Source organism: Seriola dumerili, unplaced genomic scaffold (assembly GCF_002260705.1).
Source record: "Seriola dumerili isolate Sdu_G_001 unplaced genomic scaffold, Sdu_1.0 BDQW01000002.1, whole genome shotgun sequence".
Classification (NCBI taxonomy): Eukaryota; Metazoa; Chordata; class Actinopteri; order Carangiformes; family Carangidae; genus Seriola; species Seriola dumerili.
This window is the reverse complement of record NW_019174257.1, coordinates 6,670,420-6,799,877: the sequence shown is the minus strand read 5'-3', so window position 1 is coordinate 6,799,877 and position 129,458 is coordinate 6,670,420. Positions and strand designations below refer to the sequence as shown.

Genomic DNA, 129,458 nt, shown 5'->3' with positions numbered 1-129,458 from the left:
CAGAACTCTACCAGTTTCTTTTTGAATGTTTTTGCATAGTGCGACCTGGCCTTTATGATTTTGAATCTTACCAGAGGTTGGCATGTGGTGAATCCTCTGAGGTCATGAAGGAGACATGCCTACATCCTGCAGAGCATTCTTGACGTGCTGTGCAGTCCCAGTGGTTTTTCTTCACCATGCAAATGATTTTCTTGTGCTCCTCTGTCATCCAGCTCGTTTGCTATTTTCTAATTTTAGTGTACACCTGCTTACTTAGAACATACATAATTGCTGATTTTGGCAGAACAGGTATCTCTGACAGATTTTTGCTTTTGATTGAGCCTCATTATCTTCTTCACATGCATGCTTACCTCTGCACTCGTCATACTGGACAGACAACTGCACCTCAGCGTAAACTCCCTGTCAACTCAATGCCCAATAAACATTTAGCCTAGCAGCCGTACTACTTCTGAGCCCTTGCAGTTTGGACAGAATGTGTTAAAAGTGACCCACTAAGTTCTTTGTAAAGTAATTTAAACTGACTCAAAATAAAGCAGAGACTTGGCATTTTAATATGCTGAACAGCCTGAAGAATAAAATAGCTGTCCAAACTCTTACAGTCAGAACTGTAGATAGATATTAAGGAGTCACTGTGGAGGAGGCAATAAATCAGGGACAAAAAGTCAAGAAATCTGACGAATGATGAAAAACATGCAATACGCCTGTGTGACCTAAATAAATGATAGATAAGAAAACAAAGAAGGAGATTATATATGTGTGAGGTGTCATATCATTTACTGGCTACACCAGCAGGCCAATGCTGAGCAGTGGAGTGGTAAAGCGCTACTTCAGCAAACCTCGTGGTTAGTGTAGTAAAGTTGTTTACGTCCCACGGCCACATTTCCTGTCATGTGACCCGACAGTCCACGTCACAGTGACGCTCAGGCACGCAGCGCTGCATGTCGCAGAGTTTGAAGTCTAACTAACTAACGAACTAACTTGCAGCAATAAAAATGGAAAGCAGCGATAACCGCAGCAGCATTACCTGACACAAACCTCGGGCTGGTTAGGCAGTGTTTTCCCGAGAGGAAAGCCCGCGAGAGAAGACGACCGGTTCGCTGAGGTGAGTCTTTAAACATGTAGCCTACCACCAGATTTCAAAACTGTGACGGCAGATGCGCTCAAAGATGCGGCTGATGTCTTTAACATGCACACGTATCCCATTAGATAGTAAGCGAGAAAGCTGAGGGGCTGACAAAAAACAAGATTCTTTTAAAACCATTGATTTCTCTATGGGAGTGTTGTGTTATCCCTTTAGTTTTTTGGGGGGCACACAGCCTATCTGAGACACTCAACATTGATTTTAGACTGATGATATCTTAATGAATGTAATGCCCAATCACTTTTAAACACTCATATTGAATTTAATAGTGTGTTTGTGTTGCTTTAATGTATGTTTTCTTTAATATCCCTGTAAAACAAGATTTATTATAATGGAAGTTCTTTTCTGAAACGTAGTTATACTCTCACATGGCCTCGCCCTGCAGTAATATTTGTATAATATCCTCTGTGGTGTTTATCATAACATCAGTGCAGCACGTATTCAGTATGATCAGTTCCAGTAGTCTCCAGTCACAGTTGCATTGTATTGCATTTAACGTAATGTAAGCTGCAGTCGTTTCTGTGGAACTGCTGGACTAATTCAGCTTCATGAGCAAACCAACATGGAATGTATTTCCCCAAAATATTTACGCGTTCCCTCCTCCTGTCTTTATCTGCTTCCTTCCTCCGTATCTGCTTCCTTCATTCTGTCTCTATAACCCCCACACAGATGGTCAGAGACAGTCTCTCAACAGTTTGACAAAGTCTAATCCCTTTCTTTCTTTTTTTGTCTTAAAGGGAAGAGGGAAAGATTTAGCTAAAACATTATCTCATTTAATCTATCTATCATCATTTCTTTTGTTTGCTTTATCTCCATTTCATTATGACCCCCCCCCCCCCCCACACACACACACACACACATACATTTTCAGAATCAGATATCAAAGTGTGAGAAGAAAAAATATGTCATTTTTCTCACTAAATTCAGTGTGCAGCGACTTGTCTCTACTTGGTTTCACCAGTTCAGTCCTGTCTGGGACTGTTTTTAGTTTGTTTCATGGAATTCATTGCATTATATATCAACTCTATTCAATTAGGGTCCTTGTTATTTACTGAACTATGTCTTTTTTCTGCTCACTGTTGTTACATTTTATGGGCAGAACAGTAAGAAAAGTGCAAATATTCAGAGAAAAATCCACATATCCAGAAAACAGTTTGGTGTTTAGTGATAAGTCGGCTGTTTAAGAACTCAGGGACAGTTGCTGTATTTTTGTCATTTCTGAGTTGTGAAGTGTTTCTGTTAGTGATTATTTTCAGCCTCTATCCATCCAACCATTAATGGGAGTTATAAGGTTTCTCCAGTGAAATGTGTAAAACTGCTTTCCTCCACACTTAAAGTAGAGTTACATAATCATGCCCGGAGCTTCTAGCTGTCTCCACAGGGTTGAACCCGTTGTGTCCGACCAGTTTCTCTGTCGTGGGAAACTTTGGGAATCCTTCAGTGTCATCAGTTTAACAAGAGGCACGGAAAACCCGGCATGACTGTCCTGTCCGTGTCCAATAGATGGCATCCTGCTCCAGCACTAAGCTGTCTCCTCTTGTTCTTATCGTCCATCACCATCTGAGGCTGTTTGATCTGCAAACATTTGCAGAGCCAAAGCTTAAATCGGCTTTTGTCTGTCTACATGACTCACTGGTAATTTAACTGAAAATGGCGTTTGTCTCGTCACTTCCTCAGAAATCACTGGTGAGAATAGGAGGAGGTTTTGAGAAAGAAAAAAGAGCTTTTATTGACATGCGACTGAAATACAGACCTGGTTCGTCAGTTTTAAAGTTTGTCACATCAGTATCATTTTTTCTGTAAGGGGGGGGCGACTTGCAGTACTCAAATTGCATGTGTCTGTGTGTATGTTTGGAGGAGGGGAACAACAGGACAGACTGGAAGTGTGACATTTTGACTTGAAAATGCAGAATTGCTGTTGTGAAACTCAAAACCAGAACTTAAAGCAGACTGATATGAGATGACTCTGAGGAAATAAGACTACAGCAGAAAGCAAAACTGAACAGAAAACATAGAAGTAGAGCAGAAACACACCTGTATAGATGGACTATCACTCACTGTAGTCCTTCGGTGATTACTGTCTAACTATACTTGCACAGGGAACTATCCTCAGTTTGAGTTTGACATCTCGGTGAGTAACACTTACTCAGTGTTAGCTGGGAACCCACAAGTGGTTTTAGCTGAGCTGCTTCCTCTATAATACAAATATATTTGACCACAGTGGAGGTTAAATGCCTCTCAATATTCTCTAACTAGTTGAATTTGAACTTTTTTTCAGTACAGGACACAACTTTTTAATTTAAATCAAATCAAATCAAATCAACAGAAACAGATAAAAGCTAAAATTAAAGTTTATAAATGAAGTCAAGAATAAAAGAGACATATAGCTTTGATCTGAGAAGAGCACGAATGAAGTGATGGTGGATGTGAAAGTGAACTCAGATAAAATGCCATTTGTAGTATGAAGGACTTCAATACAAAATCCTGTTGTAGCAGTCAAAGAAATGAAATGATGCCAAAATGTGTACGGCAGCTAAACGTTTCGAATTAACTGCTGAAATTATTAAAGCAATAGACATTTGACATTTGAAAAGTAAGCTTTCTTGCAGAGTCAGATGAGAAGATTGATACCACTCATGTCTCTTTGATGTGAAACTATGTGAAACTACAGCCAGCAGCTGGTTAGTTTATCTTAGCTTAGCATAGCACAAAGGCTGAAAGCAGGGACAAACAGCACACAACACAAACATAGGGTAAAAAAAACAAACTGTGGTTTTATGGGGAGTTATGTAGCTGACTGTTCCTTAGCTGGAGCGGTCACTTTATGAAGTCTTGTTGACTGGCAACCTCACTTTGACAATAAGAGAGTGAATAGGCATATTTTCCAAAAAAACTCTTCATTTAATATTCTATCAAAAAGTACATGCATAGACATAAGACATAGTGTATAATCACATTAATAATTCATAGAGCTGTTTGTGTGTATGTGTGTGTGTGTGTGGGATGAGGGTGGGGTGTGTATCACGCTTTCCCACCCGTTTCACAGTGAAGCTCTTGAACGTTGCTCAGACTCTTTGCAGGCCTTATCAGCTCTGGTTTTCACAAGCCTATCTTCTGTCTTCTGTGCGTCACCACGAGGACAGCATCATAAGACGCCTTGGGTGTTCACTTTATGGTGGTTTGATTGTTGGATTTAAGGACACCGCTGCTGAGACAGTTAATCATTACAGACTCTTCTGTGTCAGGGCAGAGGCGAGCGCTCAACTCACACTGCATGCACTTGCACAGCATTAGATGGCTGCACCATGACACAGAGCATGAGGCTTTGAAAAATGTTAAATTAGAAGCATTTCAGTGTTTAAATTCACTGTCACTGCTCTAAAAAATTATTGTAAAAGAAAAAACAAACCCCACACAGACTACATAGCTTATATTTGTGTTACAGTTGATAGGAGCACTGTTTGCATGTTTTATCACGAAAGCTTCGGTGGTTGACCTTCCTAATGCCCATGCCTTTAATTAAGCACTAATTACACACTCATTAGGATCTGAGAGCTCGCCAATTAGGCACCTAAATACACCAACCACACAGCAGGCATCAAACTGATAACATTATTAATGGGTTCATTCCATTTTGGTGTGTCGGGGAGTCAGGGTCCTGGTACAACTACATAGAAAACAGCAAGTATTAAAAGTATTAGTTACATGAGACAAGTGAGTGTGTCCTCTATGATTAATGAGGTCTGGTTATGCATGAGAGGGTCGACCTGAAAGTCGTCATCTAAATTTGACAGCAGAGAAACAGAAACAGAGAAAAAGCAGGCTGTCATCATTTTGAGAAGTGAGAGGATGCTTTAAAAAGAAACAGACAAAAATGTCAGAGTCTTGTTGCTGCACAGAGGCTGACACTGTCAGAGAGCATCTTGAAGCTGCCAAGAGCTGTGATCAAAAAAAGGTCTGGCGGGCTGTAGTGAAGCACATCAGGAGGCGGAGGGCATGCTGGAAAGCATGAAAGATCAACTTTTTTTTTCTTTCTTGGAGGCAAAAGAAATAATGAATACAGTGAGTTTCAAGGAAGGGTAGCTCAGATTGTGCATGCTTCTGTCAAGGCTGGATAATCCTCTAACTTTGATATATCAATAATAGGTCTTTTTCATAGCTGACATTTTGACATTAGTAGGAGGAGCTATTGTGGGTGCCCCTGGTTCTGGAAGTAAGAGTCCCATTCATTTTTCTAATAGGTATTGTTACATGACAACAGTCGGAGCATTTCCAGGATCTGCATTAAACTCTCCTGGATGAATCCTCAATCCATAAAACCGTCCAAAAAATGTCCCTTTTTTATTTTATTACTGTGACATGTCAAAACTTCTTCCATTAAAAATAAAATCCACATAGGGACAGATGATAATGAGGTATGTGCATGGGATGTTTTCGTTAATTTAACTGCAGCAGCTGAAGAGAAAATATGAAATATTTTCAAAAATGCCTTCTGTGGTAATGTTGAGAAATACTTGAAAAACACCTGGATCGGCACCTGGGCTCTGCTCCTTTGTTTCTTTGTTCCTTTAGTCACAGCATGAATTTCTACATTTAGCTGATTTTGTGAACAAGAATCTGAGATATTGTGCTAGAAAAAGATAATTAACTCGGTGGAGGCCACGAAAGCCCAGAAAGAGATTGTGTGTTTTCCCTTATTAAATACAGATTAAATCTCAGACATGTTTGAATTCAAGCGAGTACCATGCTCACGCTTGAATAAACACCAAACTGTGATACTGTTGTAGAGTTTTGTGTTAAGATTTATGATTAATCCTGTACATTCCAGTAATTTTCCTTTGTAAGTTTGTGCAAACACCACATTCTTTTAACATTTAATGGCTAATTCCACATGTCAAATATGAAAAACCTTTAATGTACAGTCTAGGATCCGCCTCCAACATGTGAACAGCAGGTGCTGTTCACTGTTGGGTTTGGTGAAGTGCACAGGCTGCTTTTCCATGGAGAGATGCATGTTTAGTTGAAGAAGCTGCAGGATAGTGACGAGCGGCATGTATGATCTCAAGCTCATGTGTCATTGTCAGAACAGTGAGGTGTATTTTTTGCAGACCTTCAGTGGCAGAGGAGGATGGAGCAGATGTCGAGCAACAAGTACGGAAAGCAGAGTCCATCCTGTGTTAAATGGCTAAACTATGCAAAAGCATATGTATTGATTTATATCCACATTAAAATCATCATCTGTAATCTTAACATGATAAGACACTGGAAGGCAGCACAGAAAGCACAAGTGTAAATTTAAATATATTATTATTTTACATGTCTGATAACTTGATACACAGTAGCTGACAGATTTGGAAAAAGTTTGTTGTGAAAGTTTCTATGTTGTGTTTTATTATATATGCAAAAAAAAAAAAAAAAAATGAATTGGTAGATTGAATGGACAATTATGGCCTAGAGGGAAGTTTAATAATCCATGACCTTGATAGACTCCTGCTGAATTACAACAGATCAAACGGATGAAACTGAAACCTCAGACACAAATCTCTGGTTCAGCTCGTCACGTCTCGTCCCCTGGAGCTACAGTAGGTTGGAACTGACAGAAACAAAGTCAGATTGGGAGTCCAGAGTAGAATAATCTAATGAAAGTGGAGCCAGTGCAGAAATATCCAGTGAAGCGTTCATATATCAGCACAAAGAATACTGGAGGAGGAGGAAGGGAGTTGTCTATTAAAGGAGCATTTCACTGACTTTACACATGAAGTTCAGTTTACTCCAAGAAATCAGTCGTGTAACGTCTTCTGTGTTTCTGGAAGTTTTCACTCTCTTAAAGTCTGATTAACTTACGCTGAAAGTTACAGTGATTTATTCATATATTTTTTAAGAGAAAACCTGTATTACAAACTAAACGGTTTGAATTCTTTAAATTTTGGAGTTCGAAACTTTTGGGTTTTGGTAGTTTCTGGCTCTTCCTGCATGTTGGAGTGTTCTTGAGTGAACACACTCTGGATGATGTGTGTGTGTGTGTGCGTGAATATAAGACGGAATGTAGCCAGAATTTAAGATTAACTGAGATCATTGGTCCAAGTCCAAGTCCTGAAAAATGGCCCATTAAGACTACATGTTAGCCAGCTTTATAACCATGACTTCATCTGACAAAATCACCATCGTCGCTAGGTGCTTTTTTTGAATAAAAGTGTGCTAAGTTGTCAACACTGCAGGCTGTAAACACCCCTCTAACAGAATCAGTTAGCACCTATTCATTCTGAAAGCACAATGTGGTATTGGGCTCACCAGTGGTGAACCTATAGTCAGTCAGTCAGTCAGTCAGTCAGTCAGTCAGTCAGTCAGTCAGTCAGTCAGTCACAGACATTTGCAATTATAAGACTTGCCCTGCTGTTGTATTCCAGCCAAAGATACAGATGACATCAGTGTCTTTTAATGGCAGCTACAGCTTCAGAGTGACGTGTTGGAAAGCACTGAGTACTGATCTCAGGTTTAAAGCACTATGCAGTCCATTTACCATTTTATGAGTTAACATCCCTCATATGAAGTGAGAAAGAATGTCCATGTCTCCCAATTTAATTTGGCTTGAAAGACAGGTCAACACATTTTGTCCATGCTGTGAAGTGTGTGTGGTAATTTCTGTGTATTATACTAAATTGCTTGTTTTACTGGCATCTTATTAGCTAATGTGGGCTGAACACTTTGTGTGCACTTTGACTTGAAAATCAATAAATCAGTGCATCAAAGTAATAAAAGTGCTTTATACCATGTTATTTTCTGTCTGGACAGAAAGGCTTTTTAGCCTCTGTGGTGCCTCTGACGCGCTCATAGATCCCTCCTCCATCATTCAGCACATGATAATGCCAGGTGGTGTTGATGAGTCATATGAATTCTTAATAGACAAGTCCTAGTCATTAATGTTTAGTTTAAGTTTATATAGGTCTTTTAAACTTTCATTTTTCTTCCTTATGTGTTTTTGAGACCTCTATCTAGCAAAAATACAGAATAAGCAGAATAAGAAGTTACTTCTCATTCTGCTTATTCTGAATTTTTGCCTTTCTTTAATTTGATGTACAAGTGCAAATCATCAGTTGGTCAAAGTCAAGGTACAAAGAGAAAATTGGTTTGGATGCCAGAAATCTCTGTAGATAGCAAAGTGATGGGTGAGGAATTTGTCAGTGACTGAAAATAGAAAGTTTCTCTTCATCTTGTCCTTTGAGACAATTTCAGTCTCTTTTGTTTCCTGCGTGTCATTAAAACCTCCTTTTTGTTGTCTCATCTTTGTTTCAGTTGCTGTCTTTCTGCTGCAACAACTAACCAACATCAATGTCTCGGCTTGAGGTAAATAAGATTCATGGATTCCCCTCTTACACACACACACACACACACACACCCCCGCCTTATCAAGTCTATATAGTTTACTTTGGTGATAAGTCGTACGTAAGACCCAAAACTCAGAATGACTCTGCAGCTGTGCGTCATGTCGTGTCTCTCTGTCAGATGATGACTGGGTTTGGAGTTGGATTACCTCACAACCATAAAAATTTTATCTCCACTTCAGGGCTTTGTTTACAGTTAATAAAGACAAAAGGGACACACACACACACACACACACACACACACACACACACACACACACACGAACATGAACAGAGTCACATCAGTTGTAGTTTGTTGAAAAGCTAGAAGTGCTTTACGGTGCGTTTTAATTATTTCTTTACACAGGAGGGTGATCTTGCTTCCATACACTCTGTTGGTAAATTTGTCAGGTAGATGTGGCAACTAGGATGCAGTTCCACTTTGGGTGATTAGGTCCAAAAGTTACAGAAGTTACATTCAGCTTCCTGGGAGGTTACCAACAGGACTGCCCACGAACAGTCATTCTCAGACCAGATGCTGGTTTAGATTGTGTTAATACGTTAACTGTAAAATCCACAACTCTACAAATTAAAAGCTAATAGAACTAAATATTTGATCTTGTGCAGTTATGTTTCAAACCATGAGTTCTGGTGTTGAATGCTCTTTAAATATATACATTTTTAAAAATTATATTTGGAGCAGCAACTGTAGAAGTTAGTTCACAAAGTTGATGCTCATCCTGATGCTATACCTCAAATGATGAAAAGATTGTGGCAATGTGAAAGAGGAGCTTTATTATGAGTTTTAGCTCAGTGTTCGCAACTGTACGGTTTTAGTTCAATGCTCTCACAACGGTGTTTTCAGCCGCTGCAGGCAGCTGTGTTTAGGCCCATTCAGAAGGCACCTGCTCAGCACCAACACCTGGATGACACTGTTAGAGAATAGCTGGTGAACACAGAGGAGCATTTAGCAGCTAAAGAGCCAGAAATTTCCCTCAGCAGTTGGTGGAGACTAGACTTAACAGAGCTAAAAGAGAGTGAATATTGGACTTACATTCAACAGAAACTCAACTCCAAATGAATGATAATGTTGTTAGGTAACTACTGGATATGTAAATAAACAACTGTTTAACAAGTTCACCTTGCCAACTTAAAAGGTGATGATATGTTTCTACCAAAACAATCTGTTATTTCCGGTTTAACTGTATTTAATTTAAAAACAAAAAGAAATCCCCATCCACAGGAGCATTTTATAAACTGCTTTATACACACAAGATGTGTGAAAAGCACAATTTTGGACAACCACAATGAGGCATAAATCAGTGCACTAAAGGCATTATATTAAAAAAAAAGCTTATTTTCAATGTCCCCACAAAAAAAATCCACTATGAACTTTCTCTTTGAACAGTGGAAAAGAACCCACTAACAGTGTTTCTTATAAACAGAAATCCAAGACACAAAGCTGCATTTTAACACTTTTTTATGCCTTGTTACCTCTCATTAGAAAACAAACCACATCCTTTTGAACCTAGAACTTTTAAGTGCATAAATTGAAAAAAGCCAAGTATATTCACCCCAAAAAATATTTAATTGAGGTCTAAATTATGAATATAGAGTTGTACAAAAAAAAGGTGGAACTACAGTACTGTGTTTATATTCTCATCCATCGCACGACACCATCAGTCAGGTGTGGGATCGGCCCTAACCCACCGAAAACCTTTGCACAGGACTGTACTGTATATAAAAAAGAAAAACAAATCAGTTTAAATCTGATGACAGAAGGTAAAGTTGCTTTATTCTGAACCATGCACAGCTGCTCTATAACTTAACTTTTTCAGTGCTCTTTGGAAAATTCCAGCTTTGGTGAAAACATTTAGCTTCTGTCTGCCTGCAGAGTTAATTGTGGCACACAGGCCTACACAGAGAGGCGGGGTGGGGTGAGAAGGACAGGGTTGATTGGAGACTGGCTCTATTTATGGAGCCATGCTAATCATGCTCTTTGCACTCTTGGGCGTCATTATACATACGGGTGAATGTTACAGCTTTGCGTCAGAGGAACGGGCTTCTTCTGGCTGTCTGCTGTTATACACTCACACATGTCACACATCACACACGCAGGTGTAAGTTTTACCCTGCTCTGCTCCTCTACCTTTATGATGAGTTCATATTCATTTTCCCAATGAGGAAAACAGAAATGGCTTTGATTTCTCTCATGAGTTAATGAAGGATCAACATGTCCTGATTAATGCTCTTATCATCTCTGATTACATCATCAGTCTGTCTCAGTGTGTGTCTGTGTGTGTGAGGGGATATAAATGTGGTGTGTGTGTGTGCGCGCAGTGAAGCAATAGTGCACAGTATGTGTCAGGTGTCTTTATGTGTAAGCATATGTGTGCATGTGTTTTATGTATGAGATCACAGTGTATGAGTGTATACATGCTGGGTGGAGCAGATGGGAGCCCAGTGGATTGTGGGATAACTGCTGTGTTAAACTTTAGATGTATGTTGGACTATGGTCAGAGCAGCAAGATGCCTGAGCTGCCAATGTTAGCACTCAACACACACACTAATACACACTCTGAGTATCCGGTACTGCCTCCTCAGATGTCAGAAAACCTCCACAGTGAGATTATCTGTCAGCTCAGGACCTTCACTGGGTTTTCTATTTTTTGCTTTTCTATTCTATTTCTATTTTGAACAGAATCTGTCAGAGAAAACTGCAGTGACAGGTGCAGGAATGCTTCATTTATCAGTCTTATCGATAACAGGAAACACAGGACATAAATGTTAAACAACCCTTTCGTCTGATGAGGTGAAACACCCTCTGACGCATCGAGTTGTTTGTTGTTGTGTTTATCTGCAAGAAAATGATGAGGGTCAGTGGAAAGTTTCTAAGAGTCAAATTGCAAGGATCTGTTTAGTGACATAAGAGCTTTGATTGACTGCAGTTGAGGACAGCTGCCACATTTAAACAACAGACTAATCAACAAATTTTCTAAAAAAAATTAGAGCAAGAGAGAGCGAGATAGAGAAAGAGAGAGACCAAAAGAGATTAAAGGATAGAAAAAGAATTATAAAACCATAAACCCAAGGCGACAAATAAATATAGAAATAGAGCTCTAATGGAAATGAAATTAAAAACGTGACGTGCTAGAGAAGCTACAACTAAACTAAATCTGTATTTGCTGCAACAGATTGAAGACATTCTGTCGCATTGTTCTACTCGGATCGTTTAGCCAACAGTGCTGACAGAGTGTAATAAAACAATCAAACTGTCCCAGCTCAGAGAGAAGATGCTAGAGGCTCTTGGTACGCTAGTTTTAAATGTATAATACATGGGGATATCTGTGCATAGTGTACGACCATTACATTATGACTGTAGTGTGTTTTCATATAATACCAACAGTGCAGCAGAACTGTAATGAGAAAAATAGTGTTTTTTGAACACTAAAGCATGTGAACGTATTCTGGTTGGACCCCCCCCCTCACCAAAAAATAGAATGAACCTTGAAATGGACCTTTAAACTGAGGTGATTAACTTGATCTCATGTTGATTATTATCTTACAGTGTAATGTAACACCCTTTGAAAATCCTGTTTTCGCTGACCTTCAGCAGATGTAACTTCCCATCTTGCAGCATGATGTAGGAGTGGACTCCGGGGTGTTTCAGTACACTGTAAAAGCCTCAGCTTTTACTGTGAAGTAAGCGTTAGCAGTTCTTTGTTCCAAGCAATTGATGCTATAGTCATATAATTCCAGCAGCTACAATATTTGCATAATAAAAGCACAGAAATTCTACCACACACTAGCACTACAATTGTTACCATCAGCATGCTGACATGCTCATAGTGGTTTACCATCTGAGTTTAGTTTGTTAGCATGTTAGCATGTTTGTTAGCACTAAACACAGAATACAGCAGAGGCTGATGGGAATGTCATTTCTGCAAGGAAAGGTAAGAGACAAATTGAAATTTTGACCTGAAGGTGGCAGTAGATTAAACCTTTTAGGGGATCATCAGTCAGCAGGTTTTGTCCTCTGTGAGCCATGAATGTCTGCGCAAAATGTTATATCACATCGTGAAATGTGAAACACATTTGTCACTCACACATTTGACTGAGGCCGACCAAGGGCACGCTGGAGGGATTATATCTCGCGGCTGGCCTTGGAACGCCTCGGGATTCTCCCGGAGGAACTGGTGGAAGTAGCTGGGGAGAGGGCCGTCTGGACCTCTTTGCTGAGGCTGCCGCCCCCGCGACCCGGATCCGGATAAGCGGGAGACGACGAGACGAGACATTTGACTGAACTAATAAAATGTTTTGGCGACCTGAAACCTCAGCGGTTAACACCAGGTTTAGGTGACAGTCCCTCAGTATTAAAAATGAGAAGCTTATTTATAGGACTGTCATTTTAGGAGAGTGCTCAGTAATCACACAGGGGGAAATCAGTCATAGAAGTGGCATAGAGACTATTTTTTACACCCTTAGCAGAAAAGGTACAGCAGAATCAAATACTGCCACAGGGTAGTCTAAGGGTTTGAGTACTGACCTGAGCACTGATGCAGTTTAGGTTTGGAGTTTGATTCCCACTGTGTCCCGCCACACTGTGTTGAAAATACAACAGGCTGTTTAGGAGAGAGTGTGAGTCATTAGCATCGATACAGCGCAGAACTCTTGATTAACGGAGAGACGTGTGGCGAGGTGCTGCCAGCACATTGGTTTTAAGAGGCAGATGCCTGCTGTGAATCTCCCGTCCCGTCTGATCACACACCAACCTTTCTGCCTCTATCTCATTCTCACTTCCTCTTTGTGGCTTGGTGGGAGATCTGCCAGGTGATAACATGAGCCAGCTGCTTCTTCTCTGCTGCTGATTGGCTGAAGGAAAATGTGTCAATCAACGACAAAAGGAAAAACATGTTGAAGTAAACCAACATGTGCTTAGGTAAATGAAGTTGTACTGAGCTGTAGAGGTGAAACTGTCATACCCCAAAAATGCCAGTTTTGGAGGGAAAATATCAGATCGGTGCATGAGAAACAACAGCCCACTGTAAATACAGAGAAGACTGGTTTTGTGATGGTATCACTGGCTGTAACGCTTAGTTTGAATCCTCAGTAAATCATACTAAAAAACAAAAGGAAAGATCTTTCTGTGTAACAGTGAGCAGATTAAATGTTAATGGATTGCACAAGTTGCCTTATATTCTGCCATTCATCTATTTACACACCGATAACAACGGAGCTGCTATGCAAGGGAGATAAGTGGGGTTCAGTGCCTTGCTCAAGGACACTTTGACACATGAACAAGAGGAGCTGGGGACTGAACTGCCAACCCAGCAGCTAGTGAGCGACCCGCTTTACCACCTGAACCACAGCTGCCGCAGTATGACAGCGTAAATTAGTTATCTCATCCAGGTGGGGATGTTTATATTTATCGACCCAAAAAAACAGCAGTGTGTAACCGGGTTACAGTTGGCTCTCTCTAGAAAGCAGGTTTTATTTTCGTTAAATGTCATGTAAACAAGAAACCCGGTTTCTGTAATCGGGGCAGATGTAAAAGTCAAATTGATTGACTGGATGAAAGAAAGAAGCAGCGATACATGTTTGTATTTAAAATAATGAGGAATTTAAAGGCAGTGAATTCTCTGTGAGTGTGACCGCTGTCTGAACAAAATCGACGTATAGTTTTTTATGAAATTAGATGAAAGTTCACTGGGATCTATGGAGCAGCAGAGAGAAAGCAAAGTACAGAATGAATTAAATAACCCGGTGTTACTGAAAAGAGAGTCTTGAGACGTTCTTCAATCACTCGATGTTGAGCTTGGCGGTTATTTCTCGGCCACAACTCAAGGTCCATTTTATGTGGCGTGTTCACCCTTATCACGCAGCCTTCTTCGGATGGAACTGTAGGTGTTCAAACTTTCTATTATTCTGGCACTTTCTCATCCATCTGGGCTTTAAAGATGCGCTTCATCTTTGACAGACAGCAGCCTATAGAACAATCTCAACTCATGGTCCAATTACTCGCTTTTTCAACAAGCATGAGTATAAATCCTGCTGAAGTGATTTCAGACACATGGGAAATCTGGACACTCAATTTGTGGACAGTAAGATCTTATTAGGCGATGTTATAGATGCAGCACCAGGTCTGCCAGTATGCCAGTATATTGTTATCAGGACTGCTTGTCAGACAGTTGAATAGCTTTGAAAAACATCCCACACATGCATGCACGCACACACACACACACCACCACCACACACAAACACCTTTTCCAATGTCAGATTGGGGGAGTTGTGTCCTACAATCAAACCCACTTCACACTGTGGTTGACCAGCTGTGCAGAGGTGAGAAAGTGATTTGAACATCTCTCTCAAGCTCTCTTTTCTTTTTTCTTTTCATTCTTTACACAACCATTTCTGTCTCGGTTCATGTGAGCAACAAAGCGCAACACTATGGATATCTTCCAAAAGAGACAGTCTCTGAAAAGGTGCACCATCATCCACATATTCGAACAAAATCGCGTCTCCCCAGCTTTACACCACCATCTTTGTGTGTGTCCAATCAGGTATAAACGTTTTAGATTTCCAACTAGGTTGAACAACATATTGTATTAACTGTTCATGTTTGTGGAGCATTATACGCAATACATGGGTTAAAATGCTCTGTTTGTATTGGCGGGGAGAATATAACCAAGGGTGCAACAAAATCTTTAGTAGTAGCATAGTAGTAGTAGTATCTTCAGTAGCACTGGAGACAAAGACTATCTAAGGTGATGGGCGTGTTGACGACAGGCCTGCCAGTCATATTTGGTTTTTGATGCTTGACAGCATCAGTCAAGGAAATGAAAGTTGGTTTTGCAGCATCTAGGGAAGCAGATCAATATCTATCAGTTCTCACTGATCCACCAGGTGGCAACTCCTTGAACTCCGCTGCAGCACAAATTACAGAAACAGGTGGTCTGAGCTGCTGGGGCCCTGGCCAAAATGGACATGGATTTTATGTGTTTTCTGAGGTGCTTCAATCTCTTTTGGTACTTTTTAATGGGGAGAAGTCATCTTTGGCCATGTGCTGCCTACACACACACACACACACACACACACACACACACACACACACACAGACACATACACTCTGAATTTGCCATACTGGTTTGTCAACCAGACAAAGCTGCTGTCTCTCCACCTGTCGTCTCTCTTCTCTGCTATCCATTACACTGCATCAGTGGATGTGAAATGGATTTGCAAGGAGAACTTGCAAAAAAGGCCAATTTAATGCTCTGGGAAGAAGACAAACAAACTACTTTCTTAATGTCAGACATGAAAAGTGGGCTACGCCTGCAAAACCCACAAGGCAGATCAGGCAGATGCCACGTGTCCCCGGACTAATACAGGTTGATTTATCATTGATTCACTAAGTTATTTGTTGAACTATCTTCTAAGTGAGACAGCATACTAATTTCAGCATTTAGTTTATTATGGCAGCAATAATAAATTATGTATGTATACATAATGTATCCATGCATCAACAGTGATGTTTTGCAAACATATGGTAATTGTTACTGATTAGATGATATTTCATAATTTTTGCACATTAAAGTCTCATCTCTGATGTTTTATTTAGGAAGTTTTCAGTAATTTGTGTTATTGTTTACTTATTTTATATGATAGAGTGCACATTGTACTTGGTGGCCATATGAAACATATCTATAATAATAAACATTATGCTGTTAAATGTACAATTCATGTACATTGTGTAAGGTTGGTGAACCAGCAAATGAGCAAAAAAGCTATTTTTTGTCAGTGTAGTTGAATTGTATTGTTTCTGTTGTTTCTAATAGTTAGACCTTCCCCACTGATATAAATCAGGCGGGCAAAGTATTAGCAACACCTCTCAGTGTAATTCAAAACAATTTAACAGCACTGCAAACAAACTGCAACCTACACAAGTCAAATCAGCACCTCTCCCTTCAACAAAAACTGAGGGTTTATTGCCGGTCTCTTGTGTTACACTGCATTAGTTTTAACTGGGTGGACCTAATAAACTGGAGTCTATATTCTGTATCAGCGTGTTTCCAGTTGAAGCAATGCTATGTAACTTATACTCATAAATTTTAAGGCTAATAAAATAAAAATATCTCTGTCATATGCATGGACAACACTGAAGGTTTGGCCACTCATGTTCTTCCTCCACCTCTCTCCTGGTGCAGGGTCGTCGGGAATCTCTCCCTGTGGCCCAACAGGCGGTGCGGCGGCGTTTCTCTGGCCCACTGCTGCTGCCGCCGCTGTGGAGACGACACTCCTGCCAGGAGCGCCCGTGTGACACCCGACGACCGTCTGCAGCACACGGCCTGCCGCTGGAGCGACTAGAAGTGTTGTACAGCAAAGCATTGGCCAGCCATGATGAGCTCCGGTCAGTGACACACATACACGTTTCTTCCTCTCTTTGTTTATTTCTTCTTTAAGCTGCTGTATAAGCTCCCTCTTACTAGGAGCTCATGTGCTCTTCCGTGGAGAGGGCTACAGGGGGTCCTGCCAATGAATGTTTGTCTCTCTGAGTTGGATCCTAATGTGGAGGATAGTTGTGTATTTTGCTTCATGTTGTACATCACATACATATTTAATGAATGTGCTGTCTTTGGAAAGATGGGTGTGTGTTACTCTGGGGGGGCTGTACATACCGGGGGCCCGTGGTCAGGCTAAATTGGCCACATGGCTCAGAAGGCATAACAGGTTGCAGTGTGGAGGAAGGTATTAATTAGGTTTTAATGGTCTGATCTCTGCAAAACTTGAGTATGAATACTATGCTTTTGTAATGGAACTTGATGTGGTTTGTAGATGGGGCTGTTTGTAGCTTGATGGGGACTAAACTGGTCATCTGTCTTTTAATGGTATGCTTTGATGGAGTTTAATGTGTGTGTTAATGGTGCAGATTGGTATAAATCCCGTACATATGGAGATGAAGCACCTCTTCACATTCGTACAGTAATGGTTTCTGTTCAAGTATCTTATGTATCTTATAAGTTATGTAATTTATCCTGGGTGTTGTTATTCTGGTGTTTGGTTGATCAGTCAAGTGAAAATCCAATAATTACAGAGGTCCTCTTTCTTTCTTTCTCTCTCTCTCTCTCTCTCTCTCTCTCTGATGGTCAGCGGGCAGAGTTACCTCAGCTCATTAGCTCTGAGTCTCTTTGTTGTATCTCGGTGTTCGGTTCATTCCAGGTGGACACCAAGGAAACAGCAGGGTTTTCTGTCTGATGAACTGAAACTTTTTGAGAGACAGTGAAGGCAACAGCTCTGCACACACACTCACACACACACACATGAGAAGGCTGTAATGGGTTTTTTGGTTTCAGGTGACGATGAAAACCCCCTCCCTTTTTAAAAAATGCCTGGTAATTGCAGCACCAAGACGAGGTGACTGTAAGGTCATAGGTGTCTGTGTGTGTGTGTCTCCCTATCTCTTTAGTGTCTTCACTACTGCATCTCTTCTTTCTCTCTGGACATAAACTTTGACCATTTTCATGCTGAAACGTTTAGAAACATCATGTATGTGTGCGCTGTCCAGACGTTAATGATAGAGAGCTTGAGTCTGTAACATAATAATGACTTTTTTTTTTCAGAGTAAAAACCCTTTTTTGGATAAACAGCTTGTTAGCTAATGATATAGCCAGAGTTTTCCCTCAGGCAGATAAACAGTGGGTTTGTTGACATCCAGTGATTTGAACTAGCCTGTGTTGCTTTCCAGACATGCTAGTAAAGCTGACTTATTTGAATATAAGCCATGCAGCAAGGCCAACAGATTTAGATAGACTGCGGTTGATTTGCTTCTCTTTTTTGTCGTTTCTGAGTCACTTCATACAGAGGCTGTGGTGCCCTCACCCCTCGGGCCCCTGGGCCTGTACCCAGTAGGCCCATTCTGTGGGCTAATGTAGCCTACCCATGAAATACAACTTACTGAAGCCTATTAAAGCAAGAAATAAAGTTTAGTTAATTAATAATTATGTCCAATTGCTGTGACAAAAAGCTAAGGCAAAACTGGTAACAGTTTATGCACACAATTCTTTTCATTGTTGAGAAATCTGTGTCTGACTCCTCCTACTATTAATTAAGCTGTTGTCTACATGTTGTCGTTGCCCTTCAAACATGGCAGAATGTTAAAATGGTCTTTATTATCAGGCTTTTGCTTGGCAGGGTCCACATCCCTGTATCACATCCAGTCTTCAGTGTTATATGGTGCCACTCTCAAATAAATTAGGCAGACCAATCCATGGATGAATTATTTATATGGATGGACCTGTCGGGCACAGGCCCCGGGACCCAGGACCCAAATGTGTCAGGAGATGCAAAATGACCCCAAACGACTATGAAAGCCCCTCAAAATGTCTACAATGAGAGACAAAATAATACAACTTTCTGTCTGGAGGTCTTGTCTTCTCTACTTCTCTATGCCCATTCTCTCTCTTACCCATCACAATTTCCTAGAGCAGCTAAGTGATGCCTGCAACTCCCTTGATCTGTCTGATCAAAAAAAAAGAAAAAACGGAACTCCGCACATTTGAGAGGCTGAAGAAGCTGAAGTGAATATTCGTTGGATAAATAAATACAAGATTACTCAAGTAATACTGTAATGCCAGAGTAAAACGACCTCCAAATGAAATGTGTGGTGTTGATTTTTGTTTAATGTTGATGATTGGCAGTTTGAAAGGACCGCAGTGAGTGAAGGTTGAAAGCGGGGACAGACAGAGAGAGAAATTAGAGAGAGAGAGAGAGAGAGAGAGAGAGAGAGAGAGAGAGAGAGAGAGAGAGAGGCGCTGAGTGGTTTCAGCACTTCGGCTCGTGGACAGCAGCGCATCACCATGCAGCTCTCCGCCCGTTCACTCGCGTGAGCGCACTGTTTCCTCCTCCAACTCGCAGGCAGCCTCTTCTTTGCACTTCTTCCTTTGCTCCTTTCTTAGCCGTTTCATTTCAAAACAAGAAAAAACAACTAAAGTAGAAAATGGAGTGCACCACGCTGAGCAGAGAAGGAGCGGGGCTCGCCAAGCCGCCCAAACATCTGTGGCGGCAGCCCAGGACTCACATACGGATCAAACAGCGCTTCAACTCGGACACCGAGCGCTACCTGTGCCGGAACCGGACTCTGGAGAAGCTGCGACCCGGGCTGAAGAAACCCCGCATGTCCTGGCCCTCCTCGCTGAAACGGTAACTGCTTTCCCCTCTGAAGTACCCAAACTCAACGCAGGTTAAATCGGCTCCATTGTTCACTCCAAGTCAGCTTTCTAAAACATCTTGTATATGGAGAAAAAGGCCAAAACTTGAGCGACCTGGTGACTGACAGGACGTTATTTTGTCAAATAATTGATGAATGACTGTTTCCTACAATTTAATTTTCTCTCATGGCATGATATGAAAGGCAGGTTCGTTTGACAATTTAGTAAAGAAGTGGATGGAACATTAACTGAAGGTGTGGCAAAGCCTGATAAGACTGAAAACATATACCTAGAGTAGTAGTACAGGGCAGGAGCATGTCTACCAAGGGCAATCCAGCTCCATATATGACACCATGCTAAGGTGGCCCTAACATCCAGGGGACAAAGCAATGCAATGATTAATGACTGTTTAGATGTTGATTATTGAGTCATCTGTCTTTGCTGCCTGTGGTAATGATGTGGCAAAAACTCTTCTTCCTCTGCGCTGCTTCCTACCAAAACCTCAAAGCATTCTGATATAAATAAACGAATGTCAGAGGGTTAGCGAAGCACTGACTGTTAAGATATTACTTCATTATTTGAAAGGCTATAACATGTGAGTCATACACTCAGTTGGCAGTTTATTAGGTATTCCTAGCTAAAAAAAATAATACAGTCTAATGAGAGAGTTCTGCAATAAATCCTCCATCATGCAGGTTATAATGTTCAGTTTTTATTGAAATTGTTTCAGAGAGGTGTTGAATCATCTCTATGATCATTTTGGAGGCTGTAGTTTGCGCTGCTGTTGAACTGTATTGATTTATACAGAGAGGTGTTTCCATTATTTAGCCTACCCTCTCTGATATAAATGGGGTGGACAAAATAATAGAAACCTCTGAATAATGAGGTAAACTTCAAGAGTACCACAAACTGCAGGCTCTAAAATGACTATGAAGTTGAATCAGCACCTTTCTATAACAGTTTCAGCACAACCCGAAAATTATAACCTTCCATAAAGGGAAGATTTGCTGCAGGACTGTTGGATTAGACTGCATTATTTAACTAGGTGTACCTATTCCTGAGTCACTAAATCGTGAGTCGAGTTTTTAAAAATCTTCCATTAACACCTAGAAAATCTTAAAGCTGTCCAGAGTTTTCTGTCCAGAGTTTATTTCTGAAATGGATCTCTGGAAACACAAAGCATTTTACTGGAACACAACAGGTAGAATAAAAATGATGTCAGCACCCGATGAGGAATCTGTTTTCCAGTGCATACATTTGAAAGGTGTGAATTACCGTCTGACAGTAGCCTCCAAGTCAGATCGCACATGTTAACATATATATTCTGTATATTCTAGTGTCTCACTGAAGCTACTGCATGTCCCAGTTATGTTGGGTGTCATAATGAAATCCAAGACATCATTCTTTACAGCTGAAATATGACATCGTCTAGTAAACTATATTTTATGATCGTAATTTTATCAACACATGTCTGTTTGGTGTCCGTGGAAACTTTGGTATGTTTACAAAAATTTCAGAGCGAGTTTGAAGCATGCCTGTCTGCACAATAGAGTTTCCATTGATGGGCCTGCAGAACTGCCTGGTGTTGAACAGCTCCTGGTTTCCAGTGACTTCTTGGAGCCTGTCACTCTGGTCGGTTTGCCCACGCTCCAATTAGACATCAGTGGACATTGGAAAGCACTGAGATGGTGGTGGCTGTTTAGGAACTTGTGCATAAATTGCACTCAATGACCTGTATCCTCAGGAACGTTTCATTACTGCATGTGTCTTGTCAACATGGCTGAAGGCTTTCTGAGAGATCAGGTTCACATGACTTTTAATTTTCATGCTGTTGCTGACCTGTTACATGGTGCTGTGTGACTCAGTGCGCAGAGGAGAGCACTAACCTTGCCGCTGCTGGGGTGTTTGATTTGTATGCTTTGTAAACAAGAAATTATGTGATTTCATGCATTTACCTGTTATTGCGAGTTCAGAAAATATACAGTTGCAGAATAATAATTAATTCTCTAATTTGTGGAAATCACCAACAGTCCCAACATGGAACAAGATGAAGAAGGATGTAATTTTAATCATGGTACTGCGCTGCGGGCTGTTTGAGATTAAAAAAAGCCTGTGAAATAACACTGTGTGATTGAGTGGGAGTCTCCTGCAGAGGCCGCCTACCTGGGCTTCATGCAGTGCTCCTTGCACTTTGAGGGATGATGGAGGAGATGTGAGTGATGGTTTAGCCAACAGTGAACTCCTCTGCAAACCTCATCCATCAGGCTGATGAAGGGCCCTGACGTCCCTCTGTTTCAGTGTGTCATTCCCCACTCGTTCGTACGCAAACAGAGTCAGGGGAGAGATTGATGGGCCTGCGTTTGTGCCTGACATCTTTTTTGTGATATTTTACAATTTTTGGCTTTAAGATTGAGGATCTTGAGGAGGAGAGGAAGGAAAATAAAAGAGAAAAGTAGAAAGCTGAGACATTCAAAATTTACTGTAGTTACTCGCGTCTTGAAAGATCTATTCAATCAATATGGGTCCTGTGAAAACTAATTTTGTGGGACATTATTATCCAGGTTTCTGTGGAGAGATTTAGTGCTGTGGTAGTTTAAACTCTGATTCAGCCTCTTTCTTGGGAAACACCCCTCATCCTCACATTGCATTAGCGCGTTTATGCGTCCTACAGTGCAATATGTTAGCAACAAACTCTGATCTTCCACATTTGGACAGTGTCTGTGTGTTTCCCACTAGAGAGAAAGAGGAAGTCTCGGATATAAAAGACGGTATTCATCTGTGTGACTGACTGCAGCAGAGTTGAACAGGCATGAAAACCGCTGTCGCTTCAATTCGGCTCCCCAAACGCCGCTCGCTGTCGACAAGCAGCGCCACGGCTCGCCTCACCTCGGAGGCTCTTCACACACAAGCTGAAGTGCTGTTTTTGCCACCTGATAGAGCAGCGAGAACAATGAGAAGATAATCACAAAAAAAAATCTTTCACTTCGAAGTTTTCTTTTAAAAGGAAGAGCTTTTTTTTTTTTTTTTTTGCCTTGACACCACTCCTTCATTTCTGTGAGTGAATTAGGTGTCTCAGTGCAAAGTTAGTTTTTGTGTTGTTGCTCATGTCTGCACACAGGTCATGTACTGAGCATTTTGTGTTGCTTTAATTGTACATGTATGCATGGGTGAGAGGGAGATACTCCTTTGGGTTACAGTCTCACTTGGAAGTGAAGTGATGATGATAGAAGATTCAAGAAAAATTCAATATAAAAAAGATCGGAAATTCTAATCTGACTGTCATCAGTGCAGCAACATCCTTTTGATATGTATCAGACCTCACAGTTCATGAATAAAGTGCATGAATACCATAATAAAAGAGAAGAATTTACATGCACTGACAGGAAAAATGAGAATCTGGCTGTCAGATGATACAGTATGTGTGTGTGGAGGTGTGTGTATGTGTGTGAAAGCAAATTATTAATAGAAAAAAAACAAATACGTGGATGGTTCGAGTTCACTGACAACACTGTGATGTTACCCCGTCCGTGCAGCCAAGGCTCTCTTTCACCTTCAGTGTCAACTTGATACTTTGACTGTATCACGTCATTTCTTTCCCGACTGTGTCTAGAGTCCCGTCCGTGTGAATGGATTCTGCGCCGACGTCAAATGATGTTGGAAATGCAAACAGATTGAGCTGTAGGTAGGAGTAAGAGCAATGAGTCAGCCAGCTTCATAGCCACCAACGACAACACCACTGGAACCGTGTTCATTCTCTGAATACATCTTTCTTTTTTGTCCCAGAATGCCTCTGATTGGGTTTCACTCCAGATGACTCAGATCACAGTTGAATATAAATAATCCTCAATCATCCTCACCCTGAAAAAGAGCCGATATATAAAAAATAAAATGGTTATGAAACCACCTCTATATTATTTAATTGTGTCTTTAGTTTCTAAATAAAACTACAATTCTAAATAAAAAGGTATTTTGTGAAATGAGTCAGTAGACCACAATTTTAAATGGATAAACGGAAAGTATCATGTGTATTATTGTGCTCATCGCAACTCCTCTTCAATTCCAGTTTCACATTTGTTAGGAGTTACTGCTATTTGTTCAAAGCAAGTGTCCAACCAGGACCCTGGACGTTCAGGAGATTGTAATTTGTGAAACATTCACTTCACATTTATTCATTGGTATATATTTTGGAATACAGAGAAATGTATAGGGTACCACAACTTGATGCTCTGTTTGTTAAAGAAAAATTACAAACATGAAAAGATGAATGTTAGCAGGTTCACAGGTATTTAATCAGAGCTGAAAAGCTCAAGTCATCGATTGACAGAAAGTTAATCAGCAACTCTTTTAATTTATTAAGAAATCCCAAACATTTACTGACTCCAGCTTTTCCGTTGCTAATAAACTGAAAATATTGGGGCTTTTTAGGGTCAAAACAAAATTTGAGGATGTCAGATTTGGGATGCTATGGGAAATTATAATGGGTATTTGTCACTTTTTTCTGACATTTTTTATTTTACAAAACAATTGATAAAGAAAATAATCAGCAGCTTAAATAATTAGTCTGTAACTTTTTTGATGATTTATCAACTATTTTAGTCATTTTTCAGGTAAAATGGTGCCAAATGTGACTTAATAGCCTCAGATTTCCTGCTTTTCTTTGTCATATTTGTAAACTACATATTTTTGGGGTGTTTAGACTCTTGGTTGAACAAAACAAGACAGTGATGGAAGAAATTGTGATGAGGTTTTCAACAACTACGTGATTAATCGTTAAAATAACCGGCAGATGAAAAGGCCTATGTTTAATATTGCTTTGCTTGTGTCTGGTATTGTTTCTTTCGACACTGTGTTTTGAAAGAGCTGGACCTGCAGTGTCTCGGGATACAGCAGAGGGTTTCCCCTCCGCTAAGATACAGCTTACTCATCGGAAAACTCTTCACTCTTGATAATGATGGTTCTTACTCATCTTTCCCTTCTTAGCAGAATGTAAATTCTCCTAATGCTGATTTCCGCTTCATTTTGATTTGCATCTATTTCAGCATGTTTATAATGTGTAACCTGGGGGACGCTGACAGGCTCATTAATGTCACAGAACAGGGAGGGGGGGGGGGGGGGGGGGGGGGCAGTTATTGAGACAGAAAAACTGAAGGTCATCTGACCCATCTCATGTCAACAAAAGACACAAAGCATGTCTGGATTGGCAGTTCTCTGAGGGAGGAGTAGTGAAAGCTAATGTACTGGTGTTTTAATACATGTAGCTGCATGAGCTGACCTGCAGGTGTCAGCTGTGGATGTTGCTTTTATCAAGTTTCATTATGCAACACAGACTTCATTTAATGCCACTGTGACCACTGCAGTGGAGGTGATCCTCCAGTAAAATTAAAGGCGGTTGATGGGTTCTGCCTGTTGCCAGTGCCCATGAGTTTTACACTCAGATAAAAGCCACTGGGTTGTGGGTCATTTTAAAAAAAAAATCTTTTCAAGGAATGAGAACGGTTGTATGAAAAGAAACCAAAACATATGATGGGGATATTGATGTTAATCGAATATTTTTTGTGGCTTATTAATTTTGATGATGTTCGGTTCTTCAGTAGAAACTGCAAAATAGAAATATTCTAACATAAGCTCCCATAGAAGCTAAATATTGCAGCTCTTTTTGACCCAAGATTTAAATTTATTCCTGGTTTCACAACCTCAGGAGATGATGATTCTTTGTGCTATGTATGTCTCTAATCAAATCCCTGGTGGAAGAAATCAATATAGAGAGATTTATAGACCTGGAAATATAGATACTGCATTGGAGTTATGCATATGTGGCCTCGCTAGATCAGATGTATATTGTTCTACAGCACAGCCAGAGAAGTCCCATTTATCACCCTTTACCCTGCCCTGATGAATAGTTTTATAGTCCACAGTGTGTTTTCACCGAGAGTCAGGTACTCCCTTTGAGAGGACTGAAAAAGAATTGTGACTGTAAAAGGTGAAGACAAGCGTTCAGCGGACATTTGCAGAGACACTGATTTATTACCATTGCAGTTTATTGAAAAGCTGACAGAGGAAAGTCGAAGCAGCCGGTACCTCTCCTCCACACTGTCAGCTCAGAGACACTCAGTGGTCCAGGGAGACAATGTTCAGTCTCTGAGTTTGTTTTTCATCAGGCTGTTTGCCAGTAACCATTAGCCAGGACACTGGGGACTGCTTTCAGACAAATGACAGGTGGAAGACAAGCTAAAAGAAACAAAACAAAAAAAACAAACAAACTCTGGATACTTTTCTTCGTTTTGGAAAGAGTTCACACTGTGGCGGCGAGAAGCTTCGATAATACTCAGTAATGAGTTTAATTTGGTTTGGGTTTATGAGGGCTGCCACTATATTTAATCATGGTTATCCAGTGTGTTGACTCTGGATATTTTCTTTTATTGTATGAGGTTTTACATATTCACATTCAATTGTTGCCGTCTGTGTCAAAGAACAGTACGGTTTCTATTTGATCGTGGGTTTTCTGTTGTATTGCACGTACAGTTCATATGTATCGTATACACTGCACATACACAGGTACAACACATATACATACAGTACATACGTGTATAATTCAGTCATATGGGGAGAATGAAAAGCAACAGTACTCTGACTGCTGTATGAGAAGAATAACACTGAAAAAGATTTGTCCTCCTCATGGAGCTATGACATGACAAATATGATTTACCTAAAAGGGTTGTGTTGTATTAAAATGCCTTAAGAGGCCAAGATGTACCTCTTGCTGTATTTGGTCATGAAAATGCAACAGGCCATTAAGTTCTTTCAAACAGACTCATGATGCCTAATAAATATAATTTATCCCCTCGAGAGAAGAGCACAGCAGAGACTTTGTTTCTCCTCCCCCTGGATTTGTCTTTGCTGACGACAGAGCAACACAATCAAAATGTAAATCAGATGAGGTTTAATTATTTTCCTAGAATAACAACCAGGAACCTCAACTCACTGAAAAGCGCTGGGTTGTTCATTTGCTGACATCTGACAGTCGTCTGATATGACTGATGAAATTCATAAAAACCTTTTTGTTCTTGTCTTTAATCACTGCATCCGTGTTCTTCCAGCTTCATATTGTTGGTTATTGTTTGTCATTTTGGGCGTAATGAAATGTCCTTTGTGAAAATGAACGGAATGAAAAAATGGCATCCATTATATGAACTCTCAGCTAACAGTCCCACAATGCAATCCATCACATTTTAACAGCAATACACTTTTACAAACCTATACCTGTCTATTTAAAGATATCTGACATCACAATTACTGTTCACTTAATCTACTGTCTATTATATAAGGAGTGAACAAGTGAGTTAAAGGCACAACTTATTTATAAGCGTATAAGCTTTTTTATGTGAAGATCACAAGATCAAAATTTGTTCCTTGACTGGTGCCAAACATGGATTATAACAGCTCACAGTGCTGCCATCAACAAACATGAACCAACTGTCTCTCTAACATGACATAGTAGCACCTTAAAGTTTGACCTTAGTCAGTTGAGTTATAGGCTTCTTTACTGGCACTAGTATAGCAGACACAAAGTCCAGATGTCCAGAGGTTGTGATGTTAAAGTGTGTTTGGCTGTAAGTGTCTCCACCACAGTGCTGTTTGAATGATTTTGAAATGGTGATAGCTGGACTCTCAAAACTGTCATCTTCTGATTTTTTGCAAACAGCTTTTGACAGAGAATTGGTCAAAAGTCTACATGCTGTTTACAGACTAAGAAGACAAACAGCCATGCAGCATACAGCCAGTGACTCCTAATACAAGTTCAGCTCAAGAGTTAGAAGGTTTTCAAGGACATGCATTTCCATTTGTCACACAGGAGCACTCAGGGCGAATCAAAGCAAATTTGGCGCCCGCGCTGTGCACACGCACTTCCTGGCCTCCGCCCCCACGTTCTGAGCGTAGCCTCAGATGTTGTCAATTCCTAGAAACGCCCCTGGCCCAGATAATGACGCAATTAGTATCCAAGTCCCGATTTCAGCACAATTATATGCTTTTAGCTGCTTTTGTGTTGTTCCCTCCTCCTACTTCTGCATGCTTGTCACTGCTTTGCTAAGCTTATTATTTTCGATATACCAGCATCCCTCATCACTCTAGATAGTAACACTACATTTTTAAAAAGAACTTTCACTTTAGAGTCATGATTGTGCGTCTGGTTCAAGAACAGATGTAAAAACAGCAATTTTACTCTTTCGAGAGGATTTTTAGGGACAGTTCAACATTATGGGAAATGTGCTTATTAGCCTTCTCTCCCAGAGTAAGATGAGAGCATAGATATCCATCTCATGTCTGTGTGTTAGTTAGTATACAGCTGGTGCCAGGAGGCAATTAGCCTAGCTTAGCATAAAGACTAGACTAGAAGAAAACTATTTAAAGTTCTGCCCGACAGCACCCTGAAAGCTGACCAATTATCCTGATGTATCCTGATTACTTAATCTTAATCTGTGCGTAAACACTGATGTAAAAACAATAATTTCAGGTTTTTATGGGAGTTGCTTGCTATAACTATTTCTTGGGCAACAGCAGCCTGGCACAGTATCAGGCCGCCAGCAGAGACGCTCATGGATAAACTGTCGAAAAGAAATAGTTTAACTGGTATCGATCGTTTTAACTTTTTGAAAGAAAGTGAATAAGTATATTTCCCAAAATGTAGAAATGCTTCTTTAAAAATTAATTTGAGCTCCTTTATTCACATTCATGCATCATTTTAACGTGAATCCTGAATCACTGTTTTGGTTGCTCAGGCCCGTGCCGTGGTCAGCAATAAACACAGATAGATTTGTTTGGACTTTTCAACCCTGTTACCTTGATTTCAATGATAACTGATTACTCAATCTATAATTTATTACCAATGCCTTCTACTATTTTATTGTATGTTGACAGACTTTCAGCCTCACATAGACTATAAAACTGTTTGTTTTGAAACTACTACAACACTTAATTGAGATATAAAGGCACATCTATTAAAAAAAAATGTTTCTTGCCTTCGTGCTCCCTGTGCATTTGCCGACGGCTGGTTCTAAGACTGGTATAGAATTGACAATATTTACTCTTTTGGCAGGCCGAGCAGTCGCCTGTGGCAGAAACATGTCAGGCGTTTCTCGGAAACTGCTGTTGCTGCCTGCTTGATAAAACTGTTTGTTGATTTTAGTCAGGATGTGAAGCTTAATGGTGCTCTGGTGCCCTGGTATGGTTCCATAGAATAAATTTGTCATTGTTTTCTTCGCTGCAAAAGAACAATGAATGACACTCTCAAACCTCAGCATGTGGGTAGTTTAATATAAACATCGAAAACTTAGTTTTATTAGTAAATGTGTGCAGAAAAATGACCCACAAATGCTTCATGCTGGCTTCCACTAGCCTTTGAATAATTACTTTTCAAGCAAAGAGAAGCAACTGTATTTAATTTGATTTGGGAAATTAAAATAAAAATACGGAGTAAGGGAACCAGTTGTGCATATACTGTTATATTATACTGTATTCCAAAGGATTACACAACAAATTGTTTCCTAAAACCCTTTTATACAAAATAACAGTGGCTTAAGCATAAAATTCATTAAAATTCATTGTTGACTTTAGAAAAATAATCTTGACTCAAAAGTCCACTTTGGGCGCCGTTTTATAGCTCACAAACAAAAGTGGCCACATTGTAAATAATTTTAAAGTAATTATTCCCCTTTTGAAGGGATGTTTTGCATAATGGGGGGGTAATAGCTCGATAAACGCCCGACCTGACACACATGAGCTCTTAAGAATAAAAATGTGCGTCAGGCATGATATTTGGTCATTTTATTCCATGTAGTGTGGAAGACAACTGCAGCAGCATCTCTGCAGAAAGAATGTGAGAATTGTGTTTCCCTCTGTCAAATAGCCTAAGACATCCTGCTGTGTTTTGTTATTCTTCACTTAAACTAAACCCGGTGCTGCCCTGTGTAATCTATAATATAATGTATAATGTGAAGAGTAAATGAAAATAGCTATGGGCTATAGGCTCCCAGTGGAATGCTTCCCAGTCAGTCAGTGACAATTACTTATGAATGCCATGAGTGCAAGAAAAACAGGAAATGAAAAATATTAATGAGTCAACAGACGAGATCTGCGATATGATGACTCTCTTTTATTATCTCTTCGGTGGTGTCTCACTCACAAGAAGGAAAGTAAACCGGATCCAAACGGCACAAGCAGGCAGTTCAGTCTTAGCATTAGTCAACCCTGTCACTTCACAACAAGAAGGGCACTGTCGAGTTTGCCTGCCCTCCCTTCCCATTTCACACCAAAAGACACATGTTGGTTATTGTGACTCTTCTTGTCTCTGAGAGGAAATCAAAAGCGTTAGTCTGAGGATTATGGGTAATTAAAAAGTAAAATCATTAAACCTATCCTCCTGTTGAGAATGTAGTGAGTCCTTAGGCGACTTTTGGTAAGAAATGGAAATTTCTTTTTGTGGGAAGGGAATACCTCTAATCTCAACCAAGCTCATTGTTATTATCTGGAAAAATCTAAAGGCTGTTTCCCCCTTTTCTTTCTACAATAGTGTGGGCCGTGGGGTGGTGTGCCATGTATTTCTGAGTAGCAAGCAATCACAACAACAAATAGGGTTTCTGATCCATCTGGCAGCAGCACAGCAATAGCCTGGTGATTGAGCACTACAGGAGAGGAGTAAAGCCCTTCTTGTCCATGTGCATACATTGTGCACTGATTCAGTCAAGGTACAACAGATCAGAGAAATGAATGCAGTTGCTCATGATAAACCTTGATGAATTGCAAAACAACACTCAGTGAAAACAAGAGAGACTTTTATCCCTGCCCTTGCAGTGACCTCACTCTTGTGAAAGGCTGAAGTGTGAGTCCCATTTCATTTGTTTTACTGCTGCTCTAAGTGGAAGGATAGAGGGAAAATTATATTTTGCCCTTGTTGAATTTTTTTATCTTGTGAAACAATAGCGCGTTCTCAGAGGCATCACACCTGTGTCAAACCTCAGCAGTTTCAACACCCAGCAGCTCCCAAACCAATGACATTTCAAGATAAACTAATCATCATTATAATGCTAGGATTGCCTGAAGATCAGATCTCTGTATCTGTTAGTTTCACAGCTTTAGCTGGATTCTGGATATCCCTGACTCTCTCTTATCAACAAGATAGGCAACAATACTGTATACCTTCAAGATATTCCCTAGATAACCATTTCTCTACCAGTAGACTGTGTTCGTTTGACCCTGAAATGGAAAACCTGAAGTGGAAAACCCACCTGATCCTGATTAACATTCTCGTAAAAAAAAAAAAGAGAGAGACCCAGTCTGAGAGGAGCCTGAGGATAATAAGACCAGTTCCTAAATAGACCCAAGAATAGTAGTCGAGCCAACTACACCCAAGCGGAGGAAGAACGCCAACAGTGGTGGCAGCATGATGTGCCTCCAATTAACAGGCAGATTTGTCAAATGAGTAGCAATACATGGAGACTTTCCCACACGTCCTTTGGACAGTTTTTTTTCCTGCAATGATTATGGTACGCTACCTTAATTCCCCCCGGTGTCAGGCGTATTGACACGCAGACCTGAGACCTGCAGCAGCAGAACAGGTCCTTACCTGGACCTGACTGGACAGATTTGCCAGATTTGGGTCCCAGATCGGGTCTCAGTTACAATTGGACTCAACAACCATTTGACTGATGATGGTGGGATTCAGTGTTAACCCCAACAAGATAACATTTTCATAAAATATTATGGGACAAAAAAAAAACAAAACCAACACAGTTGTAATGAGAAATATATTTTACCCCTAATTCCAAGACAAAGCTAGCAGCTATGCATAACTACAAACTTTGCATTTACTTTGATGTGGGAGGTGCCTTCACATACAGAAGTACTTTTAATAATAGTGCATTCGTTGGGTGCTGAAAGCCAGTCAACTATGCAGTTTACATACAGAGAAGACTACACAAAGAAGAGCACAAAAAGAAGACTGACAGTTATCTGTGCACTGACAGAAACATCTGGTTTTGTGAACCACATCTGCAATTAATTGAAATGCAGCTGCTTTGGGGATACTTGCCACTGCACCTGCTGATTGCATTGCTTGTTAGTAACAGCTTAGTCACCTATTCACCCCCCTCCCCTCCCCCTCCTCACCACCTCACATAGAAACAATAAATCTGTAATATCTGTAATTGCTTTAGTTTGACCAGTAATATGAGAAGCAAAGAAAACAGATCCATTCCAGGAGCAAACAGGAGGCGGTCGACATAATGACTCTGATTCATCACACCAATACACATCTGTTGTTGTGTTGAGTCACGGGGAATCTCGATGCTGATTACTCAGAAACAAGCAGAAAATGTGATTTATCTTCCTGCCGGAGCAGGAAGACCTGGCCACCTCTGCAGCAACAGTCATCTCCCTGTCGCTGTTATGAACCTGATTGTGTTAGAGCACGTTAATCATCATCATCATTATATCATTGCCAAATTAACTGCGATACGTCAGTTTAATTGTCAGACACAAATGAGATCATGGAGGAGAAGATAAATAGCCCCCATCTCATGTCTTGCTGTGAGAAAGGGACAAAAAACTTGTCGTGGCCGTGTGAGTAAAATCTAAAAGACAAAAACAAAATGGGTGATGCTCCCTGATCTTATTTGAGGTTTCTGCACTGATCATATGGCTATTACACAAAGTGTTGAAACAATATGAGGCCGCCCTGTGCTGCTGTATACTAGGAAAAATGTCACTCAAAGACTCTTCAACCAAACCAATAATTAACTGTTTCTAAAATGCTGAATGCGGAGGGTTGTGTCAAACTGTTCAACCGAAATCTGTGGTATTCACAAATTCATTTCATAGCGGTTCTGTGATGTTTGCTTTGCACTAGAATAGTGATCATCCTGACGCCCTCTGCCTCAAGAGATTGTTATAATTTGATGAAAGTAATAATTTGTGTTTTCATTTGTTCCTAACAGAATTAAAGAAGCGTTAGGTAAGATTTGTATGTTAAAATACCCACGACTAAAGTGTAAATCGTAAACAGTGGACAGAAGGCCGAGCCGTGCCCCCTGGTTGAGATACTGTTGATCAGCTCTAATTAAATTCTGTCCATTCTGGTCTAACAAATGGAGACCACTGGGAAATCTCCTACACACAAAATGCAGATTTAGATTTTATTAACTGAAGACTGTTAACTGTTAACTTGGCATTGGACTACAAACAACATATGATACAATAATGACGAAATCAATGGTTCCTATAGCAGGGATGAAGTACAACATGAATTACTGCAATCTGGCCCCAAACAGCGTAAACATCTCACCAGAGCCGAGGTAGCTAATGGTGTGTGTGTGGCTTCAGTTTCTAAGTCTAAGTGTTGGCTGTTTGTGTCTCTTGGGATTCTTGAGGGAAGTCTGTTGCTTTTCTTTTTTCTTATTTACGCTCTCTCACACACACACACACACTTGACTGTAATCTCCATCACAGAACAACACTCTCAGACATTACATGGATCTGGTGAACACCGAATCAAGCTTACACAAAGAAACATTTTTAAGACTGAGCCGTGAAGAAGGAAGACACAAATCTTAATTCCTGAAGCCTCCTTTCCAGTGAACTACTGACACTTCTTCAAATCATAAAGCCTGAAAAACATTGGATATGTTCCATTTGGCATTGCCGGCCTGCAGCGTGTTAAGATGTTGTAAAGTCTTGGAAAACTGCTCGACTGGAGTGCCAACAGCTGCTGCGCTGAACCCATGGCTGAGTATCTGTCACATGGTGCGCAAACAGTGGCAGGTGGTGTGGCAGAAGCTGTGGTTGTGCTCCTTGTTAAGGATGGGTTTTACCAAGGATTGCTTGGAAATATCTAAATCATGGATTTGTCACTGATGAGTTGATAATTGCATTGGTGGCCTTGTCATTAGCGGCTGGAAATGTCATTAGTAAAATGATTCCTTGTCCTGTTTTTGTTCTAATTAGTGTTATCATCTTTATGTCCTGTTATGATGTGTTTGATTAACCAACCTTGTCTCCTAGAAATTACAGTATGTTCATATAATAATAACCTGTTTGCCCAGTTACGTTATGGAGGCAGTCGCTGGCTGGGTTATGTTTAGAGGAAACTGTTTGAAATGAATGAACCATTACATTTGCTCATGGCAGTGAACGAGTTGGTTGGCACCATAAGTTGTATGTAAAGATGGATGGATGTGATGTCACCCATAGGTTTCTGAAGAACTGTTTTCATGCTCAGAGTGGGCTGCTCCACTATTACCTTTTTGGCAGTGCCTGACTCCACCTAACTCCTGGTTGATCCAAAAGTGGGCAAAGAGGTGGGGCGTGTGTGGAGCCGGGGCTTCGGTGCATCACGGGTTGTGGCGTACGCATACACTCACCCACCTGTCACTCAAAGTGGCCACACCCTCAGTTATGCATAACTTTGAGCCTGAACAAAACGGCTTAACAGCTGATTACCTTGTTGAATAATTGGACTTCGTTTTCATTACGGCTTTAGCTGGTTGAGACACAACTTTCTTAGATGTAGCACTGAGCTCTCTCAACATTTGTCTGACATCACATGTCTACAAATGCAAATAGGTTCAAGGGTTTGAAATGGTGATATAAGGAATGAGACTACTTTGATGTTTCTCACAACAGAATCATTTTTTTCTTTAGTATCAGATGTGTTTCATACGTAATTGAATTAATTTGTGTCTGTTGTTTGCTTCTTGTTAATAATCCAAATAGCAATGTTGTTGGATGAGATCTGCTGAAAACCTGCTGGGTAATTGCTCCTTTACATGAGTGAATGAAATGATCACACAGCTGGTACCTAGGATGTGCTCTGAACATAGATTCTATATTTGCAGCATTTTTCATGAACTGGACAAATTAGACTTTTATCAACAGCATATTTAGGCAATTAAAAAACTTGAAAATGAGGATTTCTCTCTCAGAAGAAAACTTTCCATACCTCCCATATTTTCCATCAAATTTCCTGGAAACTTTCCTCATAAATGCCTAAAAATCAGCTTTAAAAACAGGATATTTCCAAGAAAGGCCTGTGCAATTTGGTACTAATTATAGGCCGAATGGAAATTGAAGAAGTGTTAAAAAGTGTTCAATATTGCTCAATATTCAAGTTTTTAAATCTAGTAAATTTTGTAGTCAGTAAAGTTTGATTCTTAATGACTTTGAGCTGCCGTACATTATACATCCACTTGGTAATCAATAGATATTCATTTAATTAATGTTTATGCTGCATATTGGTTCAATTGTGTACTTACTTGTAGTTATATTTTAGACTGATAATGACCAACAAATAAAACACATTGTGTAAAATTTCAGCAGTTATACTCACAAACATACAGTATGTCTGTTCCCATAGAAGTCAGACTCAGTGCGGTCCATTTTCTATCTAATCAAGAATTAATAAGATTTGTTAGTTTTCCTTTGATGGCTGTTGCCAGGAAATTATGTGGAAAATATGGGACCAGCAAAGTAAAGTTTAAAGTAAAGGAAATTTTTTCATCTGTTGGGAAGCGAGATGGAGGACAGTGTTTCTACCTGTACAATAGTCGTCATCTTTCTAATGCCTCTGTAATGTTTTGAATATGTGATACAATCAATTAATGAACTGCAAATTAATTATTAATGTAGAAACCTTTTCCCGTTAATGTTGCAGATGTCAAGTGAAGAAAAGTAGCACCTCAAACCTCCAAATGTCATGGTATTTCTTTACCTTCAAGGCAGAGGAATTGCCAGTGGAATAAAAATTGTCCTCCCAAAAGGTTGAGAGCCCCCTAATGTTCTGACCTTTTGGCGACAGTCAGTCTCGCAGTCTCACCCAGGGTCTTCATCCAGAATGGGAAACAAAAATGTGACCTTCTGGTTGAAACATTATCAATGAAACGCCACCCTTGGGGCTGTCAAAGGTTTGCTCATCCATGAGTAACCCTTTGTTTTGTATTAGCTCTTCCTCCCTGCGGTGACTTATGAATGGATGCTTAACCTTTACTGCAGTTTGTTTTCTGTGAATAATACGCAGGGCATACTGTTTAATGCTGTTCACTAAGGAGAGTGTTGGCACTGAAAATATTATAAAAGGTGAAATGCAGTTGATGGAAAACATCACATAGGACTGTAACAGAGTTAGACAAACAAGATCCCAACACAACGCACTCAAAGGTTGCTGCCTCAGTAATGTTTTCAGCAATATTTTGAATGTGTTGTTAGTGGTACACACCTTGTTTTCTTGTTCACCTTCTCCACATACAATTGTTCCATGTTCCTATGACATCTGCTGCCACATAAGGACCAGAGAAGCTCAGATAAACTGTAATTTTAATCTCACTACTTCATATTTTCTCTGACACATTTGTAAGATATATTCCATGATGCAATATCCGTGATAAATTTCCCAGATAACTTGAAGGTTGGCCACCAGTCAACCTGGCTGCTGTCAGTGCTGCTGATGAGCAAACATGCAGTGTAAATGAAGCAGTGTAGTGGAACGGTAACCGAAGCAGATTGGACATGTGTAAACGTGCTCTCTTAAGCTTAAGTAACACATTCTGATGCTACTTTCATTACGATCAGGTGTTGAAACATTTCACCTCCCAGCAGTGAAGAACATATGCAGTTTCTAAATAAAGCCAAAACCCTCAAAGTAGTCACAGCACAGATGAAGCTGCAACAAATCTAGCAATGCCAGTCCAATGAATCGTAGGTGGCAGAAATAAGTGGAATTAATTACAAAAGACAATGTTTTATCGTTAACATTGAAGGAGCTATTTGTAAATTTTGCTAGTAGTACATAACCAACTTTAGCATCAACAGCTGTTTACTTACCAGTCCAGAAGAAAAGTTGTGAGTTCAGCATCAAACATTCCTTTATTCGGCAAGAGCTGTCTCCAGTGGTGAAAAGCAATGCCAACATCTACTGAAGTTAGCACGCTAACCAGCTAGCCCTGGCCAGTCCTTGACTAAGCCTTCACTCCCATCTTTTTAGTTACTTAATCTGTCTACTATTCATTTATGTTCCTGAGTATTTTCCCATCTCCGACCTTAATTGATCATATAAATCATTTGTCCTTACCCTGATAGGAGCTGCAGTGGCGTACTGGACATTTGTCGTCATAGTAACAATAATAAACATGTGGTTAAGCTTATGGAATGGTCATGGTTTGCTTAAGTAAAGACACAAAAACTACATTGTTTGGTTTAGGAACAAAGACTACTTTGTTTGGTTTAGGAAAAGATTGTGGTTTGGGTTAAAATTGGTATTCCCTTAGGCTTAGAGGACCTATGTCGTCATGGTTACAATAATAAACACTCAGTAAAGCTTTTCTTAACTTCTGAGGTTCTGTTAGAGTCACTGTTGGGTTCTTGTCTACACAGATGTGGGTGTTTCTAAACTATGTCCAGTCAATTCAGTTTCAGTCAAGTTCTAGACACTCAGGCCCTGAGTGTCAGGGGCCTGAGTGCTACTGTAAATGAGAGATTTCATTCTTTGATTTTTAAAACATCTGCAAAAATTTCTGAAAACATGTTTTCAGTTTGTCTTTATGGGTTATTGAGTCAAGACTGATTTTATCCATTTAAATTTGAATCTACAAAACAATAACGTGTGCAAAAAGTGAAGGGGCCGTAGTACTTTCTGAAGCAATTGCATTTAGAAACCGTTCTGTGTGGTAAACACAGCAAATCTCACAAATGGCTGCACAAATATTAAACTCTGCCCACTGTGCCACTGAATCTGTCCTTTTGCCAGACTGAGCAGTGAGTGCAGGCCGTCCTTGTTCTTTTGGAGCCCTGCCTGTCTTTTCTCACCAGGTGATGTGTTTTTGTGGAGCCCTGAGTCACTGGTCATCGTAGTGGAGCTGAAGTCCACTGATTCACAGATGGAAATCTCGCCTGCTGTGAAAAACAGAGGAGCAGAAATTTGAATTTGTGGTTTAAAAGGAAATAGATTTGGTTAGAGAGAGACATGAGGAAAGAGACTGATTTTACCAAGGAAACACAACATCACATTTACAAGTCATATAACTTTGCAGAAAAATAAATTTTATATGCTCTTAATACTATCTTTGTACAGCAGAGCTATGAATTGAGGAAGAGAGAGACCATTAGGACTGGGATTGTTAACATGGGTGTCATTTCTTTTTGCAATGCTCTTCAGAATTTGACTTGAGTATCATAACTTTTATGTTTTTAACAAGACAGGCTGACAAAGATCACACTCTTACTGACAGGAACAGAATTAGATCACAGCATGTCATACTACAGGACAGAATGTTATAATGCTTGATAATCACTGTTCAATTTGTAAGAAAAAAGAATTATATGCAGGATGGATGTGTCACCCCAAAAATTTAATTTAAGGAAATGCTGTTTGTTTAGAGAACCAATTTTGCTGTTCATTATTTTTTTCTTTCAGGACACTTTGAAATATTAAATTACTCTGAAAATACAGCGAGTCAGATGACATTTCCTCCCAGACTCATCCCCCTGTCTTTGTTGTGTTTTGAATCCCCCCACCCATGCATTGTGTCTTCCTCAGAGCCTCTGTGACTGTAGACTGCTGCCCCTTGATTGTGTTAGCTGTGCCGTGTTTGCTGAGAAAACCAAAGCAGTGACAGATTCTCATAAAAACAACTCAGTGTTTGCAGAACAAACTAATTGCCATATGGCCTTCCTTTCCTGTTTGTTGGCCTTGATGTGATTGAGATTGAGCCATATAGAATAAAAGTAGTCCTCCATCTTTGAATTCCCTCAGCTGAGTTTGTTTAAGGACCCTTAACCGGAGGGTTCCTCATCTGACAAACTCCTAGAGTTTTTGTGAAGCCTTGTCAGTCATGAATCACACGAAACATCATCTAAATATTTTCACCTTCATCACTTATGTTTCCATTCAGCGGTTTTTCTTTTCACCTGGACAATTATTGTCTGACCTGCAATGTTTAACTACACAAGGTCAGTGGCTGCAGCTCCAGGTGCCTGCAAGGTCACCAGGTAGAGATGGAGCCTCAGCAGACGCCCTGTTTGAATAACAACATACTGTTTGCCGTTGAGGAGCTCACAGTTGCCTAGGAGATGCAGCAGACCCTGACAGACAGTTAGATCGGATGCTGTGCGATCAAGGATGTGATGTCTTGGTCTTTTGCTAGCTGACAGTCTGGCTGCCAGATTCATCATCAGAGTCACCTCACCTTAAGAGAAAAGTTGTGGTCAGAGAAAACAGTGAGATACATTGACAGGCCTTGTTCTGCTGAAGCTTGTTTGCTAATAACCAATAGTTTAGTGAAATTTGTTTAATATGGTAGTGCAGTGCACCATATTAAGTATACTCATGTGAAATTACCAACACAAATGACTGAATTAACCAAATGAATTAATGAAGCATCACATTTATAAACGGCACCGTAATCAGGAAGTGATTTAGGTGGATTACGGGCGTCACTCCAGAGCCTGGGGTTCGCAAAATGTTTAATAATGCTGTTGTCACTACAAATGGATATATAACTGCAAGATCGGATATAAAATACATTGTCAGTGAACATGTTAATGATAAGTCATAAGACTAATTTGCAACTTGCCAGATGTGATTAACATGTCTTTTCATGAGAAAATGTTATCCATCCAATCAAATGACATTTCTTTGAGAACATATTTTCTGTTGTATAATTAGTTTTATATAAACGTAACGTCCAAGTGACAGGTTGAAAATTACCTACTCAAACTACTACTCAACAGTGCTGAGAAGTTTCCATCAGGTTTACCATTTCATAAGACGTTATGGACGGCCCTCATGTGTGACAGATGTGTTTCATGTTGTGGACTCTTGTGAGATGAGAATTGTTCTACTTCAGGCTTATAGCTCAGATGAGATTGCTGATAGAAGTGACTGAGGGCGTGTAATTACCTGGAGATGTTTGTGATAATCATGGGCAAGACTGACTAGTGACTATACTGCTACTATAGCTGCAGGTAGGAATGACATTAATGTCAGTTGCAATAGTGTTTGCCACCACACATGCACCACTTTGCTATTTCTATATAATGCAAATCCTTTCCTGAAGTTATCAATTAGGGCCCAGTGAAATGACATGTGACTCACAGAGCCTACAGGTTGTGGGCTCGTTTAGTGTGATGGATTGTGGTTGTTGGTGGGTGCAGCAGGAAAAGTCTAACTGCAAACAGTGCTAGCTACAAAGTGTATATATTTAAGAGAGAGGGTTTATTAGGTTGCATGGTCAACCTTGTGTACAAAGGGGCTTTTCAAATAATCAAGTTTGAACTAATGACAACTAGAACACAAATTGTTGAAATTAGTGTGAAAGCAGCCACACGTAGAATGAATGTGGTTCTAGTCATTCGTGGTGCGTCCCCTGACTCACCTGAGTGACTAAGCAGATTGGATGACATTTGATGAAATTTTGAGTAAAAAGTTAAAACCTTATTATACGGTGGTGGACATGCATATTATACTGTATAGCTGCCATTACTTGTTCCTGTTTGCCAGTACCTGTATTTGACTTATGTTGTGATGCTTGTCATGAACAATTCCCCTTAAAATTAAATAATTTAACCACTAGTATATTCTTTTTTATTTTACCTCATAGATCATCAGAGCACACTTAACCTTCATTAGGAAACATTCAGAGGCAGTAGAAGTAGATTTTGTTGAAATCAGTTCAGCATTGTGTTTTTTTGTTGGTATTTAATTATCTTTAGCATCATAATTGCCTGTCAACGCTCAACGCCGGCTGCAAAATGTGATGAATGAGTCATTTTGAATAATCAGCAAATATCCTAAATTAATGAATGACTAGTCCTTAATTTAAATGTATTTAGCACAATCAGTACGCTCAACAAACATAGCATTAATCTAAATATAATAGTGCCCGGGTCGAGGGTATGAAATATATATTTATTTGATGTTATTTCCAGTTTCACGCAGACGATCAGTCAGGGACCATAACAAGGCTCATTCCTGCTCCACAGTCAGCCATTATAAAGCAAAGGTGTAACATTTGAACACAGACACCGACAGATATATAAATGGGGGTTTGTGATCTGCAGTCATTTGATCAGCAGGAACGTGTTGAAAGCCCTGTGGAGAGTCTCTACAACATAGGATGCTGGCTGTGATCCCAGCTCTTGGCCTTTTCCAGAGGAAGTTGTCCAGAATGAGCCTCTTCATGTTCCTGGCTCCTCTTCCTCGCAGGAGCTGGCTGGGACGAGACGATTCCATCTGGACACGCTTACCACCGCTCAGCTCTGTGCGTCTGTCCTCACTCTGTAACCTAATCCTATCTGTTTCTCCCCCTTTTACTTTTTCATTGCACCTAATTCAATAGCCGTATCTATAAGTAACTTACGAGCAGTTCATCTGCAGATTAATCTTAAATTCCCAGAACATTATGGACGGAGAGCAGTAATTGTACAAATATATTCGGTGATATTCTATATTTTTCTTACTGACAGGGACACCAAATCACATGAAAAGACTAGGGCAACAATTAAAAGTAACTTTCGTTATTGATTAATTCAATTCTTGATCAATTGTTTGGTCTATAAAACATCAAAATATCTCGAGCCCAAGGTGACATCATTGAATGTCTGGTTTTGTCCAAACAACAATTCAAAACACCCAAAATATTTAATTTATCTGCAATCATCAAATATTTGCCATTTGTTTTGCTCACAACTTAAACGATGAATCGATTATAATAATAGTTGCCAATTTATGGTCTTTTATCAACTAGTCAATTAATGATTGATCATAGGAACAAGTAGCTTCTGTGTAGCCAAAGCCTGATGTGGCTTTGGGAAGTATTGATAGACGACCTAACACATAACTAGTCTTTATATGGAATTTGTTGGCAGTAATGAAAATGAAGAATACTACCAGCCTTATCCTTTAAAGTGCTGTGGAGAAATGCGATCCTCTTTCAAAGTAAAATGCAAATTATAAAGACTATAGTGGCTCAAGTAGCTCCCTTTTTGTCTTCTACGACAGAGGTGGCCGTCTGGGACGAATAAATGAATAAATATTTATTTTCATTTTAGTTACTGTTACCAGTGTCAGGGTTGTCGTTGCTGCTGTTATTCATTGTATTATTGTGAGAGAGTTCCCAGAGTGATTATGTCGTCTATGGCATTTATCTCTCTCAGTGTCTGAACGGAAAGATGACGAATGATGTAGGTTGTGAAGTTATTTGACTGTTTAGTTTCTAATTGATTTATTAGTTTTCAGTGTGGTCATAGCTGTAATTATCTGTGGTTATGAGGTCATTGTGTTATCTAAGTGTTGATGCCTTGATTCCTTGTAATGCAATTCTGGAATCATCTGGTGGTTATACATTGTAATCTCTTATTTTATTACTAATTTCATCATATTTGATTAGATATCTTGGAGCTCATAACAATAATAGGCTAATTGTTGATGGTGGTTAGCTAAGGTTAAAGTTAATGAAGTTTTATATTGGATGTTTCACATTGTTTACAGTCACAGTATGGAGAGAGAGAGAGAGAGAGAGAGAGAGAGAGAGAGAGAGACAGAGTGAGATGGCTAAAGCCTGTTCTATGATGTGATGAGAGAATAGTATAGTACATCAGTTTCTCACTCAGGATCAAATGTCTGTGTACATACAGTATGTGCAACTTCAAGTTCCCTTTACTGAAGGTGAGGCACAGCCTCTCTAAATGTTTGTGTCCCTCCATGCTTTTTAGAAAGACGTTCACAAATGAATGTGCAGAGATTCAAATGTTTTAGATGCCACCAGTAATGAAATTCTGCCCTGGAGGAAACATTAATAGTTAATACCGAAGATAAATCCTCGCTGTGATAAGGCTGACCTTGATGGTTTGGCTGAAAACTCACATTTCTTTGTGTAAACAACAGCATGATGCTGAAATGAACTTAATCTTCTGTACATGTTACAATATGCAGTTTATCTTTCAGTTTGTCAAGTTGCCGCTCCTTGATGAACCATCATCAGTTCTAAGGCTGTTTACACACACAGCGCCATACTTAGTCTGAGCTGCACTTACTGCTCAGTTGAGCACAGAATCAGTGCTCAACTCACTGCTGACATGCTGTCATGTCATTTATGGAACGACTATTTTTTTCTTCTGAAAAACAACACAACACACACAATTCCCAATCTAAGCACTGGAGTCAACTCTAATCTGATTGGTTGCGCTTTTGAAAGGTGGCAAAGCTCAAATAATGTGAACACTGAACACAGCAAAGAGGTGTAAAAACCAAGGTGTCGCTGCCTTAAGCAGCATGAAGTGCAACACTCGCTGTGTCATGTAACGCTGCATCGTTTGATGGATGTCACTTTGACTCCTGCAGCACATGGACCTCCATAACCACACCCAGCTCACTACTGGTTTATGTCCCAAAATGACTGAAAAACTACAAGAAAAATAACAATTATTATGAAAAAGGTGCAGTAGAAACTGCCTGGTTAATCCTTTGTCTTTGTTGTTATGTCTGTATCAGATAAAGTTTGGTGTTTTTTTTTCTTTGCTGAACTCCTGCCTACCTCTACATCCACTTACTTCCAAATAACCTCCGAATCTCCTGTCACCGCCTGCGAAAGCTGCTTTCTACTGCACCACCACAAAGCTCCTGAAGAGTCTCTCATTATGGAAGTTTAACAGCTGAAAATACACACACATTAAAAGGAAATCTCTTTTTATTAAAAACACAGCCTTGAGAGAGCAACAATGGGAGCTGCTGCTGGCTTAGGAGGATAGAAGTGCGTCAATCAAATGAAACGGTTGTTATGTAGTTAAGTTGTTTCTGTCTCTCTGTTTTTTTGTTCTATTAAAAGTCCTTGGCTGAGTATACAACAAGCAGTATGATGCAGTTACACCTACAGATACTGGAGCTTAATGGATAAAGCAGTGTGTGTACTCTCAACTCCCAAGGCCGCAAGTTCTGTCCGTGTGTTTTAAAATTAATTTGTGTGAGCGAGAGTTTGATCTGGTGTTATTGGTGGGAGGAGGAAGGGTGTGTGACTCAGTCAAATAAATAGTTCCACATATCGCGGCATTAGTCATTAAAAAAAAAAAAAGACATGGGACGCAGCACCTCGTCTTTTCCCTTTATAAACTCATAATAGCAACCGTTTGAGTGACTGGACCCACGCAGTCTACAGTTTTTTTTATGTTTTTTAATTATTTTCTCCCCCTCAGCCAACCTCCGACTCAGTCACAGGCATAATGATAGACTGTGTTAGCAGATGATGTGGACCATTTCCGGGGTCAGAGCTTCAAAATGCACCGTATCCTCCTATGCTGAGGATGCTGAAATGTGTTTTTGCACAAACGTCTCCTCCAGAAAATGCCAGAAAACTTCATGCTCTAAAGCTGATTTTCTCCAAGTCAAAAATCCCTCAGGATGATTTGACATTTTCCTGAGTTTATGTCATGTGGGTGATTCTCATATTTGTGTGCAGTAATGTGTGTATCGGTGTTTGTGCGTGGGCACCATCTGCTGGTCACATTTGGCAGCATTTCATACAACAGCTGTGTTTTTGTTAGTGAGCTCATTGCAGTGACCCCTCCTTACCCCTCCTGAGTTAAATCAGTACTTTGGCAGGCGGCCCCTGCGGCTCAAGAGCCCTTCTATCTCACCACTTTAATGCTTCATGAAAATGGATGTAGAGGGACAGAGAGACATAATGACAAAAACTAATTTTCTGCTGTGCCATAAGGATGTCAAACCTCTTTAGATACTTTAGAGATATAACTAAAAGGCAGTAATTGTAGGTTATGAGTATTAATCACATTAACCAGCCCCCAATGTCACATCGCCATTAATAACAGTGATTTAACCTATAGGCTGTTAACAAGGACTTCAACGTTTGCTTTTCTAAACACTTGGTGTGCCGCTCTCATGTTGCCACGATTGAACAGACAAAGGAACGAGCACTACCCACAGAAACTCAGACTTCATCAGCATAACACCCCAGCATACGGACATTGTAGTCACACTGTTTGATCGACAGGTGATCTATGATAATTGCAGTGCCAAAGCAGCGCAGCAGTGAAGACTTTTATAAAGATGGTGAAGAGGAACGCAAAAAGAATGAAGATCTTGGATTAAATCATTTAAACTCTTTAAATACTGAAGGAAGCAGTTACATGCATATTTGAGATTCAGCTTGTGATTCATTTTCTCCGTTTCCTTGATCAATTTGCTGATGTGGAGGTTGTGAAACAGACAGAAATGTGCAGATTTAATGAGCTCTTACAAAAAGCATCACAGTTATAGTCAAAATATTCCAGTGGGAGGGTCATGTTTGCTTTTGTCTGCTGCCATCTTAAGCACATCAGTGATAAGCATCTGGACAAACACTCCTGTCACCCACATACATGCAGCTGAACTCTGACACACAGTCAACGTGATCTCTGAATCCCTGAAAATGAACATAGTGTCAACCGGTCTAATGTGATGTTTGTTGGGAATAGATGAGAAACACACTGGGGTTTACATGTGAGGTGTACTGACTGAATGAACCGTGTATGTAAGGTAAGAGCAACTTGTGTTTAGAGTGTGCTACTTATCAAGGGAAATGTTTAGGTACAAGCAGAGTTAGGACTTACGTATGTTTGTGTATTTTGGCTGCGTTCACAAGGTTTTGTTTTGGGTAGAGGAGGTTTGGGTCAGTGGCCGTCTGTGGGTCAAAGATGAAACTCTGCTTGATCTCTGTTTTTTCCATCCCCCCCCCCATCTCCGCTGGGAAAGCACTATTCACTGGAGATACGAGTAAAAGTTTAAGTGACATTTCCAGAGTTCCTGTTATCTATTATCTCAAGCGGGCTCTGTTTTTAGACAGACTGGGGCCCCTCTGACCAGCGTAATGAAAATCTATCCAGGCTGCAGCCTCTCAACGCCACACAGCTCTGGCATGTGTCTACACACACGCGGAGCTGTAATCACTGGTTAATGTTTGTGCACTGATGGACTGAGGAAGAAAAAGTAGATGTAAACTGTTGTGCTTGGTGGTTGCCAGTTTACTCCTGCATGAAGGGAGTGCTGGACACAGCTAGATCACCGGTGATACGAGCTAACAACGCTATAATTCAGGCCTGGCCATATTTAGGCAGGGCTCAGTGCTATGTAAACAGAGCTTACCGCTCAGGGGAGGGCTCAATCCTGCACTCGTGTCCGTGTCCATCAACAGAGCTTGCAGATAGCTCGGCTGAGAAAGGTAATGAAGGTTGTCAAGCGCTAAAGAAAAAGTGGATCAGGAGAGTTTAAAGATTCCCACAAGTGTCTCTGAATATGCAGTGCGTCACTACAAGACAGACCTGGGGGTTATTTTATGAAGAATGCTGCTGAGATGGACGACCTGGACTACCTGTCAGGGCTGAGAGGGCTGCACAAGAGGTCAGCATAAGACAAGGGCTTTCTTAACCCCCTTTGCACGGCAGCATGAGCGAGTCCCTCTGCGAAAGCTCCGGGGAGGCTGGTCCCTTCCCATGCAGCAGCACTCAGCCCATCAAGCTGAAACCGCAGTCAACGTCTGGCTCGCCCTGCGGATCCCCCAGGATGTCCCCCTGTGACTCTCCTCGAAACTCCCCCCGCCACTCTCCTCTGCTGTTCCGCAAACTCCTGATGAACCGTAACATTGCCCTGCAGAGGCGCTTCACCTTGGCACACACACCCAGGTAGCGTTAAAACAGAAGATATTACACATTTTTTTGTAGGAAAGTTGTTGTCGTACATGGATAAGATGATTTACAAGTTTGATTATAAGTCTTCTTCGGTCTTTTAGACATTGTGACCCTGCTGAACTTGAATAAACTCAAGTACATGCATTTGTTTCAGGGGCTGATAGGTAATGGGGCATGTCTCAGTATGACACTAGCTGCTTGTGCACGTTATCAACATGTGTGTCATGGGTTTGCTTTGGGAAAAAAAGCCCCATTGTCTGACAAGAAGGTAACTGTGGGAAGTCACGATTTTGTTGACGTCGGGGCTGGTGTCATCTCAATGGACCTCGTTGTTCTTGCGATGAAAGAGAGGGTCTTGTTTTGTGCCTAAGGTGTTCATCGCTGCATTCAGCAGGCCTGGCGCAGGTCAAATAGTGAGGAGAAAGGATACTATAGCAGCATACGCACTTCTAAACAGAAAACCTGGAGTCGGAGACAGGCAGGGGGAGATTAGAGACACCTCACCACAGTGAATACAGTGTTGACCTTTAATGCAACACCTTCATTCATTTCATTCCTCATGACTGAAATCAGGCAGCATGTGTCTCTTTTACGTCAGAACAGATCAAAGCTGATTAGCTGATAGCTCGAGTTGCCTAAATTGGTATTTCATGTCTCAAATAACTCAAATGTTATGTTGAGCCCCACGATGTAATGTGATTGATGGAGATTATCAGTCATTTCAGAACTGAATGTCAACTATAGATGTCAGAGTGACTTTATTAAGTCATTTTCTGATCTCTAAAATAGAAACTAACCATGTCAGCGCGAGAAAAAGACGTGCTGCTGGGTAGTGACATGGTGTGTAGATTTTCCATGTACACAACCATGACCTCTAGGTCAACTGAGGGAACTGGTGAGAAAGCTGCGCTGAAGGAAAATCATCCTGCTGTCTTAAGCCATAATTTTTCAGTCTCTTCCTTAAACACACGGTAAGAACTATTTTTAGGAGTATAGGCTGATGTTTGTGAACAACTGTTCAAATCAGTTATTTGTGGAAAGTTATTTAATGAGCTTTAACAACATTTTGATTGTTTTTGTAGAAACGCTCACAGTGTTGCTCTTTCATCTTAGCAGGGCTTTAATACTGAGAAGTAAGGGCATTTCCCACAGCTATCTCAACTATGTTGTTGTAAGTCATTTGATATCATTGACATGTTGTCACCATATGGCTGCGATGGTTTCTTTCATGTGGCTGCAGGCTGTTTGCAACAGTAGCGTTGTTTTTTTCCTGTGGTTTTAAACCTTGCTGTCAGTTTCGTCATACATTCACACGTTGCATCAAAAGGAAAAAAAAAAAAACGGCCTTTATGAACCTTTGAAAACCCAGAGGAACGTTGATCTTATGATGCAGTGTCATTCCCATTGGAGTTATTTTGGTTACATGCATGGAGCCGACCACAGACACCATCTGCACCTTTGTTTCCTCTCATTGCTCTTCATTAATCCAGTTACTGTTCAACCACATTCAACCGACACATTTCTTATTAAACTCTGATGAGCACAGCTCCCCTGCCCGTCCAACTCCCACCGACCTTTCTGAGGAAGGTAATTAAAGCTAACCAAATTTCACCAGATGTGCCAGAGAGTAAATGCGAGCAATTATTTTATCCTTTGAAATCTGAGTTCACTGAGCAGAGCAAAGCTTCAAGTAACACCAGCCATTAACCTACAGTATATTAACACGCTATAATAAATACATATAATAAAATGTAAGTCATTACAGTTAAAAAAAAAAAAGAGCAAGCAGCTACCAGCATAGCTATATAGTTTTCATAAAAGCTGTACAGGAATTTATTTAATACAACGTCAAAACATCCTTCATCAGGTAAACAGTATACCTGAATGCCTTTCCCTCCCCTCCCCCATACCCTGTAACTGTTTGCCTGCCTGGCTGTCTGCCTGGAACTGTAGATGAGGAAGCTTGTAAATACGGTGTGTGTATTTACGTCATCCATCGTTACATTTCAGTGTTGTCATTATGCCGGTCGCTCGCGTCAGGTTTAAACTTCTCAGTGTGGTCAGCTGCTCATGGACCTCAGAGGGAGACCCCCCCACCCACCCAAAAGTTCTCACACCGCCATCAGTCCAGTGCAAACAACAGCAGATTGAAGGACGCGTGTTTGGCTTCATTTCACACTGACATTGTTGTTTGCCTCCAGTGTTTGTCACATTACCTGTGTCTTACTCCTGCCTGCTGTTTCAATATTCATGCATTTTTATGCTTTTGTGCCGGCGACAACGAGGACCTGAGGCATTATGTTTTCAGGTTGTTCGTCCGTCCGTCCCATTCTTGTGAACGCAATATCTCAGTAACTCCTCAAGGGAATCCCTTCAAATTTGGCACAGATGTCCATTTATACTTACTCACTTATGATTAGATTTTGGTGATCATAGGTCAAAGGTCAAGGTCACTGTGAGCTGCCCAGTGTCAACAAGACAATACAAGCAAAGGAAAAAATTGAGCTGACTGCAGATGAAGATTAGGAATAATAATGATAATGATAATGATAATGATAATGATAATAATAATAATAATAATAACAACAATAAAATAGAAAAAGGATAAAAAGAAAAGAAGTGCACGAACATTAAACCAGCATTAGATAATACATGAACCAAAACAATATGGATTAAACAAGCATTAAGTAAAGTCCGAAACAAGACTGCAACTCAACGATAAGGACAAAACTACATCTTTAGGTTGTTTTTAAAGTTAATTTATTTGCATATTCATCAGATTATTCCAGTTATTATCATAAAGTACTTTGGTTTAAATTACGGGTTTAATTCCTTGTATAACTCTTTTTCTTTTTTGGGCATTTCTTGTAATTTTTGGGCATTTTGCCTTTATTTGACAGATGACAGCAGAGAGGTGACAGGAAATGAGTGTAGAGAGACTCAGGCAAACTTAATTAAATGGATCACCTTTAAAGGGTAACACTTTAAGTCCTCTTGTTTAGCGTTTATGAGCAGTATACTTACATTTAATAAGTGGTTTATAACACATTATAAAGTAGTTGTAAGCAGATACAAGGACATTTTAAGTGTTAATTAATATACAGTATTTGCCAACAATTATATATGTCTCCTATGAACTTCTATATTATTACAACAGCCACTTATGGTTATCTACAGGAGGAATTCCAGTTGTTGACAAATACATTAACACATATATCTGCTTACAACTACAGAATAGTCTGCTATGAACCATTTATCAATTGTTTTGCATATAAATAATATATAGGAGGACATATTTGGGAGGGATGTTATGGATCCATATGTGCCATATTAAAATTGTACGTTTTTATGCTGTTATATCAGTCTCTTAAATCAGATTATTTATTTTACTGATACTTTGGTTTATTGTTATTATTGTAATGTACTTCACATAAATGCACTGACCTCTCAACAAGTTATACAACTTTTTGTTGTAGTTGTATTATGTCTCTTTGCAGCATCCTCTTTTGCAGTGTTCATGCAGTGGTTAGGGAAGTGGTTGTGGTGGCTTTGACTGTTGCCATGCAACAAGTGTCCTTCTATCCACAGCTGAAATGTTTGAAACTTTAAGTGCTACCAGCTAGACATGCAGGATCTGCCCTCACTGCCAATGGCTGCTCTTCTCCTCTGTAAAAAAAAAAAAAAAAAAAAAAAAAAAAAAAAATGGCAGCACTGAAGAAGATGGCCGCAGCAGGGAAAACACGACAGATGTATTGTAAGGGACCAGTTTTGATGAGTCATGCACATGGTTGACAGCTGGGTGCTGGTTTCTCATGGTGTAGCTTTAATCTATATTATAGCGCGTATCTCTGCTCGTGAGCCATATGCTGCCCTTACATAATTAAATGACCAAGAAAGGACTACAGAGGTTCCAGATTTTTTTCTAGAGGTTTGAAATGCTTGAGAAAGTGATAAAAATGTCAAGAATGAAAATATAAATGCTCTCTCCAGGGAATGGCATCTGATGATGTCATAATTTACAATCATGCCAACGAATATATTGACTTTATTTCAAGCACAGGGCTTTAACAGCTCTGTATTGGTGAGATCTCACTGCTGACTCCTTTAGGTTAAGATGTTATTGCTGGGAATCTCTTGTCGGGTTTCGGATGGAGGATGTGTATGTGTCTATGATAGGAGTGTAATCTCACCTCTGAGCCAGTAGTGTGTTGGCTGAAGCACCACCCCATGCTTTAGCTTCTGACTTATTATCATACAACGTGTGAAAAGTTAATGAGTGTAGAGAAGTTGTGAAATTGGTCTTCACACTCCTCTTCTACCTTTTTCACTCTCAGACTCTTTTTGTCATAGTTAGCTTTTACTTCCTCGTTCCTCAAGCAACAGGAACAATTCTTATCTGCATTTTTTCACTTGTTTTGTCATTTCAGACACTAAAGGATTTATTATTCTATTGAAATAACAAACTGCAGATAAGTGGAAAATGCAGTCCTATTTTAAACCATTATGTGACACTTGAAATCTCATAAAACAGATATATAGACTGGTTTACCATACGTGTTTTTATGTAAATGTGTGATTGTTTTTTTTTCTTTGGGACTTTTGTGTAAAATGTTTTGCTCTGCATCCTTACATGCCCTTCATCACCCCCCCACCCCCCACCCCACCCACCCTTGCCACCCTGCCCAGCAGCAACTCTAACAATATCCCCCTGTAATTATGTAGCTGCAGGGCAGCACAAGGAGGGTGTCGGGTCAGGCGGCCCATTGATCTCACGTGTCAACGAAGGCTGAGCCAAGCCAGCTCTGCCAGACACAAAAACACCCGCCAGCCACACAGGGGAGTCAGATCTCCCTTTAACAAGTTGGGACACACCAAAATCTTCCTCTGTAACTTTCTAAATGTTGGAGTGTTTTCAGTATCACAAAGCTCAGACAAGGTCAACCCTTGCTGCTTTGGAGTTGTCTTATATATCCGAAAGTGCGGCTTAAAAAAGGACCACCCTGTAATTTGATACCAGAACTTACATATTCGTCTTGTTATTGGATATCCTGTACAAAACAGGCATCATCGACAGCTCCAGAGGACTCGGTGGGCTGTCTTCAGCCCCCACAGCGACCTCAGGGGACTCCGCAAGCTCTCACACTACCGGAGGAAGAGGTCAACCCTCGCTGACGCTACCCTGCAGTATCATCGCTCTCAGCAACAACTCAACCCTTCCCCTTTCCTGCAAACAGAGTGAGTTAGTGACTGACAGAGAAGCAGATTAACAAAGCTGCTGAAAAAGCTTCTCACCAGATTTGGAGCTGTGCTGCTAAAGACCCTTTCAGGAATGTAGTCAATGTCATATCTGGGATAAGTTTGTGTATTTACAGCGACAACAATCCAGTGAGAGAGAAGAGACAACTGTGGAAAATCCTTGAAGCTCTCTTTCTACCCCATCCCTGTGGAGAAACTAATTAAATATCACACTCCAATCAGCCTTGTTGAGGCTTGTCCTGGAGATCGGTGCAAGAACTCTTCAACATTCCTGAAAAGTTTACCCTGCATCCTGAGGCAGCGAGCATTAATCAGATCCGTCCTCCATCTGACTCCGTCAGTTTTGTCTCACCTGGATTCGTACTGTGTTTTGGTTTGTCGCAATCCAAAACCACATGGAGGCGATCCCCAACCAGCTGGTGATTCATGGGAGAGAAATAACAGACTGAGTTGAAAAGTTCAAGAATCTTAATAAGATGCGCAGGTTGTTTTCTTTACAGTCCAGAGTGTCTCGTATGAGTCTGGAGCTTGAGGGACAATGAACAAAGACCTCCGATTGACAAGGAAAGGTCCGCTGACTGGTTTTGGACACGGTCGGAGACACTCGTGCTTGGGGTATGTTCCTAAACTATGCACCCTGCATCTTTTCTGTGCTCATATTCATGAGAGGGGAGTGTTCATGCAGGCTGCAGATCACAGCTACACACATGGCTCGCAGACCTGCAGTGGTAGTTAAACTGTCAAGGCTACTGCAATAGACAAAACACTGTATGTGGCTGTTTTTGAAATAAGACACAGTATACATTCAGTACATTCATAATTCATGTACTGTTGTAGTTGATAATACCGATGTTAGCTGTCAGTGGTTTTGTAGGTTTTTTTTTTTTTTTTTTTTAAAGAGTTACTTTTCGGTCTAAATTGAATGGTGACAAAGAGAAGAAGAAGTATTTGTTCATGGGAAGACACAAGCTTATACTGTATTTACTTAGCATGACAGATACTACGCTAATAAATATTATGGTGTGCAAGCATAAAGTGAGGAAGAGGGATAATTGGATATCCATTTTCCTGACAGGGGTGGGAATCACAGAGTAACTCACAATGCGATACTATCACGATACGTTGCCCGCGATAACGATGGTATCACGATACAGTGATTCTGCGATCCTTGATACTGTGTAAGAAAAGAGGAGAGATAACAACAGAGTCTTAGCTTAGTGCCTAGTGCATAATCAATTTGTTTTATGTAAAATTAGACTCAGGACAGAGAGTTACAGACCTCAGTCTCTGTCTCAGTCACCTTCAGGCTATAATTCAGAAGAAAATAAAATTCCCAGTGTGTAGGTGTTTGTGTGTGTATTTACGTTCGATCTCATTAGCAGTGAACTGGTGACCGCTCTGCTCCTCATGAAGCATGAACCCTACGTGTGTTTTTACCCGTGTGTTTGTGTGTTTGTGTGTTGGTATGTGAGCGTGTAAGACCTACTCTCTCTTTGTCAGAAGAAATAGAGCCTGTATGAGTGTGTGTTAGTGTGCAGGACAGTGTCTCTGGTCTGTGTGTTTGTGTGTGTGTGTGTGCGTGCGTGCGTGCGTGCGTGCGTGCGTGCGTGCGTGCGTGTGTGTGTGTGTGTTAATGTCACCTCTGTATCTGTATCGATTTTATTTGTGCCAAGAGCTTTGTAAAAGCCAAAGTGGGCCCAGATTTTCAACTTGACAGAATTCGGTACATCTGTGATTTCTCTTCTCCTGCTGTCCTGTCCTGTTCCTGTCTGTTTCTTTTTCTTCACCTTCAGTTTACCCTCATTCATTTGATAGGCGCCACCTCGAGGAGTCATGAAGCCGTGACTCTGGTGAGTCAAATTACCAGGGAATCCATTTAGAGCACCTGCATGTTTTACATTGATATATGGCGCCAGTGTATCAATGACATATTGCAAGAGGAAGTAATTGACTATATTTCAAATATATTTTTGTCCCACCCCTACTTCCTGCTATCACATCAATAGATAATATCTCAGCTGCACCATGTGCGCAGACTGTAGATCTCTGAAAAGAATGTACTTACTGTAGTAAAGAATGAAGTTTGAATTCAGAAATCAAGAAATTTGTCTAAAGCTGCAGCGGCATCCGCAAAGAAATCCACTGAGGCACATAATCCAATGTCTGGTTTGCAATAAAGGTTACGAGTCTCTTGTTTCTACTCAGCCAGAAACCTTTGCTCTCTTGGTCTGACTATCACTGTTGTTATCATGCTGTCTATCTGCACAGCATTGTTGGAAGTTTAGGGACTCACCCATGCCATGTTCATATCATATGAGATGGATGGCAGAGAGGGGAAGGATTTACACTGCTTTACGTCAATGATGTAGAATCACATCCTTTAAATCTGGGTTCATTTGCCTTGAATGACAAAACTTTAGCTGACGAGTTGATGTGAATGCTACTTACAAGTCGGAAACTGATAAGCACTGTCATTTTGTTTTGATATGTAGCAATAGCATATATTCATTCTTGCCGAAGTAGACAGTGCATGTTGAGATAAGCTGGTTTTATCAGTGTGTGAATGAACAGGAGTGTGTTCCTCAGCAATTTCAAACTGTAGAGAGGCTTCATGTGTTGAGGTGTGTGTTGGCCAGTGTGTTATTAGGCGTTACTTGAGCGGAACTCTTTGCTGGCATTTTACCCAATAACCTCTGAAAGGAAGCAAGTTTCGTTTGTGGCAAGTATTCAATGGACTTCCTGTTTTTACTGAAAGTCTCCCAGAGACATTTCTCAGCGCGATGACCCTGAGACAAATGTTGCTGACTGAACACAGAGCTCTGAAACTCTGAGCGTTAGACCATCTGGACATGTCTATAGTTTACATTTATATACATGCATATAGGCCTCAATTTGTGTGTGTGTGAGGCCCACCTGTTGTTACTGATGTCACAATGAGGGATGGACTGATAACAAATACACTCCCGTCTGTGTGTCCGTGCATGTGTACTGAGTCATGAGCACATACGTGTGCATGTTTTCTATACATGTTCCCATTGTGTCCATGATTTTATACATTTCGGTGTGTTGTGTTTTGCATGTGCTCCCGCCTCTGTGTTCATGCCTGTTCCTGTCCTCGTACCAGTGAGCATTAAACTGGGCTGGGATCAGTGGGCGCCACCCAGCTCTTCATTCTGCTGCTGGGTCAGTGGTTGTGACTCAGCCTCGTATACCACATCCCAGTGCGACCGCAAACACATGCGCCACCTTGATGACCACAAAGAACAGTTAAACAATTGTTGATCCAATTATTCCCTTATAAAACCGTTGTGAGTACAGAAGTGGACTTTACTACATAGTGCACACATACATTGTAGAAACATGATGTTTGACCTTTTGAAAAACACAAAAATAACTTAACATGGAGCATTTCTGATGAGAAGTGTATCTCTAAACCAATAATCCTTTTGGAGAGATAGTGGATTTATCTTGAAGCATTTTCATTATTTTCTCAGGCTCTAAACTGTGATTATGTTCATTCTTCACTTATTTCTATATTTTAATACACGTGTGAGCCGAGTACAGTAGTTCAAAAGTATCTGTACATTTTCATGCTAGCAGCCACTACCTTCACTATGTTCAGAAAAAAATCTATCTTAAATCCCACTTCCTGTTTTTTGATTTGCTTTTAATCACTCCAGGATGAAGAGGAGACTTTTTATTTTTATGTCAAACACTATCATACATTTGACTGTGCTGTGTCTGGGAGTAGTTCGAGGTTTAAGTTAAGAAGAGAGGATGATGAAATGATGCTGTTGTAATGTCAGAACGTTTCTTAACGATGTAGCCTTCTGAATTAGCATGTAACTGTTACCACGGATGATAAAGAACTGTCATTGTTCTTGATGGAAGAGTTTGCTTCACAGTGCGAGCAGACACTGTTGTGTCACTGTCTCCTGAAATCTTGTCTGAACGGCCTCTAGGTGACGAGCAGCAGCAGGCACCTGACCACTGTATAAACCTTCATGTTTGTCTGGAAGGAAGCGGCTTTGGATTGCCACGTTGCACTGAAAGGATGTTGTTGTGTGTGAAATGTTAACAATCTTATCTTGAAATGTGGATCTGCTGATGTTGGATTTTTTGATTTTTTGATTTAGTCAAGGGTGAGAGATATTGGGGAAATTTGTAAATGCTACTGTTATGATTTGGTAGATTGTCAGAGTGGCTTCCCAAGAAAAAATGAGTCAACATGTACAACAGCCTGATCATTTACACATTAAAGGTGACGACGGTCAGGTCATCCTAACTGAAGCAGCCTGTCAGTACGGCACCGCTCCCAGCTTATCATCCAGTGCATTCCCAGTAAGAGACATGTTTATGACCCAGTGCAGCCACAGCTGAGTCCAAGCACAGTGAGAGAGATAAGGAATGGGGGGTGTGTGTCTGTGTGTGTGTGTGTGTGTGTGGGGGGGGGCAACAATAACACAACAGACCCTCAAAATAAAACCCCCGAGCCTGGAATAGTTCCTCAGCTCCGCCAGGCTGGCTGCACATAACACATATAACACACGTAACACGTGAATGTGACATGTGTTTCTTGTTTCTCATGTACACACACACACGCACGCACGCACACACACGCACACACACACACACACACACGCACACGCACACACATGCAAGTGCACCCTGTAACAGCCACCCGTCCCAAAATACATATTGATTGTTCCACCAGAGAACTGCTGTAGGTACTTTGAGGTCGTGTTGCCAAACTAGACGTTGTGTTGGAAAAACAGTTGAGAGAGGTTCAGGCTTGAGTCGATTTTCGTCCTTCTAGTTGAGATGTGATGTAGGAGATATTTATGCTGGAAAAGAAGTTCGCTGGCCAGAGGTTTCATTTATAACAACTGAAACTTCGGATCTCTCCTTCACCATTGTTTCAGTGTTGAAAATACACATAAAAATAGTAGTTGTCATGATACTTACTCTTTATAATTCTTACAGTTTCTGCCCTGTCACCTTGCCTCGAGTTTGTACTTTGTGTCTCTCCTAAAGATAGTGTCGAGGTGTAGAGCGACCTCTGCTGGGCGGTCAGCTCACCTCCAGCACACATTCCTCACATTAAAGTGGAAGTGAATCTGGGTGTTGTTGGATACGCTGAAGTACGCTTGGTCAACAAATAATGGCTCAAAACAGGAGAAAAATGAACAGACACTGCCCTCTGAAATAACACATACTGGTTAACTGTGACTCCAGGTTGTGTGTTTTGTGGGAGGCACAAAAGAAGCAGCGTGACTTCAGTCCCGCAGAAGGAAATAAATGTGTGTATATGAACCATGGCTGACTGACACCAGGATCCTCTTACAGCCGCCACATGCTGGCACAGAAGGAACCTTAAGATGCGTGTCAGCGTGAGCGCTGTCTGTGGAAGTCCAAATCAGAAACGTAAAAGTCAGATTCAGTGCAACTGTTTCTCCTCACACCGAGCCTCTCGTGTCTGGTTAAAGACGTGTAACCCTGTAACAGCCAACTGAAACAAAAACGCTGCGTGGCTGGAAGTCACTGCTCTGTGCTCTGAGCTCAGTGTGTCACCTCACAAGTTTCTCCACAAGGTGGGGCAAGACCACCTGTTCTGTTGTTGCAAATCCAGTGCAGTGAGAACAACACAGAGATATACTGTATGTATATATATATAACTCTTTAAGCAGTCACAACTACCATGGGTGATCAGTGGTAGGGAAACCCTGGGATATGTTAGTGTTTTTAAATGAAGAATGACTTACTACAAGATTACTGTTTTAGACTGTACTGAAATGTTGTTTCCTCTCACTTTATGATTTGATTTATGTGGCACAATTTCACAGACAAAAAGCATTTGTACATAAAAACAGGATAAAAATACCAGGAAACTTCCAGTGAGGTTAAACATGTCTTTTTGATGCTGCAAAGGACTTTGTGTCAAGTTTTACTGATGTTATTTTGCAGATCAGTTTGGTTAGCCAGGAGAAATAAAGTAAGAACACATAACCTTGCCTGACTACACTATGAGCTTCCTGTTTTCAAGAAGATTTTTGTTTTGCTTTTTGAAGCCCAGAGCCTGAAGCCCTGTGGCCTCATTGGACTGTTTATACTCAGTGAGAAGCTGAAAGCGTCTTGGATGTTTCTCTAAAGCGAAGAGAAAACAAGACGAGACTGAAAAGTAGTTGAAAAGTAGTGAATGTACCTTTTTCTGACCGATATCTGATATTTTATGTCAGAATAAACTTGGTACAGACACACACAAACACTTACATGACACTCCTCCCCGGCAGCTTATTCTCATTAGCAGAGGTAATGTTGTCATAGGAGCCGGCAGCCAGCTGGGCCGTAGAAGTCATTCTGCTGGTGGATCTGGTTACACAGCGGCCTCACAAACACCTCATTCTCAGCAAACCTCCATCCCGCCGTCTGTTTCGAGGTCCAACATGTTTCACAAGCATGTTGCACAAGGAGGGAGGAGAGCATTGGTGCGAAGGGTCGGGGGTTTACCATAGTTTAACCACAAGGACAAAACTTAAAATATCTAAATATGATACCAGCAATCACAGGGTGATAAACCAAACATTTATGTCTCGGTATTAGAAAATGGTCACAAAGAAAGATTGGTGGAAAAGGTGGGAGTAGGAAGGTGGAGTGAGTAATGGTATTCAGGGGTTTAAGTACAATTTTAGTAATTATTACCATGATTTTAAACTTTAATCAACTATCATTTGTATATAAATTGGACCCAGGAAAATAAACACTTATCATAGTGAAAGGTCTCCAGAGGCAAAGTCATCCCACACAGGAACCGAGTCATGAACCTTTTTGAATCACTGGGGAAGGGTCACTCAATAGAGAACAGGGAAACACAGCCAGAAGGACACAATGGATGGGCACCTATTAATTAACGGGACAGGTGGAAGTGTTCAGTGCGTTGCCAGACAGGTGGCAGCAGGTGAAAGCAGCGGCCTCATGCTGCTCAGCTTCTCGGGAAATCCTTATGCTTAGCTGCTGGAAACTGGACGGCTCTGACTAACTGAACCTGACCTTCTGCGGGAGGGAAAAAAAAGTGAAGTGCATTCTCTGTGGGTGTTGGAATACACCAGAGCGGTTCTTTGTAAGTTTTTCTGTTTATGACTTTAATCAACAAAATCTCGGTGTGTGGCGAGCGTCCACTTGCTTGAACCCAGGATTGCTCCAAGTATGAGGCCAAAACAGTGTGGACTGACGCCTTTGGGTCTGTAACAAGTCGCTTCACCCACGTGAAGATGTTCATGTGTGTCAGGGTCTTGTTTATGTGTCAGTGATACTGCACTGCTGTCAATGTGAATGAATACAGTCACACAGAATACAGAGTAGTTTAGGATAATCGCTTAATAAACTGTGGGATGTAACAGAAGCCTGATTTCATTTAAGTTGGTAAGTGAGCTTCTTTTGTCTCCACAAATGCAGAGGAATCTTTTCCCTATGGCCTTGAATTTTTTTTCATATTTTAGAACAACTGAGCCATAATGTAGTGCCACGTCAGGGCACTCATCCTCATTCAGTGTGGAAATGAAATAATAAGAGCCCACAGCTGGTACTAACTGATGTCTTCCAGCTGGTATAAAAATCAGCCAATAGTAGATTACAGTTTCAGTATACACTTTAAGTCACACTGAGGCAAGTCTATATGTTAAAGGTCAAAATTAGTTGATATTTAACCAGAACCTTGTGTTGGAATGAAATGAAAACAAAATTTAAATAACAACACACCCCTCTTATTAGGGTATATCAGGACAGAGCTGGAGCTTGAGTGGAGACAGTTCAGGCAGCAGCTTTCAAATGAACCTGGTCAACTCTAGAAGCTGAAGATCAGGCTGAAACATCTGACTCTGCCTTCACGTTCTCACCACGCCTCCACTTCTGCCAACTCAGTTTTTAAAACGTCTGACGTTGTAAAGCCCCCCCGCACCTCCACCTCCACCTCCACGTGCCTGCCAACACGTCCGACTCGGCCGTCTGTCCTGTGTCTCAGAAGACAAATATTTGTCTGTGATGTCGACAGCAGTGAGCCGGTCAGTTGGTGAGCTCATCGGGTCCATGTTGAGACTAACTGGTGCTCCAACGCTGCAGTTACTGGGAATTATAAAAATACACCTGATGTTACTGGTGAAAAAAGTTCTGTACATTCGACAGTTCTAAAAAAAAAAGTTATTTGGATTTAAATGAAAATAATAGAAAGTATAGTTATAATATAAATGTAATATAGTCTAGTTATATTTATAATATCAGATTTAACATCTGTGAAGTCAGATAAAAATTAAAAGAAAATTGAGGGAAACATTTTTATAGTAAGAAAAACTGTGGACAAGGATTTGATTGTGATGGTTTGAATTTTGAAAAAAAAAAAAAAACATTGTACAGTTTTTTTTTATTTTGGCAAGAAATGTATTTGTGTGTGTGTGTGTGTGTGTGTGTGTGTGTGTGTGTGTGTGTGTGTGTGTGTGTGTGTGTTTATGTTTGCTGAGCATGTAGTTAAACAGGAGTCTCTCTTACACACTGCACATACCACATTCTGTACATGACCACACACACCTACATTCACACATACACATGATACAAAGTCGCACGCACACCACATGCATCTACTATAACCACAGAGCCCCCCTCACCCACCCACAACCCTCACTCTCTCACACACACACACACACACACACACACACACACACACACACACACACACACACGGATGTAGTTCATGTCTTTTTTAAAGCCTCGGGAGTCCATGTGCTGGAAGGAGGAGACAGTCAGAGAGAGCCATAGAGAGACGGAGGGAGGGAGGGAGGAGTGTATCTCCGGAGAAGGGGAGAGTTCAGTCCTGAACTCCTCAATGTGGATTTGAAAAGAACCGCTTCGCGCTCTGTTCACATCCAGGTCTCCAAACCGCATGAAACAGCAGCGCGTCGCTGAGGAAATGACTCTGAAACCCCAAGTGCTGTGACCTCCTCCCCTTCGCTTCTTCAGTCTCCCCTCGTCTCGGACTGGAGGCATGCCGCTGGAACACACCGAGGAGGGCTCTCCTCCGTCTGTCCGCGCGTCAATGGAAGTCTGGTGCGGCGTGAAGCGAGAGGAGAGAGCGCACGAGAGCCGAGGAGCAGAGGGGCGCCCGGAGGAGGAGGAGGAAGAGGAAGATTAGTGATGAACAAAGCCGAAGGGAGAGAAAACCAGCCACAAACAATGAGTTTACCGACTAACTGTGTGTATCCGGCCCCTTTGGTCCAGGATCGCTACTTCAAAGCGCGGAACGGGAATATCTGCGGGTCCCCGTGCGCCGTGAACCGGCCCATCGACATCGTGCAGAAACGCAGGCGGTAGGCCAGATGTGGTTTCAGTCCAGATGTTGTTGTTGCACAACTCTAAACACACCGCTGTCTATTCTTTTTGTTTAAAAGAAAAGTTTCACATTTTCTTCCTGTGACAAACACTCATGATATGTAATGAGTAGAAATGAATAGAAATGTAGAAACAACTTAAAATCAAAACAGCTTTACTTAAAGCTACTTAAAGCGTGTGGCATTCAGTGGTGAATTTTAGTGTATTTATAATCATCCTTTACCTCCTGTGGTAATATTTCTATAAGAAGCATAATCACAACAACATTAATGCAATCCAATAGGCCTACCTCAGAAACAAACAATGCAGATGTGAAATTTATAATAATATTAAACATACATATATATATATATATATAGATTTAGAACAGGGGGCACATCGGCATTAACTTCTTATTCGGACATTAGACATCATTACATTATCAAATCGGATTTTACATACATTATTGCACTCACTTAGTTCTTATTATGTGTATTGTTTCTACCTCCTCTACAATGTCTGTAGCACTCAGGACTGCCTTCATTATCACCATGTTTTCCACTGATCATTATATGTCATGTTTGTGATTACAGTATTTTTTACTTTGTTACTGCAGGGGTTCGTATTGTGTCAGGGCTGCTCCATGCCTGCACTGAATCTTTGCTAACTCAACCATTGAATCATTAATATTCAAAAGAAAAGTACAGCACTGTAACTTTCTTGTAGTGATCCTCCTTCCAGGTGCATTTGGAGGAAAAAGTGTAAATTTTGTTGTTTTTTTGTTTTTTTTACCCCTTAAATATTTCTGTAATATTCCTGATGAGATTCAAAGAGCTTCAGTGTTGCTTGGTGTGTAACATTTATCGTGGCCTTGTATCTATCTCTTCCTGATATTCCTATCGTTCACACTGAACTCACAGTACAGTACATAATGGTATTTAATGATATTTTCATTTAATCTCACAGTATCTGTGCGGTCACCATTTGCCTGTGCTACTCAGTAGTGGGTTTACTGGGGCTTGTTTGGTATTTGTACCATATGGTTGTAATATTTCATCACATAATGTTATGAGCGGGCAGATATAATTTACACCACTAAATCTGAGTGATTTCATCTAGAGCGATTTACAGTAGTGAGGTCAGTTTTCCTTTTCTTGGCAAAATGAGGCACAGAACCAGGTGTTAGAAGGTCAAGAGTCAGAGTCTGCATCTCTCAAGGAACAGATTGAACAAAATCTCTGCTCTTTACTTCTCAGAACTAAATCAGTTTAATCCAGGATGTCAACATAACGTCCGCAGTCAGCGTCGTCTATCTGCCAAGTTCCTTCAGAAGAAATGATGCCGTCAGACAGTGGAGCTGAGTTCAGACTGAATTAATGACTCAGTTTGGGTTTTTAAGTGCTGTTTTATTAGTTTAATGGTGAGTCAGACAAACTGGTGTGGTTTTAGAGGAAGATCTGAATCAGTATCAGTATCAGTACTACTACTGAGAATGCACATACAAAACAGCATGAACTCGTTTCACTTGTTTCTTATCTGATGGTATAAACAATGCAAATTCAACTCACATTTGTATCTTCTTGTGGTTTGTCGGATTGCTTGAGGTGGTTGTGTTATGGATGACCCTCAGTGCCAAGTGAGTGCCGGGGTGGGGGGGGGGTAAGTTGTCTCATCTTGGAGTGAAATTGAAGTTGTAGATGCTGAAAATAGCTACTCTTTTTAAAAACAAACTAAATGAATAATGAACAAGGGTAATAATTGTAATTTTATTCCTGTTTTATCTTTAAAAACATTCAGTTCAAAATATTCCAAAAAATTGGTAGCCTGCATATATATTTTATTTCCATTTTCAAAGCATATGATGACGGACTGGAACTAATATAATTCACCCACCCTCACATATAACTACACACAACTCGCACACACACGCATCAGCAGATGAGTATACCTGAGAGTGGCTGCTGCCTTAAGAGTCACATAGGGCTGAGAATGACTAATTTTGCAGGCGGCATTTCAGAAAGTCATGACGACATTTGCTTTGTTGGGTGGGGAGGGGGATCAAAGTGTCTTTATAATGTCAACCCACCAATAAAAAGCCTTCAAAGGGAGATTGCTAATGAACGCCGAGTCCAGACGTATTTATAGGGCTGATGGATCAACCACATGTGTGGAATAACACAGCCAGAAAGCAGCGGAGAAAAGTAGAGAGCGCACTATAATTGTCCAGATCCCTGTAACCCTGCACCCTGTGTAGTTTCCATTAATTCCTAGATGGAAACATACCGCTCCCATCGTCATCGATTTACCTCATGAGGTTAGAGGTTTTACAGTTAGTTTTGGCAAAGAAGCATTCGTGTGCATCTGTGTAGATATTTAACTTCTGCGTTCAGGTTTGTGATGAGGCAGGGGTGACCATACCCTGTAAGTGTCTCCTCGTATTATGTCCTGTCATTAGGGTTGGGTAATAAAAAGATAATGAGACAATATACATTTCTCACCTATCAGAGTAGTTGCAGTACTGTTTATACTGTGGAAGCTCTCACTTTGATATCTATGAGTGTATTAGATCATTGAGGACAATTTTCAGGTTAGAGACTGTCACATTAGTGACATCACAGTTTTCCTGAGCCCAAGGTGACGTCTTCACGTCTTGTTTTGTTCCAGTATTTCGTTTTTGATGATATAAAACTTAGAAAAGGAGCAAATCCTCATCATTGACGAGATGGAACTGGAGCTGCAACAGTCAGTCGATTAATCATTAGTCATTCGACAAAAAAAGAATTAACAGCTATTTTGATAATCAATTAATCCTAATTTGTCAAGCAAATATTAATATTTCATTTCATTTCATCTTTTATAATGTGAGGAATCACTGATCACTGATTTACTCTGTTTTATATCATTGCAAACTGAATATCTTTGGGTTTAGGTTTGGACAAAACAAGACATTTCAAGACGTCACCTGGGACATTTTTCTTAATTAATTTTTGATTTAAAAGAAAAATCAACCGATTAATCAATTAATTGAAAATATAATCAACAAATGAAACTATATTAAAAATAATCGTTAGCTTCAGCCTCCAGATGGAACCAGAGGAATTGATGATTGACTTACAACAATTATTTGATTATCAAGATTGTTGTTAATTAATTCACTGGCTGTTAACTAATCAGTTAACTGACTAATTGTTTCAACTCTAACTGGGACGTACTGGGAGATGAGATGAGCTGTTTTGTGACAATTTTAGATTTTTATGCGTTTTTTTTTTTAGTTTTTTCCCGTCAATGTCACAAAAGATCCTGATTTCTCAGGTTGCCTCTTTATTTTACCGGTTTCAGCAAAACTGTGCTTCCTCTTTGGTCATCAGTTTCATTTAATTTAAAATGATATGTGCAGCGAAAGAGGATTTCATCCATGTCAGCCTCTCCTGCCTCCTGACATACTTGGCCTGTCCAGCTCTTGTCATGAGCAGATCTGCTTCCTCAGTGGTGATGATGAGGCCTGATGTCAGACTCTGACTTACTCATCATGTTTCACCTCCCAGCAGACATCACTGATGTCAACTAGACACTGGCTCACACTGTGAGAACGGCGGGTCACAGCTCATCAGTCTTGCAATAATAATAACAATGACAATGTTTCTGCTTATATTCATGGAGCAGTGACTAACATTACCCTGCGCTGAAACATCAAAGCAACACAACAGCTCCATCAGAAAATGACTGAAAATGACCTTTCAGTGTGTTTGAAGTGTCATGTGTAGATTAATATAATCTAATAAATTAGAGGTGCGATGTGATATTTCTTGAAAGTGATGACAGACAGGATTTAGTTGCTGAGGTCAGAGGCGTTTTGCTCCTGGCGTGTCGGTGGCAGTTGTGGTGAAATGTCTCGTGTATGTGCAGCCTTTTGCTCTTCGCTGCACTTCACATGTCGCAGTTCATTGTATTTCCACAAAAAAACACACACACACACACACACACACACACACACACACACACACACACACACACACACACTTCACTGAGACTTAGTTTGTGTTTTAGTAAAAATCTTCTGATTGTTTGAATCGCTGCCCTTTTTTCCTGCCATGCAAACCACAGTTTGATTTTTAAATTGCCGTTTCCCACTGTGTTTTGGCAAAGGGTAGTTAGTCATGTAGTTTGAGGAAGTAAGCCAATTTGTATTTTTAAGGTTGATGGGTTGGTTTTCTGATTTCTTTTTATTGAAGCTGTTGATGATATAATATATTCACATTTAACATTTTTGTATTCAGTGCCTCGGATGTATCTTCTCTCTCAATCTTGTCCCACTTTTACTGTTGGTGTCTCGACGAGGATTTCAGTAATTCCGTGTTTCCCCTAGAGGTTTATTGTGTTTCGAGGACAAATGGAAAAGTATCTGAAGCAGAATTTGAAGCACAGTTCTTCTCTGGCTTAACTTGAAGCTACATCTACTGTACAGGGGAAGAAAAGGCTTGAGAGCAGCTTTGCAAACTGAGCCCAAGGTGTGTAAAACTGATCCACTTACATATCTGCAGCAAAATTCTCCAACTGGGCCAACTTTCACACCAAGTGAAAACTTAACTAACCTAAGCAGAGCTATTTGGGGCGGCTGTGGTCGGGTGGTAGAGCAGGTCATCCACCAGTGCGAGTATGTAACTCTCCTTGGGCAAGATACTAAACCCGATATTGCCCCGGATGTATCATCGCTGCGTGTGGTGGTAGAAAAAGCGTCGTATGAATGTGTGTGTGTGAATGGGTGAATGTAGCTTGTAATGTAAACTGCGTCCAAGTGCAATCTGTTTATTTTCAGCAGCTGCTTCATAATAAAAGCCAATGAATATTTCTTCACCGAAAGGCTTTAACTGTGATGCAAACATGGTAGTGTTGAAATAAATGTTACTAACAACTGCAGCCAGTTAGCCTAGCTTTTAAACTGCTCTTTCTTTGTGTGCACCTCATTAAAACAGAAGAACTTTCCACAACACAACAGCTATAAACAAGTGACACTCTGGGAGACATTACGGCTTTTAAACCATCTGAAACCTCCATCATATCATACATCAGATGAGGGATGGCAGTCCAACATCTGTGCCGCATATCGGTTTAACTCTGTCTGCATACAGCCCGTCCCTCCCTACAGCTCAGAAATCAGATCTGACCTTTGGTGGTGTCACAGCAGGTTTGCCAGCCCTCTGGGCCTCAGCCCATGTCAACACACTGCGACATGACGCACAGCTCGCTCTGCATGAGGTTAAAGGCCACTGCAAGCTGCCAGCATGTTGCCACATAATGTAAATGAAGAGTCACGTTAGCTGTGACAGGGCACGAAAGTCATGCTCACCGTGAATACTGTATGAGTCAGCGGGGGAATATCTCCCTGTGCCCCTGCAGCTGTTTAGGCTTCACTCACCTGTACTGACGGTGCTGATGGATCTCTCCCTCCACAGACCCCAGCTCAGGCTTTGTGCATCCCATACCTCAGTGACGTGTATCTGTTGGGTTTGGTTCAGGTGGTGGTTGCTCATTCAGTCTCTTGTCCAGGATCTTTGTCTTTTCGCACATGTAGTGTTCCCCACAGCTGTTGCGTGTAATGTCTTCAATCAGTCCAGCTTTTCTCCTCCTGTCACCACCCACTCTCAATGCCTTGTAATCACGATGTCTGTACAACAGATTGTATGTAACAGACAAATCCAGCTGTTTTAATCTGGCAAGTCAGCATCATTAAATGATTCACAACAGATACATTTTTACAGGAATCTGGACTTTTGTAACAAAGAATTTTTGACCCCAGCTGAGGACCGACAGAAAATATTGACGTGACAGTGGCTGTTCACTGGACTTGCTCCCAAATCGTTGCCAGTTCACAGTTAACGCCTCAACCCACTGAACCACAGGACGCCTCTGCTCCGAGTCTCTGGAGTCACTTTGCTCTGTTCCTACAACAAACACGTCTCAACAGAAATCCCACTGCGTCCGCAGGCTCAGCCAGCTGGTTTCCAGCTCGTATCTTTTTAGCGTGTTTCATAGCATCCTTTACGTTCTAGTCTCTTATTTGGTGGAAAAACAGAACAGCAGTGAGCAGAATGTTGGGCCGGGAATAATTGCAGGCCTGCGAGCTGGTCGATCGGCATTGCAGTGACAGCCATGAAACCACGACTGACGTCAGCAGACAAGTGTGACTGTGTTTGTGTGACTGTGTGTGTACTTGTGCTGAATATTACTGCTAGAATAGTGGACTGAGTGTTATCCTGACATCTCTGTGACTCCAGGAATGATCATCAACTCAGGGACAGATGAACACTCAACAAAGAAGCTCTGTTCCAGTGTTTCCTTGCAGGATTAGACAATAGCGTGGTTGATGGACTTTTACGTAATCCAAACGAATGAAGAAACAAGGCATCCACATGCAGCCTGCTCCCGCACAGTGTCTGACAGGTGAACTCGATCACCTACATAGACTTCAGGGCTCCGCCTACACAGCGGGATGCCAGGTAGGGAAATCCTGGAAAAGTCTTTCAATTCAACAGCTTGAATTTGTTTTAGAGATTACAGTAAGATGACAAGATGGAGTGTCTTTGTGTGTTTGCTTAAATGATACTGTTACAGTTTATGCAGAGACATGAATGATTAAAAAAAAAAAATACACAGAAAAAAAAACTCTGACTCGCTGTCATGTTGAAATGTTCTTGCTCTATGTTTAGGACGAGACTTGAGAAACAAATTCTATTGCCAGTGTCTGCAAGTATCCTCATTATGAACACGCCGGACACCTGATATTATCTAAGAATGTCCACTTATAAAACTCATGTCAGGTTATTTATGCTTAAAAAATATATGTATGCATAAATAAGTAGTATGTGTAAAACATACATGTCATTAGCTCAGCGTATCTGCTGATACAGAGTATTGATCCAATACCAGCTCTTTTTTCCAAATGTACAGATGTTTTAGTGGAGCTCGCTGCATGAAACTCATTGGGATCATTTTTGTTTTTAATTTTTTTTCCATCTCTTTTTATTTCACAATAATCGGTGTACAACAATTGGCAATCACCAATGGATGAATCTACAAATGCAGCAGTAAGGGATCATTTCTCTGTAAAATAACTTGTGGACAGAGATTTCTGTGGCACTAAAGTCTGTGTTGGCGATCACACACAGAGACTTAGTGAGTTAAGCAGAAACACCAAATTTTATGACTTTGAGAAAGAAACTGTTTAATATGGATCATGGTCACATCACCGCTGATAGCCAGTCTGCTTAGCAAGGTCAGCATCAGGGCCGATATCATTCCAGTGTATTGTGTTCGTGCGCCCTTAGTAAAGGTGTACATACAAAATACATTTTACCTTAATTATTTGTATGTTTTCATCCAGTTCTATTCAGTGGTGATCTAACTCCTTAACTCCTTACTATATTTAATGATCATTTGAGATGATAAAAAAAAAAGAAAAAAAGGCAGACAAAGACTCAAAGAAAACACTCTTCTCCCGTTGTCTTGTCGTGTCCCGCTGATCAGCGATGTGATTGGCTGCTACTGGGTTGCCCTTGCCTAATTAGAGGAGGAAGTGGCACACTCTTGCCTCACCACCGGACTCAATCACTGTATACCGAAAGGCGCCAATTAGTTCCATATGAACATGATTAGAGGAACACTCAGCATGGCCTGTTGCTGGATAAAGCAAGACTGTGTGTGTGTGTGTGTGTGTGTGTGTGTGTGTGTGTGTGTGCGTGAGTGGGCGTGTGTGTGCGTGTGTGTGCGTGTGTGCGTGTGTCCTAAACCAGCCTGTCCAGTTGCGCACCAGTGTGATGTAAGGTTGTTCGATTTTCAGGTCGATGCTGGAGCCAAATCTAGATCTCCACTGCTGGGGCTGTAATCACACATTGGCTGTGTGTATGTGTGTGTGTGTGTGTTTGTGTGTGTGTGTGTGTGTGTGTGTGTGTGGTTCTGGTGGTTCTGGCCCAGTGTGTTACCCCTCTAACCAGTTTCTAATGATGTTAATGCTGATCAGTCACTGTATGGATTTCTTCCCCGGCTGGACGGACAGAGCTAATCACTGCACATAGACTCCACGATCAATACCTGTCCGGAGGAGTGAATCAACCTTTGAGGCGCCCTGAACTCCAAAAATTTAACCGTTTCAGTGCTGCACCAGTTGCATTCATATTTAAATAGCCAGTCGGCTAAAAAGTCCTGCTATTCTTATATTGTTATTATAAGTTTGTAGCACAGGCAGGTCACACTTTAACTGCAGCACCATAGTTCAGCCCTGCTGAAATATCTGTCAGCAGACAATGATCCTTGCCAGCTCTGGACAACCTCCAAACTCCCAAGATAAGGGAAAGACAATTAAAGAAAAAAAGAAAAAGTAAATCCAACTTCAAAAGTAAATGGTCATTCTCAGGTTTCACCATTGATCATCAACTGTTTGATAATCATTTTTAAATTAAATGAAAATGCTGATCAAACAGCACAAGCAATGTAAAGATTATTAAACTATTGTCAGATTGATTTTCAGATTGATTCATAATGAAAAATGACAGTTGTACTACTGCTGTTGTGATGGAGGATTTTAGTTCTCATTTCAAAGTCTCACTCAAGTGATAAGATCAGGTGTTAAAACGCAAGGTATAGAAGACACACAAAAATTACAACAGCTTTTCCTTCACTCGTCAGTTTGTCAGATTGTGTGATTGAACCTGATGTGGATCAAAGCCTGAAACTTTTACCCTCCACCCCATTATTATCTTTCTTTCTTTCTTTCTTTCCTTCTTTCTTTCTTTCTTTCTTTCTTTCTTTCTTTCTTTCTTTCTACTTATTGACAACAATCAAAACAGAGGCCTTCTGTTTTCAAAGGCAAGAGTCTTTCCTCTCTCTGTAGGTCAAAGGTCACACAGAAAAAATAATAAACACAGCAGCTGGCTTGACTGGGTTCAACCTTCTCCTTCCCTTGGCTATATTTAGGGGAGACATGAGCTGCTCTGAGATCAGATGTTGATGTTGGACACAGCAGCGTTTGCTCTGTTTGGACAACGATCCACGGTGGCTGGTCAGGTGGATGGAAAGAGCAACTGGCTCCTCATGGGGGTGTGGCTTTCAGTTTCAGCGCAGGAGTGTTTTTATACAAGAGTGGAAATAGTTTTCTAAGAAGAAATCTGAAGATGATGTTGTGTTAGTGATATCTGACAGTGTTTTTGGTCAAATGCAGATAGCATAGTAATATTTCATGATCTTTGCACATTAAGAATCATCCACTTTTTGCCTTGTCTTGTATAATGATATAAAACTGCAGTAATTGAACTGATGCCGCGTGATACATAAACTTACCCAACCAAGATATTAGCTGGAAACCTCCCCGTCTTTCCAATAATCAGCCTTTACAGTAGTGGATGCGTGATAATTCGAAAGCCTCTGATGTCCCCTACAAAACTGCACAATTCTTCACGGTGCTCTGTGAAGGAAATGTCACAACGAACGCACAGCGCACCAGACTGTTGATCAACTTAACAGAAAAAGTACAAGTTTCAGTGTTTCATCACTGCGAGTGAAACATGCTGATTCTGTTGTGCACTGTCAATAGCATTATCCACAGCATGGTGTGTTTTGCTGTGTCTAACACTTTCCCTGAATATTATTCCCTGTTTTTTTGCCTGTAGTTCGTCATTCAGGCTGAACTTAGCTTTGTGTATCTTTTTTGTTTATCCAGGGAAGCTTCTCTGAATTCAGACACTTTCTTTAGTACTGTGATGATGAAATAGTAACCGACTCACTTATGTTAGTCATGATGCTTCAACCGATATGACCTATCAGCAAGTATAGTGTTATACAGTGTTTGTGTAGAGTCCAGACGTGTTTGGGTTGATCAATCAGCTCTAAATTTTCCAGTATGGCTGCCAGTTAGAGCAGCAGCTCATCATCAGAGATGTGGCTGTGTGAAAGAACAAAAATCTATTTTTCCTTTACTTGGAATATTAGTAAACTATAATTAAAAATATAAATCATTAAAAAAAACATATTTCATCAGCATCAGGTAATTTAATACATTTGTAGGAAAAGATTCGGAAGCACACCTGCGGGCAAATGACATATTTTGTTGATTTTTGAAGTGAGAAAAAGTTAATTTAAAAGCATTTAAGACTCTTTCTTCAACTATTAATGCACTGCTACTTTTTATTTCATGAACTTAAAAAAAATATAAAAAATAAAAAAATAAAAAGTAAATAAACGATAATTGTGTCCTGCTAAATCAGTACCAACTGTTAAGTACGAGAGTTGCAGTCTTCTGCTTTGGGGTTGTGGTGTGAGAGGAAACTCTGCACACATAGGGGGAAGAATGGATTCTACTGAATATCAACACATTCTGGATGCAAATGTCATGCAGTCAGTCAAGAAAAGTGAAACTAAAACAAGGCTTCTACAACAGAGCAAATCCAAAATCCAAAACCTCAAAATCCACCATGAACTACCTCCAGAAACACAAGCTGAATCTTCTGGATCAGCACTCACAGTCCTCTGACCTGCAAAATCACTGAGAATCTGTGGGTAGATCTTAAAGATGCTGCGCGTGTGAGGCGGCCTAAAATTACCTCAGAGCTTGAGGTGATCTGCAGGAAGACCATGTGAAAATTGCTACATGAAGAATAGAAAGAAAGAACAGACTCTTGTGTGGCTTCAAATAGCTGTAATATCAGCCAAAGGGTCAGTTACTAAGTCCTGACTTAGAACACAATTACTGTTTTTTTCTCTTTTATAAGTTCATGATATAAATAAAAAGTAACAGTGCGTTAACATTTGAAGAAAGGCTGCTTGTTTAAATGACCGCAGGGGTTTGTGTTTACTTCACTTCAAAAATAAACAAAATGTGTCATTTGCACAAAGTTTTGCATTAAAACTGTAAAGTAAAGAAAAGGGGAAGTTCACTGCTCCCTTATGGAGATTATGGAGATTGTGAATAGCAGGCAGCTTGGACAGTTGACTTACTAACACTGCAGAGTTTTTAGTTTAGTAAGAGAGAAATTCACAGATGTGGTTCTGCATAAATACATCTCTGCTGCTGCTTGTTCCTCTCCCACCCTGCTGCCCAGCCTCTCCTCTCTGTGCTGGCATGAAGACATAAACACACACATGCACACACACACACATATGCTGGTCTTTCTATGATTGTGAGGACACTCATTAACAAAGTATATTCCCAAACCTCAACTAAACTCTACCCATAACCTTACAACCAAGTGCTAACTTTCAAACAGCAGCAACTTTGGAATTGTGATCGCCAACAATTTGTCAATGCAACCATAGAAAGACACACACACACACACACACACACACACACACACACACACACACGCACAATGATTTTGTCTTGAAAACGTGCCTTATGCTGTTTTTTTTCCGTCATTTCATTTCATGTACACACACACACAGTACCAGTGAAAGGAAAGATCCGTTTGGCAGGGTGAGTGGGGGGAAGCCGGTTGTTTTTCTGTAGATTTCAGATCAAATGTACAATAGGCTGGAGGTGTAAAGCAAACAAACCCTCTTTACTCCCTGAACTCTCCTGCTCGCACCCTCACACACACACACACACACACACACACACACACACACGCACACGCACAATGATTTTGTCTCGAAAACGTGCCTTATGCTGTTTTTTTTCCCTCATTTCATTTCATGTAACATCATTAGGAAATTATTTAGTAAATGATTTACACTTGCTTTCTTTCAATGGGTTACACACACACACACACGCACACACACACACACACATGCACACAAACACACACACACACACACACACACACGCACACATATTCATTAAGTGTTCCCTGGCCTGTTTTCCTCCTCTCCTCCTCACCTCTCGCCTCCTTCCTGGTGTGATGTTTGAGGCCCCTCGGCCAATTCCCACGCTACAAGGAAAGAAAACAGGAGGGAGCATGTGTGTGTATGTGTGTGGGTTGACTTTTGACCCTGGGCCTGTGTCATCCCCCATCAAATAACATCTGGCCTTGACGGTTGTTTTCTGTATCACTCTCACACACATATCAAAAAAGTTCCTTAAATCCCTGGGCCCATGGTTCCCATGCGCACATCACAAACATGCGTCCACGAACAACTGGAACTGGTCGTACTTGGCATTTCCCAGCCCAAGCATACCCTAAAAAAGTCTTTATAGAGATGATATAAGGTCCACTCAACTAAATAAAGAAGGCTCTTGGCATGGCCTGACGTCAAAGTAACTCAAATAGTCTGTTACATTGGCGCTGGCATGTCCTCTGCAACATTTTTAGATTAACTCAGTGTCTGTAGCTAAAAAAGTTTGTTATAGTATTTTAAGTGAAGAGTGTGATCAAAACAGACTTGTCTCCAAATGCTGCACTAATTGTTATACAGTTGCTTGTTTTTCCTGACCGACAGTACGGAAGCCACTTTACTGTCACGTAAGATAAAGAAATGCAGTGAATCCTCACAACTCAGAAGCTGGAATTAGGTCATATTTCTCCCTTTTGCTTAAAGAATGACTGAAACAATTATTTATATATTTTAAAAATAGTTGTTGATTCATTTTCTGTGGGTTGACAAATAAGCGAGGAATCAGCCAATTGTCTCTAAACTCTAATACCCGTTCAATCTCATCACCCAGCTTCCAGGCAAAGTCGAATGCACCAACACTGAGTGATGATGCAATGGAAACTTTGTTGATCACCACTCTTAAACCGCAGTCCACTTTATTTGGTTTCAAGAAAAAGGGATTCCTCCTCCTCAATATGCTGATGAGGTGCAAAACTAAACATCCTGGGAACAAAAGCCGAGTTTAGGATGTGGGTGTTAGGGGATGTGTGTGAGAAAAGTTTAGTAAAACGGAGTTAAAGAGAGAAAAGGGAGCCGTCATTTACGTCAGAGGCATGGAGAACAATGCTGGAGGCAGGAGATAGATCAAGGTCAACTTGTTATGTATGCTGCAACTGAACAAGACGTCAGCGTGTCAGCCTGCCTGCCTGCCTGTCTGTCTGTCTGTCTGGAGGGAGAGTGTCTGTCTGTCTGTCTGTCTGTCTGTCTGTCTGTCTGTCTGTCTGTCTGTCTGTCTGTCTGTCTGGAGGGAGAGTGTCAATCTTACCCAAAATTATTGGTATAACAAGTGTAGCCAGTTTTAGAGGGGGTGCTGGTAGTAGTTGAAGTTCTAGGTCAAGAGTTATAGAAGTAGCTGGAAAAGTCTGGTCTCTGCACTTTTTCAGTCTCATGATAGTCTGAATGTTATAAGGTTAAACACTGAAAACTTGTCTCTTTCTGGCTCAGACATGTTACAGAGTGTTCAATAAAAATTGGACCTTCAATCTGGAAATATTAGAATCAGCCTTATAAACTCCAGACTGGTCTTGTCCCCACTGACAGTAGATTTTATTGGCTACTTCCTAAGGGGGTGTAAATTTGGACTGTGTCTATTAACTTAATCCTTTCTGACATTTTAATATCCTTCACATTGGCTTTACAGTATAGATTCTTGTTCCTTCCTGCAGCAGAAACATAATAACCCCTAAAGGAGCCATATTGCTCACTTCCGTCCACTGTAAATACAGTATTACTGTATTTTACCAGCAATGAGAGGACATAAAACCACACAATGCAGGAAGCTCTTCAAATGCACTACAAAATAAAAATGGAGAAGTCCATCAAAAACTGTCTCTCAAAACACATTCGGGACAAAATTTGATGACAGGTGTGAATTGTTGTCTGTCTCACGTCTACACACAATTAAAATACAATTAAGATTAGACAGATTATCATACGAAAGACTAGTTTTAAATGAGGTCTTGGTTTTGGAAAGTCCTGGAAAAGTCCTGGAACTTTAGAACAAGGAAGGTGGAAATTTGATGATTTCATTTTAAACAAATAGTTGACTGCTGTACAGAACACTTTACATTCAGGTGTTGCACAATCATCTTTGCTCCAGTAGTGGGAGCCGTCTCCCCATCAGAAGCCTGTTGGTTCCTGCTGCTTCTGAATGGGAGTGAACGCCTCAGTGAACTGCAGCTGCTGAAAAGCTGAATGGTGATTATGAGTCTGCGGAATGTGAACTGTTATGAATCTGTTAAAGACATTAATAATCACAAGTAGACAACAAGACAATCTAATGCAGTTCATGTAATTGTTTTACCTGCTTTTCTCACGGCCATTAGCGACATTACTTCAACATAGTTTGTGTTCAGTTGTCAGCCGTGCAAATCTGATATATTGAGTTGATTAAATATCAGCATCATCCAGTCAGTGCATAGTCCAACTATGATGTGATGGAGACACAGAGGTGAGCACTCATAATATTTGAAAACCTAATTTGTGAACAGCAGTTATATTTTTACGGTCATGGATTAATTGGAACCAATGAACAGATGTGGCAGGTCATGAGGTTATATTTTACCAGTGAGGGTGTAAAGACTTCTGATACGGCAGGTCCATAGAAATATAAACCGACTGACCGATTCTTGGTGTGTTTGTGTTTTAAGTATCAGGTTGTTCAGCATCTAACAAGGAATTTAAATTCACAACGGACCACATTTACTGCTCCCGCTTTGATACGTAATCCAATGATCTGCTTTAATGATGCAACTCAGCACCAGCAGAGATCACATGACCATGTTAAATCTCAGCAGAGGCCATGTAGAAGTGTCAAAGTGTCCTTGAGCAACACGCTTGAACATCCCACCTGCTCACCCAGAGATACGACTGGGGAAAAAAAAAAAAAAAAATGAAAAGAAAAATATAGTATAATTCCCACGGTCCCACTAGGACCACTTTATCTATCAAAATTATTCTGAAAAACATCCCTCATGCATGTATTCATGAGAAGGGGAGAAATCATCTGCATCCTACCTGGGAGGGGGGTATCTACGTAAGCCCTGTCACAAGTCTCCTAGTTCCCCTCTTTCCTGGCAGGCAGATCTATTTATAGCTCCTGACGTCACTGGTCTCCTCTGATGGAGCCTCGTCACGGCCGACTACACCGAGTCAGGGGGAGGGAGGGGTGTAAAATGGGGTTGGCTGAGGTGTGGTGGGTGGGGGGGTGTCATCACTGAGGTAAGCCCATGCTGCAGCCCTGTCTCTCTCTCTCTCTATCTCTCTCTCTCTCTCGCTCTCTCTCTCTCTCTCTCTCTCTCTCTACCCTGTCACACCAATCAGGTATGAGATGCTGAGGTGCATCACTGTGCTGGATACAGCCTCCCTGATCACCCCCACCTCCTCCTCCTCCTCTTCCTCCTCCCGCTCATCCTCCTCATCCTCTCTCTGTCTCTCTGTGAATCAGGTCCGTTTCATTCAGCATTGATTGCATAATAGCCGTCTTTCATTTATCAGGCACTGCTATTGCTGGAGCGCCTGGAGGCAAGCTCGGCTAAAAATAGACACAGGCAACCTTCCCTTGCTCTCTCGGTGCTCTGTTTTCTATTGTTATTATAGAGAGGGGTGGGGCTGCCATGGATGACAATAGATCTAATTAGAAACACACACACACACACACACAAATAAGTTAAAATTACCACTCAAATATCCACATGATGCTTTTCATGAAATATCCACTTATAATCTAATTGTGTAGAAGACTTTTTCTGTGGCAGAATTAAGGTCAAAGAAGAAGTTAACGGTTGTAACGTAATGGTCGCTGGTTTCAGTCTTTTAAAGCACATGCAGCAGTCAGTCAGTCACTGTGCTCTCTGACCAGTCGGTGTGTCCTTGAGCAAGGCACAGCTTCTCTGAGTGAATGTGGAACACGGTGAGGCTGCAGATAATTTCTCTGTTGCTGAGCTTTAACTCTCTACTACTACTACTACTCCTCTCCGGCAAAACTCAAAGCCATCTTTCTGTGCTTTGGCTCTTTACTCTCCTGTGGTAGCAACAGTGTGTTGCAAAAAAAAAAAAAGAAAAAAGAAAAATCTTGTTTGGTCCAGAGGAAATTTTGGGTAAAGGGGAATTTATTGAGTGACTGTTGGCAATACTGAACCCTGCAATCCAGAGCCTGCGGACTGACCTCATCCTGATTGGAAGGATTTCAAAAGGATGAAATCAGGGCCTGTGATGCTGTTCCACTGAATCCAGCTGGTTAAAAGGCAGATTTTTGAAAATGGAGTATAGCTTTTATTTTGATCATACAAATGAAATGGAATTTTAACACCGAGGGTCCAGGACATTATGTACTTAGAGGGAGGTTGCTCAGTAATAAGGGTGCCTTTCGGTGTGACTGGGTGATAGTGGGAGTGGCGGGTGGGGGTAAGTAGCTCAGCTGACGTAACATGCATGAAGTCAGTGCTGACGTCATACAGAGATAGTGGAGGGTGTGAGCGTGCGTTTGATTGCGAAAAGCAAGTAATCACAAGGTCACCTGTTTAAATAGATGCTCAGAGTCGTGGTAGACGATTTGAATCACACTTTTTTTTTTTTTTTTTTTTCCCGCTACCAAGTAGAATTTGCCTTTTGGGATTTTTAAAAATGATGTTTCATGAATATTTCTATACACACTGTTCATGTTTGCCTTTAGCTGCCTTGTGTCTGTTGTTGCTGGTGTCATTATTATCGTGTTGTTGAAGCACTTTGGAATAATTAGACTTCCCTGCACTGTACTTTCAGGTCCAGTCATTTTGAAGAGGCTTTATCACAGTGTCTTGTAGCTTGTCGTATCCTTATCTCAGCTTTCTGTTCTCTGTCTCCACATGTACACTGTCAGCAGCTGCAGTAGCCACAGTATGTTACATCCAATGTGTCAGATTATTTGGGTTTGAATGCCCTGCAGATTCTTACAGCATCTTTGCCTGAGACGCTTTCTTTGTGCGGATAACCACAGCCAGTGTTGCATTTATACTTGCTATCAGTATCCTCAATGAAGTCATTTATGAAAAGGCATTTTTACGTAGTTGTGTTGATACAGTGTGATGTTATTTATCTATAGTACTTGTTTTTACTGTACTGTGCTTTAATCTTAAATTCTTTTTTTAACCTGCTGGCTGCTTTCTATGTGGTGAAATGTAACCGTATTATCTTTTGTGATATACAAATATACAGTATTGGCAGTGGGAGTAGTAGTTTCCACAAGGGCAATACTTGTAGTATGCAGCAGCAGTAGGAAAAGTAGTGGTGTAGCACAAGTAGTAACAGTGGCAGAATTAGTGATGGGACTGTAAAAAACTGTGGAGGTAGCAATTAGCCTTTTTCAGACCACATAAATTATTAAATTAAAAGAATGATTAAGTGAAATGAAATGGCAGTTCAGTCAAAATTTGCAGGTGGAAATGACAGACACAGTCACAGTAGTATTTATGCATTTCTTCTTCTCTCCCTCTCTCTCTGTAGTTTTGATGTGGAGAATGGCCTGTCGGTGGGTCGCAGTCCACTGGACTCTCAGACGAGCCCGGGTTCTGGTCTGGTACTTCAGGCCAACTTCCCCCACAGTCAGCGCCGTGAGTCTTTCCTCTACCGCTCTGACTCAGACTTCGACCTTTCGCCCAAAACCATGTCCCGCAACTCATCCACTGCCAGCGACCTGTGAGTATTTCAGAGACATTGTCTGTGTTATTTTAACACCAATAAAACAGCCATCTTTATGCTGTGTTTTATATTCTGAGGTGTCTGTGTAGGATTTGGAGAGAAAACTATTGGTTTGCTTCTCAGCACAACAAAAATGGGGACAGTACTGTTCTTCTAGAAGAAATAGCTAAAAAAGTTTCTGATAACAGCAGAAGACAATAATGTACTAATAAATATGTTTTTATAAGGTCATTTGTTTATTTATTGCCGAGTTCAGACTAGGTGCTGGATACCAGGTGATTACTTAATCTCAAATCACCCATCAGTATTGATCCCCCACAGTGAAAGATAATTATCATAATAATTAAATTAATGCATGTTTAAATTATGCTTAAATAATGTTTTAATCCTTTTTTTTCACTTTAGAAACTCGTGAAGTTCTAAATTGAGGTTCTTTTGTTGACAGTAGATTTTGTATTTCATGCCTTCATTTGATCCAGATATACAGTAAACTGTATGCAGCATCGGGTCACCTGGATTATATCACTACTGCTGCTGTAGAGTAACAGTGGGGAAACACTGGAATTTATTGTCTATGTTTTTATGTAAACCCGTCCAAGTTCCTGTTCACACTCTAAAAAGTGCATTTACTGTATGGCTTCTGGCTTTAAAGAGGCTTTTGGTAGCAGAACTCGTGTTCGTCAGCGTCAGCAGCAGAACAATCAAATTTATTTGGGACATTCAACTAAAGCCAAATCTACCATCTAAACTCAGAAGTAGTTTGTCCTCCAGTTTCTGCCTGTTTGTACAGCTAAAGATATCTGTGTGCAGCTAGCAGTCTCTTTGAAGCCAGAGTGTAAATGGGGCCTCGGCCACCAATAGCTGTCCCTCGTTTGTTTTGAAGGGAGGAGGGATTGAAGCATTGGGAAGTCAATTGGCTACCTCGGTGAGACAAAGTGTGACGACTGCTGTGACTTTCTGTCTATCTCTTTGCACTGTGCCATGTTGTCTTGAGTCAAACCCACCACTCCCCACCCTCCCACCCCCTTTTCCTGAACACAACCTTAAGAACATCTTGGCCTCAACTCCAAAAGCAACGCCACTGCAAAGTTTTTCTCAAAGCAGTCCCAGCAAGCATTTGACAGATGGTGATCTGGTATCACATACTGTACATTTGAAGTGAATCCAAAGGAGTACAAACATTTGCCAATTTGATAATAAGGCACAGTAGAAAAAAAATAATAATCACATTAGAATGGCTTTTTGATACTTAGCCCTTGATTTCAACAGTGAAGGACGCTTCAGTCTTGGGTTTTCATTGCAGGCTGAGGCCGTCATATCTAAAGTTATTCAATGTCAAAATGTTTGCTCGACAGTGACGTACAGTCTGACTCGAGTTTGACTCTGTACTGACACTGTACTTTTCACTGGCAGCATGGATTTACCCTGAAGTCCTAATGGTTATGAGGTGCATGTCGTGACTCTCAAGCTTTCAGAGAGAAAATTGGCTTTCCCAGCTCCCAATGCATGGACACTGCTCCTCACCTGCACACGGTTCTACTTCTCTAAATCTTGGAGGCTTTCTGCAAGAGCAGAATTAAATCTGCATTAAGTGATTATTGACTCTTACAGAGACACAGGTCTGACATTGGATTATTAAGTTTTCATGGCTTACCTATTAGCAAATATTTGCCTACTTATACATCATTATACCCTATAACTCATCTCATTAGAGACACGTTTCTAGCCGCTCAGGAATTTTAATATTCACTTCCAACTCTTGAGACAAATCTAGCTGCTAATTGCCACAATACAATTTCACCAGTTACTTTTTTAACAGGTGAACTACACTCAGCTTGTCTTAGCTTGTTTGCTGGAAGCCATTACCAGTGGTTTTACATGGCGAGTCATAAAGCCAGAGAACCAAAACTATGATCATTTTACATCACTTAATGCAGGTTTATTGAGCTTGTTTAAGTTAAACCTCACTGGATAGATGCAGTATTGATAAAAGTTACCTTTCCATTAACCAGTTTAAGGTTTTTTTAATATTTTATTCCTCTTTCCTGACCTCTGGTCTTTTCCACTAGACTTCAGTCTTATTTAAACTTATTTGCAGCAGTGGATCAATGGCTCTGCCCATTAAGGTTTAACTCTATCTGCATCTTTTCTTCCAAGAAATAGTTGCATAACTAAAAAAAAAATTCCTCTCCTCTCTGCCAACTGTAAGAAATCCTCATTAAGATCCTGATGACGACAAACATACTTGTTGTCATTATTTGTGTGTTTGCATTTTGACATTTTGGAATCATGTGTTATTTCCTGAGCCACTCTGTCCCATGTCTGTTCCTTCTCACATGACTTTTTCACTAGATGTTTGTCTGTGTTTGTCTGTGGTTTCTGTAGGCATGGAGAAGACATGATAGTGACTCCATTTGCACAGGTTAGTAGCATTTACACATGTACGTAAACACACAGTGCTGGTTCTACAAGACCAGGCACTTCCAAAATCTACTGACCACTTTTATTAAATCTGTCAGAAAATACAGAACCCTAACCCAGTGATTTACCAGCATTGATTTAATGACGACCTGTTCAGCAGGGGACAAACAAGGGGACATTTAGGTTGAGCACTGGGGCCAATTTGTCAACACAGTATAATAGATATGTTAGAAACACAGCAACACAATAAATGGTTTTTAATATTAATAGATAATGGTAGAATTAAATGGATTAATATGATACAATACTATCCTATACTATACTATATTATATTATATTGTATTACGATTTACAGATTATATATAAACTGCTTATTAAAGTTGTTTGACCTCCGATAATTGATAGTCAACTCGGTTCTCGGGTCCTCAGCAATACACATGCGGTACAATAGCAATACACCCAATTTTGAAGTCAATCGGACGAACAGATGACAGACAGAAACTTCTCGATTTAGTCGTAGGAGTAAAGGAGACATGTCTCCCAGACCTGGTCTTACGTCCAGCGTTTCTTGTCGTTTTAGGTTCTTGCCAGTCTGCGAACAGTGAGAAGTAACTTTGCTGTTCTGACACATCTGCAAGATCGTGTGGGAAACAAGTAAGAGCAAGAAAAACAGAGTGGATGACTAACTGCTTATTTTCTTGTCATTTTACTAACATCTCATCTGTTCCAGGCGGCCGTCAAGCAGCAACCAGCCATCAATGTGTAAGACATCTCTCACAGGTAAGTGTTAACATCACTGTATGATGCGACACTCTGGGATTTTAGACGGGGAGGAAAGTCTTTGTCCTCATTGCCTTTAGATGATATTTAAATTGGGCTTTATTTTAAAACAATGTGCTACAGTTTGTTTGATTATAGTATTCGTCAGTATTATATGGTTTCTGTATGTCCATTCCCGAATGATGCATCATTGTGTTTAAGGGTTTTTTTCAAGAAAGGTTTCCTGTCCTTTATTAAAATTTTCAAAATAAAAACCACTGGGAAACACTTGAAGTTCCAAAAGTGTCCAAATATTACGTAAAGTCTAACTCCCTCACCGATATAATTCTACTTTAAAATCTCTGCCCATTGTCACTCAGTGCACATATGATGAAGTTGTTATGAGTTCAGGTTACGTAAGCTTGTGCTTGCCTGTGACCTGTGTTTGTGTGACCTCTGACCTTTCAGAGGAGCCTTACCAGAAGCTGGCGGTGGAGACACTGGAAGAGCTGGACTGGTGTTTGGACCAGCTGGAGACGCTGCAGACGAGACACTCCGTCAGCGAGATGGCATCCAATAAGGTGAGGACTCATTCAGCTTCATGCTCTAAACCCTCATTTTAAACAGAGATCCCGCTGTATTGCCTTTAAGAAGACCCTTTATTATGTTTGTTTACACTGAACCAAACAAAGCCGGCGTATCGCTGCACCCGTGTGTGATTTTAGAGCCAGCGTTCTGGATTCAGAGATGAGGCATGATGTGTAACACAACAGCATCTGCACTGCACACCTTTTATCTGGCTCTGTGACTACCTCTGCTGCCTGTTACTGCCAGAGCAACAATGCCCCCCACCAATTCCACATCCGTACCTTTTATAGAGAACGGCAAGGTGGAATAAAGGCTGTTGAAAATCAGCTTAAGAAATCTCAACAGGTCAGGGAAGTTGCCTCTTAACATTTCATTACAGATCTTAAGAGCTGTATGTGAAGAATCATTTTTTTTTAACAATCAAAGGTTCCAGTCCATTCAGCTATAATACCTGAAGAGTATCACAACTACTGTAGGTGTTTGAGACCTGATCGTCCTTCATACATTTGGCTTCAAAAAGTATGGGAATATTTTCAGATGGTGCAAGTCACATATACACTAAAGCTACAAAAGCCAAAATTCACAAAGAGTTGGAGAGCTGTAATGTTAATACTGTAAGGTTATTCAGTCAGGAATATCTAAGAAACCAAAGATAAATCTGTGCACAATTCAACTCACATAAACTAACATCAGCTGCAGACACAACAAGCTTTAATATATGAGCAGGTGAGGATGAGATTAAGGAGTAATTTATACTAAAAACAGTTTTACAATCTGTGAGCAGAGCTTGATCTCTTTTCTCATGAATAACTTTGATTCTAGTTTTCACATATAAATCACATGTAGGTCACATGGTTCAGGATGTGATTTTGGAGCTCCTGTCCATGTGGCGCAGATCAGCATTGAAAAATTGAAAGTTTTTGCCACTTATTCCTGATTACACTTCTGAGAAAATATCAAATGTAAATCAGCTGTGAGTGGAAAATAGAATTGATCACCTCCAGCTGCAGTGTGAACATGGCCACGAACGCTCAGGTTCATGAATGGCGTCTCCCTCGGCTGAAAGAGTTAATCAGCATCTCCCCACTTCACTCCCTCCCACTTCTCTTTACCGTCTGGCTTCTACACTCAAACCGCCTCCATCTCCCAGTCAGCCAATCAGATCCCTCTCCTCCACCCAGCCCCTGAAGCCAGACGAATGAGATTGGACAGAGAGGGAGGGGGAGAGCGAGTAGAGCCGGGGAGGGGGTGTGGGGGTTCCTCACAGCCTCTCCCTCCCTGTTTCCCTCTTTATGTTTCTCACTGACAGTGTGTGACAGTATTTGGATGAGCGACTGCAGTCACACCCTTTCTTCCCCCGATGATAGACCACATCCCCAGCCTCACCCTGCCCCACCCCTCCCCTCTGACCCCCATCCTTCCCCTCCCCTCCCCAGCCCCCCCCCCCACCCCCCCACCCCCCTCACCTTCAGGACAGCACATGGGACTGTGGGAACTTCTATTTCCAAGTGGTCCTTTTTTTTTTCTTCATGTTCAAACGGTCCCTCCTGATCGTGGAGCAGAACTGAGTGAGGAGATTACAGCCCCGTCTCTAAGCCAGCAAACTTGTCAGCTTGTCTTTTTGGATTCTCTGACATCAACATGCGGGGACTGACATGCCTGCGTCGGCGCTCTTGGTTTGTCTGTGCCAGAGACTCAGACAGGTGAGCGTCATGGAGCACTGCCGGCTCGCCTTGTTTACATTGGGATCTATTGATCAGCGGCGCAGGCTTTGCAGGGGGCTGAATGCCGAGTGAGCCCGCCTGTCGGATCTGAGTCAGGACTGGGTCTACAAACAGAATGTTGAATGCTGAAAATGTGTGTGTGTCTATGCACGTATGAGTGTGTGTGTGTGTGTGTGTGTGTGTGTGTGTGTGTGTGTGTGTGTATGAGTATGAGAAACAGCGATAAAGGAGCAGCTGTCATGATTTTCTAATGTAAAACAGATTCTTAAAAGCTTCGGCTCTGTTTGTAGAAGCAGGACTATGCTGCATGTCATTTGTAAACATATTTGCGTGTGTTTGTATGTGTGTTAAGAGGAGGGAAGAAAGCCAGAGGAAAAACATGATATAGTGAGCAGTTGTGTTTAGGAGCCACAGGAGCAGTAAACCACATGATTAACAAACAGTTTTTGCTTATAGCTACAGGATCATGTTTCCTAGTAGATACCTAGTCAGTATTTATGTGTCTGTCCGTGTGTGTGTGTGTGTGTGTGTGTGTGTGTGTGTGTGTGTCTGTGTGTGTGTGTGTGTGTGTGTGTGTGGAACCACTGCAGCATCACTCTCTCTCACCCAGATCCCCTCCCTCCTCCCTCAGCCACCACGTGCCAGAGCTGTTACATAATCGGCGTCGTAGCTACCGCTGCGTTAAAACTCGGGGGAAACACTGAACACTCTTGTTTTTAAAAAAAAAAAAAAGTTTTTTTGTCAGGAATGATATGCTGGTGTTTTTAGCTGCAACACTGGTAATTTCCTTTAAACAACAGTTGTTAGATATTAGAGCTTTTCTTATTTGTATTTTAGAAAACATAACAAGTAAGCATAAAGAAGTAAATAAATCAGCATGTTTCACTTTGAACGCATTTCGGATTAGGTAAATGTGAATTGTTGGATATATAGACAGAAATAGATGTGCTGTTACTTGAGATGATTGCAAATCTGTGAGCTCTCGGTCCCAAACCGCAGCAAAAATGATGGAGCATCTTGTGCTGTGTTTATAAAGTTGTGTCTTTGTCCATGTAAAAAAAAATCCTTAAACCAAATAAGAATGGAAATTCATTGTTTACTTAATTGGTGTAAGATGAGTTAGGTGCAGCCTGATGCATTTTTAACAATGTACAGTAAAAACAGTGTATTTATTGTTTCCACCCATGTCTGAACATCCTCCTGTTTCCTGGGGTATACACATTGAGATTTGATTTATGCGAACTGTTTGATATTGCTAATCCTGCTCTTGTCTTTCATATTGTCATTTACATATACCCATTTTATATGTACATCATACTTGAATAAAACGTGAATTAAAATGAAAAGTAATGAAATTAAGATAGGACATACAAAAGCAAAGTGTTGTTAGTTATAACATGGAAGTCAAAGACAAATGCACATAGAGGTGAGTGTTAGCTCACAGCTGATTTCCACCCACTGAAGAAAGGTAGTAGAAAGAGTATGAATGAATGGTTCCTCCTCCTCCAAAGAGGAAGAGGTAAAGGAAGCAGATGGTTATTATGAGAAATGTGCTCTTATAGTAGTTTGCAGAACCACAAATGCACATTGTCTCCACAGCGATCTCATGTGTTTTCGGTCATATGAAGGTATCACTGCTCATTTCTCTGCTATATATATGTCAAAAAATGCTACACATTCACTGTGTCACTACGTTTGTACACTGTGTGTTTATCTACAGTCTATAAGGACTAACCGCATCTTCCTTTGTATTCATTTATTTATTTTATTTTTTTGTGTCCATACAGTTTAAGAGGATGCTGAATCGTGAACTGACGCAGCTGTCAGAGACAAGCCGCTCAGGGAACCAGGTGTCAGAGTTCATTGCCAGCACCTTCTTAGGTGAGTGTTTAACACCTGATATGAACATGAATTGATAAGGGCTGCTGCTTCCTGATAGCCTCAGCATTAATATTGAGAACAAAAACCAGTGTTTTGATGGAAACAGACACTCAGTTGCCAGTTTATTAGGGAACACTTAATGCAGTTTAGCACAACAGCCCTGCAGTAAATCCTCCCTTCATGAGGGTTATAATGTTCAGTTTCTGTTTACATGCTTTCAAAGTGTTGATTCAACTTCATGGTAATTTTAGTGGCTTGTTGTGCAGTTGAACTCAAATATTTCTAGTATTCAGTTGACTGTCATTGATATAAATGGGATAGACAACAAGATCTGTTTAAAAAGGACCTTGTGTAAATTATATTTTGTGCTATCTCAGACCTGTCAGTCAGCTTTGTGTCTGTGGTGCTGCCCAGCTCTTCTAATGTGAAGAATCTTATTTGCATAATTGCAAAGAGCATTTTTTTTTAGAGAGGGCAGGAAACAGCAGAGCAGAGAAGGAAAAAGGGGCTTTTAAAAGTAAATCAAGATGGAGAGAAAGACAAAAAAAAAGGACAGAAGGATTCAAGGAATAATAAAGAAAGAGCTTTTTGAAAAGAGGGGAAGGAGAAGAAGATACAGAACACAAAAAGGTTATTTTTGAGAAAAAGAAAGTGAAAGATAGGGATTTCTAAGAAACATGCAGAGGAGATTTTTTTTTAATATTTTAAAGTCACAGAAAGAGAAAAGGAATTGTGAAGGGAAGGAAGGATGGAAGGGAGAAAATATGAAGAGCATGTGTTTCTAAAAGAGAGGAAGGAGGAGAGGACTGTCTGTTAATAGGGACAGATGGAGAGGGTGAGGATTTGTCCTTCCCTAAAAGAGAAGGAGGTGCGGCGACAGACAGCATTCCCGGACACATTGTGTGGCGTTGTCGTAGCAACAGGGTGCAATATTATAAGACGGCGTGTTGCATCAATAGGAGGCTTAGTCTTCAACAGCCCTGCCGGCAGGATGGAGGTCCAGCCGGATGACGATGGAGCTGTCAGTCAGATGCCATTCTGATATGAGTGCCTCGGCATCAAGCCCGGCTGCGTTCGGAAATGAACACCATGGTTTTGGGTGTGAGGAAGAGGAGGCACTGTGAGAGAGGTGAGAGAGGCCAGACAGCGCCTCGTGTGACGCTGCCACTCAGGTCGCTCTGCATCCTTACGGTGGCAGGTGTTTGTATGTGGCCTCAGATGTGGATACTGTTTGAGGAATTATTCCTACTGTGCTAATAAATATACGTGGATGGAAAATACTGAGGAGGATATGTGGACGCGGGGTAAAGCAGGCTGTCTGTGATGCCAAAATGGGATTATCATTTTCTTGGTTTGCACAAAAACAGATGAGTCATTTTCAATACAACTGTGTCTGCTGGGACAGCACCTTTGTGCCAACAACTCCTGTGGAGATTATGTCGATACTGTTGGTGGAAATGGATTACACGCTCCACTGTGGGTTTAAAACATCTCCAACCTATAAACGTTTTCAAACCTACATTTGGAATAACATGACATGTGCTTCGTCAGCAAGCTCTTGAGAAACCAACAGGTTTTACCCATCATCCTTAGCTTTCTACTGCTGGTATTCTGCACCCTCTGCCATTTAGCAGTTGATATACATTTATATACAACCAGTGCTCTGACAATAGAACTATATGCTACAGTTACTGCGTAATTATACCTTTATACATTCCTGTTTGTCAGTGACCTCCCAACCATATACAGTATGTGTATATATATATATATATATACAGTATGTACTTTAAAGGCCTACATATAAGCACATTGCTTTTGTAATTCTATTTTTACTTGGCAATTCGATTTTACATACTTTATACGAAACCTCCAAAACAAACAACTCTCTAATGTATTGTTTAAACATTTATTTGCATTTAAAATTTTGTGATCTACAGGAGCACTGCAAAATCCAGTTGGTAACTCGGTCATTAACACAGATCATGACTGTGTTATGCTGAAAAAAAAGTACAAATGCACGGCCGATGCATGTTTCTGTGTGATATTTGAAGATGTATATGGGAGACCAGTTCTATTTAGTACTGTAAAAAGAGAACAGAGAATGTTTTTAAGCTTATTTTATTACCAGTCCAGCTCTTCACTGACAGCTTGTAGTTTTATCACACCTGCCTCCTTAATGTTGTCGGTACTTAGAAGAAGACGGGTTTCATGTTATAAGGCACTTCATGACATATGTGAAGTAATGCACGTTCGCTAGTACTAGTTATAGGTGTTATAGGATATTTATTTAAGTTGTATATGTATATGCTAGTAGCAGTTGTAGTGACAGCGGTATTTACAGTTGAGGAGCATAGTTAAGTCTAGTTCTGTAGTGGCAGTATTAACTGCTGTAACCACTGAAATGGGAGCAATGATTTTACACATCAAATTCTGTTTGCAGGTCTTGAGAATTACTGCTGCATACTGTATATGTAAAAGTTGGATGTTTTGGCTTCCGGATGCAGCTGTGCAAAATCTGTTAAATTGCCTCAAGTGATGTCACTTGAGTCAGTGTTACAATATGAGAAACAGAAAATGAAAAAAATCTGCGGTGTGGAGTTAGAAAGATGTTTGAAAGACTGTCAGTGGTGGAGTTGCATTGTGGGTAATTTAAGCAAGGAATGTGGGGAATAGAATGAATGATATCAGTGGTGCATCAATTTTGATTTGTTTTAACTATCTGTCACTGGTAGTTCAGGCTGCTGTAGTTTAGCAGCAGCAGTATTAATGAAGTATCAGTAGTAGCAGCAGTAGTGTTCATTATTTGTATTAGCTGGTGTTAGTATGTCAGGTAATTTGTACAAATTATTGGTTGCCACCAGCCCAGGTGCATATAAGCAACAGTCAGATCCACAGCATGAGTGCATGGAAATGGGCATGTTTCCTAAACAAAGTAAAAATTTTGGTCAATTTAAGATCAGATATTACAGTAGCATCTCAACAAGCACTCTTGGGTTTGTTTTATTTCTGTAAGAGTAACACGACTACAACTACAGACGTAATGAACTACATGAATCTGGCTTTAACAGTATATGTTGATGTCTGTGTGTTCATGTTGCAGAGAAACAACATGACGTGGAGATCCTCGCTCCACCTCCTAAGGAGAAGGAGAAGAAGAAGAGGCCGATGTCACAGATCAGCGGTGTGAAAAAGGTCACACAGAGCCCCAGTTTAGCACCCGCCTGTATCCCTCGCTTCGGAGTCAGCACGCCGCACGAGAGTCTGCTGGCCAAGGTGGGTTCAGACACACACACACACTCAGACACAGACAGACAGAAACATACCAACTCAACAATATGTATCATATCTCCTGTTTTACTTCTTCAGGAGATCGAGGACATTAATCGTTGGGGTCTGGATATTTTCAAGATAGCAGAATTTTCCGGGAACCGCCCTCTGACGGTGATCATGTACACCGTCTTCCAGGTAGGATCTCTTTTAAAAGTTATAAAAGTTGTTCAAATGCGGATAAATGAAGTTCATTTTTAAGGTACTAGGTTCATTTTTATCATCAATAAATCATTAAGTGGCTATAACCAACATCTTATACTGACAATGTATCAAATGACAATGTGAAAACAATGGCTGCTCATTGTGATAAAACTACAGAGAATTATGAATGATATCTGCAGCTTCCATTGGCTTTACAGAGCTTTACAGTGAGTTTAGGCTCAATGTTTAGCTGCCTGGTCTGTAAGTGTAGTTTTAGTTCACTCTCACTGCTCCCATGATATTGTTTTTCGGCTGCGGCAGGCAGCTGTTTACCCACTGAACACTGCCTGCTCAGCACCAAGAGTTAGACAGACACAGTTAGTGAGTAGCTGAACATAGTGGAGCATTTAGCAGCTAAAGAACCAGATATTTCCCTCAGGAGTTGATGGAGACCAAAAACAGAGCTAAAAGAGAGTCAATATTAAACTTACCTTACCAGATGGACACAAACATGACTCCAAATGAATGATAATGTTGCTCTGTAACAGCTAGATGTTCAGCACCATCAACTTGATGGTGATGATATGTCACTGTTGTGTTCACAACTTGTTTCTGCTGCCCCCAGGTGGTTATTGTAGGTTTAAGACATCATGTAAAGATTTGTAGGGATAAATGGAGTAAAGACGTTATTGTCACCATGACTACGGTACATTTTATGGTGTGATGCACCAAGTTGGATTTGGGGAGAAATCTGCTGGTTGCCAAATTGAACAAACTGCTACAAGAAAACTTCTGGCAACTTGCCTGGTCATTAGAATCAACTGAAGCCGCCCATGTCACAGTAAAAGAGAATCATTTCTAATAATAGTCATTTGATGCTGATGTGACTCTGGTTCTTTACTGATCCTCTTCACCCTGCCAGGAGAGAGACCTTTTGAAAACCTTTAAGATCCCAATTGACACCTTCATCACCTTCATGATGACCTTGGAGGACCACTACCATGCTGACGTAGCTTATCACAACAACATCCATGCAGCTGACGTGGTGCAGTCCACCCATGTCCTCCTGTCCACCCCCGCTTTAGAGGTGAGCTGAGAAAGCTTCTGGTTACTTTTATATGGATCTAGTTGGATGTAGTTATTAATCACAACAAGCTCCAGGGCTCTGGCTCTGCATCAGACCTCTGAATCCTGACTTTTGCCCTCCTAGTTGACACTTTCGTTGTTTCTTGTTCAAAATAAGTAATAGCTATGATATCATATCATCGTATTGTTTTGAATTAATGTGTTGTCTGTCCCTTGTCCAACCCAGGCGGTGTTCACAGACCTGGAGATCATGGCCGCCCTGTTCGCTAGTGCCATCCATGACGTCGACCACCCAGGAGTCACCAACCAGTTCCTAATAAACACCAGTAGGTTCCACATCTGTCTCTGTCCACATCTGCCTTAACAGGCCAGATCAAACAAGAATCACATTAAAAAAGATTGGAAACACTGTCAAAAAAATCTCAAACACTTGAAAAATGTATTTTAGGATTAAAGCAGTATTTTGAATACTGTAAAATATATTTTTTTAATAACTCTTTGATTATGTCATAATATTTTGAGAGACTTAAATACATATGGATAATTTAACAAACTGGAACAGTTTCTTAAACACTGTGCAACACCTTTTTGTAAAACTTTCAGACCCTTTAAAATACCATAAAACAGTTTGATTTGCATTGTCTTTAGTAATTAGTAATCATTAGTAATCGTGTGATTTGCTGACATGGTAGCAATAATGTATGTAGGTCTGTTTTTACTTCACGTTTTGCACAATGTAGCAAAGGAGCTAATTTAGTCAGGGGATACCAAGAGCACTGAATCAGAATGCTAACTTAACTACAGTTATGTTTGAGGTGTCCTTTTACACGTCTCAACCTACATCTCTGCAGGTTCGGAGTTGGCGTTGATGTACAACGACGCCTCCGTGCTGGAGAACCACCACCTCGCCGTGGGCTTCAAACTCCTCCAAGAAGACAACTGCGACATCTTCCAGAACCTCAGCAAGAAGCTGAGAGACTCCCTCCGCAAGATGGTGATCGACATGGTGAGACTGCTGCAGTTTTTACACCACACATTGATTTTCCTTTCCAGTCATACTGTGGCTGAACTGTCGCTTTACAGTATCATTTTTATGGTATTCGATTTAGTCTGTGGTTCAGTAAAAGTTGTGGACGGTAAAAGAATGCTGAACCAGCAGCTTTACGTATCTGGTAACATGCTTCTTTGAAAAGGCTGCTGGGAAAACATCATCATGCAGATGTTGCATGAAAACACTGACAGACTGATGGTCAGTTATGGCTTCCTTTTTTCATCTGCAGCTGGGTGGAACAAATAAAATTGGGGAGTGAAAAAGGAGTCGGAAAAGAGGCAGCACACAGAAAAGCAACAGAAAAGGAGAAAATACAGCAGTAATGAGAACATATATGGTATTAGTATATACAGTAATTCCCAATTCCATGAGTTTGGGTCAAGAACTTCTATCCTGAGAGTTAAAATGGAAAACCTGCGGATAGTGACCTTGTGCCATACGAACAAGTAGTGACATAATAACTACTGAATCGGACTGAGGTCCAGCACAGGTGTAGTTCTGGAGTGCTCTTTGCTTTGCTACAATCAGACTTAGTAACCCAAACACTGCAATGTTGGATAAATCTACAGACGTGCAAGGACAAATAAACAAACTGTCACTCATCTCGCACATTTTCAAAGAAACACTTCAAGACATACAGTGTATCATTTCATATACACGCTTCCTTCATTCGTTATTAAAAAGCATTAGAAGCCTTTAGACCTTATAGATATAGGGAGGAAGAACTCCACAGACGGCATGAAGAGATGTCTTCTTGTTGAAACAAGGAACTGAAGTTGTGTCGTGTCTCTGTCTGCGTTGTTGTCGTCCTCTTCAGGTGCTGGCCACTGATATGTCCAAACACATGAACTTCTTGGCGGACATGAAGACAATGGTGGAAACCAAGAAGGTGACGAGTCTGGGAGTCCTGCTGCTCGACAACTACTCCGACCGCATTCAGGTGAGAGCTCCCCCGGCTGACAATGAACACAGGAACACACAGTAATTAATGGTGTCATTATTCACACACAGAAATCAGTACATCATGACGGCTCATACGTGGATAGTGCATTGTTTGAACAGAGACTTTACATCACTGTGTAATTTCAAATCCTACATTCATCTGCAACAAAAACATCAGTCAGCACTGAATGAAAAGCAGCAGCACGTTTCCACACTAACCTTCATGTTTCCTTCATACACAACAAACTGAACAGCTGCTTGTGTGACAGTGCTGCTGCCTGCTGGACACGCAGCGGCCACTGCATCTGTACAGAGCTGAAGTGTTGTACAATGTGTTATTGTTTTGGAACTGGCAGAAAGATGACAGGGTTAGAGAAAATTATAATTGGTGAATACCATCAAACTACTATCATGAAATGATCAGGGTCTTATTTATCCTCTCAGCTTAGAGCATCAGTTTATGCAAAAGGTGTTTATAGTATTTGGTAACACTTTATTTTACACGTCAGATAATTCCAGTTTATTTCCAAATGATCTCCTGAGAAGTTTCTTGGAAAAAACCATAACATTTAGTTTTAATTACAGATAAAATAGAGAGTGGTCATTTGGTACACTTTCAACTATCTAAATGCTAAGGTCACAACCTTGAGACTTTAAGTCAGAGGATAGCAGGTGAGCTACATGTGTAAAATATGAAATGTGTCTACAACCAAACAAACAAACAAACAATTGAGCATAAATGAAGAATAAAGTTTTTAATAATAGATTAATGGGTAATAATTATTTATTGGCATTTAAATGCAACTTTGGCTCCTGTAATTAGTATCAAACTACATGATTCTTTCCAGGAAACTTTAAAATAAAGCCAAAACATGGTTAAATATGTAAAATTTCCTTGCACAAAACTGCTCCATATGACATTTCCAGTGTGTTTGAAATAAACAGACCTGGCTGAACTTCTTTATATAGGAACTCCTCACAGTCCCACCCTCACCATTAGTTTGATCTGAAGCCCCTGCACTGAGCATGTCCCTAAAAGAATCACCAGCAGAGTCTTACTGAGCATGTCTACTCCAGGTACTGCAGAACATGGTCCACTGCGCCGACCTGAGCAACCCGACCAAACCGCTGGAGCTGTACCGGCAGTGGACTGACCGCATCATGGTGGAGTTCTTCACCCAGGGAGACCGAGAGCGGGACAAAGGCATGGAGATCAGTCCCATGTGTGACAAACACAATGCCTCCATAGAGAAGAGTCAGGTAACGCCCACTGACACATAGAGATGTGGAGGAAGTAGAAATACGAGATAGAAAAAGAAAAAACTAGAAAAAAAAAATATATATAATTTTAAAATGACAGCTAAGTTTTGTGTTTTTTAACATCGAGCTGGACATATTATTTATTCCCTCACTTATTAACAGTTGACCAAACCAGCTGTATGCACCATATCAGCATTGGTTGTTGTTTGCACAAATACTGTGTTGCAATTTGATATATCAAGCATTTTGTAATTACTACTGGCAGAACATGTTAGCATAAAGGGTTTGTTTCTTTTACACATCTGTACAGCAAACATGTTAAATGATTTTTCCAAATGTGATGTAAAACACTTTCATATGTAGTTTTGTTTAAAATCAAATGTTGTTTGTTGTTTGTTCTTTACATCTGTCACACTGTGACGCTTAACATTGAAATCACTTCCTGAGCTCATTAGCAGAGCGTAAAACATGGCTGTATACAAGGAGTTTTGGTCTGGTGGGATGGTATCCTTGTTTGTTTTGTTTTTGCATGTGTGGGTCAGTCCTCTGGACTGGATTTAAGAACCAAACTTGGTAGCTGACTAAAAACAGTTTCTATTGCACTGACACATTTTGTGCTCGTCATAGAATAATGGTAAAATGATCATATTTACACCCATTTTCCTTCAGTCAAGTCAATGTAACCCAGAGTGTCTTCAACAAAGCAATTTTTCTATATTCATTCTATACTTCTCTATATTTCATCCTGTCAGATTTGTCTGTTCATTATTGTCATTATTAATTTTTATGACCAGGTGGGGTTCATCGACTACATTGTCCACCCTCTGTGGGAGACCTGGGCGGACTTGGTGCACCCTGACGCTCAGGACATCCTGGACACTCTGGAGGACAACAGGGAGTGGTACCAGAGCATGATCCCCCGCAGCCCGTCGCCCTCCAGCCCCGAGGAGCACCACGCCGAGGTGGGGCCAGGAGGAGGAGCTGTGGGAGCAGGAGGATCTGTCCCCTCAGGAGGGGGAGGGGGAGGAGGAGGAGGAGGAGGTGGAGGGGACAAGTTCCAGTTTGAACTCACGCTGGAGGAAGAGGAGGAGGATGAGGAGGAGTTGGAGTCTGACCTGGAGAGCCCCTTAGAGGAGGAGTCCCAATCAGGCGGGGAGAGGCACCGGGACTCCTCCTCCCCTTCCCTGTCTCCGGACCCCCGCAGCAGGTACCGCCCCCCCTCGCCTCACCCGTCTCGGACCCTGAGTCTGGCTGCCATGTCGGTGCGGAGCCCCCTTCCCCACAGGACGCTGGCCTCCCCGAAACGGGAGGGCACCGACAGGGACAGAGAACTGAGCCAGGAGGGCGACGGGGTGGCCTGCCTGCGTATGGGCACGTAACAACCAGCACAACCTGCCCCGCCTGAGAGACACGAGCGCTAGGTGTAGGGAGAGGGAGGCAGGGCAGGCCTCTACCAATAAAGTCTGTAAAATCACCACAGTCCCTTTACACTGGAGACACCCTCTCTGGAGAACAGAGCGACGTTCCCCCTCTGTTTTATCTTATTTTTTCAGCAAAGAAGAATCGTTTTAGCCTCTCTTTGGGTGCCTGATAAGCCTTTGTGTCCCATCCTGCTTTGTTGTAGTTTCAGTTTAGAGTGTCCCAGACAAAGACTGCTGCAATTTAACTGGGAAGAAGAGCGGAGCAGAGGCGTGATACTCTAACAAGTACATAAGGTAAAGGAAATGTCTTCCTCTAAAATAACTGTCTGTGACATTCGGACAAGAGCAGCGATTGAGGATCGCGGTGGTTCGACAGGGTCTCGGAAATGATTTTGCACCATAGTTTCAGTTTAATGTATGAAATGATTGAGTCAGTTTGGAATAAGTGAGTATGATTTCTTTGTTTGAGAATGATGTGAGCGATGAATCATTTTACCAAATACAGGATCTAGGTGAGCAGTGAGAAAATCGATGGACCTAAACCTCAGGGTATGAAGAGAAACTAAAAATCTAATGTAGCACAGATGTAGTGGGTACCCCTGACCTGACCCCTGACCCCAAACTGTCTTTTCTGTTTGATTTACCTCCAAACTAGAGACTTTATTTAACCTGTGTGTCTCTACATTTTAATTAAAACCCTTTAATAGAAAATTTGGAAACTGAAGCAATCAAATAATAAATATTTAAACCAGCTTGTAGCACCAGAGATTAAACACTGAAAAAGACTGTGCCCCGGTCTCACCAGTTGGAAATACAAAAGACACCACCTGTATGATTTGTTTAAGCTTTATTTTTATACCTGAGATGATTTTAAATGGTGTCATTGTTTTAGGGTTTGATTTTCAGACAGTTCTTTGTTGTACATTTGCTGGTCTTGTCTGTGTTTATGTGCTTGAAAAGCATTTTTTATCAGGGTGCCTCTGGTCCGCAGTAGCACTTTACCGTCTCTGCTGTTCAGCTCTTCTATTCAGTCACACAAAGGGCTTCACCCACCGTAGGCCTACCGATCACACAAACACAGCACAGGACATCTGATGCCAGGTACCAATAGGCAGGGCGGGAAAGTAACTGGACTAATGTCTCAACAGGGGATTTGACCGGCTCAGAGAACACCAAAACTCACGCCCTTCTGGTGGTCGGCTAACACTGGAATTATAAGACTCCAGCTGCGTTTTGAGGCACTTCAGCTACAGAGATTTAGATTCTCTAAGACTGCAGCATTTGCACCTGACTGTCATTTATAACTACAGGTGCGATAAGCTCAGTCAACTTTAAAACTAATTCTTCCTCTCTTAGGCAAGTGAAAACCCTGTGCCTCCTGTAATCCTGCATCCTGAGATCACAGCAGCCTTTCTAAATTTACAAAATCTTTTTCAGAGTCTTGATTTTAAAAGGCTTCTGTGTTGGTTGATTTGGTCCCGTTGTTTGCTGTTTGGCCTCGTCTACAAATTAATATTTTGTGGGCAAAATTTTTCAATCTACAGACTGGAACTCAGAGACTTTTAGCAGCCGTGTTAAGTCTGTTTGAATTAATTGTGAATACCATGAATGTTCCATTTCAGTCTTTAAAGTAAAGCTACTAGTAATTAACATTTTCACTCTCTGACATTTCAAATGTCAAACATCAGCCACATGTCAAGGCTTGTCTGTTATTCTGCAATTCAGTATTGCACTTTGATGAAGTTGGGGGACTGATAATACTAATAGTGGATCCTACATTTACCATAATGCAACTCAGTAGTGTCTCAGACCCTCCCTGCCTAGTAAATGCCCAGATTTTTTTAAAATCTGTCCCCCACAGGGTTTCTATCATTAATAAGAAAATTAATTAAACAACATCACTATGACATCATCAGGGTTTTTTTTTTTTTTTTCAAATGTTAGAAAGCTCCCCGTCCCATTAGACATTATACAGCTGTTTTCACAGGCTGTACTCAATATAAACTGACCTCCATGTATAAAATAAGTAAAGTGCCCCTTTAAATAAACTGCCCTCCTTTTTTTACTCAAACCAGTAAGGGTCTTATAATCCCAAAATCATTGTGGTGTTACTTTCTCACCCTGCCGACAGGGACTGCTGTACAGATTACGAGGAGCACAGTTTCAGTCGTGAATGGCCTGTAGTTCAAACTAAACCGATTGTGTTCCATCAGGTTATCAGTCTTATTTGGTCGTTAGTGTTCGACTGGGATAACTGTGTGCCATAAGTGTTGAAAACACACAAACACCTGCCAGCCTACGATGCTGTACATTTTTACTCTAGAGATTTTAACCTGATGATTGTATCAAAGTCATTGACTTTATAGTGTTAGTTTTTACGAATGATAGATGTCAACAGTATTTAATGCAGACAATTTAATAGATTTTGTGCAACTTAGGATCAGTCTGTTCAGCCCTTTCCTAATCAGATAGCTGACACTTGAGAATGTGTGTAGTTTCAGGAGTTTTCATGACTCTTTCTGTACCAAGTATACGTTCAGTCTAGAGCAGCGTTTGTGGCCGTCATTGAGGTAGAAAGACCAGGAAGTAAACAAGCACTACACCGGATATGATGCACTTCCTGGTCAGGCAGTAGTAGAAAACACTAGTCTAACAGTATTTCATTAAGTCAGCTAGTAAGCTTTATTGATCAGCCTTACATGTGATAGGAGAGGTTGGAACCTGGTGTTAAAAGACCATTTTGCTGTTTTTAACATGCCGAGCCTCAGAACGTGGTTTGACTCACTGTTCTCTCTTGAGATGTTTCAAAGGTTCCTTCACAAAAACTGTAAAAATAAGAAAGCATCTTATTGCCAGGCCTTAGAGTTGGTCATACGGAATCAGAACACATTTATAAAACTTTGCATTTCTAAAATGACAAGAGTTCACTGTTGGTTTTAGCTTAACAACAGCCGGGAATCATGATAAAACATGAAAATTCACCAAACTCGAGCCAAAAGAGTTTTTTTCATGACAGCACCGATATTCTGCTTCTGTCCTTTTACACACATTTATTCCGTCATTTCAGAGAATAAATATTATTTGCGATCAAAGCAGTCACATGATAATCGGAGAAATTCAGCTATGTAAATCGTGTTTAGTTTTCCGTGTGTTCTGACTCCATACTTTATTTAGCAACAATTAACCATAGATGCCTTCATGTGATGAAAATGCCATGTTAGCCTCAGCAGCCACAGAGCATTTCTTTTGGTTATTCACAGACTTTACCTCTAGCGCCATCAACAGGACAACACATTTATACTTGCACACAAGAAACGTCATGATCTAGCGGGCATGTTGCCATGAAAGGTGCTGAACGCTTTGTGGTCTTTTCTTTAGCATCACCCTGACAATAAACCTTACTTCTTTTATTTTTTATTTTACCTGCACTGGTAAAGCTCTAAAAATAGCACAGTTGTCTGTTTTGTATTTTACATAAAGCACCTGCATATTGTATTGTGTGATAAACACTGCAGTCTAGTGGGGTTTTGAACTTTTACTCTGTCTAAAAAAATTGCCCTGTGGTGCTCTAACCATAACTTTACCATCAAGATTCCTGTTTCTTTTTTAGGCCACCAAACAGAGACACCAAATGTCTCTAAACATTTCACTATGTCTGCAGTGTAAACTTCTAGTCCACCCATAATCACCGGAGCTGAGCCAATAATTCAGACTTCTTAACACTGGTTAAACAGCTTTCTGTTTTTACAGAGAGAAAACACATTTCCTCAAGTTAGGTAAAAGTTTGATAACATGTTGATGTTTAAGAAGATGGAAAAGAGCTCAAACACCAAGCACCAGCTCAAAAACAAGTTTGACATTAAACCTTTGAAAATATGTGTATTACGTTACAGTCTATTTGAACCATCTGCTTTATTTTTCAGAAAGTAATTTCATTATATGATTTATGTTTGAAAAAAAAGTAAATCTAAATGTAAAAATCTTGTACATTTTTATCTAAACAAAAATCTGGGCTTCCCACTATGTGACAGATATTACAAAGCAGTGATGTAGTCTGTTGTTAACACCATTTGTTAACTCCTCTGGAGCACAGGGAGTGATGCGTTTACTTATCCAGTTTGTATGGAATAAACTAAAGCACAAGCAGTGAAAGCCACTGCGACTGATCAGAAAAGCAACATACAACACAAAGACGAGGACAAATTAATCACTTAATGCTCCTAATAATAAAGCCTTTATTTAAAACTCAAAAAGTATTGAGGCCAAAGGCCTTACAATGATGTCAAGTAGATACAAAATAATAAAAATACAATCAATTAAAACAAACAAACACAATTAATAAATAATAACAAAATCAATTGAAACAGGTACAGACAGAAGTTAAAAGGTTATTGATTAATGACTTTAAATGATGAGGTACCACATTTATTTTAAAGTGACTTCCAGGTGGAGAGCTCAAAGAAGCCAAAAGCAGTTCTTCCAAGCTCAGTGTGAACTCGAGGGACATGGAGCTTAAGCCAGTCATTAGTCCTGGTGTAATGTGGTCCAGTGGACCAACCTAAGATGGGAGTAATATATGAAGGCAGCTTTCCAATAAAGACCTTGCATATAAACAAATGTATATGCAAAAGTGAGAGAGGACCACCCAATCTTTTTGTACAGGATGCACTGATGAATGTTATAACCAGTCATCACCAGTAATGAACCTGAGAGCAGAGTGGTAGACAGCATCAAGGGGCTGTAGAGCTGTAGCCGAAGCATGCCTATACAAGATGTCACCAGAATTTAAAACTGATAAAAAAAAAAGAATAAAAAAAAAAAAAGGAGGAGAGTGGGGTTCTGCAGTGCAATGGGAAACGGGATTTGTTCCCAAAGATAAAGCCAATCTTTTGCCTTAATTTACTCACCAAATTTGATAGATAACTTATCAATTTTGAAGCACTTCCGTTTGATATGAACAGAACACATGAATCTTTTTAGGAAAAATACGTCTCATGTACAAGTTGAGCATGGCATTTCCATCATGTGGGATGTTTGAAACATTGAACATCTTTTTCCGACGCCCTTACAGTTTTACGTCATCTGAATGTGGAGTGTGTAGCTCAGTGATCTGAGGTGTTTCATTGGCATGTTAAATTCAGCACTGTGACTCTACAGGAAGACATCAGTGCCATACAGTGTTAAATGTGTTGACGAGCAGCCGAGTCTCTGCTCTCGCTCTGTTATTGTGTTGCGCCGATACTGCCACCATTAATGTTCATGCCGTCTCGTTTCCTCAGCCTGTGTCGTGCAAACTTCTATAAAGATATTTATTCTTCAAAACGTTTCTGTCGAGACAAAGTACTGTAACATAGGACATTTGATTTTATGTTCTGGAGCCTAAAAATCAAGTATACTTTACAAGTATGTATACATCTGCCACTCCAATGTTTTTGTCAAAGAAAAATATATTTTTGTTTCTCATTTTAAGCCAAAAGAGTCTCGGGAGTTCAGGGTGTTTTAAGTGGAAAATGCCAATAAATTATATGGAAATTTATATCAGACTGGCTGTTTTGTCATTTCTTTGTTTTATATAGTCAGCCTAATGAACAAAGTTTTCTTTTTTTTGTTTTTTAAAATGGAAATAATGTCACTCAAGATTTACATTCAAGACAAGTCAGATTTATTTCACTTTCAAATCTGGTCCCAAAAGTCCCATCAAAATACAGGAGACACAAAATCCCACTATATGATCCCATATCTACATTGTTATCAACTACAATATTCTTGAATGAAAACTAAACATGCCAGTATGAATATGATGATGTTATTTGGTACATTATGTATGTTTGTATATGTTATGATCTGCTGTTTTCCTGCAGATATTTTAAAGTTGATTTTGTTGTGTTCAGCAGAAGCTTCTGTCCAGTCTGACTGGTGCTCCAGTGCAGGCTGGAGGCTTCACCCCCTGTACACACAACAGAGTTACAGTCACATCCCAGCATGGCTCATTACATTACCAAGTATAGTAAGAAAGAATAAGTGTATCAATGTGGAGGTTGAAGTGATGTAGATGCAACTGATAACAGTGATAGTGAGACAAGGTGATACACACTTCAACACAACAGCACTAAAATGCATTGTCAGGGTCAGCAGTAATGAATAAATATACAATAAAAATGAAGTTACTTAGAAAAAAAAAATATATCACATTGATTTCAAACAGACAATACATACAAAAGTATGCTGTAGTTACATTGACGAGGGAAAATAAAAAACAAGTCCTCACCTTGTAAAGTTGGCAAACCAAATGGAAAAGGGACGACATTGCCTTGTCCTCATTCTCCTCTGTGTATTCCTGCAATACAACAATATCATTTTTACTTCTATTTATTATTTGTAGTCCATTATATGTCAAATGTACAGAGCTTCATCAGAAACTGCAGAGGCACAGCGGCTTGATGCCAGAACCATATTAATTTTCTTTCTCACAAAAAACAATCCCGGTGACACCACTGTATACACATACAACTACAGATACAATGCATACATAATGCAAAAGGAGGGAATTCAAGACCAACATTTGCTCCATCATTTACAATTGACAGAAAAGAGATAATTAAACGATCTTCTAGAGTCATGATGGAATGAATTCCTTCTTTTCTATTCAACTCTTCTACTTTAATTAACTTGTAAGCTGATGGCCTGTTTATCACTGAGCTTTAACTCACCCAAATCAGCTTATGTCAGTCTAAAGAAATGTTTGCACGACTGATTTAATCTGCCGTTTACTGTACTGCAAAGCTATCTTTAACAATTTTATGAAATTTGAAAGTCTTAGTAAGATCTATTCAATGTTTTCTATACAACAAAAGTAATCAGAAGACTGTGCTTATTAATGTGTCAGTATCAGTGGAGCAGATGAAAAATTTATTGTGCAGAAGAATCTTATTACTATTAACTTTTTTGTAACACTGTATATCCATCCATCACAATGCAAGCAGTGTATTTTACCCCATTGAAGGTGACCCAGGGGACGTGTGTGTGAGCGGGGTTCAGAGCTCTGGTCATGACAGCGTTGGCGTGCATCAACTGGTATCCCATGCCTCCTTTGACACAGGAGTCGACACTTGACCAGGAGACAGAGGGAGCGTAGAGCTGGAGGCACTAAGACAACAGGACAGAGTCAACATCACCAACAAGACACATCCAGTGTATATTCCAGCAGGAGTCTACTGGGATTTTAAAACCCGTAAACACTGCAGTCACTGTCACTTTTTTCTGTTTGCTGTGGAGGACGTAGACAGACATATGCCAACTCTGACACATCAACAATGGCTTCTTTATGGTAAGTTTACCTTTATTTGCCACTGTAAATAATTTGGTTTTAGAGTTGCAACAATTAGTAATTCAACAAAAAATGAATCTGCAGCTATTCTTATAGTCCCACACCATGTTAAATACTGCAAGATCCCTGGTGAGTTAAATGAAGAAAAAAAAGCTACAGTTGTTTCTGTAGAAACTCACAGGCTGTGCAGCGGCGAGAACATCTGCAGCTGACTCCATGCAGTAGATGATGTGAAGTGCTGAGTCTCCCGTTAACTGGATGATACAAGCCTGAGGAGCACAGCGGTTCATTTAAAGTCACCATGCTTTTGTATGAATAAAACATGACAGAGGTGCAGGTGATGAAACATGCAAACCTCAATCATGTTTCCTCTGCATTCAGGCTCTCCGTGCTGACAGGCGAAGGGAGAATTTGCTGAGGGAAGCTCCTACAAGATAAAATACAAGTCTCACTTAGGTGATATTAATGTTTTGCAGCAGTGAAGATTTTCTTGGCCATAATTGTCAGTATGACCTCTTAAGATGACGTAAAATCTTCTCCCCACTTTTAAAGACGCTATGTGTGTGTTAATAGAAGACGAGGATCAGCTTACCTTGGCATTCCCGTAGGGCACCAGAGTGACAGTCATGATGTCCTGCAGCATCGTCCAAGTAGGGAACAGCTGCTGGGAGATAAAGACTCTGCAGGCTGGACACAAGCTCTCATAGTACAGAGTGACAGATACTGGAGGAACAGCCCGGTTTGGTCTGGTAGCATTCACCTCCATACACTGCTTCTGAACCTACACAAGGAAAAAAAAAAAAGAAAAAAGACTGTAACATGTGTTATGTTTCCCAAAACAAGTCTGAAGGTTCTTTTTATTGTTATTATTAACCAGAAAGAAAGCCTGTGTAAACTGGGTGTACTAATCCACCAGGGTAGCACTCTCTTCTCTATGGCGGTTTTATATCTGCAGAAAATGAAAATATGTTCAACTATAAATTCATTTGTGATGCCATGGTTTCATGAATTTTGACCATTTAACATTAAGTAATTTTTACAAGTTTGTCATGAGAAGGAAGACATTTTTTAATCTCACCATTGATTAAAAAAAAAAAAAGGACAAAAAAAAGTGGATCAGATTCCAATTATCTTTAGTTATAGTGTTACACCTAATCAAAGAATGATTATAAAGCTTGTAGCTCACAGTTTTCAAAGTATGACAAACTGCACACCCTTGTTTTTGGTTTTCCAGCCTTTGCTCATCTTTAACTTTATTAACTGTTTGTGTTATTTGACCCAGAGCTGCTGTACCAGTCACATGAAGAACGTTTGGTCTTCAATTTCCCGAAGCATGACTCTCATTAAGACACAAACTAGGGAAACTTTGAACTCCATTGAACTCAATTTTCCATGTTTTTATACAATGATATTGTTAATATTATGGCCCTAAATATATTTTCTCCATCTTCCCAGAACACATACAACAATTCAAGTTTAAGAATTTCCCCTTTTCATATACATGAAGAAAAGATTTTTTTTTTGGTATTCGGGATCCTGATAAGGGCATGAGAGGACTGTTGTAAATTCTCACAAAAATAAAACCCAAGAAGTCTGTACTTGGAGCAAGTACAAATCAGGCCACAACAGTGAGAATATATATATATATATATAAATATATATATATATATATATTTCAGGTATTTGGTTTAATTTACACATTTTATAACGGTAAACGCTTTGTATTTAGGGTATATACTCCTTTCATTAGGACAATGTTGTAAAAGATAAAACCCCTTGCTTTTATTCCATTCTTTTACAATCCATATCATTATCTTGGTCAGACCGAAGAGGTCAAGCAGAATAAACAGTATGAAAATTACCCTGTAAAATAGACCCCAACGTGTTTATTCTACTTACCTTACATTCTATCGCTATCTCCAGTGATCGACACCACTGAGAAGGAGGATAACGGCAGGATGGCTTGGGATGAGATATCCCGAAACCTCTCCTGAAAGTACAGAGGAGTAAAAACACAGCCAGCAGTCCTGACAGCTTCATGTCTGATATCAAGTCCACGCTACACTGAGGAGGGAGGAGAGAGAGAGGACTGAAGCAGCCACTCCTCAGAGTCGCCTAATCAGCCCGATCAGCAGCTGATTAATGCCAGGTGTGATTGACCGCTGCTGCCTTCAGGGATCCTCGGACACTTCTGCTTCGCACTCCGTGAACAGGAGAAAAACAAGTAATGTAATTGTAATTGGCTGTTCGAGCCTGGGATTAATTAGAACATTTTTATCGGGGAGAATGAAGTGACAAATATGAATGGTGATAATACAAGAATAAAATGAATAATAATAATAAAATATTCCCAGTCAGGGAAAAAAATACAAAATAAGAGTCTGATGGATATGCATTTTAACATAAACTGCACAGAGACTCAAAGTGAAGTTGAGTTGAAAAGCAAAGCCATATGGGAACTGTAGTTGATGCATGCTAATAACAAATGTATTTTTTCTTCAGCAAAACTATGAGATGCTTACATTGTACGAGCAAGCACAACAGTAGAAACCAAATTTGAATGAGAATATGGACACAAAACCTCAGGAAAGTGTGTCAGTTCTTTACAAAAGTTATGAAAGAAGCATCTGAAAAAAACCGTTGAGGAGGGGCCAAGTGCGCCATCTTGGAGTTTGAATTCTTCAGGTTGGTTTAATGGAACTCAGCTGCGGTCCAGTCAGGATGTGTCACTCTACCAACACCTGTGTCTGAGAAGTTAACCTGCTCTGTAGCTTGTTTTATTTTCAATATTTACCCAATGAGCAAACTTTATTAACGCCGACTGTCCAATGTTGTTTTGCTCAGAAAGCCACCCAAGAGCTTAAATCTAACCTGAGTCTAGAAATACGTCTCAGATAATGTCCACATATTTTTCCGGTGAAAACACCCCGATCGCCAGAAGCTATGTGATTGAAAAGAACCTTATTTTCTCGATGGCAGGTAAATTGCCCTCACCCCCACTGCTACCATGTGACGCTAGAATTTTCCGGCAATGCTGGCGGGCAAAATGAGAGTGAACTCAGTGGGCCATGGCTACTCCATGCTGACAGAAATGGAGGGAAGTTACACTAAAAATGGCGTCAGCTTGAACCCTGCTATTCACATCTTCCATCGGAAGCGGTGGTGGACTGGCATTGCAGTGGCCACCCCTCCGTGAAGATTGGTGTTCTTTTATCTATGGCCCGTTGACGCAAACAGCGTCAAAAGAATGGATTATTTGATGGAAAAACAGTACAAGAACATCATGACCCTGAGCTGGCTGGTTGTCCAGGCACTGGAAGGACATAATTATTCAGCAGAGTTTGCATTCAAAGCCCCAAAAGAAACTCTTCGAAAGGTAAGATGAGTGTTCTTTAAACTCAGTGTTGTGTTTGGTGAATGGATATTTGTCCTTACCTACAAAGCATTCAGAGCTTTCAGATTCCCGACCCCAAAAAATCATACCTGGACCTTGAACAAAAAGTTTATTTTACATGGTTAATCCATCTTTCCATTGATGTTGTTGATGTTGTTTAATGACTAATTCATGATTGGAGGAATTATTACATCTGGGAAAGACAAAAATGTGATGTGAATGTCATGCACTTGGTGATTAATTCTAGGCCATTTAATCCCTACTGCTTTTCACTGATATTTTCAGTACTTTGGTCTGTATGAAAAGTGGAACAATTATCAAATTGCTTTCTATTTGATATAGAAAAGGTATTAATAAGACTTAACTTTGTGAATCCTGCAGTGACTCTGAAAGTTGCAAGGTTTTCTGTCTGGTCAGATGTACACAGGTTGTGCAAGTTGTCATACTTGTTCAATTTGTGATACACTTTAATATCTATGACAGTCTTCTAATGCATTGTCATTTTGTACTGTATCTCTTGTATTCTGGTGCTCAGTGTAATTACCCTTTTACAGTGGTTTGGGTTAAGTTGCTTTGAGGGGAGCAGCAGCAGCAGGTCAAGGTGCAGAGGTAGTGGTAGCTGCAGCAGTTGATTCTAGCTAGATGAATGACCTGTTACCACTGTTTTCTCTGCTGTCATTTGGCATTTAGGCCTATATGGTGTAGCTATCATTTGGCATGTAATGATTTCTTATATCTGCATACAGTGGAAATAGAGTTTTGCAATGTGCAGTGAACTTTAAAATCTAAAGTGTAGTAGTTTGCTACATACTGTGTAGTTTTGAATTTTCTTGATGCTTGTAAAGCCACAGTGTGCGTTACTGTGGTACACAGTCTTCAGTTGTTGTAGTGTGTAATCTAGCACTTTTGCTGTAAAACAGGCTTAGTATATGACTTAGAGCTGTGACGATTAGTCAATTAAGCAATTAGTCGATCAATAGAAAATTATTCTGCAATTATTTTGATAAATTATTTATTGTTTTTGTCATTTTTCAAACAACAATTCCAAACATTTGCTGGTTCCAGCTTTTCAAAAGTGAGGATTTGCTTTTTTCCTGACCCCAATATGATAGTAACAGAAGTATCTCTGGGTTTTGAGCTTTTGGTTGTACAAAACACACATTTTAAGATCTTACATTAGGCCCTAGGAAACTATGACCAGCATTTTTCACAATTTTGACATTTTATAGATTAAACAATTAGTTGATTAGTTGAGAAAATATTCTGCAGATTAGTCTATAATGAAAATGATATTTACTTTCTGCCCTAATATAAATTAATGGTATTTATGGTATACATTGTGTTAGCTGAGGCCTTTTGGTGTTTGATTAAAAACATCACCTCTAAGGAAAAGTGTTGAAATCCTCAGGTTATAAAATAACACCAGAAAAACAACTCATTAAACCATCATCTCAAATTTATTTGGGGATCTGAAAGTGCATACATGAACAATAATGTTCTGAAGTAGGTAAAGTCAGGTTTTACACCAACAAAAAATGTTTGAAACCATCAGTTTTCTTCAAATGTGACTTCTAATGGAAATTCAAACTATTTAAATGCCTGTTTAACACAAAAAGCTGAATGTTGTTGCATAATCATTATAGTAAACATTTACAATAACAGTATTTTCTCACAGCAACAGGTTATTAACTAAGGGGAACTAAATGCTTTAGATCAAAGCAGAAAGGCTAGTCCATACAGTCACTATGGAAAAAAAATTAGGCTAAAAGTTACAGAAACATCATTTTAACAGGTACTACGTTGAATGCGATGCAGAGACAAGTAGAGGTATTTGATTGTATGCACAGCTCAAAGTGAAACAAAACCTTTCTAAATATATGAAGTCCCTGGATTTCAAACATTTAAAAAAAGTTATTAACTAATGTCTCATCTAACTCAAGGTGAAATGGAAAACAAAAATATCTCCCAAAATGCTGTTTCTGTTTGACAAATGATTAAACTAGATCCCACCATGTTATTGGCATGGAAGAGAGTTGATAGGATAGACAAGCCATTGAATGGCAGCCGAGCATTGTGAGAATGCAAATATCAATTACTAACCTGCCTCATTCCTTTTAACCCTACCCGTAACTACACCAAACCCATAATAAACATAGCCATTCTTTCCTTTAAATTTAACCTCCAACGTAAATTTCCCATACCGATTAAGTACCACGCTAAACCTGTACCTACATAACCAGTTCCCTCACTTAGCTACATCTCACCCTGCACCTAAACATAACGATCTATTCACTATACAGAACACTGATCTGGACCTGTTTTGCAAAACGCTGTAAATGATTGTTCAAAATTGTAGTCAGTGTAAACGATTTTGAACATTCTGTTCAAGAAGTTTTTAATTTAATTAAATTTGCAATATCTTTACCAGGCAGTAACCAGGCAGATTAGTGTTAAACAAGTAAAACTACTAGTTTAAGGTTTTGGAAAGATAATTATAATAATTAAATATACAAAACAAGCAAACATTAATTATTATTCTAAGGTCAGTCATCAAACATGTTACAAGCCCATCTACCATACCAGCTTTCACAACCCTTCCCTTTACTTCTCTACCTAAATGGCACACTACTTCCTGCACTGCTGCTCAACATTGGCATTGACATAAACTGTCTCCTGCAGAATTTTCCAATATGAACATAATTGCTAGGGAGGAGGAACTATATTAAAAACTACATTCTCGGAATTAAACATAACATTATTACCACAAAATACCATCACCATTACTTTGCAGCAGAGAACCTGACAAACAAGGTTACCTTATTTTTTAGCACTTACAACATAGCTCTTACTCAGTCATTGCTGCATCTCACAATATCGAGCCAAGCCCTTCAATCTATTATCATCAACCCAAGTAAATTGTCTTATCTGGCAAGACAACCATTTGGAAAGTCCTTCCCAAAGGCATCTGAATGGGTCTAATTTGTCTTAAGCCAAACAAAGGCTAACAAGCGCTCATACACAAGTTAGGCTGATTTAGTCTTCCATGCCACAAATCCATGGTATCTATAATAAGATTTCAGCAAACATTCGTGGTCAACTAAAAGAATAAATGTTGCTGATCTTAGTCCTCCTTGTTAAGAGGTTTTAGTTACCTGTTAAATCCAAATAAAAAGACAAACATCTGAAAATAAAAAAATTTAAATGGCAATCACATATTTTTCCTTTCATTTACTCATAAACATGGCATTTAAGATTTTTTAAGAAAGTTCAGCAGGCTAGCTAAATAGCTTGCCTAAACAGCTTTTAATTCTAGATGAATACTTGTTGTAAAGTAGAATTTTGGCCTGCTGTAAAACACTTTCATAATTTTAACACTGGTTATGAAAAATGACTTTGTTGGACAGAGAACTACGTAAAATGATTCCTTCAAAATAAGTGAAAAACTCAAACCAAATGCCAAACCAAATGATAGCACCTAAAGTTTCGTGCCAAAACACATTATCCATTATATGAAAAACCTTCAACTGAAAGTACATCGTGACACACATTTTAAGATATGAGACATCGATTCGTCTCCTACAAAACAGTAATAATTTTGAAGTGTGTTTTTGGTGTCTTGTTTGTTAATTTTTGTTTGCACAGTGATAAAACATTTAAGTTACAAAAATTGACAGTGACAACAGAAAAAGACCAGATTGTGCACAAATAATACTAGTAAGAGGTCAGCTCATTAAAGATGCCACAGAGGAAAAAAAACAAACTTGAACTCATTAGTGCTTTGTTAGTGCTACAACATATCAATCTCATCAGCAACTTGTCCATATTTAGCACCACCACATGTCCACCTGCTTCAGTAACAGGATGGATGTACATAAAGACAGTCATAGTATCTCAACCTCACATGAGATACTTGTGTGCAAATGCTATGCTTTAAATCTAAACTCCACAAAGCAGTGGTGTAGTCTGTTTGTGCACATATTTGTATACTTTTTCTGTATTCCTGCAACAAAATTAACTAGGATAAATAAAATTTATTTTTTCAAATTCACAATATTAAATAAATATATATTTCCAGTGATGTACTGAATTTAACACTCAATCTCAGTGTGCAAAAAGTAAAAAAAAAAAAGACATCTTGAATGAGAAGAGACAGACACCTATATTTTGATTTCACATGCCAGACGTGGACCCTGCTTAAGTGATAATAGTCATATAGATGTGTCCATCCATCTTTACTGTATAACAAGTAACTATAAGATGAAAAAAAGGAAAAAAATTGCATTTTCATAAAAATCCTGTGAGACAGGAAATTCAGGCTAAAAATATGAAGCGCAACAGTCTGATGACGACTGGTAATGTATGAGTAGTATGTTGATAAATAGACAGTATGCTAAGTAGACTACACCACTGTTACCGAGTCTTAATTTCTACACGAGTGTAGTACTATTTGCCCATTAACACAGGGTATTAGAAAACAGTGTGAACAGCTCTCCAAAATGTCAAACTTTGATTCTATCTTTAAAGAGTAACTACATACAGGTTAAAAGTCCTGCTTGCATTGCTATCTAGTGGTTGTGTCATGCTCTGTCCACAACCTGTGCAATGCAGCATTTTACATTTTACTACTGTGCAACACTATATCACAGGATTGATCTGGTCACATGTACAGCAGACCACTCCCAACGGGAAAGCTTTTCCATTTGCTTTGAAAAAGATCAGTCATACAGTATAGGCAGTACACCCGTACTGTATGACTGGTATAATCTCAGGGAAGTGGGGAAAAAAAAAAAATGAAACTTTCACAGAACACGGCTAACTGTAAAATAAAGATAACAAAACATATCTTTTATAGCTGGTGGTTAACTTGGTACCAGAACCGGTATCAAAACAGTACCCGACCATCATGTCCGTATTATAATTACATATGATACCTATCTGTTATACAACAATGGCATGCAGAATCAAACATTTACAGCTTTTCAGTGCCACAAAGTAGGGATAGGACACATTTTCCAACTCCCTCCATGGCAATAAACAGTCTGACAAAACTTATAACTTCAAGTGTACATACGCAACGAGCATCAAGCATGTGTTTAACTAACGGCCGCTAAGAGATAAGTGCATTGATAGCGACCAATTAAACAGGTAAAATATACGATACAGAAAAATATTATTCTCTGATCAAACCAGTGACAAAATTTTAAATCAACTACTCTTATTTGCTTGACTTTAATGGCCAACCTAAACTGACAATGCTATATTAAATGACTAATGTATTTTCCTCTATAAAAAATATTTTGAATGATTTACTGTAACCCACACGTATCACTTGATCTCCACTCACAAAGTGCACAGTCAAAGGAGAACAAATCCCTGGCTGGAGGGACTTGGATAGGCCTGAAATGTAAACAATTTCTATTTTAAGAGATATTTATCATAATAGATGTACTTTTCTATGCACCATTTTGAATATACCTCACACTTATGAAGAAAGAAACAGTATGTTCTGCTGTATACCAACATTTATCAAACAAGTGAATTTAAGTGTCATAATCTTATCACTTTTTATGGTAACATACTCTATTTGGTCCACCATAGCTGGAATCATACTCTGTTAGCTAGTAGCTAACATGGCTACAAATTTCACACTTACAGCAATAAATTTACAACTGTTTGGTCAATCTTAAGTGTTTATATGTTGAAGTAACGGTAGTTCTGTAGCTCCTTTTTCAATGAACTGTATGATTTTGATATGCATTATAGCATTCAGTTTCTAGCTGTATACTTCAGATCATAAAATTGATTATATTAAAAATTTCACATAAATGAATTTAAACATCTGGTTTATAGGCCTATGTCATCTGTACAGCTTCTCACAGTAAGTGTGATGTAAATCAAATTTGGCAACCTTCAGGGGAATAAGGTTGATAACTTCTCATAAATATAATGCTTAAAAGCAATCACTTATATGAAGGCAACTACCTTCAGTAATAATACTCTCCTTGATAGTAGTTCAGTATACTCAAGCTATTGTAGCTTTGTATCCAACTAGACTCGGCCTCAGTGTCTGGTTCATCAGAACATTGTTGTCTACAAGAGAAATATGATGGCTGGAACAGAAGCACTTAAAGGCACTTTTCAGTCATTCCCTACAGAACTGAAAACCTGTAAGTCTTGTACAGTATATTATCACTTCACATCAGGCTTATCAAATCTCTGAGATCACTGACTCCAAGCAAAACTCTTCAGAAACCCATAGAGAAATCAGGTTTAAAATGGTGGTCTGACTAATCTGAACATTATTGATACCTCACACGCAACTAAGAAACTGTGCTTTTGGGTGTTGTTTTTCCAAAATTTGCTTGTACACAACTCACAGAAATGCTTTCACTATTTACCTGTGCCTTAGGTTAAATGGGGAGGGGTATTTGCTTCACAGTAAACACCTCCTCATATATTATTACTAACACTCTGAGGTGTTAATGTGTGAGGTTAAAACAACACATATTGAAAGTATGGAAACTTTACTTTGATTGTCTCATTCTTTTTACAAACCAAAAAAATTTGCCATGAGAATATTTTAAAAGATGATATAGCAACATAAAGCATAAATACATCCCAAAAGTAGAGTGCATGAATTTCTATGAGCTTATTGTATTTTGTCTGTTTTGTATGTCCTGAAGAAATTTACAGAATTCTGTAACGCAACGTTGTGAAAAAAGCGTGTTATAGCGGTCAGGAAAAGTTCCTTTCATTGCTTGTAAACACAACTTTTGTCATGGACAAAATGGACTTTTTCATTGACATCAAGCCAGTTAAATGGCAGAGTCCTAAGGTGGATAATATGGCAGTCAAGTACTTTGTAAACAGAATAAGACATTTATGAGCGTTTTTGTAAGTACTGAACATTGGCTATGTCTAAGATTATGTTGTGGATAATTCTTTTTTTAAATTAAATTTCAGGTTATTTGCATTCTACATCTTTACATTGCTTTTGGCTCTCAGTCTGTCACCCCCCCCCCCCCCCCCAACCGCACCCCACACCCCAAGACAATGTCTTTGTCCATCATGATGTTGTACTGTAGACATTGTCATATTCCAGTTTCCATAGATATTGCCCAACCCTAATGAAAACATGGCATGATTCTAATTAGCCATTGAGTGCTTGAACTCCTATAGAAACCCCAATGTGAAAACAGAAAAATTCACATCAGTGCCAACAAGAATCTGTTTGACTGAAATAAAAGGTTTCAATCAGCAATCTGGTCTGAATGAATTTGGCTCAGACCGCTCAGTACTTGCTGATGCCAATACAGCACAATACAAAACATTAACTTGGGTTGTTGGTTAAAATATTTTAGAAATATTTGAGGTACACTATAAGGCAAGAGTGGCCAAATCTAGAGATAAAGACTTTAATACTGCATGAAAATTTATGTTCAACTTCTAAAATATTTGATTTCTTGTGCTTACATTTCAGGACTCCAAACTTTTAATGTTTGGATTAGTGGATAACCATCATCATTATCTCTCCATCAGAGAAATATATGAAAAACCAATGGCTTTGCAAGTTTAATACTCACAGGTTTTAGAAACTTGCTGATACCAATACTAGTGTTGTTGTGATGAGGTAATAGTTCAGTACTGCCTCAGTGCTGCTGGAAAAGATTTAATTCAGTGTTAAATTCTTTAAACACTAAGTACATAATCCCAGCTGTATTTTGCAAGCTGTATGTACAAAGGGCAAGTAAATGAGATTTTTATATATGGAGAAAAAGCTTTAAAAAAGAAAATAGATTAGAACAGAGCCGCAGTCTGGCTTTTTCAAAAAAATGATGCTAGGAGCTAAATATTTAACTTTTGTATTTAAAGGTATAATATGTAACTTTTTCACATTAAAATGTCTAAAAACAATGAGGCCTATGTTTATATATATTTTTGATTTCTACTTGCATTATCCCAATTGTTTCCAGCAATTTTTAAACCTACAGAAAACTCATTTTTATCAAGGTCTTTTTCAACCTGTCAATGGCATCATATCCCCTTGCGCATGTATCAACGTTGTTGATGTCTGTCAGAAGCAGTAAAAGTTGTATTTTTATCCAGTTTTAAGCTGAATTTTAACATTACACTTTTTCAATCTTGGTTGCTTTTAACTATATATTTTAACCGGATAAAGGATTTTAGCCATTGGACTTCTGGATCATAAGTTATCAGAGAAACAAGCTTCAAACATTAGCATGATTCAGCTCCTGGTAAAAACCTGAACAACTAACACTGAAGGAATGCAAACCGGGGGTAGCTGACTGCAATGACGGCACTGGTGATGAAGACAACAACTCACAACATCACCAACCTCCGGCTTTTGATATTGTTTTGATTGAGAGTTACCTAGCAGCAGAAAATTACATATTGTGCGTTTAACTAACAAAGCTGGTGATGACCTAATCCACCTTAAAACTAGTGTGGATAAATGGCTGAAAATCTGCTCCAAGTATCTTAGCAAAGCATTTCAGTGACTGTTGTTCAGTGATGTGTTTTTTGTTTGCTGTGACATCATACCAATGCAGGATTATTATTTATCCAAATCTTAGCATTGAACTGTTTGTGAAAATTATTGTATAGTGACAACACTAACTGGTGCTCTGTTAGAGCCTGGTAACAGTGTCCATATTGGTGCGTCCTCAGTGCTAATACAGTGAAGCTTTGGGAAAGCGCCATCAGGATGGCGTGCTGGTGTGTCTCAGCTGGGCTGCTGGCTGAGAGCGGGCCAGGCCAGGGTTACATTCAGCTGCTTGTTGTGTTGGATCAGGGATGTGTGTCGGTAGTGGAGAACTAACTCTCTCAGTGATGAGTACAGGTTGTAAGGCTCAGCGAAGCCATACCCTGTGGACGTCCTGTAGATAACACAGTGCTTCACATCCCCATCCACACTGCATGAGAAGAAACCTGTCACTTTCTGTTCACAATTTATATTTTCAACAAAAGATAATAAGTCCACCACAGACAAGTTTAGGGGTTTATTTGTGCTAGAAATGTATGTTGTCCTGACACTGTAACAAAATGTATATAAAAAAATGTCCACAGCAATGTCAGTTGTCCCAAAAAAAGCTTCATACACAAATATGTTATATCAAGTGGTCATTTAGCATTTGAGAGGGATAAAACAGGCATTTATGTTCAGTACATTAAAGTGTGGTAAATTATATGTTTAAATACTTAAAATATGGAAGTTTGAAGGTACTCACACAACAGAGCAGGCAAAGGATCCTCTCTGAGTCTGACTGTCTCTGATGAGGAATGTCCCATCCCTCCTCCCCCTCAGCAGCTCCTCTGCCTCCTTTCGTCTCATGCCACCAACGTACCAACTCGTCTCCTCCTGATGCGTATTATCTGCCAGGGTGTACGGGCTACAGGACAATGGAGGTGAGGGAGTTAGATTCGTTAGAATTCTCCCAAAAAAATTACATTTATATCACGCCTATTGGATTGGGGGGCTACCCCGCAAGGCAATGGTAGGGGAAACACTACATATGAAGTATTTAAGACTTTCTGTTTACATTTTTTATTTACTTAATTTATTTACCTAAAGAATCCTTGCCTATATTGCCGCCATATATCACAGTATAATGACTGGTCCTTAAAGCAGCTGAGTCTGGATTCCTTTCCAGTTTACTTTGTTAATTGATCATATCAACAGAAATCATAGTTGGAAAACAAAGTTATGTAGCTTGTGTAGAAATTCATTTATGCCATTTACTGTCAGTGAGGCTGTGAGTTCAGTTGACTTGCAAAAAGGATAATACTCACTCCTCTTCTTCATTCCTGATACCAAGCCAGTCATTAATCTGGCTCTGCCTTGTACCTTGCTGGGTGAGCCAACTGAAACATGGACAAAACACAGTCAGTAGGCTGCAATATGTGGATGTTAGCAGAACAAGCTGTAAGAGTGGTCCTGTCAGTTTGACTTGTTTGACAAAATACCAAAAGATGATACAGAAGGCTTTACTATCAAGATAGGAAAGTTACACAAAAAGCAGTTTAAAACAGTGTCCCCTAAAGTGCTTTGAATATGCAGCATTTAGATTGCACATTGCCACAACACTGGCACACTAGTAAAGTTGTATTTTGCTTAGAGTTGTTATTGCACAATAATAAAAGCAACAGCTTTTTCAGACCTTGCTTTAGTTGTTTTTAAGTAACAGTACATGTATGTCTAAAGACATAAAGCTGTCCTTGTAAATCACAACCTAACAAAGGGCTTAATAGGCCACATCTGCTTATTTGAATTTATTGAAAAAGGGTGAGATTCGGCTAGAAAGACATAGTCGTCCCATTAGACTCACAATCAATCCCTGTACTGAGCATATTGGAGATCCACAGCTGTGGCAACATGCATGAGAACAGCTGATTGCTTTTTCTATGTTTACAGCTCAGCTGTGTCATCAGTATGTGACAGTCTTTTTGAACTAAACATTTTATCTCTGATGAGTTTTATCTCATGTCCACTTGTAAGCTCATAAGTACAATAAACTTTTTTCTACCACTCCATGATCTAGAACATGAGGCTTTAAACTTACAGCAGGTATTGATCTCTGATCTTCCTAAGCTGCACAAGGTCAGGCTTCAGACTGCTTATTTTCTTGTCGACCTCAACGTGAGCCAGCGCCTTTTTTCTTAGGTCTTCTTCCAACTTCTTCTTGCTGTTGTGGATTTCCTCCACCCTCGACTGCAGCTCATCAGAGCTGCTTTGAATCCTAGGAGTAGGAGAAGGAAGAACTTCAGAAATAATTCAGTCTGCTAATTTGCTGTTAGCATGTTAAATAAGTATAACTAGCAGTGAATGTTTTTTATTTTCTTTTGCCTTTGCCTTTTTTCCTTCAACTGCAGAAAAAAAGTAAAAGTAAAATGAGATATATGAAAAGTGACACAACTGGAAAAAGGTGGAGATGCACCAATTGATCGTCTGGCGTTCAGAAAAGTCAGGTTTTCAGCATGATTGGCTATGATCAGTGACTGGCCGATAAGTCTCAGATATTCGATTCTGTGTTGATCAAATTTACACTCATGTGCCGCACATGGTTCACGTTATGCACATACACAGCTACAAAGGCACATAACATGCCATCAGCGGGGAAGTGAGTGAAGAAGACACAAAGCTCGCAATGTGTTAAGGCCAATGTAACTTGTGGAAAAACAACCGTGAAAACGGCGGCTAATACTAGCACCACACCGCTTGCCTCAGCTGTGCGTGATGGCTATCTCACTGAACTGCTGCTGTGGCTCACACGCATTTGTGTCCACACCGCCAGCGTTGCTGCTGTGCCTTGGATAATGGCCATCAATAATAATAACCGTCCATTGTTAATGAGTTGTTCATATTTTATTATCAACATACAATTGATCTTTCCATTAAAGAAAAATTACAAAATGTTTGGGCAGCTGTCAATAATAGATCTGAGAAAGAAAATTGGAATTGGCCAAAAATCGGAATCAGCAGGTCAGCCTCATCAGACAAGAAATTTGAAATTGGTGCATCCCTTGAAAAAAGGGTTGCTATTTGTAAACATACTTATCGGTCTCTGTACTGCTGTCTAATGTGAGGAACATGTTGATGTATTCCTTGCTGTAGCGTTCTTGAGTTTCACATTCCTCCTCAAAGATCCGAATGATTTCACTGAAAGCCTCGATGGCTGTCCGTTTGCTCTGCAGGTCCTGGGTTGACAAAGAGAAAAATCTTTATTTTATATTCAAGTTTGCAGAGCCTTTTTAGTCAAAGCTGTGTTGTGGTAAAGCAATCAGAAGAAAGATATTACCTTAGATATTGCTTTTACCCTATAACACTACTGACATACTTAGTAAAAAGAAGTTTCAATGATGAGGCTGCTGTTGTACCTGGGAGGTTTGGTTAAACTCCTCAAACAGGCGGTCATACTCTTTGCTCTTCTCTTTGTATTGATCCTGAAATATCCTCAGCTGTTCTCCAACTGCATTAATGTCAACTTCCATCACAACCTGCTGCTGCACAGATGAGAAATTAAGAGATTTAGGACCAAATCCCTTTTTAAAGCTCCTATAATGCATTTAGTCTAATCTAACCTAATATTACACAAGGTTTAGAACTGTGATGTTTGTTTTTTTCCAAATTTGCTAAAGTTTTAGACAATTAAAATCATCTTTGAAATGAACTGCTTCCTTGTTTATTTCCCCTGTTACTAGTTTGGATATAGCCAAAACTACATATCGGCCATCAATAGCAGTAAACCTCTACAATAAATAAAAATGAAAAATTATTAGGTCTTTATATGTATAAAAAGCCACCACAGTGAAAAATATTTTGTTGTTGTTTTTGTTGTATAAGATTCACATGCATAGATGGAGACCTCATAAACCCACCTGCTGGTATCTGGATATGGGGTAAAGTAGCCGTGTGTCCAGTTTGGAGTTGTACTGGGCTAGTGATTTATTCTGGTAATACTGGATCAGATCCACCACAGAAGGGAAGGCCAGTGGCTCAGAGAAGCCATATTTGCCCCCATGATGGAAAATCTTTATCAGTCTGTTGGAACCATCTTTTCTGTAAAATAAATTAATAAATAAAATTAAAAAAAATTATATATATATTCCCCTCACTTTGCAGAATAGCATGTTTTTTGTGTTTTTTCTAGGCAGGCACCACTGGAAACTGTTGGTGGTTTAGTCTATTGACTCAGCTACTTCTGTATAAAGAAAAGTGCAACAAAACCATCACCCCCTCAAATCCAACATCTGGACCTATATTCATAAAGCATTTTAGTTTACCACGAAAAACTTCTAAGCTAAGAGTAAGACTCCATTGATTTGGTTGACGTCATTTCTCATGGACGAGCTTGCTTGCAAGAGCAGAGATCAATGGTTGAGAGACCAGTCTGTGCTGGTGAAAGCACATGCCCAACATACCACAGTAATAAATTAAAAAAAATATGAGAAATAAACAAATATAGGCCTAATTATGACATACAAATTAAATGATAACAGTGTAGGTGCTGTTCACTCCATGGAAAAGAAACAGCGTATTTATTGTTTAGTGACTCCTTGCTGGCACTGTCTGTCACTTTACCAGTCTTCTCCGAGTGCCTGTGTGCAATGAGTCTGCTGCATGAGCATGTGCTGGGGCTTGGCTCGCACAAAACACTATGCTGCCATAGATCAACACAGTCCAAATTAAAAGGTTATCTACATCAGCTGCAAAGTGAAAGTAGCAAGTCAGCAGCTTTAGTCTTGTATTACTGTCCACGCAGGATCCATTCAGCCACAGATCTCTTGTATTCTTAGTAGGGAAGAGTTTTAACTAATAAACAGTGTATGGACTTGTGCTTACAAATGGGGATAATAGAGATTTGAAGTTTAATAAGAGCTTTTGGTTACAGTTTACTTGTGAAGCAAGAGCCAAGTGTGAGGTGTAAGCGAGATGGTTTAAAAAGCTGATTAAAGATGGAGTGTGTCTTTTCCTTCAGACAGATGTGAGATGGATGACTGGAAAAACTTGACTGTGTAGACGGTGTTATGTTGCTGACCGTTGGAGACACCGCCAAATTCTAATCAACAAAGCTTTATATCTGAAACCTAGTCTGTCCTGATTCAGCTAAAATTAGACAGAAACTAGGAAATGTATAAAGTTACACTTTAAAACCAGTAAAACTAAAGTTAGACTTTGAAACTAGGAAATAATAACTGACATCTAACTATATGTGTTCAATGTAGGGCAACCACACCCCACAAAATACAGAGGACTGATAATTGTAATTTTAGCAGCTCAAGGGCTAAAAACACTGACTCAGGCTGAGCCTTTAAAGTCAACTAGTTGTACCTAATAAAATGTAACCTTTGGCAAACCTTTTGATGTCATGAACACATGACAACAGTATATATGGTTATGGCACTTTTCATAAACTCTTGATGGAGCAAAGTGATTTCGGCATCAGGAAATATAAGATTCAAAAAGTATTTACCTTAGTGTCAGAGTATATTCCCCCTTAACCCGGCTGGAAGCATCTCGGACCAGGAATGTGCCATCGGGAGTGTTTCTCATCATCTCATTTACTTCCTCTCTAGACAATACACAAAGAACATGAGAGTTTCAAACATTTCATATAGTTGTACAAATTTCCATCGATGATATACTATGAGTTTGAGATGGTATTAAAAAAAAAAAAAAAAAAAAAATTAGCAAGCAATAAATCAAATCATCAAAAAAACATATGTAAATATTTAATACCTTGAGACGCTGCCCCAGTACCACTCAGCATTGGACAAGTAATTGTCATCAGAACTGGAGTCACAAGTTGCCATTGCTTTGGTTATGTTGTTCTTAGGTTGAAGATCTGAGTACAAAGGCAATAAAACTTTATATCACAAAATCAGATTTACCAAAACGTTAAGATAAGGTTACCAAGTTCTGCGCAATCTTCATTGTTTGAGCCATTCTTTATTTCAAACATGCCTTTTTCTTCCATTCATTTTTCAGTATAAAAAAACTCCTTCGGCAGAGTGACGTAATTAGAAAATTCATCATAATCTCTTCTTATCCCTTTTTTCACTCATCATAAAACCATCTTTTCGTTGATCAACTGACACTAATTGGAAGAAATAAAAAAATTGTCTGGCTAATAGTCCCTCAAGCAGGCAATTTCTAAAGTCTAATTTCCAAAGTTTTGATTTTAAAAATGACCAAACTGAATACAGGAGAGGCAGTAATGAGCTAGAAATATGAAGGATGCTTGTATTTGGAATAAAAGATACAGTAGTATGTGCTAATAATCGTCACATAAGAGCATATGTTGTTACACTTCAAACAAGCACAGCAAAGAGATGTTGGAGTGTACCTTCCTTGGTGACGTTGTTTCTCAAGGATGGAAACGCATCATCATGATCAAGAAGGGAAGAAAGGTCCTGCAGGAACGCTGTCGGGTTGTGGGACCGTGCCCCGCTGTCGTTTTGGCCCACTTCACGCTCCAAGAACTCTGAAACATTAAACATACAACGTCCCGGGTGTTACCCTCGATGTCAGTTCTGGCCAGTCTGTATGTGGCTATCTGCACTTTTTGGCTGTTCAGCACACCCTGCTGGCCCACTGACAAGGCCTCAAGAGGGTGATATCGTTGTGTTGCTTAGTCCAGCTCCGTATGGGAGACTCTGGGAGACTCTGTCCAGACTAGTCTGCTGACAGGTGACACTGTCTGACTGCCTAAAATACCAGAACTGGCACTCCTCAACGCTGAGGCACAGGCAGCCAGACTCAGTACTGCTTAGTGCCCGACCTCGCCTTGCCTTGCCTTGCCTCGCCTCGCCTCGCCTCGCCTAACAAACAACAGCTGTGCAGAGAGATGCCATGTCGGCCTGAAGGACTGAGGCTGATATGCCAGCATGTCTGTTTGTATTTATTGTGTGTGTGTGTGTGTGTGTGTGTGTGTGTGTGTGTGTGTGTGTGTGTGTGTGTTATTGTGGCATTAGGGAAGCAGGGAAAGGTGAGAACCTATCTGTCAGACATTTTCTGAAAGCGTTGCATAAATGTGTGAATTATTTGTGTTCACCAGTAGGTGGCTATGCACACAAGCGCTGATGCACAAGTGTAGCAAGAGGCATTCTGTTAGCGGATGCTGTAAATCATCCCTTCAGCACTTGTAATGGCATGCCAGGAGATGCATTAAATCGCTGCTGCAGATGGAGTTACATGTTACATGAGGAATCATATGTATGCTGTTGTAAAATTAGAAAGGGTGGAAACTCGTTTACCCAGAGCCTATGAACAGTGAGGCTCTGTCAAAACTTGCCTGGTACAGAAACCTGAGAAGAGCTATACCTCTAATTGATCTTGAATCTAGGAGAATCTGGATTTTTTCTTGAGCTGAAACAATTAGTTGATTAATCGGCAGAAAATTGCGTTTCTTTCTGCAACAGTTTTATTTATTCAAGCAAAATTGCCAATGTTACCTAGTTCTAGCTTCCCAGTTGTTAAAATTTGCTGTTTTTATGTTTTTTGTGATAGTAAACTGAGTATCTCTCGGTTTTGCCCTGTTTGTCATGTATAACAATCAATTTAGAGACATGACTTTGAGCTCAGAGGAAATCTGATACAGTTCTTGCTAATTTCTGATATTTTATACATTAAATGATTTAATTTATGCATGAAGAATGTAACAAGCACATTAATCATGAGTTGCAGTTGCAGCCCTGAAGATTTTTTTATGAAAACATCAATGATCCTCAGTATGTCAACATAAGAACCTCCCAGATAATTTAACACCAGCCAATTAAAGGATGATGTTTGTTATAGCCATTAGTTAAAACTATTTTGACCATGTTTCTTCAAAATCAAGAGCCTCAGTCTCATATTTCTGGAAATTATTCAACACTAAACTAAAATCATGAAGGAAAGTGAAATGTTTAGTTGACTCTCTCCTTGTAGGTTTTATACACACCATCTTGTATCTTGACTATTTATCAAAGAATCGCATTATCTCCATACACACATTTAATATGTCTCATGTCCATCCAGGCCTTGGAATGATTCCAGCTGCCAGTCAGCTAATATGATATACCAAAAGGAAATGTGGCTTTTACTCCCTGAACCCTGTGTGACTGAAATAACGTCACGTTTCGACTCTGTTGTAAACATGTGATTGTTATATTATTGATTACTGTAAATGTTACTGTCATTCAGTGGACAGTCAACGGTTATGGAAATTAACACAGATATCATAAAGAAAAAATTAGCATCAGATACATTTATTTGTGCTTACAGACAAGAAATCCTGTCGGAGAGAAGTCTTCAAGAAAGCCAACACCTTTTGACAATTATTATTATTTCAAAATCATATTTGTATTAATGCTTAAAATGCCTATAGCACCTTAAATCTTACCTTGATCTGCTGGTGAAGGTTCAGGCCTAGTAGTCATGGATATGTCTGTCTGCTGTTGTGATTGGTTAAGGGTTGATGACATCATCATGGGAAACACAGAGGGGGGCTCCGGATTATCTCCCATATGGTTGGTGCTCTCATTGATGACCACAGCCTTGTCCCTGAGATGGAGGGATGCTAGCGATTGTATTGGGAAATCAGCTGGATGGAGCTTGTTGTCCTCTGCACACTCTTTGCTGTTGACAGGTCTGAGCTGGAAACTCTCTTCTGCCATTTTCACAACACAGACTGAATAGTCCAGCTAGGTTTTATTGAGGTGGTGAAGCAGCAGATGCTAGATGCCACTGTGCTGTTGATGACATACTATCAGCTAACAGATACACTCATGGCGGAGGATAGAGAGGGTGATGGTGCAGACTTCATGGCTGCCCTGTGTTGTGGTGATAGAGCAAGTTCCTCAGCCTGGACCCCTGGTTTAACCACATCACAAAGCAGAGTGATGACATTGCCTGCAGATAGTATGTTTTTTCTTTTATATACTCAGGGAGTTTTCTGTATTAAAGCACTGTTCTGCTTCAGTCATTTGCTTAAAGGGATCCACACCCGGGAGCGACCTAGAACAACCACCGTTGGGTACTGAATAGCAGAGTGCCTGGTCCATAGACACCTTGACACTAGTTATTGAGCTGTAAACCCACTGGAGAGTTACACTGAAGCACCACTGTCTGATTTCTTCATCAAGGACTCGCACATCACCTCATGTCAGAGTACCTAAAACAGAAAAGGCACAAAGAGAGTCTGAGAATCAGAGCAGTTGGAAATGGAGATGGGACTTCTTGAATTCACGCCCTGAAAGTTACAAGGTCTCAAAAATTCTATTTGTTTTGAGTATTGGCCATAAGTTAGATGTTTTAACAAGTCCTATCACACCCACTGATGTATCATAATATTATTTCTAAGGGCAGTTAAACCCTTGTTTATCACCTTTTCATGTTTAACTTTGTTCCAAATGTGTATGAAATAGGAATGAAATAAATCTTTGGCATTGTCAATTTAAGCATTTGTATGGGGTTCCTGTAAAACAGCCTGAAGCAAATGCTGTTTATTACAATTAATTATACAAACACACTGGTATGCATCTCATGAGAAAAAAAATTATCACGTGTGTAAAACAATAAACAAATTACATTTAGCTTGGTATCAATAAGTTTAGGACTGCAACTAATTACTATTTCATTTTATTAGCAATTCATTAACTGATTATTTATCTTACTTATTCAATTAATCTTTTACTGTATAAAATTTCAGAATTATTTTCGAACACCCGAGCTCATATTATGAAAAACTAAAAATATTCAGTTTTATTTGAGAGTAAAATGAAAAAAAACAGCAGTGCGACACTGAAAAGCTGGACCTCACTATTTTTGCTATTTTTACTGTATAAATTACTCAAGAGATTACTAATTCCACTGAAGGGTGATCCGTCAACTCATTGACACATGTTAACTGTGAAATGCTCAACAGTATAGTCTCCTGTGTAAGAATATGAGTATATTGTCATTATCATTATGATGAGCAAAATGGTCAGATCAAGATGAGCAGATTAAAAACAGACCAAACTGTATCCAGAAGCTCGTTGTATGAAAAGGAATATTGATCATTCCTTTTTTTAGTGTTTGGTAGAGCTGATGAGGAATTCCCAATCCATAATGAAATTATAAAACGAGCAGTCATCCATCAGAAAAAGCTGCGTTTAGGTCACAGAAAATATTAAACATCTAAGAGGTTCATCTAGTAATGAAACGTCTGCTATTTGTGCAACATACATGATTTGTTTTAACTGGAAATATATTTAAGCAGATTATTGGTTGCAATGAAAATCATTTTGCGTCACCACTCTGGACCTTATTTGTCCAAGGATCAACAATGCTGTGAATAGCAGTAAATGATGATCTGCACTTGATACATTTTTTTTTTTTTTTTAAAGAAAATTATTTCTCAAAGATTTCTTCCCCCAAAACATATTCATTTTTACTCCTTGGGTGTTACCCTTGACAGTAAAAGGAAAAAAAAGTCTTGTGTAATGTAATGTACAAGAGCATGCAGGATATTGCCTTTGTGATTTCTGGGGTTTCATGGGATTTTGCTTTTTGGAAAGTATGGGTTAACTACTTATAACTATTTAACCCATTACATGGTTAAGAATTCAGGGGGACTGCAGTTAAATCCTCTTCCTCTCCCAAGTGTCTGGGATTAGTCAGCAGTTTATTATGCTCCTATACCCTTTGCAATGTGACATCCTATCGAAGGGATGTGAGGCTTTGATTTAAAATGTTTATCAAATCAAATTATTTTAATCAAAGAGCTGTTTTAAAAAACATGATTCATTCTATTGTAATGGATAGGGTGTAGACAGGAGATAGAGAAATCATAATCGCTGTATTTCTGCAGTGCAGTTGGCAAAAAAACAAACAACAATAAAAAATAAAAATAAAAACCTGTTACCAGATTTTATTCCCGGCGGGTAAATTTCTACCTTTGATTTGGGACAAATGGTTGTTAGCATGGATTTTTAAGGTTTCAACTGTTTCAAAAAGCTTTTAGATGTTAAATAAATATTTACCAAATAAAATTCACCAAAATTTGTATTGGTGATGTTATAAGACATATTTATAATGCAGTCTGTTTAAATAACGGCAACATATGGCCATATTTAAAGTCACCGAGTGATGCAGCATTGTAGATTGAAAGTCGAAGCATTGGAAATGGCGTCCGCATCAAAATACTTCCAATGGTACGCAGCCATGAAGTCTTCATAGCTTGATGTTCACGGTACATTCTGTCCCGTTCCTTGAGATGATGCAGGAAGCTAAACATGATCTTAAACAAAGTCCTGCAATCTTTATTACATAAGCAGCCTGTTTTCACGTGTTTTAAACATGTCGCCTTTAAAATAAATAAATAAATAAATAATAAATAAAACTTAGATGTGTGTCGCCCCAGACGGATGCATACTGAGTTACTTCCCAGTCATAAATGACCTTTTTTGGTACCAATATATGTTGCTATTTATGTTTATAAGTAGGGAGAACGTGTTGTCCCAAACTGGACTGTTTTAATCGTGACCTAATCAAAACAAAGTAAATGATGTTTACTCGGCTCAAGCAGTATTATTGGAATTGGTGGATCCATAATCAATGGTGAGAAGCCAAGTTGGAGATGTAAAAATCTCCGTGTACAGCAGCACTCTGCTGTAAATGTCACACATTTTCAGTATCAGGCCATTGAAGTCGTCAATCCACCATTTAACAGATGACATGTATTTATTTTGCTGACGATGACTGTCCTCTGAAAGTGTTTTTGTTTATGTTAGATAATCGGTCATAGTTTCTTGTTTATCAGTGTTGCATCCCAAAAACGGGATGGCTGTTGTACGCCATATTTCCCCACTGCCTCCAAGCTTTCCATCGTCCCATACCTAAGCTTGGAACGACGAAGAGATATGGCTGAACATGCACAGAACTTTCAAAATGGCAACTTCTGGTGGAGTTGACATCCAGACAGCCTGAAAAACTGAAATATCATTATGAAACTCAGTACAGGACAATACGCACCTACCTGGGCCAAGACAGAAGCGACTGAGCGGCAGGGGAAGTCAACATTTCATCGACATCCATGAAGCGACGAAGAGATGTGGCTGGACGCACACGTGGCTCAGATCAAACCAACCACCGGCCTTGGTCCTCACGCCACCCCCCACCCCCCCCATTCCTCCTATCCTGTACCACCTCTCCTCCCGTGTCCTCCATCTTTTAAAGATCCTCTCCACTTGCTTGTTGTCCATCCCTTCTGAGTGGCACCTTTTCCCACGATGCCATTCCTCTGGGTATTTCCCCTCGTCTTCACCGATAGTGCTCATGTCTTCATGAAAATCAAGCCTTTTCCGAGACATTGTCCACTTTTTTACTTTTACTTGTTCTTGCAAATGGTAAAATTCCACTGATCGGTCGAGTGTTTTATAAAAACCTATAAAAATATATATAGTTATGAAAAATCTATAAAAACCTATGTAAGATGTAGAGCTTATTCAGGTAAAGGAAAAGAAAAAGTAAAAGTAGCAGCACTACTCTTCGCACCGTAACTCTTTTTCACAGTTTGAGAGCACAGTGTAGATGCACAGTGGGGGGACAGAAGCATGAGAATGAGTCGGTGGGAAAAAAACTCCTATATAAATAAATAAGGGAAGGATGCCACTGTTGCTATACAGAGCGAGGGGCTTAGTGGTCTCCTGAAATCCTATTGGCCGGCCTGTTGCCATGTGCTCGAGAGTCAGCAGAGATGCTGCTAACAAATCAAGGAAATGTTCTAATATTAGACTGTATGTATCCAGGCAGCGGGAGCCCCTGACCTCTCAACTCCGCCAGCGTTACGTTCCACTTCACAGATCAGCATAATGAAAGAAGTGGTGTGGAAGTAACTGGTTAAAAAAATGTTGCAGCAATGTAGACAAAACAGTAGACACAGCCCCCCCCACCCCCCACCCCCCCCATGATATCCCAGTCGGTATAAACAGGCAGAGAAGTAAAAGACAGATTTTTACCTACTGTTTTAGTCTATTATGAAATGGATACATGTTGTAATTTTAATGTTTTAGTTCTCTGGAGAATTTGTTGAACATATGGTTGTCATACATTTTTTGTTGTTCAGGTGAAATTTAGCTATTAAAAAAAGCAACCTATTTCTTGCATTCTTGTACTTCTGCTGTAATAAACTAGGTCTGTGCATTAAAATTTTAACAAATTGTGACAGTGAGCAATGGAAGCCCTGCATTTGCTATATATTTTATGAATAATATTCTGTCTTATATCTTACAGTATTATCAACTTTATAATAATTAAGCTGCATTGCTACTCTCTGCATTGCTGATTTTTAAGAAACTGATTTTACATGTATTATTCACACACAGTACACATGAATAAGCAAAAAATTAAAAATCCAACATGTATAGCCCCCAACATTAAAGTAAATGAATACAGTCTTGCATAAATGTAAACAAACAGTCTAAATAAAACCTACACCTGCGATCTACACATTATAAAACTATAACTCAGATTCAGATGTATCTGTTATCTGTTGTCCAATTGCAGAAAAAAAAAATTTCAAGTTCAACTCTGAAACTGATATCACAAAAAATGTATTTAATCTATCCCTCATTCTAATCAAAACTGAAATTGCATCTTAAAACTGTGAGGATAGTGGTCTGAAACATGATGTAGAGAACAGGAGAGGCTGAATGAATTATGAATGAATTTATTTCATATTTAACCTTGCTAAGCTCACAATATTCACAAATCCTTTCGTCCTTATCCATTCCACTGTATTGTCTGGGTTTAGTATATAGTTTCCATCTACCTTGTGCACAGAGTAATCTCTTACTGTTAGGCAGCTTGTACTTGACATTTTTTCTACATTTACAACAGATTGTGTCTTTGGTAATCTTATAATTACTCATTTTGTGTGCAGATGATTTGCTTACATTATCTCACAGCACTGCTGGTCTCCACCAGCTATTGAGTAAATGCTTCTAACAGATTGCTTCATTTTAATGACACGAAAATTAAATGTAAAGAAATTAGAAATATGGTGCTGTATGTAAATAAACATTGTATTCAACTGATAAGAAGAGTTTCCCGGCTGTGTACTGCCCTATACAGACTTAAACTTACAATTTCTTAACAATAAGGCCATGATTTTAATATGAGTGCCTGGAGTTTATAGTGCTAGATATATATTTGTCAGAATAAATTAACTAAATTAGTGTGAGGCAGGGATAATGAACCTTATGCATAAATGTGCAGATCGAATAATCGTAGAAAAATTTGGGTTGTTTCCTTGTAGCCTTTAGTGAGGAACTGCATGGCTTTGGCTGTACATAGTGGTGTACGTAGAAGTCCCGCCCAGTCCATGTCCTCTCCAAGCTCGTTCAGTATAGTACTATAAGCTTTCTCAGTGCAGGACAGCTTGTTTGAATCTGCAGCCTCCTTCGAGTCCTTCTCTTCGCTGCACAAATCATTATGTTTACAATTGATGCATTTTCAGGTATTCGGCAGCTACACCATCCATCTCTGAAGCATGGTGATACTCCATTCTGGCTTGTAGCTTTTTCGGTGAAAGACATTGCAAGATACAATGAAACGGGCCCAGTGGTACACTGTTGGCTAAGTGGTGTCAGAGAGGACTTCGTCTTGATTTATAAAGCTTATGGGGCCCTGAGGCTACAGCATCACAGGAGCCTTAAGACATCCGTGCAGGACACAATTATACATGGATAATTTCCAAATTTTGAGCTCTTGAGTTGGCTTAAACTGTCCACACAGACAAGGTATCTAATCACCACACAAATCAATTTCTCTTGAAACATTTTACTGATCCTGTGATCTGTGTTTAAATACCTAGAAGTCGCAAGGTTAGGTTTTAGGTCACAGGCAGCTAGTCTTGAGTGTGTGGAACAATTACTACTTGCATGCAAGCCTTAACATGCTTCCGTAGCCTGGATTGGGCAGTGAAAAGAAGTTGAATGAGATTCAGGAGCCTGAAAAATACAGCCCTGGACTGTCACATTTAGCACTGTATAAAAGTGGGAGCCACTTATAGAAGTCTGAAGTTCTT

General features: G+C 40.0%; 3 protein-coding genes across 5 annotated transcripts; 1 reads left to right on the top strand and 2 right to left on the bottom strand.

Moving 5' to 3' along the window:
• Positions 1 to 52,207: 52,207 nt before the first annotated feature.
• On the top strand, positions 52,208 to 100,708 carry pde4c (phosphodiesterase 4C). 3 transcript variants are annotated; one of them, XM_022748780.1, is made up of 16 exons: positions 60,776 to 61,027; positions 78,369 to 78,560; positions 79,447 to 79,488; positions 80,949 to 80,985; positions 81,565 to 81,638; positions 81,715 to 81,764; positions 82,212 to 82,324; positions 85,843 to 85,936; positions 89,037 to 89,209; positions 89,303 to 89,401; positions 90,330 to 90,494; positions 90,720 to 90,819; positions 91,345 to 91,499; positions 92,362 to 92,484; positions 93,564 to 93,746; positions 94,541 to 100,708. In XM_022748780.1, the coding sequence occupies exons 1-16, from the start codon at positions 60,855 to 60,857 to the stop codon at positions 95,123 to 95,125; spliced, it is 2,358 nt and encodes a 785-aa protein (XP_022604501.1). In that variant the 5' UTR covers positions 60,776 to 60,854; the 3' UTR covers positions 95,126 to 100,708. The 3 variants fall into 3 exon arrangements, with proteins under 3 accessions (XP_022604436.1, XP_022604501.1, XP_022604362.1); XM_022748715.1 differs by lacking the exons at positions 60,776 to 61,027; positions 79,447 to 79,488 and adding an exon at positions 52,208 to 52,289; XM_022748641.1 differs by lacking the exon at positions 79,447 to 79,488.
• Positions 100,709 to 100,788: 80 nt separating this feature from the next.
• On the bottom strand, positions 100,789 to 104,539 carry ifi30 (IFI30, lysosomal thiol reductase). Its single transcript, XM_022748901.1, has 7 exons — positions 104,394 to 104,539; positions 103,087 to 103,275; positions 102,850 to 102,921; positions 102,674 to 102,763; positions 102,161 to 102,313; positions 101,436 to 101,504; positions 100,789 to 101,114 (listed from the first exon to the last, which is right to left on the bottom strand). The coding sequence occupies exons 1-7, from the start codon at positions 104,532 to 104,534 to the stop codon at positions 101,055 to 101,057; spliced, it is 774 nt and encodes a 257-aa protein (XP_022604622.1). The 5' UTR covers positions 104,535 to 104,539; the 3' UTR covers positions 100,789 to 101,054.
• A 10,092-nt stretch (positions 104,540 to 114,631) lies between these two features.
• LOC111235342 (phosphatidylinositol 3-kinase regulatory subunit gamma-like) lies at positions 114,632 to 123,063 on the bottom strand. Its single transcript, XM_022763810.1, has 11 exons — positions 122,790 to 123,063; positions 120,753 to 120,890; positions 120,146 to 120,251; positions 119,880 to 119,978; positions 118,285 to 118,465; positions 117,784 to 117,909; positions 117,461 to 117,603; positions 116,469 to 116,645; positions 115,699 to 115,770; positions 115,137 to 115,298; positions 114,632 to 114,821 (listed from the first exon to the last, which is right to left on the bottom strand). The coding sequence occupies exons 1-11, from the start codon at positions 123,061 to 123,063 to the stop codon at positions 114,632 to 114,634; spliced, it is 1,668 nt and encodes a 555-aa protein (XP_022619531.1).
• Positions 123,064 to 129,458: the final 6,395 nt, after the last annotated feature.

Coding starts and splice junctions, on each gene's coding strand:
- pde4c (XM_022748780.1), top strand. CDS start 60,855: ATGAACAAAGCCGAAGGGAGAGAAAACCAGCCACAAACAATGAGTTTA. Junction 89,402..90,329: donor TCATGTACACCGTCTTCCAG/GTAGGATCTCTT, acceptor TCACCCTGCCAG/GAGAGAGACCTTTTGAAAAC. Junction 90,495..90,719: donor TGTCCACCCCCGCTTTAGAG/GTGAGCTGAGAA, acceptor TGTCCAACCCAG/GCGGTGTTCACAGACCTGGA.
- ifi30 (XM_022748901.1), bottom strand. CDS start 104,534: ATGAAGCTGTCAGGACTGCTGGCTGTGTTTTTACTCCTCTGTACTTTC. Junction 102,922..103,086: donor TGCCCTACGGGAATGCCAAG/GTAAGCTGATCC, acceptor TTTATCTTGTAG/GAGCTTCCCTCAGCAAATTC. Junction 102,764..102,849: donor GCAGAGGAAACATGATTGAG/GTTTGCATGTTT, acceptor TGTGCTCCTCAG/GCTTGTATCATCCAGTTAAC.
- LOC111235342 (XM_022763810.1), bottom strand. CDS start 123,063: ATGGCAGAAGAGAGTTTCCAGCTCAGACCTGTCAACAGCAAAGAGTGT. Junction 116,646..117,460: donor AGCAGTACAGAGACCGATAA/GTATGTTTACAA, acceptor TCCTACTCCTAG/GATTCAAAGCAGCTCTGATG. Junction 115,299..115,698: donor ATCAGGAATGAAGAAGAGGA/GTGAGTATTATC, acceptor ATTGTCCTGTAG/CCCGTACACCCTGGCAGATA.